This window comes from Lynx canadensis, chromosome B1 (assembly GCF_007474595.2).
Source record: "Lynx canadensis isolate LIC74 chromosome B1, mLynCan4.pri.v2, whole genome shotgun sequence".
Classification (NCBI taxonomy): Eukaryota; Metazoa; Chordata; class Mammalia; order Carnivora; family Felidae; genus Lynx; species Lynx canadensis.
This window is the reverse complement of record NC_044306.2, coordinates 81,687,126-81,831,304: the sequence shown is the minus strand read 5'-3', so window position 1 is coordinate 81,831,304 and position 144,179 is coordinate 81,687,126. Positions and strand designations below refer to the sequence as shown.

General features: G+C 39.1%; 1 protein-coding gene across 6 annotated transcripts; it reads left to right on the top strand.

The window, feature by feature from the left end:
- Nucleotides 1-53,067: 53,067 nt before the first annotated feature.
- On the top strand, nt 53,068-133,456 carry SMAD1 (SMAD family member 1). Of its 6 annotated transcripts, none has more exons than XM_030312992.1 (7): nt 53,068-53,086; nt 85,126-85,708; nt 116,261-116,518; nt 119,038-119,154; nt 122,311-122,532; nt 127,979-128,235; nt 132,057-133,456. In XM_030312992.1, the coding sequence occupies exons 2-7, from the start codon at nt 85,309-85,311 to the stop codon at nt 132,198-132,200; spliced, it is 1,398 nt and encodes a 465-aa protein (XP_030168852.1). In that variant the 5' UTR covers nt 53,068-53,086; nt 85,126-85,308; the 3' UTR covers nt 132,201-133,456. The 6 variants fall into 6 exon arrangements, with proteins under 6 accessions (XP_030168852.1, XP_030168849.1, XP_030168848.1 ...); XM_030312989.2 differs by lacking the exon at nt 53,068-53,086 and adding an exon at nt 69,856-70,908; XM_030312988.1 differs by lacking the exon at nt 53,068-53,086 and adding an exon at nt 75,266-76,022.
- Nucleotides 133,457-144,179: the final 10,723 nt, after the last annotated feature.

The window sequence follows — 144,179 nt, the reverse complement described above, 5'->3', positions numbered from 1 at the left end:
TCAGGTCCTTTGTCTATTTTTAATCAGATTATTTGGGTTTTTTGTTGTTTGTTTTTGGTTTTGTTGTTGTTGTTGTTGTTGTTGTTTTGATGAGTTCTTTATATGTTTTGGATATTAAACCCTTAACAGGCACATGGTTTACAAATATTTTTTTCACATTCTGTGGCTGTCTTTTCACTTGTTGATGGTTTCTTTTGCTGTGTAGGACCTTTTCAGTTTGATATAGTCCTACTTCTTTATTTTTAATTTTGTTACTGTGCTTTAGGGATGATTTCCAAAAATTCATTACGAAGAACGAAACATCTTCCTATGTTTTCTTTTAGAAGTTTGATGGATTTATGCTATGTATTTAAGTCTTTAATTAATTTTGAGTTAATTTTTGTGAGTGGTGTAATGTAGGGGTCTAGTTTCATTCTTTTACATATCCATTCTTCCCAGAACCATTTTACTGAAGAGACTGTCTTTTCTCCAATGAGTATTCTTGGCTCCCTTGTCAAATATTAGTTGACCATATATGCTTAAGTTTATTTCTGGGCTCTCAAATCTGTCCCATTGGTCTATTCATCAGTTTTTATGCCAGTACCATACTTTTAAAATTACTATAGCTTTCTACTGTTGCTTGAAATCAGGAAGTATGATGCCTCCTCCTTTGTTCTTTGCCAGGATTTCTTTGGTTATTCAGGGTCTTTATGGATCTATATAAATTTTAGGAGTGTTTTTTTCTGCTTCTGTAAAAAATGCCATTAGAATCTTGATAGGGGTTATACTGCATCTATTGATTACTTATTTTTTTAATAAAGCCTATTTTATCAATTTTTAAAATAGCGTTTTAGGTATTATGTCTAACAAATCTTTATCTAACTAAGGTCACAGAATTTTTTCTGTTTCTCTAAAGTTTTATCGTTTTATGTTTGTCTATTATACTCAAGATTTTTTTTAAATTTGAGTGTAGTTCACACACAACATTACATTAGTTTCAGGTGTACAGCATTGTGATTTGACAACTTTATACATTATGCTGTGCTCACAAGTGTAGCTGCCATTGTCACCATATGAGGCTATTACATGATCACTGACTATATCCCTTATGCTGTACCTTTTATTCCTGTGACTTATTCAGTCCATAACTGGAAGCCTGTATCGCCCACTGTGCCCATACTCCTAACATCCCCCTGCCCTGGCAACCATCAGTTTGTTCTAGTATTTATAGATCTGATTCAGCATTTTGTTTGTTTATTCATTTGGGTTTTTTGTTAGAGTCCACATGTGAGTGAAATCGTATGGCATTTATCTTTCTCAGTCTGACTTATTTCACTTAGCATAATAGCCTCTAGGTCCATGAATGTTGTTGCAAATGGCACAATCTCATTTTTATGGCTGCATGATTTATACACACACACACTACATCTTCATTATCCAGTCATATATATATATATATGTATGATAAGACATATGTGTATGTGTATATATATACATACCACATCTTCTTATCCATTCATCTATGAATAGACACAGGTTGCTTCCATATCTTGGCTATTGTAAATAATGCTGCAATAAACATAGGAATATAGGTTTTTTTTTTTTTTTAATTTGTGTTTTCATTTTCTTGGGGCAAATACCCAGTAGTATAATTATTGGATCATATTATATTTCTATTTTTAATTTTTTGAGGAATTTCCATACTGTTTTCCACAGTGGCTGAGCCAATTTGTATTCCCACCAAGAGTGTATGAGGATTCCTTTTTCTCCCACATCTTTGCCAACACATGTTATTTCCTGTCAAGTCAATTATACTTTTGAGCTTATATTTGTATATGGTATGAGCTATGGATAAAAGCACATTTTCTGGCATGTGGATATCCAATTATTTCAGTGCCTTTTGTAGAAGACGATCTTTTTCCACTGTACTGCCCCTGTATCTTGTCAAAAAATTAGTTGTCCACATATATGCGGGTCACTATGTGGAATCTATATTCAGTTGCACTAATCTATATACCTAGCTTGATAGCAATGCCACTTTGTCCTATTTAAGACTTTAATAAGTCATTAAGTCAGATATTGTTAGTCTTCCAACTTTGTTCTTTCTTTCAAATTGGTTTTGGCTTTTCTAAAACCTTTACATTTTCATATGAATTTTAGAATCAGCCTATCAATTTGCATAAAAAAGCCTTCTGTGATTTTGATTGGGATTGTAACGTATCTATAGATAAATTTGGGGAAAACTGACATTTTAGTAATATTAACATTTTTGATTCCTAAACATGGTATGTCTTTCCATTTTTTTAGGTTATATTTACTCTTTTCCAGCAAGGTTTTGTAATTTTTAGTGTACAGGACTTGCATATCTCTTGTCAAATTAACCCCTAAGTATTTCATATTTTCGATGCTATTGTAAATACTATTTTTTTAATATTTCAAATGTCAGTTGTTCATTGCTATAGATAAAATTGATTTACAATAGTGATCTTCTTTCAACCTTGGCAAACTCACTCATTAGTTCTACATAAACAATAATGTCTTCTCCAAGTGAGAGCAGATGGCCTCTTCTCTTATAATTTGGATGTCTTTTTATGGCCTTACTGCATGAACTAGAACCTCCAATACAATGTTGACTAAAAATGATAAGAGCAGGTATCCTTGACTTGTTCCTGGTCCTAAGGCAAAAGTATTCAGTCTTTCACCATTAAGAATGATATCAGTTGAAAAAAAATTTTTTTTTAAAGAATGAGGGGCCCCTGGGTGGCTCAGTTGGTTAAGAGTCCCACTTCAGCTCAGGCCATGATCTCCGAGTTTGTAAGTTCTTCTTCTTTTTTTTAAGTTTATTTATTTTTGAGAGAGAGAGAGAGAGAGAGCGAGTAGGGGATGGGCAGAGAGAGAGGCACAGAGAGAATTCTAAGCAGGTTCTGCCCTGTGTGCAAACAGCTGAACCTAGAGCTCGACCTCATGAACTGCAAGATCATGACCTGAGCTCAAATCAAGAGTCTAATGCTTAACCAGATGAGCCACCCAGGTGCCCCTGGAGTTCATGAGTTCTAGCCCCAAATTGGGCTTGCTGCTGTCAGTGTGGAGCCCACTTCAGATCCTCTGTCCCTCCTCTCTCTCTCTCTGCCCCTCCCTTGCTTTCACTCTTTCTCTCAAAAATGAAATAAAACATTAAAAAAAATAATATTAGCTGTAGGTTTTTCATAAATGCTCTTACCAGATTAAGAAAATTCATTTCCATTCCCAGTTTGACTAAGAGTTTTTATCAGAAAAAGAGATCAAATTTGACAAATATTTTTTATGTGTTTATTGAGATGATCATATGTTGTTTTTTTTTAATTTTTCTTTAGTTTTTTAACGTGGTAAATTAATTTGATTGATTTATCTAATATTAAACCAGCTTGCATTATTGAGACAAACCTCATTTTATCACGATGCATTATCTTTTTATATATTGTTGGATTCAATTTAACAAAATTTTGTTTAGGGGCACCTGGGTGGCTCAGTCGGTTGAGCATTTGACTTCAGCTCAGGTCATGATCTTGCAGTTTGTGAGTTCAAGCTCCATGTCAGATTCTGTGCTGACAGCTCAGAGCCTGGATCCCACTTCGGATTCTGTGTCTCCCTCTGTCTCTGTTCCTCCCCCCACTCACACCCTATCTTGCTGTCTCTCTGTCTCAAAAATAAATAAAGAATAAAAAAAAAGAAGATAAAATTTTGTTTATAATTCTTGCATTTAGGTTCAGGAGGATTATACGTCCACTCTTGGGGGTATATGTCCACTCTTTGGGGTTGTCAATTCATCGGTATACTTTTGCTCATAATGTTCTCTTATTATCCTTTGAATATCTATACAATCTGAAGTTCTATTACTCTATTCCTGATACTGGTTATTTGTGCTTTCTCTCCACATGATGTGCTCTGGTGTTCTTCACATTTCTTGTGCTTGCAATTTTTGTTTTGTTTTGTTTTCTTTTGTTTTTTAGTTACAGCTGTGCATTTATGGTTTTCAGTAAATTTGGAAAGATTTCAGTCATTATTTTTTCAAATACATTTTATGCCTCCTCCCTTCTCTGGAACTCTGATTATACCTGTATTAGATCATTTGAAGTTGTCCCTTAGGCACTGGTGCTGTTTATTTTCTTGTTATTTTTGTTCCGTTTCATTTTAGATAGTTTCTACTGCTATATCTTCAAGTTCACTATTCTTTTCTTCTGTAATGTCCAGTTCATCATTAATCCTGTTCAGTGTATTTTTCATTTCATTGTAGTTTTTATCTCTACAAGTTTAATTTTTTTAAATCTTGTCTCTAGTCTAATTTTTATTTTTCTTATTAAAAATTTTTTTTAATGTTTATTTATTTTTGAGAGAGTGTGAGCCAGGGAGGGGCAGGATAGAAGGAGACACAGAAGCTGAAGCAGGCTCCAGGCTCTGAGCTGTCAGCACAGAGCCTGATGTGGGGCTCAAATTCACAGACTGTGAGATCATGACCTAAGCCAAAGTCAGATGCTTAACCAACTGAGCCACCCAGGCACCCATATACTCCAATTTGTAAACATATGGAATGCAGTTATAGTAGCTATTTTAATGTCTTTGTTGACCCTAACATTTATTTCAGTTCTAAATTGGTGTTATTTGGTTAACTGTTCTCATTGTGGGTCACATTTTCCACTTCTTTGCATGTCTGGTAATTTTGGTTGAATGCCAGGCAATGTGAGTTTAACCTTGTTGGGTGCTGGATATTTTAAATTTTTCTACAAGTATACTTAATATTTGTCCTGCTATACAGTTATATTAGTAAGAGATAGTTTGTTTTGCAGGAGAAAGAGTCTTGCTTTAAAGATTTGCCAGGCATACCAGAGCAGTGTTCAGTCCAGTGTTAACTATTCCTTACCTCTCAGGTAAGTCCCTTCTGACCCATGAATTATGAAATTTTCTAGTCTGGCTGGTGGAAATAGGCACTCTTCCAGTCACATGGCAATGTTGCATCTAGTCTTTTCAGGTGGTTCTTTTTCCAACCCTTGATGATTTCCTTATAGATATTCACGCAAGTCTCTGGAGCTTTCTTTCTGTAGTGTTCTCTCTTCTCTGGTTCTCTATGAATTCTAACCATCTTGATCTATCTGAACTTTCAACTTCCATCTCCTCAACTTGGAGAGTATGTAGAGCTCCACATGGGTTTTCCTTCCTGAACTGCAATCTGGAATTTATCTCATATTTATCTCAAATCAGTAAACTGGGGCAATTGCAGGGCTTACTTTTTTATTTCCCCTGTTTTGAAAATCATTGTTTCATATATTTTGCATATATTTTGTTGTTGTTTCTAAAGGGAAGTTAAACTTGGTCCCTGTTTCCCCATTTTGGCCAAGAATAGAAATCCAGTTTCATTGTGTTTTAAAGGTACAGTGTTGTAGCAGGATTGCAGGATGCCTCACCAAAGTGTATATATTGGCTTTATTATTCCAAAGCAGCAAAGAGATGCCCAAAATGGATACGTAAACCCCTGAGGTTATGCCTTATTCACTCTTGCATACTTAAACATCAATCACATAGCCCACAGTAGCTGCTTAATAAAAGTTAAATTGAATCACAAAGTAAAATGCAAAAAGTTTTGGAGGGACAGTATATTTAGCGGTTGCCTGACTGACTTCTGGATCCTCTCTCTTTGTGTATGCTTGATTTTTAGTCTTCTTTATATAGCCAGGCTTTTTCCATGTATCAGGGATGACATTTCCAAACAGCTATATTTTCACAGCTTTTTGGCTGTGTGGCTCTAGAGAAAGATCTCCTTCTCTAGCTCCAAATGGAAAAAGTCTAGGAAAGGACTCTAACCAGCCCAGATTGGATTATATGCCCACCCTGGTGCCCAGGGAGAGCAGGATACTGTGTTACTTTTTAACAAAACATTTTTTCCCATTAAAATATCTATCATTTATAAAAATTGTGGAAATCTTAGACAATAGATAAAAGAATACAAATGTTGTGCCGTCCAAGAGAGACAAATGTTGTGCCGTCCAATAATAATAAAATTATTAACCTTTTATAAATAATTTCTCTTAGAAAATGGGGGAGAGGTTGCAGGAACAGCATATCATTTAGCATGTTATTTTAGTTTCTATTTGTGAATTCTTGGTTTCATTCTTTCTGTGAAAGGTTAGATGGAATTGGAAACCAATTAGACCCTATAATTTGCCCGTAAACGTGCTAAGTCTATGTTTTAGTCAAGCACTAGGAAATAAAAGAGAAGAATGATTCTACTTTTTTGCCTGTTTTGAGAAATACTGCCCCTTTAAGAAATTCAGAAACTATTTTGTTCCCATTGCTAGGCTTGACTCACCCGAGTTAAGAAACACCTGTATACCTTCAGGGTAGTCTCTTTTGAACACTTGTATAAATTGAAATTTGCCTGTAGGGTTCCAAAGTTCTGTGTCAAAAGTTACATTAAAGGGTAATGTGTTAGCTAGTCAGCTCTGGTAATTCTCAAATGGCATAGGCCTTACAATACAGATTTTAAAAATAAACTCCCTATTTCATTTGTATGAACCATTCACCAAAGTTTATTCAATATGTACTATACACATGCTGCTTTGTGGGGGGAATGACATAAAGGAAGTAGACACATGATTCCCTTCCTTAGAAAGCCAACTACCCATCTTGTTGGGGAGGCAGGTAAATGAATTTATCAGCTTTATTGTGAGTATACTCTTGGAGGCAGATGCCAGGATTTTAAAGCCACAAATCCCTGTCTGAGAAACATTCAGTTCAACAGACTTGTATTTTATTGCCCATCACCGTGTCATTCACTGCACCTGTCACTGAGGGTTAAAATATGAGTGGTACAATGTCCCTCCCCACAGAGCTGCTGCCAGAACATAAAGTGCCTTTTAACAGAGGAGATGGAAATTTCATCCAAATCCCTCTGGGTGGGGCTTTACAAAAATGTGTCCCCTTTTGACTGGCCAATTAGAAAAAGGTGTTGCTTTGGTTAGACTAATTAGAAAAACGTGCTCTTTCTCTCACAGCCATGGGCTAAACAAATGGGAGGCTGAAATTTGGATTCCATCCCACCCCATGGTACAATCTATGTGAGGAAACTGCACTTTATGCTCTTTCTTTGCCCCTTACATTTGCTAATAATAAGCTGTCCTACTTCTTTGAGCTAGGTAAATATGGGATACTCCTATAGATGTGAAACTGTTTCCTCAAGTTGTTGCTCTGACTTCTTATTAACCTCTTGGATTTCCTTCAGATTCCCCAGGCCGGGTGCTATGCTTAGTATTTCAAGAGATAGAGGTATCTCTGCTTTTTCCTCATATTGTTAGATATGATGGCAGAAGATCTGAAGGGCTTGTCATAAGAGGCCCTGGGCAGCTGGAGTAGTTTTTGCCAATACATGCATTTTAGTGCTATGACTTATGGGCAAAGACAAGAGGGTTAGAGTACCTTTGAGCAAATACACAATCCTCCAGTGACCCCTCTGGCAATACATCAGAGGTTCTGCAATATAGCTCCAGGCAACAAATTGAGGCCAGCCAGAATTGATGGGGGAGTCTCTGCTGTGCTCAGCTTTTAAAAATACCTGCACCACAGTGCATGACAACTGGCTTCTGCTAAAGTACATTCAATGACTCCAAACTGGGCCTGATTGATATTCAAGGTAAGTTGTCCTCAGCAGTGCTTTGGGGAGACCACTGTTGTTTGCAACAGGGTTATCTCAAGAATATAACCAGGGTGTTCCCATAATTGACTCCAAATAAATGGAAGCTTAATGCTAAGAACCTTCAGCCTTTTTACAAGCCTATTTATAAATGATCTGGGATTGGTTGGGACTACCAATTTTACTAAAGTCTGCATCTTGAAAATAAGTATTGTTTTGTAGTGTTATTATCCTTGGTTAAAAAATAATGGATTTCTAGCCTTCTTTCAGGGCTGGTATCCAACAGCTATTTGGAAAGCATGAGATTTTCCCCTATTTCTTCTGTACTTGTTTACTCAAACTTCACTGAGCAAATAATAATCTCACCGAGTAGCATAATTTAGGCTCCTAGGAAGAGAATTAGCTTGGTTGGTGTGGTGGTATTTGTAGCAGTGGGGAGAGGAGGGTAACCTGAGACCTATTGCTGGGTTGAGAATGCATGCCAAGGAATATTATGCAGTGGTGAGAAACAGTGGTGTAAATGTACACATAGCAACATGGATGGGCTCACATAATATTTCATGGGAAAAGTAAGAAGCAGAGGTACATATAACACAACATCATTTACATAAATTTAAAAATATGTGCATATAAGACAATAATGTAAAACACATAATGTAAAATAATGTAAAAAATAATGTAAAAACACATAAAAACAAAAAGGTAAAACACTATAAACATTAAAATTGATGTGTATAAGGTCAGGAGAGGAAGGGGAATGGGGTACGTACATGAGAGAGGATAAATAGCATGGGTGGGACCTTGCATAGACCAGGGATTAGCTGGATCTTCTGTTCCCAAGGGTCGGCCACAACAACGTAATGGGATTCCTACTTTTCTCCTCTAGAGAATTTCAGAAAATATATTGGGGTTCCGGGGATCTGTATTTAAAAAGCTTTCTCATTAAGTCTTCTGATCAGAAAGTCTAAGAAATATTGCTTCAAAGTCTAGGGCAATTATTGGAGTACATGATGAAAGCCTCTTATGAAAGGTGAAAATGCTATGGGGGATGTGGACATAAAAAAAGTAAGATCTGATTGCTGCCCTCAGTGAGCTAAGACCAACACACCCAGGAAAAAAATATATACAGAATGAGTAAGTAGAAAGAAGCTTATACTAAATGTCAAGAGCAGTTTGGAGAAGCGAGGTAGATACTAGTGTGTCCTAGAACATTTGGGGAAAGCCTCACTCAGGGTCTGGGAGGTCTAATGTTCTTTATAGGATGGATTGTATAAAAAGCTAGAACCGGAAAATGTTGACATTCTAGGAAAGAGAATGCTGAGCCAAGTTTCAGAAGTGGGAACTGGCACAGTGTGGGTAGTACAGAATGAGGCATTCAATGTGAAGGGTGCATTTTGGATTGACATGAGAAATTCAGTTCAACAGAAAGGCAGAGGAAGATTTTGAAGGATTTTGCAACCCAGGAGGGCGTTTAGACTGAGCTCAGATAAACAATACGTAGAAGTCATGTAGAAGAAATAAATTCAAGGAAGGAGTTTGAGAAATCATGGCCAAGATAGGAAGAAAGCCGAGAAGAAGAGATTCTAAGAAGGCAGGCACGTCAACTTTTTTGGAATAGCAGAACTGTTAAGGAGGAGGAGGACTAAAAGGTCTGCATCAGGGCCAAGAGGTCTCTAGGGACCTTACTAAGAGCATCTGTGGTAAAGACAATCCAGGGTGGAGTGGATGGAGTTTCTGCTTGACAGAATTCTGGGGACATCTCTCAGTGCAGAACCACTGTCCTACATGGGACACTTTCTCTGAAGCATAACTGGTCTCAAAGTTCATCCTCAAAGAAGAAGTGAACTAGGCAGAGCTTCAAGGAACTGGGGCTGGAGAGAGGCTGGCTTGCGCAGAGGGCACATGATGACAGCAGCGTGGCTGTAGAGATCCTGAGCCTAGTGGCCACCAAGGAGATAGGTGGGGGAAGAAAATATCTTCAATTTAGGTCCTGTGGCAGAGACTACTGGCTATGCTGTTAAAATCCATCCTACCCTTTCCTCATGGACATACAACTAAACTACATCCATCAGCCTCTTTCAGCTAGTTGTGGTTATGTGGCAAAGCTCTTGTCAATATGAACGGGAGCTCGGTGGGCAACTTTTGCCCCATTGACTTAAGAGAAACCCCAGGCCCACAATATCCACTTTAATGCCCTTTATACTACCCGAAATGGCAATGACTAGATTGACTTTCGAAGCCAAAGATATTAAAGACAACAGAGCCAGTGTAAGCCCGGGCCTCTGAACAATTGGGTGGAACAAAGATGCCCACTAGTTCTAATGGCTCACCTTGAGATTGGTACATAAAAGAGAAATAAACTTCTTTGTTCTTTAAGACACATTGTTGAATCTCTCGTTACAGCTGCTTAGCCTATTATCCTAATAGAAGATTGCTACGCAGAACATGGTAAGTATTGTACCACCAAAACAAAAAACTAAAATCATGCTCATTGGCTTGGCAGGAAGTTTGCAAGTGGTCAGAACATAGATATTTCAGTCTGGAAAGCTGGTGACCCCATTCATATCATGACAAAACATTTAGTAGAATTTTGCCTGCAATAATTTAGAAGACAGTGTGCCCACAGAGCTGTAAAGCTCTCGATGAAGGGGTGGTAAAGATCCAGAATAGAAATTTCTATTACCTGCTTATCAGAGGTAGATATATCATGAAGTTATTGAAACTTATGTTTCAGGGCCCCCCTCACTGGCACAGACCCACAAGGAGACTTGGGAACAATGTGTTCATATAGGCACATGTTTTGTACATGTTTCAGAATTAATATATTTCATCCATAATCAGTTAAGACCATTCTCTCTTTATACTCTAACTTTCCCTACATCACATGTCCCCTGTCTTTAAGTGATGATGGAGTAGCTGCATTTTAGGATCTGGTAAGGGGAAGTTGAATTGATGATGCCTTCATTTTGGGTGGAGTGAGACATATTTATATGGTTTGCTGTTACTTTCATGTATTGGCAGGTTGTTATTAGCCTTCCCAGTGTAATAATGGCTTCCAGAAATTTTATTACTGTTTGGGGGGTCATTTCATTGAGAATCATGACAGGAAGACTTGGCATTACTTTATGAATGAATTACTCCTAAGACACTCAGCATCATTTGTATTAGATAATGGTGAAGAAACAATCTATAAAATGTATAAAACCAGAAGCTAGTCTGTGGGAAATTCTTTCAATCATCTAACATATAAAATTATAAATATAATATAGCTATGCTTGGCATGGAAAACTTAGTACTTTTAAAATATGTGCATTGTTCTGCATATATATTTTATGTAATTTAAAAGTTTAAAATTTGGGGGGCGCCTGGGTGGCTTAGTCAGTTGAGTGTCTGACTTCGGTTCAGGTCATGATCTCACGGTTCGTGGGTTTGAGCCCCGCATTGGGCTCTGTGCTGACAGCTCGGAGCCTGTAGCCTGCTTCCGATTCTGTCTTCCTCTCTCTCTCTGTCCCTCCCCTGCTCACACTCTGTCAGTCTCTCTCTTGAAAAATAAATAAAAACATTAAAAAAATTTTTAAAAAACAAGTTTAAAATTTTTAAGCAGGAAATTTGATTCTTATCAACACCTAGTCAAAAACTAAAGTGCCGGTGCGCCTGGGTGGCTCCGTCAGTTAAGCATCCGACTTCGGCTCAAGTCATGATCACAAGGTTTGTGAATTAGAGCCCCGCTGTGCTGACAGCTCAGAGCCTGGAGCCTGCTTTGGATTCTGTGTCTCCCTCTCTCTCCCCCTCCCCCACTTGTGCTCTGTCTCTCTTTTCAAAGATAAAATAAACATTAAAATTTTTTTTAAAAAACTGAATCTTCTTTCTGTTAGGAATATACTTACCAATATAATCTATGCAACTTAAAAAGTACCTTACAATTGTTTTCTTTTTCATTTGGGATCTACATATCTTTAAACTACACTATTCAGATCATCTGCTAACAGCCCCAATTGCTGTTCCACTGAATCGATCACTGCATTCGCCAGCCAATGAGTGAACATGGCAGAGGTACTCAGGTCTACTGAGGCAGGCCCATTTTGGGAAAGGCAGGACTCCTTCAGTAGGTCAGTAAGGCCTGAGGACTCCCCAACAGCCTGGAAAAACTTCACTGGAAATACACTGCAGTCTAGGACCCCTTCCCTTCTCTTCTGTCCCTTCAATTACTTTCCTTTCCTTTCCCCTTCCCTTGCCTCCCTTCTTTCCTTCCCTTCCCTTCCTCTCCTTCCTACGCTCTTTCCTTCCATAGATCTCAGACCTGCAACATGGTCTGAAGGCTCTCCCTGCCTTCTGTTGCTCCATCTACCAATAAGCCTTATGTATATCTCATCTCATCTTAGCATCTCCTTCTCAGTGAACCTGAACTAAGGGAACTGATCCTGAGAATGTTCCAAAGAACAGGCAGTAAGATGGGTATTTGAGACTGGTTTACCTACTGCCCAGAAGGCAAAGAGGACATCATCTTGGATGATAGGTGGGGCACCCTGGCCAAAGGTGGCAGTTCAATTGTTAAAGGTTTTAGTGGTGACAACATAAGAAAATGTCCCAGGGGAGGGAAACAAACTTGCAATGGTTCAGACAGACATGGGATCCAATAGAATGTAGCATACAACCAAGAGGCCCTCTTCACAGTGAAGGAGGTGTGAGAGTGGGCCTGTGGCCAAGCGATCCGCCGGTATCTGCATATCATCATCCAGAAGCAGCCAGCCTCATGGAATACTGGAATAATGTTTTAAAGGTACAATTTCAATGCCAGTTTTGAAATAATACACTGCAAGGATTAGGTATCATGCTTTAGGATATAACACATGCATTTAATCAGAAAGCTATGTTATGTCCCCACTAGAAAGAAAACATGGTCCTAGAAACCATGGGGTGGAAGTATTATGGTCCCACTTGCCATTAATGACCCACTTCGGATTTTGTTTTTCTCATCCCTATAACTCTGGGTTCTGCAAGGTTAGAGGTCCCCAAAGGGCCCACTCTTGGTGTCCCACTCTTACCAGTGACACAACAAGTGTCCTATTGAACAACAAACTAGTTTGGCTACCCCCAGTGACCTTTGGATTACTTATGCCTAGGGACTGGCAGGTGATAAGTCAACACCGTGGCAGGGGTAATTGATCTTGGTCAGGAGGATGAAGAAGGCTACTCATGCACAACAGGAACGGGAAAGAACCCATGTGGAATCCAGGTACTGTGCCTCCTGGTGTTACCTTGCCCTTCCCTAAGGGTTACTGTGATCATATAAATGCAGCAACCCTAGTCGGGGAAGGGTATGATTGCCAAGAGCTCAGACTCCTCAGGAATGAAGGTTTAGATGACACCATCATGTGAGTCACAAACGTCTGCTGAGGTGACAGTGGGGAGTGATGGCAATTAGGAATGGATAGTGGAGGAGGGCAAGGATGAGCCCAGTCGTAGATCTGGGTCCCACTGCCTCAGTGGAGGCTGTAGTTCTGACCATCACTTCTGAGTGTGCCCAGAAAGAGTTCCATGGAAACCATGAAGGCGTTCCTTTCTGAACCTGCATGGAGAAGTAGGTCTGTGTGGCACAAGGCTGGCTGTGCAGCCCTGAGAATTTTGCTGCAGGGAGCATAACTGCCTGCTGGCCCAGCTCCTGCCCCTCTGGACTCAGCACTGGGTTTGTGCTGAGGCTATACTCGCAGGAGGTCATTCACAGCCAGTGACTAAGCACAGTGGGCCCCAAAGCAGCCAGTTCTGGTGAGGTGAGGGACTCTGCCAGCTGGTGACTTGGCATAAGGACTCCCCATCAGCCTAGCTGACAATCCTCGGAACTGTGCTGGAGTTTGAGAATCTTTCTATTTTCCTTCCTTCCCTCTCTTCTTCCAGACCTACATCACAGGCTAAGGCTCTCCCCACCTTCTCCTGCCCTCCCTAAATAATTCCCTATCACATCTACCTGGCATCTGTTCCTCAGTGGGCCTAAACTATACACAATGAAATAAAACTGATCAGAATTCCTATATTTGTAAGCAATACTACAAACAGACTGTGAAGCTGTGTATTTTATGCACACCGTTGTAATTTTCCTGACACATCAGGTCCTGTTACAGATGAAAACTGCCACTACCATAGTCATATGGCCCGATGATGCAAGTATTCCAATGAGAAAACACCCTCCCATATTCATAATAGGTCAATGTATGTATGGTAAAGGTAATTTGATTATGAAATTTTAAGTGTATTTTTAAATGCTCTTATGTTTGCCTTCATTTCTGATTTTTACACTTTTCAGAATTACTGATCATACCAAACTGAGAATTTTATTTTGATGAAAATGGTGATGAGAGTCTTTCATTATGATGATATAGTGAGCAATAATTTCATTCACTATTTTTTTTAATGTCTATTTACTTTTGAGACAGAGAGACAGGGCACAAATGGGGGAGGGGCAGAAAGAGAGGGAGACACAGAACCCAAAGCAGGCTCCAGGCTCCAAGCTGTCAGCACAGAGCCCAACGTGGGGCTCCAATTCAAACTGCTAGACCGTGATCTGAACCAAAGTCGGATGCTTAACCGACTGAGCCACTGAGGTGTCCCTCATTCACTATTGATTAATGAGAGTTGCTTTTTTTTTTTTTTCCAAAATCAAGATTCTCATAGTATTTATAGATAATCAAATAGAACATACAGTGAATCAAAGAGGTGCTTCTCAAGCGGGTATTTGAAAAATTTTAGAAGTGGCAAAACTGTTTTTTTTTAAATTTACTTTAAAAATGTAAATATCTCCCAATAGTTAACAGATAAAGAAAATACCATACTGGTTTAGTTAATGTGGTTGTTGTATTTTCTTTTCCAAGGAATACTGATTAGAAATATTTACACACCTACTTTTAGCACTCGTATTTGTATGGCTTTAAAAGTTATAGCACAAGATCTTTACATTAAGGATCAGGGGAAAAAAATCATTCAAAACAAAGCCTGATATATTATATACATGTTTTTCTCTGTACTTTATTTTAAGTACATTAATTTTTAAATGATGTTTCTCTTTTTTCCCTTCAGTTGCCATTAAATTAAATTTTTCAACCTAACTTAAGTTACCAAGAAAAAGAGTTGCTAGTTGCCATTATAAGCAAAAACATAAAGTACTATAGCATTGCCTACATTGCTCCTTACAACAAAACTTCGATAGAACCAGAGACGCTTTATAGTTTAGTTGGTTTTGAAAAGGCGCATGGGTGTGCTTTGTTTGCTCTTCTTTTACATTCTGGAAATTTTGCCACCACTGCTGTTTCTGTTGGAGAGATGACATCTGTGACTATCAGTGTAGACAAGAAGTGTGTTCAAACTAAAGAAAGCCGGAAGCTGAAATTTTAACCGCATAGTAACAACGTACTTTTCTTCATACAGCCTTGTGTTTCCTACATATCCAATTTTCTAACATGCATTAGAATACGTACACTTGTATTCTAATGATTTTAGGTTTGATTTTACAACACAGAAAAAAGTCTGAGAAGGGACCTGGGAGAGAGAGAGGGGAGAACCCTTATCACAATGAAAATAAATACATTCATACCCAACTATATAACAAGAATATAATCCTTTTGGGATGAGCACTGGGTGTTGTATGGAAACTAATTTGACAATAAATTTAATATAATAAAAAAATAAAAAGCATATAATCCATTTAAGCTTCCAGAAATAATACTTCTCAAAGCTCCCCATTCACTCATGGGAAAGATCCCTCCTGTGTGGCGTTAAGTGGAGGGGTGCGGGGATCAGTTTGTTTCAACAGAAACAGTTCAGCATAACAGGAAAGACTTTAACTTTGCTCCACTTGTCTATTAGCTTTAAGGACAATCACACTGCCCAAGAAGTGGTAAAACTGTTTTGAGATCCTGGCTTACTCTAAGGCTGAAAATTACATATTTTGTTTTGTTTGCAAATTTTTTTCAGTGAAATGGATGTACTTATATCAAATCGATTTTCTGACTGAATGTTATATTGAGATCCTCTTCAAAGGTCATCTGGGTCCCCCAGAGCAAAAGAAAGCAGGTTTACCTGAATTACACATAAATCAAATAAAGGTGCGCTGGACAGATAGTAAACCAGGAAGAATATCCAGTTTTATTTGAAAGTAAAAAGAGTAGTTTGCTTATTTAATTTTTTTTTAAAGACTTTTCTTTTTTTATTATCTATCTACCTATCTATTTATTTATAAAGATAGTTTAAGGTTATTTATTTATTTTGAGAGAGAGAGGGACAGAGCACACGATCAGGGCAGGGGCAGAGAGAAGAGAGAGAGAATCCCAAGCAGGCTCTGCACTGTCAGCGCAGAGCTTGATGTGTGGCCTGAACTCAAAAACCACAAGATCATGACATCATAACCTGAGCTGAAACCAAGGCCTAACTGACTAAGACACCCAGGTGCCCTAGGATTTTTCTTTTTTTAATGTGTATTTATTTTTGAGAGGGAGGAGGGACAGAGAGAGAGAGGGAGACACAGGATCTGAGGCAGGCTCCACACTGACAGCACAGATCCCGATGCAGGCTCAGACCCATGGTCCTGTGAGATCATGACCTGAGCCGAAGTCAGACACTTAACTGACTGAGCCACCAAGCATCCCATGGTTATTTAAGTGAAAGGAGTCTGCCTTTCAGAGATCACAATGTAATATGGACTTACAATGTAATGTGCACTTCAGGCAGTGGAAATTTCATGGACTGTACCAAACCAATTGCTAAATCTGATCTTTTTTTTTTTTTTCATTCCATAAGTACATGGAAATATGTCAAAATAAAAGACTCAATGTGACTTATTTATCCAGGATAGCTTACGAAAAATTGATAAAAACAATGTGGAAAATATGTATATAATAAACCAGACAGTAGATACTATTCTGTTCTTGTTGATGCTACACACCAGATATAACAAATATTAACCAGATGATAATTACTGTGTGACACAGGGAATTCTAAGAGCTATTTTTAATTTCTTTTTGCTGGGGCGCCTGGGTGGCTCAGTTGGTTAAACATCCGACTTCAGCTCAGGTCATGATCTCACGGTTTGTGGGTTCAAACCCTGTGTTGAGCCCTGGGTCAGGCTCTGTGCTGATAGCTCAGAGCCTGGGCCTGCTAAGGATTCTGTGTCTTCCTCTCTCTCTGCCCCTCCCCCCCACTCAGTTTCTCTCTCTCTCTCTCTCAAAAATAAATCAACATTAAAAAACTTTTTTGTTTCTTTTTGCCAACCAAAAATCATCTTTCATCCTTCTGTTATTTTATTCAGCAAAGTGAAGTTCTGGATGGTTATAATCTGCCATTGAATAACAGTCATGATAAATCTTAGAATAACACTCCTGTGTGATCTTGAGGACAAAGGAGTGCAAGCATATCTTAAAACATTAATGAGTTTGCATATGTGCTATGTAAGGGTCACTCCTTTCATCTCATCTAAGTTTTGCAAAGTTATGTGTCTTTCCAGTTTGCCCATTGATGGACTGTTTTAAATATATAGGCTGTCGTGGGCTGAACTGTGGGCTCCCAAAATTTATGTGTTAAAACCCTAACCCCCAGTACCTCAGAATGGGACTCTACTGGAGGTTGGGCCTTTAAGAAGGTGACAAAGTTAAAATGAGGCTGTTAGTTAGGATGGTTATAGTTAGTTAGTTATAAGAAAAGATTAGCACATAAAAAGAGATATAAAGATATGCACAGGTAAGAGTCATGTGAGGACACAGAGAGAAGGCAGCCATTTGCAAGCCAAGGAGAGAGGTCTGAGAAGAAACAACCTGCCAGCACCTTAATGTTGGACTCCAGAATGTGAGAAAATAAATTTCTATTGTTTAAGCTACCTGGTCTGTGGCATTTTGCGATGGTAGCCCTAGAAAACTAACACACTGGCTAACTTGGGCTTTTCTTTAAAAAAACTAAATGTATTCAGATGGTCCACCCTGAATAAATCTATTCAAGTCTTCCATTTTAAGGATAAGTTATGTTTTCAAAGATTCGAAAGAGGAACCTAAATATAAATCCATTTTAATTTCTGAAAAATGTTTATTCAAAATATTAATACAGCAAATTATGCCATTTTAACTGCAGTTTGCACAGATGTTTGGAATATTAACAATAGCCACTCTGAACATATATAAAGGTTATTTTCTTTTGTCATCTTTAACTTTACATATTCAACAACAGAAGGAAAACTCTATTAAAATTACTACAATGTGAACATGATAATGCTGATTGATGAAATCAATGGGAATTATTTTGGTGTAAAGCAAATTGTAACAACAACAGCAAAAAACCTTTTCAGGTCTTACCAAAACCCATAAATCATTAAGAAAAATAGATCCATTTCAAACAGAAATAATGAATAGTTTCTTCAATTGTTCAGTAATGCAATTAATGGAAAGAAGGATACATTCAAATATGTAGGAAAAACAGAAATTCCTAGTTGAATTGGCAAAATTTTGATATCATCCAAGATGACATAAATTCATAATGTTCTGATAAACAAGTACATCAGTCTTCCATGACAAACTATTCATTGAGTGTTGTCAGTTCAAAGACTATTTAAAATAATTCTTACAGGAGGAGAGCAGTTAAGATGGTGGAGGAGTAGGGCAATCCTAAACTTGCCTCCTCTCTCACTCACAGCTAGATAAATATCAAATCATTCTGAACACCCAAGAAATAGATCTGAAGACTGAGAGAACAAAGCTGCAGTTCTACAAGTAGAAAAATGACCACCTTGTGGAAGGTAAGAGCTGCAGAGAGTTGATTTGGGAGAGAAAAGAGCCGTGGTCACTGCAGAAGGAAGGGAGCCTTGATCACAGAGAGGAGTAAGAGAGAAACAGTAAAAAAAACAAACAAACAAAAAAAACAAAAAACAAAAAAAAACGAGTGAAAACACACACAAGGAATTGCACAAGAAAACTTCTACCCCAAACCATTGACTGGGAAAAAGAGAGGGGTTAAATACCACAAGTTTTTTATAAGTAGCCGAGAGCAAAGTCTGAAGTTTTAGAGGTCCATGCCATTGCCAAGATTGCACCTGGCAGGATTAGCAGTGCTCCTGTGGGGAAGGAGAGCAGAGACCCAGAAGTAAGCAGCATGGTGTGAGGATCCCCTGGGTCACACAGGGAGAAGCAGTTCCTCTGCTTGGAATGCATTTGGGAGAGGTGGCATGGCCTCTCTGTAAACAAAAGACCATTCAGTAACCATTGAGCTGGCCCATTCACCTGCATAGGAATAAAGATGCCAGCAGAATACAGCATAGCCTTGGTCCCAGCTTTCTGCTGCATTTTACAATAAACTCCAAGCCACTGAGCAGTCACACAACCATTTTCTGGAACAAACTGGCACCCTGCCACAGCACAGCAAGACCCTCCCCAGAGGATCAGTGTGGGTCTACACTACAGGGTTCTCTGAAGTTTGGAGTTTTGAAACCCAGCCACGCCTAAGATAAAACATGGGAGTACTTTGCTGCAGGGCAAGAGGACAGCCTGCGGACAGACAAGGAACATTCAGGGTTCTGACAGAAGCCAGGGACAAAGGAGGGGTGATTGTTTTCTCTTCTGTGAGGGCTTCCTGAAGAGCAGTGGGCCCAAACTCCCTGAGCTGGAGACTAGAGAGGGAGGCAGTGCCATTTCCACCCCTGCTTCATCAACATTGACCCACTTTGGTGAGAAAAACAGTGCCACCAAGTAGAAGCCATGGCTTCTTACACCAAGCCCTGTGCCTCTGTGCCCTTCAGGTGCATTTCCACTAGGGCAAGTCAGCCTGAGAATCAGAGCAGCAGGCCCCTTACCCGGAAGACCAGTACAAACCCCTTGCACATACCAAGTATATTAGTCTATTGATCATAGAGTCTTGCAAACCTTCAGCTCTAGCAGAAACAAGATTTAGCTTCCTTTGGGTTTGTTTTAGATACAGAAAAAGCAATTTTTTTAATTTAACTTTTTAATTTTAATTTTAATATTTTTAAATTTTTAATGATTTTATTTTTTTGGATCAAACTTCTCTTAACAAGCAGGCCAAAACACACCTAGTATCTAGCTTCCTTTTTTTTTTATTTTTATCTCCAAAAGGACAAGATGGAGAAAGTCATCCCCCCCCCCCCCAAAAGAACAGGAAGAAGTCATGGCCAGAGATTTAATTAATACAGTTATAAGTAAGATTTCTGAACTAGAATTTAAAACAATGATTATAAGGATACTAGCTAGGATTTAAAAAAGCATAGAAGACACTAGAGAATTTCCTACTGCGGAGATAAAAGAACTAAAAACTAGTTGGGCTGAAATTTAAAATGCTACAACTGAGGGGCGCCTGGGTGGCGCAGTCGGTTAAGCGTCCGACTTCAGCCAGGTCACGATCTCGCAGTCCGGGAGTTCGAGCCCCGCGTCAGGCTCTGGGCTGATGGCTCGGAGCCTGGAGCCTGTTTCCGATTCTGTGTCTCCCTCTCTCTCTGCCCCTCCCCCGTTCATGCTCTGTCTCTCTCTGTCCCAAAAATAAATAAACGAAAAAAAAAAAAATAAATAAATAAATAAAATGCTACAACTGAGATGTAAACCTGAATTATGCAATAACAATGAGGATGGATGAATCAGAGCAACGAATCAGTGACATAAAAGATAAAATTATGGAAAATAATGAAGCTGAAAAGTAGAGGGAAAAAGGTATTGGATCACAAATGTACACTTAGGGAACTCAGCAACTCCTTAAAACATAGTAACATTTGTATTATAGGAGTCTCAGAAGACGAAGAGAGAGAAAAAGGGAAAGAAGGTTTATTTGAGCAAAGTATAGCTGAAAACTTCCCTAATCTGGGAGAGGAAACAGACATGGAAATCCAAGAAGCACAGGAACTCCCATTAAATTCAATGAAAGCCAGCCATCATCAAGACATATCACAGACAAATTCACAAAATGCACAGACAAGGAAAGAATCCAGAAAGCAGCAAGGGAAACAAGTCCTTAACCTATGAGGGAACACAGGTCAGGTTCACAGCAGATCTGTTCACAGAAACTTGGCAGGTCAGAAGGGAGTAGCATGTTATATTCAATGTGCTGAATGGGGAAAATCTGTAGTTAAGAATATTTTATTCAGCAAGACTGTCATTCAGAATAGAAGGAGAGATAAAGAATTACCCAGACAAGCAAAAACTAAAGGAGTTTGTGACTGCTAAACTAGGCGTGCAAGAAATATTAAAAGGGACTCTTTGAGTGGGGATAAAAAGACCAAAAGCAACAAAGACTAGAAAGGAACAGAGAACATCACCAGATACACCAGCTCAACAGGTAACACAATGGCACTAAGTTCATACCTATCAATAATCACTGTAATGTAAATGGACTAAATGTTCCAATCAAAAGATGTAGGGTATCAGAATGGATTTAAAAAACAAAAACAAAAACCAAGACCCATCTATATGCTGCCTATAAGAGACTCATTTTATACCTAAAGACACCTGCAAATTGAAAGTCAAGGAATGGAGAACCATCTATCATATTCATGGATGTCAAAAGAAAGCTGGTGTAGCCATACTTATATCAGACAAACTAGATTTTAAACCAAAGACTGTAACAAGAGATGAAAAAGGATATTACATTATAATTAAGGGGTCTATCCATCAAAAAGATCTAACAATTGTAAATATTGATGCCCCCAACTTGGAACACCTAAATATACAAATCAATTAATAACAAAAATAAAGAAACTTATTGATAATAATACAGTAATAGTAGTGGGGACTTTAACACCCCATTTACAATAATGGGCAGATCATCAACAAGCAGAAAATCAACAAGAAAACATTAGCTTTGAATGACACACTGGACCAGATGGACATAACAGATATATTGAGAACATTTCATTCTTAAGCAGCACAATACACATTCTTTTCAAGTGCACACAGAACATTTTCCAGAATAGATCTCATACTGAGTCACAAATCAGCCTTCAATAGGTACAAAAAGATTGATATCATACCATGCATATTTTCAGACCAAACACTAAGAACTTGAAGTCAACCACAAGAAAACATTTGGAAAGACCAGAAATACATGGAGGTTAAAGAATATCCTACTAAAGAATGAATGGGTTAACCAGGATTAGAGAAGAAACAAAAAAGTACATGGAAGCAAATGAAAATGAAAACATGACCATCCAAAACCTTTGGGATGCAGTGAAGGCAGTCCTAAGAGAAAAGCATATTGCAATACAAGCCTAGTTCAAGAAGCAAGAAAAATCTCAAACACACAACCTGACCTTACACCTAAAGGAGCTAGAAAAGGAACAGCAAATAAAGCCTAAAGCAAGCAGAAGAAGGGAATTAATAAAGATTCGAGCAGAAATAAATGATACAGAAACAAACAAAAAACAGTAGAACAATGAAATTAAGAGCTGGTTCTTTGACAGAATTAATAAAATTGACAACCCCTTAGTCAGACTTACCAAAAAGAAAATAGAAAGGACCCAAATAAATGAAATCACAAATGAAAGAGGAGAAATCACAACACCACAGAAATACAAACAATTATAAAAGAATATTATGAGAAATGATATGCCAACAAACTGGGCAATCTGGAAGAAATGGACAAATTCCTAGAAATCTACAAACTACCAAAACTGAAACAGGAAGAAATGAAAATTTGAACAGACCTCTAACCAGCAAAGAAATTGAATCAGTAATCAAAAAGCTCCCAACAAACAAAAGTCAAGGGCCAGATGCCTTCCCAGGGGAATTCTACCAGACATTTAAAGAAGAATTACCTATTATTCTCAAATTTATCCAAAAAATAGAAATGAAAGGAAAACTTCCACACTCACTCTGCAAGACCAGAATAACCTTGATTCCAAAACCAGACAAAGACCCCGCTAAAAAGGAGAAATACAGGCCAATATTCCTGATGAACAGGGATGCAAAAATTCTCAGCAAGATACCAGCAAATTGAACCCAACAGTACATTGAAAGAATTATTTACCACAATCAAGTGGGATTTATTTCTGGGCAGTAGGGGTGGTTCATTATTCACAAATCAATCAATTTAATATGCCACATTAATAAAAGAAAGGATAGGTACCATGTGATCCTCTCAATAGATGCAGAAAAAATGCATTTGACAAAATACAGAATCTATTCTTGATAAAAACTCTCAACAAAGTAGGGATAGATGGAACATACCTCAACATCATAAAGGCCATATATGAGAGACCCACAGCTAATATCATTCTCAATGGGAAAAAACAGAGAGCTTTTCCTCTATTGTCAGGAATAAGATAGGGATATCCACTCTCACCATTACTATTTAAAATACTACTGGAGATCTTAGTCTCAGCAATCAGACAACAAAAATAGATAAAAGGCATCCAAATTGGCAAGGAAGAAGTCAAACTTTCACTATTTGCAGACAACATGATACTCTATGTAGAAAAGCTGAAAGTCTCCACCAAAAAAACTGTTAGAACCAAAACATACACCAATTCAGCAAAGTTGCAGGATATAAAATCAACATACAGAAAGCTATTGCATTTCTATATACTAATAACAAAGCAGCAGAAAAAGAAATCAAGAAATTGATCCCATTTACATTGCACCAAAAAACATAAGAAACCTAGGAATAGACCTAAGTAAAGAGGTGTACTCAGAGACCTGTACTCTGAAAACTATATAACACTTATGAAAGAAATTGAAGACACAAAGACATGGAAAAACATTCCATGCTCATGGATTGAAACAACTTGTTAAAATGTTTAGACTACCCAAAGGCATATACACATTTAATGTAATCCCTATCAAAATACCACCAGCATTTTTCACAGAGCTAGAAAAAACAATCCTAAAATTTGTATCACAATTCCAGACATCACAATTCCAGACTTCAAGCTATATTACAAAGCTGTAGTGCTCAAGCCTGTATGATACTGGCACAAAAACAGACATATAGATCAATGTAACAGAACAGAAAACCCAGAAACGGACCCACAACCATATGGTCAACTAATCTTTGAAAAAACAAAAAAGAATATCCAATGGAAAAAATCTCTTCAACAAATGATGCTGGGCAAACAAATGATGTTTCATTCCAAAACAATGAAACTGGACCACTTTCTCACACCAAACACAAAAATAAATTCAAAATGGATGAAAGTCCTCAACGTGAGGTAGAAGAGAACACAAGCAGCAACCTCTTTGATCTTGGACATAGCAACTTCTTACTAGACACATTACAGGAAGCAAGGGAAACAAAAGCAAAAATGAACTATTGGAACTTCATCAACATAAATATCTTCCGCACAGCAAAGGAAACAATCAACAAAACTAAAAGGCAGCCAACAGAGTGAGAGAAGATAATTTGCAGATGACACATCTGACAAAAGGTTAGTGTTCAAAATCTATAAAAAACTTATCAAATTCAAACCTAAAAAAACAAATAATCTAGTTAAAAATGGGCAGAAGACATGAATAGACATTTTTCCAAAGAAAACATCCAGATGGCTGACAGACACAGGAAAGGATGCTCAACATCACTCATCATCAGAGAAATACAAACCAAAACAATGATGAGATACCACCTCACACCTGTCAGAATAGTTAAAATTAACAACACAAGAAACAACAGGTGTTGGTGAGGATGTGAGAAAGGAGAACACTCTTGCACTGTTGGGAGGAATGCAAACTAGTGCAGCCACTCAGGAAAACAGTATGGAGATTCTTCAAAAAGTTAAAAATAGAACTGCCCCATAATCCAGCAATTGCATTGTACCCAAAGGATACAAAAATACAGATTTGAAGGAGAACATGCACCCTGATATTTATAGGCATTATCAACAATAGCCAAACTATGGAAAGAGCCCTAATGTCTATGACTGATGAATAGATAAAGAAAATATGGTATATAGACACAATGGAATATTACTCTGCCATGAAAAGAAATGAAATCTCGCCATTTGCAATATCATGAATGGATCTAGAGTATATTATGCCAAGCAAAATAAATCAGTAAGAGAAAGACAAATACTATATGTTTCCACTCATATGTGGAATTTAAGAAACAAAACAGACGAATATATGGGAAGGAGGGAAAAAAGACAGGGGAACACACCATAATAGATTTTTTTCTTATTTTTTTTAATGTAGGCCTCATGCCCAGTGCAGAGCCCAGCACAGAGGTTGAACACATGACCCTAAGATCAAGACCTGAGCTGAGATCAAGAGTCAGACACTTAACTGACTGAGCCACCCAGGTGCCACTATAAAAGACTCTTAACGATAGAGAACAAAATGAAGGTTGAGGGAGGGAGTTGGGTGGGGGATGGGTTAGATGGGTGATGGGTCATAAGGAGGATACCTGTTATGATGAGCACTGGGTGTTTTGTATGTAAGTGATTAATCACTGGATGCTAGTCCTGAAACCAATATTGCACTGTATGTTAACTAACTAGAAATTAAATACAAAATTAAAAATAAAAAATAAATAAAATAAAATTAGTCCTACACTAGAAAACTTGAAATGTCCTGAAACCTTATAGCCCATACATAAAAGAAACTGGATTGAGGTTCTCCCAAATTAGACAACAACCCTAGAAATTTGAGAAAGCTTCAAAAATGAAAAATAAATAAAATCCACATACATACATAGAAATTAAAAATAGACTACTAAGTCATGGTTCAAAAAAATCACTTTTAAAAACACTTAGAAATGAGTGAAACGTGAACATTTCAAAACTTGTGGAATGAGGTGTAAATGGCACTCTGAGGGAGTGTTATATAAAAGAACAGAGATTGACAATTAATGTGATAAATGTCCCACTAGTAAGTTAAGGGGTAAGAAATAGTGTAATCCTGCAGGAAAGAAATAATAAAGATAAGAGCAGAACTTGGGGTACCTGGGTGGCTCAGTTGGTTGAGCCTCCAACTTCAACTCAGGTCATGATCTGGCAGTTCATGGGTTCGAGACCCGCATCCGGCTCTGTGCTGACAGCTCAGAGCCTGGAGCCTGCTTCCAGTTCTGTGTCTCCCTCTCTCTCTCTGCACCTCCCCCACTTGCCTCTCTCTCTCTCTCTCTCTCTCTCTCTCTCTCTCTCTCTCTTTCTCTCTCAAAAATAAATAAACATTTGGGGCACCTGGGTGGCTCAGTTGGCTAAGTGTCTGACTTCAGCTCAGGTCATGATCTCACAGTTCATGGGTTCAAGCCCCTCATAGGGCTCTGGGCTGACAGCTCGGAGTCTGGACCCTGCTTTGGATTCTGTGTCTCCCTCTCCTCCCTTCCTCTACTCACACACTCTCTCTCTCAGAAATAAACATTAAAAATTAAAAAAAAAAAAAAAGAATAGCAGCCAGCTATTTTAAAAAATAAAAATAAATAAATAAACATTTAAAAAATTTAAAAAAAGATAAGAGCAGAACTTAAATTAGAAAAATGATTGCAAAAGAAAAAAGCACTAAAATCAAAGTTGGTTCCTTGAAAATACTTAATGAAAAGTCAATCTCTTTCTTGTAAGATTGATCAAGGAAGAGAGAGGGAGCGCAAGTAATCAATTCCTAGAATAGAAATGGGAAGCGTAAACTCTATTGTATCCATGGTTATAATACCAAGGGTACTATGGACAAGCTTATGTCAATATAAACTTGAAAATAAAGGTAGAATGCATAAATTCTTAGAAAAATATATCCCCAAACTGACTCAAAAAAATATTTATTTATTGTGTGTATGTAATAGGCAAACCTTGCCAAACTTCATGAAATTAATAATTCTAGTCTCATACAAACTTACACAGAGATGTAAAAAGAGGAAAAAATCAGGAATGCATATTCTGAGGAATTTTAACTTTGATTCCAAAACTAGAAAAGAGTGGCACTGGTCAATCTGAATTAGGAACATAATGAAAAAATTTTAAATAAAGTATTACTAAACTGAATCTAGCATGCAGAAAAACAAAACACACAATTAAGTTGCATTTATTCTAAGAATGCAAGAGTGGTTTGGTATTTAAAAAAAAAAAATTTAAAAAAAAAATAAAAAATCTATGTATGTCAGTTACCACATAAATATATTAAAGGAAAAGAACCATGGGATAATTGCAACAGACCTAGAATTAAAATCATATAAATGTATCAATCATTTTTGACACAAAAAAGTGTCTATCAAATTTTTAAAATCCCTATCAAAAATAGAAACAGAAGAGAATTTTCTCATCCTGATAAAGGCTAACTACCAAAAACTTATATAAACCATCATTTTAGATGGGAAACATTGAAAATATTCCCTTTCAGGGGCGCCTTGGTGGCTCAGTCGTTAAGCGTTTGGCTTTGACTCAGGCCATGACCGTGCAGTTCATGAGTTCAAGTCCCATGTCAGGCTCTGTGTTGATACCTCAGAGCCTGGAACCTGCTTCAGTTTCTGTGTCTCCCTCTCTCTCTGCCCTTACCCTGCTCATGCTCTTTCTCTCTCTCAAAAATAAATAAACATTAAAAAAATGTTTTGTTTTTTTTTTTTGTTTTTTTGTTTTTTTTCAACATTTATTTATTTTTGGGACAGAGAGAGACAGAGCATGAACGGGCGAGGGGCAGAGAGAGAGGGAGACACAGAATCGGAAACAGGCTCCAGGCTCCGAGCCATCCGCCCAGAGCCTGACGCGGGGCTCGAACTCACGGACCGCGAGATCGTGACCTGGCTGAAGTCGGACGCTTAACCGACTGCGCCACCCAGGCGCCCCAAAAAAATGTTTTTTTAAAGAAAACATTCCCTTTCAAATCTGGAACAATACAAAAAGGCCCACTGTCGTTGAACATTGTGTGAGATATTCTAAGCCAGCTCAATAGGTGTAGAGAAAGAGATGAGAGATACAAGGAATGGAAAGGAAGGGGGAAAACCGCCATTTTCCACAGATGATATACAAGCATAAAAAACTCAAATGACACTATAGACAAATTATTGCAATTTGTCAAGGTGTTTGGCCAGAAATAAATATACAAAATTAGTTGCTTTTATATGTGACAGCCGCAAAGAGCAAATAGACTCTAAAACTTTCACTTGCAATGGCAATAACAACAAATATGTACTTAAGAACAAATCTCACCAAAAAAATATGCAAGACCCTTATGGATAAATTACAAAATGCTATTGAAAAACACTAAAGTACTAAATAAATAAGAAAGATCCCATATTCATGAATAGGAAAACTTGATTCTCTAAATATGTGAAGAGTCTTCAAGCTGATAAACTGTTTAAACGCAGCACAATTAGAATCCCTATAACACTTTTGGTGGAACTTGATGAAACGTTTCCAAAATGCCTATGTGCTAGGAATCACCAATACTCCTAATGAAGAGAAACAAGGTGGGTGTATTTGCTCATCAGCTATTAAAATAATTTAAAACTCTAATAATTAAGATAGTATTGTCTTGGTGTAAGAAGAGACAAGCTGATGAGTAGAATAGGATAGAGAGCCCAGAAAGTAGACATGTGTTGTATGGCAGAGACCATACAGCAGTTCTGTGGGGAAAAGATAAGACCCTTGGTAAACATGTTAGCATAACTGCTTATCTTCTATGGGATTTGTTGTCTCAGCCTGCCATAAAAAATACTGCAATCAGGTGGCTTAAGCAACAGAGATTTATCTTCCTGACAGTTTTGGAAGTTCAAAATCAAGGTGTTGGTAGAGTGGGTTTCTGATGAGACCACCCTCTTTGGCTTGCAGAGGATGCCATCTCCCTGGATTTTCACATAGCCTTTTCTCCGTGTGTGCATGCTTTCCTGGTGTTCCTTCCTCCACTTATGAGGACATTAATCCTATCGGATTAGGGCCTCACCTTATAACTTCTTTAACCTTAATTATCCACTTTAAGATCTATCTCCAAATACGGTCATATTGGGGGGTTAGGGCTTTAACATACTAATCTGAAGAGGACACAATTCCAGATGATCAAGGACTTAAACACAAAGGACAAGAGTTTAAAACTTACTGAAAGTGAACATAAGATATTGAGCAACAGTTTTCAGACACTGGCCATCAGGCAGCACAGGACAGCAGTCCCTGAGGGAATGGAAATAAATACCAGAAAGATTGCTGCAAAGAGAAGAAAGACCTACATAAAAAGAGTTCTAGAAATTTGCAGAGGTTTCCCCCTTGAATCTTCAGATGATTATTGATTTGTTCATGTATGTGCTGAGAGCCTGGGAAAGAATCACCAAAAAAGAGCAGTTGGAAAAATCCCCAGAGATCACACAAGTCTAATGTAGCTGGAGTGGAAAAACCTCATACTACACAGAGCAACAGAGTTCTCTGAAAGGTATTTCTTCAGGAATGGGGCCAAATTAGCCCTAGACTAAAGGCTGCTCTTGTCCTACATAAACAAGCTTAAAAGCAAGCTTTGAAAAGACCAAACTGATTCCAAGTAGCTTAACTGCATCCCAGAACAAAGTTCAAGAATACTTAAAGGAATAAAGACATCCAGAATGCACAATATGAAATTCACAATACCTGGCATCCAATCGAAATTTCCAGGCATTCAAAGAAGAAACACAATATGTCAAAGAAGGAGGAAAATATGATCTATGATGAGGTGGAAAATCAATAAACAAAAACAGACTTAATGAAATGAATTATAGAACTAGTGAATAAGGATGTTAAAATAGCTATAATAAATATACTTCATATGTTCTAGAAGGTAGAGGAAAACATGAGCATGTTAAGAAGAGACATGAAAGACATTTTTAAAAGACCAAATAAAACTGCTAGAGATTAAAAATATAGTATCTGAGATAAAAGATACACTAGATGGGTTCAAGAGAGTAGACACTATTTTAAGAAAAAAACTGGTAAAATTGAAGACATTTAAAGATATAGCAATAGAAACTATCCAAAATGAAACAAAGAGAGAAAAGGAAGGAAAAAAAGAGGGAGAGAAAAGGCCAGATCATCATGGGGGTATAACAACGTGTAATTGGAGTCCCTACAGGATAGGAGAGGAGAGAAAAGGGAACACAAAAAGGAATTGAAGAAATAATGGCTGAAATTGTTCCAGATTTTATGAAACATATTAGAAATTTATCCCGATTTTAATTAAAACTAATTAAATTCCATTGTGGATAGATAGATAGATAGATAGATAGATAGATAGATACCACATCTTCTTTCTCCATTCATCAGTTGATGGACATTTGGGTTCTTTCCATAATTTGGCTATTGTTGATAGTGCTGCTATAAACATTGGGGTGCACATGCCCCTTCAAATCAGCATTTTTGTATCCTTTAGGTAAATACTTTGTAGTGCAGTTGCTGGGTCATAGGATAGTTCTGTTTTTAATTTTTTGAGGGACCTCCATATTGTTTTCCAGAGTGGCATTCCACCAACAGTGCAAAAGCATTTCCCTTTCTCCACATCCTCACCAACATCTGTTGTTTCTCGTGTTGTTAATTTTAGCCATTCTGACAGGTGTGAGGTGGTATTTGATTTGTATTTCCCTGATGATGAGTGACGTTGAGCACCTTTTCATATATATATATATATATATATATATATATATATATATATATATATAATGTAATACTACTTGGCAATGAAAAAGAATGAAATCTTGCCATTTGCAACAATGTGGATGGGACTAGAGTGTATTATGCTATGTGAAATAACTCAGCCAGAGAAAGAAAGATAGCATATGATTTCACTCATATGTGGAATTTGAGAAACACAACAGTTGAACATAGGGGAAGGAAAGGAAAAATATGATAAAAGTGCAGAGGGAGGCAAGGCTTTTAGAAGACTTTTATAAGTCTTTTATAAGACTCTTAAATACAGAGAACAAACTGAAGGTTGCTGGAGGGAAAGTGGGTGGGGGGATGGGCTAAATGGGTGGTGGGCATTAAGGAGGGCACTTGCTGTGATGAGCACTGGATGTCATATGCAAGAGATGAGTCACTGGGTTCCACTCCTGATGCCATGACAACACTGTATGTTAACTAACTTGAATTTAAAATAAATGAATACATACAAACATACATACATACATAACAAATAGAAAAATAAGAAAACATGGTAAAAAACTATCAGCAATTCAAGACACTCACTAGGTATCCATCGATGGATGAATGGATAACGAAAATATAGTGTACACGCACACACACTGGAATACTGTTCCGCCATAAAAAAAAAAAAAAAAACAAGTCATGCCATTTGTGACAACACGGATGGACCTTAAAAGCACTATGCTAAGCAATAAGTCAGACAGAGAAAGATGAACACCATATGATACACTCACATGTGGAATCTAAAACAAACAAACAAAACCCAAACTCCTATGAGTTTGTTACATAGAACAGATTGGTGGTCGCCAGGGCTTGAGGGGAGGGTGGCACACAAAATGGGTGAAGATGGTCAAGAAGTACAAACTTCCAGTTACAAAATAAATAAGTCCTGGGGATGGAACATACAGCATGGTGACTATAGTTAGTAATACTGTATTGTGTATCTGAAAGTTGCTAAGAGAGTAAATCTTAAAAGTTCTTATCACAAGAGGGGTGTCTGGGTGACTCAGTCTATTGAGCATCTGACTCTTGATTTCACTCAGATCATGATCTCATGCTTCTGAGATTGAGGCCACATCAGTCTCTGTGCTAAACATGGAGCCTGCTTTAGATTCTCTCTCTCTCTCTCTCTCTCTCTCTCTCTCTCTCTCTCTTTCTCTCTCTCTCCTCTCTCTCTCTCTCTCTCTCTCTGTCTCTTTCTGTCTCTCCCCACTCTTTCTCTCTCAAAAAAAATTTTTTTTAAAGTTCTCAGCACAAGAAAGAAAAACTGTAACTATATGTGATGGTGGATGTCACCCAGACTTACTGTGGTGACCATTTTGCAATATACATAAATATTGAATCATTATGTTATACATCTGAAACTAATATAATGTTACATGTCAATTATATCTCAATTAAAAACAAAAGAAATTCAACAAAGTTTCCAAGGGGTTCTTTCTTGAAACCCTTCCAGTCATTATAAACCTCACACACAGAGATTGATTTTTTATGCTGTCATAAAAAGACATCAGTTTGTAGTTGAGAGAGAAAGAGAGAGAAGTATACAAAATATTAGAAGTTTCCTACTTTCTCAGAGTAGGCATTGGTGACTTAATTCCAAATGACTGATGATTTTAGAACTGGAACCACAGTCCACCTTTATCCATTTCCTGTGTTTATAGATGCTTGAACTGAGAACGAAGAAGGTAACTAAGTTAAATGACTTGCCCAAGGTGACATAAACTGTTACAGAATTGTCACTAGCATTTAAGTTCCTTCATTCACAGTGTAGAGTGCTTTCCAGTAAATCAGATGAAAAATACCATGGTTTTTTCTTCTCTAAATCCCTGTACCCTCCCAAACTATTTAATAATCTTTCTTATTTAATAAGAAACAAATTGTTTAATCACAATACTTACTTCAGAGAATATCCCTGGAAATGTGGCTGTGCTTAGGGGATAAAGAATAGTCTGGTTTAATGGGAATATGAGGCTTGGTTGAAGAACAGTGATAGAGACGCAACAGCAGTGGTTCTCAATGCACAATCTGGAGACCTGCAACACTTTCAAAGGGTCTGAGAAGTCAAAGCTATTTCCCCATCCATACTGAGATGTTATTTGCTTTTCACTCTCCTAGGTATATAATGGAATTGTCCAGAGTCTCCATGGCCTGTAATATCACAATAGATTGACTGCAAAAGTGAAAAGAATACAGCTGTCTGCTATTAAGTCCAAAATTCGAGAGATTTACTAAAATGTGAAACAATGCTGCTCCTTTTTTGTTTTAGAAAATAGTTATTTTTCATAAAATGTGGTCTCTATGTTAATCTGTGATAAGCTTATTATTGTCATTTAAAATATATAAATATTTAAAAATTTTCTTCACTCTTAATTTCTAATACAGTGAATAGTGATATAGCCCATATAAATGAAAGTTCTTTGGTGTCCTTGAGCATTTTTATGAATGAAAAGGAATTCTAAAACAAAAATGTTTGAGAATCACTGTTACGGAGGAGTTTCTTTCTTTCTTTCTTTCTTTCTTTCTTTCTTTCTTTCTTTCTTTCTTTCTTTCTTTCATGTTAATTTACTTAGAAAGAGAGAGAGGGAGAGAGAGAATCCCAAACAGTCTTTGCATTGTCAGCGCAGAATCCGATGCAGGGCTCAGTCTCACAAACCACAAGATCATGACCTGAGCCGAAATCAAGAGCCTGATGTTCAACTGACTGAGCCACCCAGGCACCCCTGTTAAGGAGGATTTCTGAAACTATGTTGAAGAATTTGTCTTCCACTCACATGTAGTGACTTGTCACTGAGGAGTTTTGAGCAAGGAAGTGCAAGATTGGAGTCAGGCTTTTGGAAAGACTCAACCTGGCAACTGGTGGCAAGATAGACAACCATGGGGGGAAGTGAAGATAAAACAATCAAAGGCTGTGCTAGTGCAGTTGAGAAGCAGTGAGATGGTAGGACTAGAAAGGAGAAGCAAGTTAAAAGATACAGCAGTAGAGGGGCACCTGAGTGGCTCAGTCAACTAAGCAACCGACTCCTGGTTTCGGCTCAGGTCATGATCTCATGGTTTGTGAGTTCAAGCCCAGCATGGCTCTGTGCTCGCCACACAGAGCCTACTTGGGATTCTCTTTCTTTCTCTCTTTCTCTCTGCCCTTCCCCCACTCATGCACTCTCTCTCAAAATAAATAAATAAAACTAAAAAAAAAAAAAATAGATACAGCAGTAGAATTTGTGGGAGAAGCAACTGAGGGGACCCAAGGTGCAGGGGAGAAGAAAATGATCAGTAAGTTCCATAGTTGACTCGAGAGTGGTCATGCCATTAAAGGGGAATAGGGAAGTGAGGCAGGGGGAGTATTTTAGGGTGGTTTGACTTTACGCTCTGACAGGTTAACCCTGAGGTAAAATTGTAGAAGGTCACTGGAACTGATAAGAAAAAGTAATTTGAAACCTTCAGGAACAGTGTCAGTGGGCTACTGGGGACCCCCGATTTTAGAAGGAAAGACTAAGTGGTGACAAAGAGGAGGCACCAAGTGTAGACTACTCATGCAAAATCATCACTGGGACAGAAAGCACTTTATAGTGAGGTGGGTGGGGACATGTGCTCTGGAGCCCGAATGCTTGGGTGTGAGTCCTGGCTCCGTCTCTTTCACGTTGTATTATTGTCTTAGGCAAATTACTTAACCTTGAATGGGGCTGACTATAGTATTTGCCACGTAAAGTTTCATGAGGATTAATTATGATGCTGCACGTAAAGTGTTTAGCAGGGAGCCAGGTATATGGCTGGCACTCAATAAATATTAGGTGTTATTATTGCTCATCAAGTTACATTTCTATCTATTATATTTTGAAATATGAATATGAATAGTAACCTTGGGCCTCTGAGAATTCAATTAATATTTACAGTGTACTCCCAATTATGTATGCTAATGGTAATGTAACATGAATATACAAATTCATTACTAATAAATGTTTATTGAAAACACAATGCCTGCACATGTGCCAGGGATAAGGAGATGAATGAGTTGTTATCTTTTCCTTAAATGCTAACTGGCAAGCAACACAGAAAAAAATACATAGCAATACAGGTCAGCCATACACCATGTTCTAAATATGTGATCCAGACCAAAGTGGTTCTGGAGTTTGAAGGTTAGGAACAAGTAGGAATGGATAAACTCTCAGAGGGTGAAGGTATTTGGAGAAAGAATAGACATCCCAGATAAATGCACTGTTAGAGTCAGAAAGAGCAACAGGATTAGCCAGTGTCTAGAAAATGAGAGTGGCTAGGGCAGAAAAAGAAGAATGGGTAACAGTTTCAAAGACAGAAGTCTAGTAACACCTGGACCGGGGGAAGGTCAGGGTCACAGCATGGTGAGCCAGGACTCTATTCCCTCAAAAACAAAAGCAAAACACAAAAAGTTACAGGTTTAGAAACTTTCTGGAGGTGTTAAAATATTAAACTTTCAAGAGCAGTTTCTTCCAAAAAGTAGGACTTAAAGAGATTTTATTTTTGTATTTATTCTGCTGTAGAATTGAAAAGTTTTCGATTTTTAGAATCATGAGCCTGTATTTCTTTTATAATTAAAAATAGTCATGATTTTTAACAATTTGTGTCAAGGTCAAAATTGTAAACAATCTGTCCCTGTGGAATAGGAGAAAAAAAACAAACAGGTGTCTCTCACTCGTTACTCTACATATTTATACTTCAGAATTTCTTATTGTGCATAACCTTTTTTTAATTAAAAAAATTTAAGAGTTTCTAAATATTTTCACAAAGAAGAAAAACAAATGTTTGGTGTTGTATTCTATGGTGTTCAAAGTTTAGCACTGGGAATGAGGATACATGCCCTTGGAAAGGAAAGACATAGGACATAATGTAAAGTAATTTCTAGGACCTAAATCCCAGCCTATGTTTTGGAGATAAAGAATAGTCTAGTTTAATGGCAATATGAGACTTGGTTGAGGAGCACTGACAGAGAGGGGCTTAGTGGTGGTTCTCAATACACAATCAGGGGGCCAGGGGATCCTTTCAATAGCCATAGTTCTAGAAACAGACATTTTTAATGCAAAGTTAGTATTATAATGAGGTCCCTTTCTGCCATATGGCCAAGAACAGTCCCTTGCAGGATATTGCTTCATCATAGCGAATGATTTAGAAGACCCTCCAAGTTATGAAAATACAAGGCAAATAGGCAATCCTTGTTTGTGAAAGTTTGTGTGTGAAGTGTGTGTGCTAAACACCTATGTTTTTGTTGTTTAACAACATCTGTCTTTCCTTTTTATGCGCAACAGGGAGATCCCTTGTTGGGAGATGCTGATGTGGTCCCAAGGCAGGGAATGATGCCACAGCAGACTGAACAAGGCTTCCTGGGGAAGACCTTTCCAGTATGACAGGAGGCTGAGGCAGGGTCCCCCAGCCATGGCCCACCGGGCACTGTGCTAAGCATTAGGGGGAAATGGCTGAGCGTGTGAGTATGATCTACAAGAGATGTGGCCTTGGAGCTCAGGGGCGGGGTGGGGGGGGGACACTACTGGGTGATGGGAAGAAAAGAGCTGAATCAATAGGCATATTGTAGCAACCACAAACAAATTTCCTGACATTAGAATGTGCAGGACCCACCTGTGACCCAAGCCACTCACACTTCCTGGTTTTCTCCTTCTTCCTGGCTTTTTGCCTCAGGACCCATCTCTTTTGAACTGAGTTAGTTCCTAGTGTTCCTGCCCAAGTAAGGTGGTTGGAGGAGGCCTTGGGAAATAAGTGGACTTCCCGTCATGAAGGGCAGGTGGGTGCTCAAGCAATAAATTGAATAAATAAAAGTGAGGCAGTTGTGTTTGTACTCTAAGCCAATAAAAACGATCATTCCAGATACACTACTTGACATGAATTTCTGCAAAATGAGTCATTTCCCTTACGGTCTTTCTTAAATTTCTTCAGTGTATTCCCACAACACCTGCGGTTAAACTCAATGTTTCTGGGAATATAAGAAGCAAGGCAGGCAGTCTATCTATGAGAAAAATGGACCTGCAGGGTAACAGTGAGAGCTCTGAGAACAGGAAATCGGCATGTACTAGTCTGGTTCTTTGTGCCTCTTCTTATATACTAGCATGTCGCCTGTTGGAAGGCACCTCACAGGACATTTGCAGGATCCACTACGACAACTGTTCCATGGAACCAAAAGTTCTGTATTGCTGATTGACCTGCAGGGGGGCCTGGTAGATGCTCAGGAAATATTCAGTGGACAAGCAAATGTATCTAGTAAGCTAACAGACATGAAAACATCCAAACATTACAACATAGGGCTGAAGATTAATGAGGGTTAATTTTTGTCCATTGAAAACATTCCTAGGAAGGGAGACATTTCCTGGGAGATGATTGGAGAGAGAGGAAGAAACACATTAATACAAATACATTGGTGAGAAACCCTGTGTGATGGAGGGCTTCAGCCCAGGTTCCTTTAAGCCAAATTGAGCCAGAGACCATTTCCTTACTGAACAGTATCCCTACCTAGAGGAAATGGCTTCAGGGAAGGGGAAGTAAATCTTGATTTTCTGGGCCTGATGCCAGATATTCTAGCACACTAAACATGACAGACAAAGGAAACAACACCTATTCCAAGTTGTGTATTTCCCTCCCTCTGTGGGTTAGGCAGCGTTGAGTAATGTGTGTCCGGGAAGTAATAGAGGATGTGGGGAAAGAAGTTTCTTTCTCTGTAATTTTAGGAGCCACACCATCAGGGACGCTTGAGGTCTTAAGGCAGACTGCAACGCCCAAACTAAGTGAGAAGAAATGAGAAGATGAGAAGACATACCTTATCCAAGGATTCTTATGGCTAAGCATGTACTAATAATAGCTGATTTCTTCAAGAGTAACTGAAAGGGTCAGGATAGCCTCTACTTCCCGGGAAAGAAGATTTTATCTTTGATAAAAAAAAAAAGTTGTTACACTGTTGGAAAACTCTGTTGCTGCAGTTCTTCTGGGACTTTGTACAATATTTTTTTCTCTATGCTACTATTGAGAATGATCTAGTAAATCAACTGTATCTTGCTGTTTTTAGTGTAGGAAGAGTTTTTGAAAGGTAGAATCTTGCAAAGGCACAGGATCTCTCTGGCCTGAAAAGTTTATACCTCATTCAGACAAAATGGAAAGGCTTTCTACAAAGTTGGGAATGTCAAAGTGTAGGAGTCTGAAAGCCTCGAAGGACAACAGGCTTCAGAAATCTTAGCAGGAAAACACACATTCAGGGCTCATGCAGGCTTGGATTCTCACTACTGGGAAAGTAGAGGTAAAATTTAGTAGGCAATAGCATTTTATAATTCATAACACATTTCCTTGTTAGGGAAAGGACGATTTAAATGTTTGAAAGCAATTTTTCCAAAAGAATACACCGGTGGTGAGATTGTTTTGTACAATTAGCATTACTGACATTTAAAAAAACGTATTTATAATAAAGTCAACTGAATTATAACATGTATTTGTCATACTTTCCAGTTTTGATTTGGTGTACTGCTCTATTAATAAACGTTTCACCGAAAACACTATACTGATCACTCAGCAGCAGAGACTTAGAGCCCATTCATTGAGTCTTCTGTCTGAATTGAAATTAACACCAAGGAAATGAATTAATTTACAAATATGTATTGAGCACCTATTATGTGGCAGATCCTATGCTAGGTATTTTGAACACATTGCTGAATAACTCCCAGGCATTTGCCCTAAGCAGCTCATAATCTACCTAGGAGATGCCCACACAAAGAGAATTCATAAAAATAGGTAACACAGGGGCACCTGGGTGGCTCAGTCGGTGGAGTGTCCTACTTGGCTCAGGTCATGATCTCACATTTCATGTGTTCAAGCTCTGGATCAGGTTCCTTGCCGACAGTGCAGAGCCTGCTTGGGATTCTCTCTCTGTCCCGCTTTCTGCTGTGCTCTCTCTCTCTCTCTCTCAAAATAAATAAACTTTTTTAAAAAGCTTTTTTTTTTTTAAATAAGTAACAGAGCTCTTACCAAGTGTCAGCCAGCACTATACACAGTTCTCATAATCTTACAATATAGGACCTATTAATCCATTTTACAGATGAAGAAGTGAAGACCATGAGTTTCTTGCCCAAATTCACACTGCTTATCTGGCTCCAGAGCCCTGGAAATATTCTTCTGCTTATATGTGGTATGTACAATGATGGCCACACATGCACTAATATAAAAACAGAGAAGTAGGGGGCCGCCTGGGTGGCTCAGTCAGTTAAGCAACCAACCCTTGATCTCAGCTTAGGTCATGATCTCATAATTCATGAGATCAAGCCCTGCATCAGGCTCTGCTCTGAGCACAGAGCCTGCTTGGGATTCTTTCTCCCTCTCTCTCTGTCACCCCCCTACTTATGCACTCTCTTTCTCTCTCTCAAAAACAAACAAAAAACAACAACAAAAAAACACAGAAGTAGGGCTTTTGGCTGAGGCAGAGACAATAGTGAGGGAAGTCTTGTTAGAGGAAGTCAGGCCAGAATTTAGCCTGAAAAGATGAGGGTGTGTTGAGTTGATGGTTGCGATGAGGCAGGCTGGAGCCAGATCATGGAGAGTCATGTGTACCTTTCCATGGGGCTGGGAAATTTTCCTTATTCAGGAAAATTCTACCAAGGGGTTTTAAGTGGGAAACAGCATGGCCAGACTTGCATTTTAGACAAATCTCTCTGATGGTGTTTTAGGGCAGTGAATTTCAAACACTAGCACGCATGTCAGCATCACCCTAAGGGCTTTTAAAACAGATGTCTGGGCCCTCCTCCCTGACTTTCTCACTCAGTGGGCTTGGTGTGAGGCCTGAGGATTTGCATTCCTAACAAGTTCCAGGTGATGGTCTGTGGCTTCAGGGACCACGTTTTGAGAACCCCTGTTGTGAAGGATGCTTCTGAAGGGGGCTAGACTGGAGACTACCCAGTAGGCTATATTGCTAGTCTAGGAAAGAGAAAAGGAACAACTAAAGTCAAATCCAAAACTAAAATATAAACTCTGTGAGAGCAGGGCTTTTGTCTGTTTTATTTAATTTTGTATTTCCAACACCTAGAAAGCGCCTTGCATGTGGTAGTGCTCAATAAACACTTACTGAATAAACAAAGGAATAATAGGGGTGCATAGCTTGGTTAGTCAGAAGAGCATGCAACTCTTAATCTTGGGCTTGTGAGTTTGAGCCCCAACTTGGGTGTGGAGATTACTTAAAAATAAAATCTTAAAAAAATAAAAAGAAAAGAAAACTCTTAAAAAAAATGAATAATAGGTTTAATAAATACTCAGGAGAGAAAATCAATACTACCTGATGATATGGGAGGTAAGATAGAAAACACGTCAAGACTGGCGTCCGCATTTCTGGTTTACATGACCATGAGTGATGTCATTGACAGTGGCAGAAACTAGAGAGTAAAGGGCAGTTTGGGGTGAGGATGATGATCAGCTTGAGATATGTTGCATTTAAAGGATGTGCAAGATTTTCAGGAGAACATAATCATTAAATGGTTGGATATGAGAATCAGAAGATTAGAGAGCGAGAGATCTGGGCCAGAGATACCAGTTTGGAACCCTCTGGTAAACAGATAGGTGGTACTCAGAGCTGGAGATTTCTGAATGAAATCACTGAAGGGGCGGGGGGTAGGTGGGGTCCAAAGAGCAATGAGCTAAAAATGAAACACGATATTTTATGGGACAGGCAAAGAAGAAGGAACACATGAAAGGAGGAAAAAGAAAATGGTCAGAGAGGTAGAAGAGAACTGGGGAGTGCAGTGCCATGGGAGCCAAGGGTTTTTATTTAATTGTTTTATGTTTTATTATATAAAATTTGAAACACAAAGAGTAGAAAGAATAGTATGATATTTTCCCATAGAGCCATCAATAATGGTCAACTCATGGCCAATCTTATTTTACTTATTTTTTTTTCAATCTTATTTTATTTGTATCTCTACCACACCTTTCTACCAACTAAACTGCATGATTTTTGAAACAAAGTAGGTGTCATATTGGTTCATTAGCAAATATTTCAGTAGACATCTCTGAAAGATAAGAGCTCTTCTGAAAATGTCACAGCAATATCATTATATCAACAAAAAAATTAACAATTCCATAATATCATTAAATATTTAGTTAATATCCAAATTTTTCTAATTGTCTCTTGGTTTTACAGTTTGGTTTGATTTGGTTTGATTTGGTTTGGTTGAAGCAGGCGCCAGGTAAGATCTGCACAATGCAATTAGTTAATATGTCTCTTAGATCTCTTCTGACAGTTCCTCCCCACCCCCCCCACTTCCTATCTTTCTTTCTTTTTTTCTTGGCTATTTATTTATTAAAGAAACTGGGTTCTGTAGAATTTCCCACATTCTGGACTTTTCTGAATGCCTCCATTGTCATTTAATATATTCTTTACTGTATTTCCCATATTTTGGTAATTTAGATCTAGAGGCAAGGCTTGACCAATAATGTTCCATTTTTTGGCAAGAATACCCTCACAGGAGGTATTGTGCACTTCTGGTTATCTTTCTTTTGGTGATAGGGCAGTCATTGATGATTATTACCTAGATCTATTATTTGACTAGAAATTATAGTAGTAGTATGATTCTATCATTCTTTTTCATGTATCACTTTTTCATTTGTTAATGCAAATACATTATAAAGAGAAATCCCCATATCACTTATTTGGTTACCTGGAAGTATAGTCATATAAGAAATAATGCATCATCCTTTCTTTTTATTTACCAGTGTTCAATATAAGTTGGTTCCCTAGCAACCAATGTGATCAAATGGATGTTTTCAAAGCATTATCATAAAGTCATTTATTTAAATATTTTTGTGTATTTCAATCTATGCAACTATTTTATTGACACACAAATTGTCCCATCTTTGGCTATAGGAGCTTCTTCTTTTTGTTTTTAAGTTTATTTATTTATTTTAAGAGAGTGAGTGGGGGAGGAGCAGAGATAGAGGGAGAGAGGATCCCAAGCAGGCTCCACACTGTCAGTACAGAGTCCATTGTGAGGCTCGAACTCAGGAACCATGAGATCATGACCTGAGCTGAATGAAGTCAAACGCTTAACTCTTGAGCCATCTAGGCGCCCCTACAGGGGCTTCTTTGAGTCCATTTCTGAGTTTTCTGAAATAATTCCAGTAACCATTGCTTCCTTTGCTTTCTAGTATGATAGGATGATTCATAGTCATCTTATGTTTTTCTTAGTCCAGATCCACAATCAGTTATTTCTCAAAAAAGTTCTGGTTTCCTTAATGGGGCATGGTATTCAGAGACCACAGTTTGGGAGCTGAAGGTGCTCACTGCTATTACATTGGTAATTATTTGTAGAACTTTTTCCTCAAAAGAGCCTTTTTTAGACAAAATACATCATGAGTTCATACTATTATTTCCAATTCAAAAATAAGATTAAAGCATTTTTATCTATACTTGTATTGCTTTTCTCCTATTGTGAAAGTCTTGGTTTGCAACAATGTTTAAATAATTATTTTTATTATATATTTTTATTACAACTTCAGAAAAAAATGCCAAATGTTATTACTAACAATGTGACTTGTGAAAATAGTTTGACTTTTTTAAATTTCTTTTTGTCCTTAGATTATATCCCACTAGGTATTTACAGTCAGATTGCTGTATTTTTTGTCATTTGAAATATTTCCCTTTTTTATATTACAGGCTTGATTTCCAGTTCAGTTCATTTGTTCATTTTGATTTTTGTTTTTTGTTTCTTTTTAAAAATTACCTTTGCTTTATAATTAGGTAAAACATTTTAAGGGTTCTAAAGTCAAATCCACAAACATGATATATTCAGAGAAATCTAGTTTCCATCTCTGTTTACTTTATTCTCTTTCTCCCCTGTATATAACTTGTTAAAAAAAGGTTTGGTTTATCCTTCCATTTTTGTTTGATATGAGCAAATATATAGAGAGATATATTCATATCCCTCCATTTTCTTTTTTTTTTTTAAGTTTATTTATTGTGTGTGTGTGTGTGTGTGTGAGAGAGAGAGAGAGAGAGAGAGAGAGAGAGAGAGCGCAAGCAGGGAAGGGGTAGAGAGAGGAGAGAGAATCCCAAGCAGGCTCTGTGCTGTTAGTGCAGAGCCCAACACGGGGCTCAATCTCATGAACCATGAGATCATGACCTGAGCCAAAATCTAGAGTAGAGCACTTAACAGACTAGCCACCCAGGTGCCCCTATCCCTCTGTTTTCTTAAAATAGATGATAACATACTTACATAGATGAAAACTATACACACTTTCTCCACCTTACTTTTTTTCACTTAACAATATATCTTGGTGATACATTCATACAGAATATAGAAAACAATCCTAACTCCTTATTACTGTTCCAAAGTACTCCATCATATTAATTCAACTAGTTCTCCAGGAATGGATGCTAGCATCATTTCCAGGCTTTCACAAAGCCGAAGTTTTTGAGAACGAACAAATGATAAGTAGTGCCCAATGAATCTGAACCATCCAACAGAAGACAGACAAGCATTCAATGGATTTGGCAATATGAAGATCAATGAAATCTTAACGAGGACTGTGTAGTATATGCACAACTAACCCAGCAATATGCAGTGGCCCTAGCTGAGCAAGAATAGTTTCAATGCCATGGTGCAAACTGAAATCGGATCTTAGCGGGTCACAGAGTGAATGTGATATAAGAAATAAGAGACAGCAGGAAATATAAACTGCTTTCTCAGGAAGTTTGAATGAGAAGGGACATAGAATAGATATAACTAGAGAAATATTTGGGAACAGGATTGGTTTTATTTTAGTGGCTCTCTTTTGTATGTTTATGAATGTTTGTGTAGTTGTATTTTTAGGACAGCAGGTATTAGAGCATGTTTATTACTTGGGGGAAGGGGCCATGAGGAAGAAAAGTTAAAACAAGAGGGAAAAAAGATATTGCTGGTGGAGAAATTCTAGAATTCTTTATTTGTGAAGAGAAGACTCTTGAGGTTGTTGAGAGTGTGGTTGGAAAATATAAATGTGTGACCAGCATTATATATATATATATATATATATATATATATATATATATATATATATATATATATCTCCCTGGCCCAATCCTTGTCCTCTTGAAGCTCATAGTACAAGAAGTGTTTATCCTTTTCACAGTGTTCTCTCTTCTGGTCCATCACTGTCACTAACTCCTAGTCCAAACTACTGTTTGTTTTCTCTTATGACCACTGTCACAGCATCCTACATGGCCTATCTGATTTCCCTTTTGATTCTTCTGTTGTTCCTACTTTTCTATAGAGAAGCCAGGAAAATGTAACCCAAATCCTGTCTCTTCCCCGCTTAAAACTATTCAATGACTTCCTGTTGCACTTTGGATAAAATCTTAAATCCTTATGAGGGGCTACAAAGGCTCTGTAACTTCTTCCCAGCTTCCTTCGCATTGTCCACATCTCAGCTTAAAATTTTCCTCTCAGGTAGGCCTTCTCTGTCCACCCTATCTAAAATAGAACCCTGCCCACTCCTTGAAGGTCACTATCACATTACCTTGTTTCATGTCCTCACAGCTTAAATGATCATATCATAACTTACCTAGTCTTCCCTTGTTCATTGTCTGTCTCTCCAATTAAAATATGTGCCAACCAAAAGTAAAAGCTACTTGTTCACTATTATGACCTTGTGCCTAAAACTATACCCGGCGCATAGTAGGCACTCAATAAACATTTCATGACTGAACTAATATTGTTCTTTGTAATCTTCCCATCTTTTACCTATTATTTTCTTGCCTTTGGTTTTACACAAGGCATTTCAGGTTAGCAGTTACAGTTTTGGGGGCCAATACAACTCCAGAAACTTTGAAATGGATAACATTTGGGTTTGGACTCCATAAAAACAAACTGCAAACTTCAGGCAACTTTATTTAGGCAAAGTGGAGTATTCTTGGGTTAATCAGGAAAACAAAAGAAAACAATAAGCAACAACAACAAAAAAACCCTGATCACCTGGTCTCAGGTGGAAAAGGGCAACGTTATGCTTTCTTTTGAAAAATGAGCTAACTGGGCATATGCAGAGTGGAAGAATCCTCTAGGAAACCAGAAGAGGATTCTCTGTGAGGGAATGACCCTTTTGATCCACAGTTGTACAAATAAATTGCAGTCTGTGGCTGTTCTACTATGCTAATGCATGAGACTTTCTAATTTGGAGGTAAAATATTAGCAAGTCAGTTTGGCCACAGCTCTATGGCTACATGTTACCATATACTTTCTAATTAGCAAAGATCATATTTTGAGTTCCATCTGTCTGACTTCTGGGTTTCGTTCTGGTTTGTCTCCATACTCAGGACAGGAAGCAGGTGTTATTTACTGACTATCTTCCAAAAATTCCTGAACAGACAGAGCTCAAATGTGGTTGGCTCAGTTGGATACCCAAGCCTTCTAGATTAATCACTACTGATCATTGTTTTTATTTTCAAATTAGATTCCTCATCACAACCGCTACGGTTGGATAACATTCACTAAGGTAAATCCTACACAGCAAGTTTTTTAAAAGAGAAAATATTTTAAACAACAAAAAAAAAATTTACTATCTTCAGTTATGTAATGGACTTTAGAGGTAACAAAACAACACTAAAAATTCCTGTCCTAGAAGGAAGTACCCAAAGAGATAAAAACTTAAAGTTTAATGCAAAATTTCAAAGGCTTTTTCTTGTCCATTTATCATAATAAGAGAAAAAGAAAAAGCTAAGATACATTTTGCAACTCCAAATCATATGTGACTTTGTTTCTGGTATTCATTTCTAAATAACCTAAATTCTATTTTGCAGGTAAGAGCCCTTGGGTGGGGTCATGTTCACAAGCCCCTGAGGTTTTCTTCTCATTTTTTGGCTCAGCTCCTGAAATCATTTTTCTTATTGCCTCCCTCCAAACCAAAGGGAATGCATTCTTTGTCCCTATCAGTGCTATGTTTTTAAGTGCCTGTTTGTGTTTAAAAAAAAAAAATGGGGCGCCTGGGTGGCTCAGTTGGTTAAGCGTCCAACTTAGGCTCAGCTCACGATCTCAGTTTGTGAGTTCGAGCCCTGTATCAGGCCCTGTGCTGACAGCTCAGAGCCTGGAGTCTGCTTCGGATTCTGTGTCTCTCCATCTCGCGGCCCCTCCCCTGCTCATGCTCTGTGTCTCTCTGTCTCTCAATAATAAATAAATGTTAAAAAAAATTAAAAAAATTAAAAAGCAAAAAAGACCTACCTAGGGAGTTGACTCCTTAAGAGTGAAAAACTATGGATTCTTTCTCATAACCATCCGGAGAAAATGTTCCCACTTTACTCTTTTCCCAGGAAGAAAGTTTGGAAGAAGAAATTATTTTAAAGGATTATTTGTGCCTTAGTAAGGTCATATACCTTAGTTTGGAAAAGCTGCTCTGTCTTAGGCATGACCTGATTTAACAATTGCCTCAACTACAAACACAGAGGCTGTTTCTACACGTATTTCTGCACTTCTTACTAGAACAGATGATTTTTTACACAAAGCTTATTAAGTTCCTGAACAGACATTTATAAGATTTTCATGACATGCCTCACTTACTACCAAAGAACAACTTGTACATTCTCTGAGGAAATATCAAAACACAATATAAATGCATATGCCTAACATTTTTATGGAATAAAGAGAAGGGGAGTATTAATATACCAAGATCTTCAAAAGATTGCCTGCCTAAGGGTTCATGGGTCTCAACTGTTCTAGTTGGAAATAAGTGACAAATATAATAAGGCAAAATAAAAAACTTCCTGGAACTCCTAGTCACCTATCCAATATTCAGTGGTATGCTGGTAAATGTTTGACAACTGGCTCTTTTTTTTTTAAAGGGCCTTAATTTGTGGTGTTTGCCAATTTTTGTGGTGTAAAGACTCCCACTGTGACCAATTTCAGGCTACCAAGGTGTTTAACAACCAGCTTATAAAAATCTTGAAAATTTACCTATCGGCTCTCACAAGCCAGGCAGAGCCATTCGGAGCACATCACTGCATTCACCCTCTCCTTCTCCATCACCAGCAGAAATACTATCTGTTGTGGCAATTTTCTAGGATTAAGAACAAAAAAATTGACACTTGCCAGCCATCTTTGCAAAGAGAGGAGGCCAGATGACAATATTTACTAAGGAGAAGTAGACACATGTCATGGTAGTAGTAATGGCCTATCACAGATGGTGGTGGTAGTGTGTGTTCCTTAAAGGACTTCAGACTCAGTTTACCCCTTTTGTCCTTGTCCTTCTCTTTTTCCAGCCTGGAATGCAAACATGATGACTAGAGCTCCAACAGTCATTTTATAATCACCAATGAGGGAGAGGACAAGGAAATCACAGAGATCTTGGCTCTGACATCTTTGACTTGCCTCACCACCCCTGGAATTCCTATTTTTGATCTTCTCTTAACAAGAGATAAAGTAAGCTCCTTTATTGCTTAAGCCACTGTCATTTAGCTTTTGTGTTAAAGGCAACCATTTTAGTCTTTCAATTAAATTTGTCAATGGATGCCGGCTTAGTGAAAAGAAATTGCCACCAGAAGAAAAACTATTTAAGAGTTTTTTTATTTTGGGGGTGCTAGGGTGGCTCAGTTGGTTAAGCATCTGACTTCAGCTCAGGTCATGACCTCACAGTTCATGGGTTCAAGCCCCACGTTGGACTATCTGCTGTCAGCGCGGAGCCTTCTTCGGATGCTCTGTCCTTCTGTCTCTCTCTCTCTCTCTGCTCCTTCCCTGTTCTCTCTCTCAAAAATAAATAAACATTAAAAAAAAAAAGAATTTTTTTCTTTTTGGAAATCAGATAGTCGTTACAACTTAAAAGCTGACCAGTCCACTAAATATTTTGTTGGTATGAGTCTACCTAAAACACTTGACTTTGGAGCCAGAAGTTGTGCCCAACACACACCAGGCACTGTGAACACCATGAAAAGAAAATTGACTACTTTTACTGAACATAGACAATATACCAGATACCAAGTTAAACACATTCAAGGCATCAGCATACTTGCTGTGTGACCTTAGGCAAGTCACTTAACATCTTGCACTTCATTTTCTTCATCTATAAAATGGAGATAATATAATAGCTATATCGCTGGAATTTTTGAAGGATAAAGGAGTTAAAAACATATATGTAAGGTGCTGAAAACAATGCCTGGAAAATTGTAAACACTAAATAAGTATTAGCTATCACCTTTAATCTTATTCTTATCCCCCCACTAACCCTATTCAGTAGGCACCGATATTATCAGCAGATGAGAAGAATGGTATCTGTCTCATGGGGAGGTTCTCAAGCTGGAAAATGATGCCTCTCAGGCATCTTGTGTGGGAGAATGAAGGAGACCAGGCAGGAAACATGGGTCAGGGTCATACTTCAAGGAATCTTGGGTACCAGGCCTCAGAGTTAGAAGTCTATTGGGAGGCACTGCTAACCCATTGAACTTTTTGGTCGGGGAGGGGGGAATGACATGGACAAACAACTCCTTTTGGGAGATTATTCACCAATTAGAATGATATGAGTTTCACTCAATGCATGGAGGAGAGTTGGAGACCACCACAGAGGTCTAGGCATGAGATCCAAGTACCTGGGGGCATGGAAAAGGAAGGACGTGAGCAAGTTTGAAGAAACATGTGAACATCTTAGGAAAGGAATGAACCCATGGAAACTTCTCCCCATATGATTTAACTGGCAAGGAGTAGATGTGACAATTCAGCAGTTTAGCGCAAGGCACAAGCTTGGGGCTGAACATTTGTTAGGTGAATTTAGAAACAATAGCTTGAACAATAGGTCGTAAACTCACAACATTAGGATCAGTCTTGGTTAATAATGGTTGAGTTAATAGACGTCAGATAAGCAGAAAATGCTGTGGATATATTACATTTTAGGAATTCAGTAGCACTGATACTCACTGTGAGGTTTGGGGGAATAACAACATTGAAGTTCTTTGTGGCAGGCAAATGGAGGAAGAAATAGCGTTTCAAGGCTTGTGTCTAGATGCTATAAATACTGCACTACCCCACCTGGAAATGGGGCCCCAGAGAACAATTCTGCTAAGCAAAGCTTACAGAACATCCCACAAACTTCAGAAACTGTGGGAATTCATATAAAATTCTACTGTCACGATAATAATTATTATAAAATGTTGACATAGAACTCATAGTGTATAGACTGTTATGAAACTCTTAGAAAGGGGCTAACAGCGTTTTGCAAATTCCTGGAATTTATAATTAGAAATTAGAAATTTAAATAAGTAAAATAAATATTTATTTAAATAAATAAATTAGAAATTCAGACTTGAGAGTGAAGGCAATCATGAGAAAGAACCATTACTGCAAAAATATGCTGTCCTTTAAGAAAAACACCAATTGGAATTTTCACAGCAGTTCAATTAGATATTTATTCCTTCAGCAAATATTTGAGTATCTACTGTGATAGGTCTGTGCAAACTTTGGGCATGCAGTGGGGAAACAACTAGACATAGTTCTCACCCTCATAGTACTTAGAAGGCAAGTAGGGTCTTCCCACGGATATTCAACAGCATGCCTAAACACATTCCTAATTATAAGCAGCCAAAAACTCTCTGGAGGAAAAGGTGCGATGAGAGAATAGAGGGATTTCAACATCAAAAATTCATAATTTGCGGGCATCTGGGTGGCTCAGTCAGTTAAGCATCTGACTTCTGTTGATGTCACGATCTCACAGTTCGTGGCTTCGAGCCCTGCATCGGGCTCTGTGCTGACAGCTCAGAGCCTGGAGCCTGCTTTGGATTCTGTGTCTCTTTCTTTCCCTGCCTCTCCACTGCTTTGTGCGCTCTCTCTCTCTCTCTCTCTTTCAAAAATCAATAAACGTTAAAAAAATTTTTTTTAATTCATAATTTGCACTTTTTCCCCCAACTATACCTATCACTGGAACATTCCTTTTTAATGTGTAGTATACCACACCAGGGATCTTTGGCGGGCTCATTCCAGGGAAATTGATTCATTCAAATTCACTTAAGGTCTGTGACACAAAACCCACATTACATTTTTTATATTCAGTAGAGTCATATCTTTTAAAATAAATGTTGGGGTTCATATTTTGTATATTTAGTATTTGCAGCCAATTTTCAGGGCTCTCCCTTATTGTAAATTATTAGTTGTTTTTTATTTTAAACAAGTTAGTTCAATAGCATAATTAATTTGCCTTCAGTTCCTTGATACCTCCTTTTCTCTGAGGAGCTTATCCTCCTCAGCCACCCACTGTCTCTGGTCACACCGCTAGACCTCGGCATTACCCAAACTGCTCCAGCTCCATCATTTCAAGCATCCCATTCTCAGACTGTTCTCCAGCATTTGGGAGTGGTTCCCAACTTCAGGAATTCTTAGATTCCACTGGGACCTCCAATCCATTGATCCTGTTACTTTTCCATTGTCCTTTACTCCTGTAGGTCCTCACCTCCCTCCTTCCCACACCCTCTTCTCTCTAACCCTTTTTCCCTCCATCACACCCACCTGCAAAATCCTAGCTTTGCCCCTTAGGCTGACGAGGCTGGGAAAAAATCCACAGCCACGCTGACTGGTCCTGCTTTAAATTCATGACCACTAACCTCAAATGGGCACTTAATAGCACTGCCTGGCAATCCTACCACATTTCCGTAGTTCATTTGCTCTCAAACTCTCCCAGAAGATAACTCATATCTGCTGCTCTCTCCAAACTCCATAGTCTCTCCCACCCTCTCCATTGTCAGGAAGTAGGGTCTGTGGCTATTTCACTAGGATAAGAGAAGCAGTAGAAGAGAACTTCCCTATGTTCCCACCTCCACAGCCACCAGCCCAGGTACATCTGGGCCCACACACTGTCTTTCCTCCTATGTCTAGCTTCTCCTTTGGTCAGCACACTGGCCTCCTGGCTCTTCTGTGAATGGGTGAAGTAGACTCAGGTTCAGGTGCCCTTCACTTGCTCTTCACTCTGCTTGGGAGTCTGGAGACCCTCCTCCTAGGTCAGTGGCATGCCCTGTCTTTTCCTACAAGACCTCTTGTTAGGGAGTTTGCCCTAGCCCTAGAAATAGCAACCTTCCCCGTTCCTAATCCCTTCCTACCCTGTTTCTTCCATCCCGTGTACCATCCTCCACCCTCCACCCCCAATCCCGCTAGCGTATTTGTGTGTTTATTCATTATTTGTCTTCTTTGATGAGAGCACGGATTTTAATCTGCATAGTTTGCCATTATATGCCCTGTAATTAGAACAGTGCTCCACTCATTTGTTCATTCATTCATTCAACAGGTGTTTAATAAGCTTCTATTAGGGCACAGGTACTGCTCTAGGCTCTGAGACAATAGCAATGAACAGAACAGGAAAAAAAATCCTGCTTTTTTGGCTAAGCAAGTAGTTAGGTAGTGATAAGTGAAACATCCACGGCCAAGCAGGGAAAGAGCATTATAGGACGTGTGTGTTTGGGAGAGGTGGGCAAAATTTTAGAGTGACCAGGGTGGGTCTCATTGAGAGGGAAACACTTGGGTAAAGACCTGAGGGGGGTGAGGGAGCAGCCCATGGTGGAAAGGGCTTTCCAAGGAGGAAACAGCTAGTGCAAAGGCCCTGGGGTGGATTGCACCCGGGTTGTTGTTCCAGGACGTGTGAGGAGGTTAAGTTGACTTGAGGAAGTAAGCAACTGAGAGAATAGGAGACCAGATGGGAGCGGTAAAGGGGAGCCAAGAGGGCAGATTAGGTAGGGGTTTGTGCACATTGTGAGAACCCTTAATTTGAGTGAAATGGGGAGCCACGGGAAGGTTTTTTTTTTTGATACAATGATATTAAGACACAAGCCATATTCAAGCTTTGACAATTGTCCCAATAAGTCCTTTAAAAAAAAGTATCTAATTTTTTATTACCATTTAAAGAAAGAACTTGCATAAAGGGCAAAATCAAATTGCATGGCATGTATAGAATTAATAATTATCATTTTCAGCTACCAGGTAGGACTGCACAAGGAAAGGTCATCTATAGCTTAAAATTTAATAATTCTATAATTTTTATAATATAAAAACTAAGTTTTATCATGTCATTTTGTAGCTTCTTCCCTAATCCTGGATCCAGTCAAGGAGCATACACTGCCCTTAGCTGTCATGGCTTTTTAAATAGCTTTATTGAATAAAATTCCTATAATTTACCTACTTAATGAAGTGTACAATTCAATAACTTTTAGTATATCCACAGAGTTGTATAATTATCATTACAAACTAATTTTAGAGCATTTTTCTCACACACATGCTCCCAAAAGAAACTCCAGAACTTTTAGCTATCACTCCTCCACAACCTATTTCCCCAAACACAGGCAACTACCGTTCTACTTTCTGTCTCTATAGATATTCCTATTCTGGATATTTCATATAAATGGAAGCTTACAATGTATGCTCTTTTGTGTCTGATTTCTTTCACATAGCGTATTTTCAAGTTTCATCCATGTAGAATGTGTCAGTGTTTCATTCTTTTTAATGACTGAATAATGTTCCATTGTATGTATAGCACATCCTATTTATCAAGGAAGGGTTTTGAGCAGAGGAGTGACCTGATCTGAGTGGCATTTGACAAGGCTCATTCCAGCTGTTATTCCAAGGAGTGGAGAATGATGAACTGTGTCAAATGCTGCTTTTAGGGAAAATGAGATGAGGCCCAAGAACTGACCAGAAAGTGCTCAAATAGTTTAACAAAGAAATTAGCTGGAACATTCTGATCTATAATTTATAAATGGTATTTTATGTGTTTCATGGGATTTATTGCATATCCTTTGAATAATTACACATGGGATGCAGAAACAAATTAATAAGAATTTTAAATAAAATGTGGACATGTAATCGCACATGAGCAATTGGAGAGTACCATTATTTCGGTCTCCGATATTTTCCTTATATTGGTGGTAGCGATTCTTTTGGTTCATGTGCAGTTTATTCCTCAGAGTAATTACTCCTCTCTAAACACAACTCAACATTATGGTGATTATCCAAGATTTCATGCCAGCTTCCAGAGAGCTAGCCAAGGGAAAAATTAATCGTTACAAAAAGATATGTTCAACGTCTTTGCAGATCAAGTAGATGAGAGCCAGTTTGTTTTTATTTTAGGGGGTTGGAGTCATCTAAAAGATTGTAGAAATTGGATCAAAAGTTGAGTTCCATTGTGGCAGCTGTCAATTAGGTTAGCTACTGGAATCATTAGATCCCGAACTGGCACAAAACACTACCGATTCCGGGTTTGGTGTAAGCACACGCAACAGAACTAGGCTATCCAATTCTGGGTACAAGCAACTTCTGGGGCTTGCAAAACAGGAAAGTTAGTGAAGGGCAATGGAAACTAGACAGGAAAAGGAGAGCCTTGAAAGATAATTGTCAAAAATGCACTCCACGTTTACGGTACCGTTCGGAGGGCGCGGTGGACGGGTGATGAACATTTCAGGAAATAAATGCTGAACACCAAACTTCATTTGAGGATAATGCACCAAGTCCGCTCCACCCGGACTAAAGGAAGCAGGAGGAGGAAAGTTGTTTTTTCTCCTCGGAATAAATGGGGCGTGGGGCCGGAGGCGGGGGGAGGTGGCTGGCCCCGCGCTCGCGCTAACCGGCGGGGAATTTGGAGAGGATCCCTGGTCGCGCGGCGGCGGCGGCGGCGCGCGGGTGCGCGTGTGAGCAGGCGAGCGAGCGTGCGGGCGGGCGGGCGAGTGCGCCGGGTATTGGCAGCCGAGGAGTGGAGGCTGGGCGGCTCCGACTCCCTGACGCCAGCGCGACCAGATCAATCCAGGCTCCGGGAGCGAGCGGGCGGGCGGGAGGAGGAAGGAGAGGCCGAGCGGCTCAGCCCGGGCCGAGGCGCGGGGAGGGACCCTGCGAGGGCAGCGCCCCGCCGGCCGGACCGGGGCCGCGGGACCCCGCTCGCCCGGCCACTCGTGCGCCCGCGCGGACGGGCGCGCCGCCAACCCGGTAAAACGAAACAGACCTGAGCCCAACTTTCTCCTTTGCCGCGTCCCCGCCCTCCTTCGGCTCCCTGGGCTTTCCAGCGCCGCCGCCGCCTCTTGTGGGGCAGGCGCGGGCCCGCCGGGCTGCCACGGTCGTGCGGGGCCGGTGACGCGGGCCGCGGCGGGGAGGGGGCTCTTCCCCGCGTGGGGCGGACCGGGGACCCCCCCCCCCCATGATGGCGCCTCCCGGCCGTTCCGAGGAGCGAACCTGCCACCTCCTCCTGTCCTGGCGCCCAGGCGGCCAGGCAGGCAGGGCTCGGCCGGGGTTCTCCTCACGTCTTTGTTGGGTCTGCGGTGGGGAAGCCGCGCTCCTCGGCCCCGAGCCTCGCCCCTGGCCCCGGCCGCGGCGGGACCTCCCATTCCACCCTCTCCCTCCGCCCGCTCTCCGTTTCTCTTTCCCTTTCCGCAGCCGGGCAGAGGCCCGTCCGCGCGGCCCGCGGGCCCATTGTGTCCCGCGCCGGCCCGAGCGACCCTTGCGGGAGTTGGGCAGCCGCAGGCGCTGCCCTCTACGCGGTCGGCGCCTCGCGGAGCGGGTCTGGCGCGAGGAGGACACCAGGTGCCCTGCTCCCCTCCGCATCCCGGACGGGCTCCTTTCTCTGCCCCGACGAGCCTCTTGGGGGTCGAGGTCAAGGAAAGTTCGCACCGAAATTCCGTCTAATTTATTCAAAGGCTTGGCGGCGGCGCGTAATTTTTTGTTTTTCCCCTCTTCCGCCTACACCCCGTGCGTCTCCCAAGTGTCGTCTCATTCCTTTCCCTTTACCGGATTCGATTGCCTCACTGCATGTGTATTTGTGAGTTCGCTGTTGAACAACTGTTCATTTACTCCGCTCTCTGTCTTTGTTAGTGTTTCTCGGGGTTGCTGCTGTAGTAAGGTGGGGGGTAGTGGGTGTGAGAGAGACAGACGTGGGCTTGTTTTTCTAGTTGCTTAATATACATGTAGGCTTAAAGAGAGAACGTTTCCTTGATGTACTTTAGGAAGGGAGGAGGAACAAATGCCTGCCGGATCTTACAACTCCAGTAGCTGCGGCTTTTGTTTATTTTGAGGTGCATACGACTTTTAAATAGACTGTGCAAGATAGCCAGTAAGACGCTTCCCTTCTGAAAATTGAGGCGCGTCTCAGAACCATCTCCTTGAGAAACCATCGTTTCCGTGAGTGCTGTGGCAACCGGCCTTTGCCTTTCTCCTCCTGTTCTCTTCTTGGCATGGTATCTGAAGTTTCAGAGTATGTGGAATGATAGAGAAGTTGCACGATTGCAGTGTGCCATCCTGTTGCTGGAACTCTTAGCACCTAGATCACAGAATGCCTTTATTTCAGAACGTTTGCTCTAATTGCGTGTGTGGATAACATGCCTGCATTCAGTAACACAATGAGAAAACTGTTCTCTGCCCATGTTGATTTTTGATCTTGTTTATAATTACCACTTTACGTTTTATTGGAGGTAGGTGAGTTGTATTGGAACCACTGTTTCAAAAAAGTCGAGGCAGGACCAATGTTCACGGACTCAGCATTTTCAAGGAGTATAAATATTTTGCATCATTGCTGTTCTGATGTAGGTGCCAGGCCTGAGTATGCTGAACTGATTAAAGTGTTTGTCCTCCTCTCTCCCTCCCTCTTTCCCATTTGCAGTTATTTGATATTTCTCTGCAGGTGGCGTACATTTGTGTGATATTGCAGTTCTTAGGAAACTGTAACCAGGGTCGTGAGAGATGATTTTCTAGAGGTGGGTGATGCCAGAGCCTCTCTGGAGGATCCAGGCAGGATCGGGTTTCTTCTGAGGGTAGGGATTTGTCCTTGATTTAGTTTTGACCCCTACAACCATAGGTATGTAACCAAATACATTTTTCCTTTTTGCAGTATCCATTGGTTTTATACCCTTGAAAAGCTGATGACCTTTGTGTTTTAGAGAAATGACCGTTCTTAAGCAATTAAAAATGTTAACCTCTTACATCTCTTGGAATTTAAGTAATTTTTTTCCTACTAAGTTCATTAAAGCATTAAGTAAGTCCCATTTTTCCCCATATACATTTATTAGTTAAAAAAACTAAATTTCAGTTTGTGATTTTGATTTATAGTAATTCTGGGCTAAAGATAAAATTTAATGACTCGGTTAGATCGGAAAAAGAAGAAACTAGAGTGTAATTAGATGAGTATATTTAAGCTGTAGTCGCCTACATAATCAAGGCCAAGTTGTGTGTGTATAAAAGATCTCATTTGTGTAGTCTTACAAGGCTAATGGAGGCATCATTGAGGCTTTATAAATAATGTAAGTTGTGTATAATGTAGAGTCTCCAGAGACAGCAGAGAAAGCATCATTACCAGCCTTTTCAACCTGCTTGAGATCTTAAATTGATTTACAGCACTGAACTGGTGCAAAATGATACATCAGGATGACATGGGGTCAGCCTGTAAAAGTCTATGATGTCAGCCTATTAGTTCAGTCATCATAATTAAACCATATTACAGGGGCAGCTAAGCAGGAGTCTGGCGTTATACTTCAGATATGGGTGGTTCATGGATTTTGTTTATAGTGGAAAAGCTGAGCAGCCCCGGAACGCTAGTGTTTCTGAAAGAGGGAAAGGCTTACCAAACTCTGAATTTCCGAAGAAATTGAAGATAAATGCAGGGATGTTCAGTCTGCCTTGCCTAAGTAGCTTTCCATTTGGTAGTGGAGGAACAAATGCATTGGGGTTGCTGATAAGGACCTTTGCAGCTCTGATCTGTGTACTGAATCATGCTTCATGTGAGCTTGAATTTAACTTGGCCTTAGGGACCTTCTAAAATATCAGAGGACCACATACTTCTTATCTCTGATCCTTTCATTAGCACTGAGTTGCACCGTATTGATGTATCAGCTGGCATGTTATTTCTTTAACTAGTCAGGGTTATCAGGTCTCCACTGAAAACAAAGATACTTGAATTGAACATATGAACAATTCAGGAAGAGAAGACCTTTGTTTTTTTACTTAAATTTCTGGCAGTCATATTCAGTTTATGGGTCGTCTGAGGATGACCATATGGCGGTGGCTACCATATTGGTTAGTGTATGTAGAACATTTCCGTTATCGCAGAAGGTTCTGGTGGATAGTGCTGCTGTAGCACCTTTGCTTCTCCTTTTCCTTCTTTCAGCTACTTTTCTGCTTTTTACTTCTACTAGTCAGTTTGTGGGGTCAAAAAAGAAAGAGATGTATCATTAATTTTTCTACTTTCTAGTTGGCTCTTGATAAGATAAACGCAGTTTGGAAGTAACAAGTACTGGATAAAATGAGGTTGACTTTTCTATGGATCATGTTTATCATAGACCCTAATTTGATTTAGAGCTTTGGATAAGATAAATAGTGGTAGCTAATATTTTCTGAGTTTTTACTGTATGCTTAGTTTTAATACTCATACCTCATTTAAACCCCAAAACTTACCTAAGTACTGTTGTTACCACATTTTACAGGCAAAGAAACTTGAGTTCAGAGTGATTCAGTGTCTTGCCTCAGGCTACATAACTAGTGAGTGATTATGATTTATAATCTTAGCTGGGATATGAACAGGCAGTTTGACTCTGGAGCCTCACTTTTAACTATATATGCATTAAATATATAAAATACAAATATTCTGTAATATATTTATTATATAATATATATTGTATATATTTAGTTTGACTATATATTTTATATATTTTAGTTTGTATTTGTATGTATACTTTTTTTGCTTAGAATATTTGAATAATCCTTGTTCTGCTCTGATTTGCTATTCCAGTATAGACATGACTTTACTTTTAGACAAATTTGCCCTCTATTTTGCTTTTCTGGGCTGTCTTCTTTTAAGTACTTAAGAAATATAATGTTTATATTATACATATCTAAGCAGAACATAATTGGAAGAATAAAAATGACCAAAAAAGCAATGCATTTCAAAGCTGAATTGTTGTCCTCTCTGTTTTTCAGATAATTCCTGTCACTTTCCCCTCGTGTTTTTCTTGTAATATCACAAGCTGATGGTAGTGAAAAGTTCTAGTAGTTTAATGACATCAAAATTAGCCTTCTCTTAGCTGTTAAACACTACACTTTGAAATGAAAATAGTTCATTGCAAATTCTGGAATTTTTTTCCACATTTGTCTACTTTTGGGTAGTCTTGCAGTGATTTTTTTTTTTTTTTAAATGGTGAGGCTGTTTAAGAATCTGATGATACCATGGATCCAATGTCTGCTCATTCCCATCCTCTAATCCAAAGATGTTTATATGCCCTGGTGAGCTTGTATACATACAAGTACCCAAATTGCATGATATTTCAGGTGAAGGACATGATGGGACAGCCTTGCCAAGTGCATTCATAAACATTAAGATTTGTAATTTCCTCTGCAGAGAATAGAGATATTTAGTGTTAAAAACTGCTTTGAAGATTTTCTCATCCAGTTGGTTCGTATCAGGCTGAGCAATCTGAGGCCCAGAGAAGACGGCTGACTTGCCTAGAGCCACTCTTCTAAGTGACTAGAAGAGGCAAAGCCAGAACCCAGGTCACTCTTTTTGCTGTTGAGTTTTCATTTGTTTATCCTTTGCTGCCATGCTCACTGTTTCCTAAGGCTGTGGTCTGAATAAATCCACTGTAATTTGGGGAGGGAAGGAAAGGATAATTTTTGGCATGGTATTGACTTTTTGTACCTAACATCATTTGAGCTGAGTAGGAATCAAGTCTGACAACCTCAGAGAGATGTTTTTTTTACAGATTAAAATCGATTTTTCTTTTTTTCATTTTAGAAATGGAAAAGAAAAGCCCTGTGTCTCAATCAATGGGACCTTACTAGAAAATGAGAGATCCAAGATTGTACAAAGTTCAAGTTAACTCAGACGGTTCTGTATGAATTTTCTGTCTTGACTCTCAAAAACAAATCACATTTTTAACCAAAAGCCAAAGTTTGGGGTATTTAAGGAAGGTGCTAAGGGGTATTAGGGAGAGAATTGGAAAGATCTGAAAAGAAAAAGGATAGTTTACATACAAAGAAGTAGAGAAACTTGATATTAAGTCATAAAAGTGAGGCTGATGAAGTGTTCTCTATAATGGTATGTCGTTTCAGTGTTTTCTGTGTGTGGTTTTACTGTTTTCTCTCCCTTTCTTTCTCTCTGTCTTCCTCTCTCTCTTCGTCTCTTTCACCCTTACTTTCTCCCTTTTACCAACAGATTACCGGTTTATTATAAAGGATTCAACTCAGGACCAGCCAGATGGAGGAAGTACACAGGGCAGGGTACAGAGGAAGGGGCTCAGAGCTCCCGTGTCCTCTCCGGGCATGCCACTCTCCTAGCACTTTGTGTTCAGCAGCTGGAAGCTCTGGTTTTATTTTTTGTGCCAAGATTAGCAGGGTATGCTTTGATAACAAATAGGGGCATCACCTTTTCTCTCTGAAGTGAAATCTCTTGGCTCTTTATATTCCTTTTCTGCTGTTACCTAGTAGTGCACATATTCAGTCCAGTTTGGTGATCTGTCATCTGATTTGCAGCAAAAATACTGAAGTATTTTTAACACATACTGTGGAGTAACTTTCTTATTAAAAAAAAAGCAAAACTAAGTAGCATGAATGTAATTACTTAAAATCTAAATTAAAATGATTTTGCTGTGCATTATTAAGATGGTGTCAGTTTTAGGGGCTCCTGGGTGGCTAAGTCAGTTAAGCGTCTGACTCTTAATTTTGGCTCAGGTAATGATCTCACGGGTTCACGGGTTTGAGCCCTGCATCGAACTCTACACACTGATAGTGCGGACCCTGCTTGGGATTCTTTGTCTCTCCCTCTCTCTCTGCCTCCTCCCTGCTTGCTCACTGTCTCTCTCTCAAAATAAATAATAACTTTAAAAATTTTTAGAGATGTCAATTTTAGAGATGTACAAGTGCTATTAGGTAAAAACAGTAACACAGCTATTGCTGGCTGATTTGCAAAATGACCAGGCTCTGTAGAACATTCATTTATGTAAGAGAAAAAAAGTCAAAACTTTCACAAATAGTTCAACTACAGCGATTATATCAGAGTTTTTAGGAAGGTACTGGGAACTACAGTATCTGAGGAGTTTTACATCTTTGTAGTTTTTGTTATAAGCTCAAATCAGAACTTTAGGGGAGACTCCCTCTTAAAGTAACTCTTTATGGTCTGAGTGAATCCTTAACCTGGCAATTTCCTCCAAATCTCTGCTCAGTTTCCAGTATTCAGATAAGGAAACTTGTTCCCTTGTTAAGAACCCAGAACTATAGTGTGGATCCATTTCTGAACTAATTTTCTTAAGACAATAATCCTGAATATAAAGAAGGAACACATACATATATAACAGTTAATTATGCATCTGTATCGTTTTTGAGCTCAGAATTCAAATATTCATGATTTCACGTTTGAAAGATAGAGGGGTCTTAGCTATTGATTCAAAAACATTTATATACATAATTTTTATAATTTTTAAATGCTCTATTTGTAGTTTCTCCTTAATTTTAGGGTGGCTGTACTATAGATATTTTTTCCTATAATCTCAGATAGTTAGGGTATAGTTACTCAAACTGTTCATTCATTTTCTTTTCCTTGTCTATCTTTAGTGGTTTCTTTGCGGTGTGCTTATGCAAAGTGGAAGTATTTCAGACCTTTAAGGTTTTTTTTCTTTCAGAGTCAAACACCACAAGGAAAAAAAAAGGGGAACTAATTATCTTCCAAGTATTATAATTAGGCATTAAATTAAGTCATTTAGTTAGCTAAATGCAAGATCTTTTGTTTAAATTGAAAGAAAACATGTCTTTTTAATAGAGAGGGGGTATTACATATACCATTATTTGATAATTTTGATGCAGTATTATAGTCCGTATGTACTTCATTTATTCCATTGAATATTTATTAGTTCTGAGTGGCTCAATAATTAAAAGACACACAAAAATGAAAAATTAAATGCAGCAACACTGCAAGAATTGTTGCAGGGTAATACAGGAGGAGGTTGAGCAGACAACTTGCATGAGGACCACTGTGGTATGGAAGGACATGCGAATTTGCATAGGGAGAGGAGAGAAGTGTTCTAGGCAGAGAGGTGGTATGGAAAACCAGAGAGGTAAGCATGTATGCTGAGGATCTGTATAGCACTGTCCAACAGAACGTTCTGGAGTGATGGAGATGTTTTGTATCTACACTGTCCAGGATAAAAGTCACCAGCCATAAGTGGCTACTGAGCACTTAAAATGTGGCCAGTGCAACTGAGGGGAGTTGCATTTTTTAATTTTAATTAAGTTATGTTTAGACATAGCTGTGTTTATCCTGCGGCTGTCGTGTTGGACAGCACAGACCCACAGGCTGGTGAGCAGCTCTCCCTCACCACTGTGGGTATTCCTGATAGGGCTCAGTGTGGTCAGGTGGGAGACACGTTCAGAAAGGTTAAGTTGGAGTGAGAATTTGAGACCTTACGGTGCCAGAATAAGGAAGCATCAGGAATCACTGAAGGTGAACATGCAGTGATGCCAGCAGATTAATAGGAAAGTATTTGAGTTATCTGTGTGATATATGAGATGGGTTTTGTGAGCAAAAAAACCAACTGGTGGTTATTTGGCTATAGCGTAATGGGAGAGAGGGGTCAGAGAGTGTTCTTAAGTTTCCAACTCGAGTGGCTGGAAAATTAATAAAACCTTTTCTTAAGAATAGGTACGAACTGGGGCACCTGGGTGGCTCAGTCGGGTAAGTGTCCGACTCTTGATCTGTGCTCTGGTCGTGATCTCATGGTTCATGGGTTTGAGCCCCTCGTGGGGCTCTGTGCTGGTAGTGTGGAGCTTGCTTGGGATTCATTCATTCTCTCTCTCTCTCTCTCTCTCTCTCTCTCTCTGCCCCTCCCCCTCTTGTGCTTACGTGTACACAAGCTTTCTTTCTCTCTCAAAATAAATAAATAAACTTAAAAATTAGGGAAGAACTGGTTGTGGAAGGAATAAAGATTGTATGAATTATAAATTAGAATTGACATGTTGAGGTAAGGTGGGGTAGCTGAGGAGAGTGATGAATCCAGAGTCATCTCCTGGAAATGATGGTTGGACTTCTAAGGGTGGATAGGTATTCTGAGAGAACCATGAAAGAGAGCCAGTAAGTTGAGTCTTCCACTGAAGTGCACAATTGGAAATTAATAGAAGGGAGAGGCATATTTAAAGTGAATGAGGGGTGCCTGGGTGGTTCAGTCAGGTAAGCATCTGACTCGATCTCAGCTCAGGCCTTAATCTCAGGGTCGTGAGTTCAAGCCTCGTGTTGGGCTCCATGCTGGTCATAAAGCCTACTTAAAAAAATAAAAGATAAAAATAAAGTGGATAGAGGAAGAAACTGGAAGAAACATGTGAGCTCAGAGGAGCAGTGAAACAAAGCCTAGGGAAGAGAGATTCCAGAAGTAGGTTCAGAGTGGGAAAATGTTGTATGGTTTATGGTGAAGGATAAGCCTGGGTAATCAAGTGAATGTAGTTGTGAAGAGACACAGCAGATTGAGAAATGAGAAATAGATTCTCAGATGCCCTCAAGTGACTTATATTTCAAAATCGATGAGATTGTTTTGATTCCAAAGGTTGAAGGAAAGAAGTTCAGAGAGCAATTAAAGATAATGGAGTTAGTGATCTGAAGTGCAGGTGACAAAATATAACCATGGTAAGGAGGGAGAGTTGTCTGAGACAGAAGCACAGTGGAGTCCAAGTTGGAAGAAAGGAGATGGCAGAGCGTGTGCTGATTTTCCCAGTAGTATGGGAGGCAGGTCCCTTCACTGGGTTGGTGAGGTGGGCAGACCAGCAGATGGTATTGGAAGTTTAAAAATAATGGAAAAGTTTTGAAAGAACTATCGTAGGTAGTGTGCCAGGAAATCTATGGAGGATTCAAAATCTAACCAGCAGGGCCAAAGCCTGATGGGAAGGGTGATGTGGCTGTAGACTAGGTAATTGTTACTTTCTGGGATAACTTGATGGCCTGATAGCAAGATTAGAGAGAAATGTCGGTAAAGATGATTCTGGCCAGTGGTTGGCAAATCAGTTAAGAGATGAGGCTCTAGAGGCAGATTGCCTGGGTTTAAAGTCTAAGCCCCAACACTTACTTGCTTTTTGTAACTTTGGGGGAGGCTACCATTCACTTTGGTGAAAAATTGAGATGATAGTATCAGCCTCAAGATTGATAGTAAGATGAAATGAGTTACACTTCCATATTTCATCTAATCTAAGATGCTGCTAATTATTTCATTGCATTATTTCATGTACTACTTGAGGACAATGTCAGACATACCATTGATTGTAGAGTTCCTGGTTTCAGAGGTGTTAAAAGGGGGGCAGTGGGGGGGGTGCATTTTACACTGAGCATAGGATCCAGTGCACAGTAAGCATTCAGAAAACATTAGCTGTTTATAAAAATCAATGTGATTTTTAGAGTCTAGAATGTTAATGAGAGCAGTATTGAGTCCAATCTAGATAAGAGGTCATGGGTTACAAGGAGTCTAATGGACTTAAATGAATTGAGAAGAGTTAAGCAGTGGGAATCCTGGTGATGACGTTGTGAAATATCAAGTTTGGGAATTTGTAGATGGAGCATTTCCCTGACAATTGTAGATAAAGGCTTTTGAGAAAACTATAGTAATTGAGTTAAGAGAAGAATGCCCTTTAATGATTTAAAGAAGTTACTTAAATTGCCCAGAGCTTTTAAAGATAAGTATTTCGAATTTATCTGTGGCTTTTTTTTTATAGCATTCATTAGTGTTAAATTTTTTTTTTTTTTTTTTTTTTTCCGGTGGAGTAATACATGCTCAGTGTAGAAAGATTCTGGCATGGATTCTTGTCATAATGACAGAAGGAGAGAGGGAGGTGGTTGTGCCATTTCATCAAGAGATAGGAGGGAGTAATTAATAGCTAGCTCTAGAGCCTCCCCCCTTTTAATTTTTTAATGTTTATTTTATTTTTGAGAGAGAGAGAGAGACAGAGTGTGAGCAGGGGAGGGGCAGAGAATGAGGGAAACAGAATGTGAAGCAGACTCCAGGCTCTGAGCTGTCAGAACAGAGCCCAATGCAGGGCTTGAACCCACAAACCATGAGATCATGACCTGAGCTGAAGTACGCTTGAGACCTTTTAAATGTAAAAGGCAAAAGCCATAAAGGAAGATTTGATAGATGTGACAGCATTTATATGGCCAAATACACACTTACAAATGACTAAACATGGACTCACACAAACAACCTTTTAGGTAATATATTTGCAGCAAGTTACCATTCTATGTAAGAAACTTCTAAAATCAATAGGAAGACACCCCCAGTAAGAAACAAAATTGGCAAAGGACAAAAACAAATAATAAAATGCTAACTATTAAGAAACAAAAAATGTTCTCCTGTGTCCTGGTCAGATTCCTCACTGAAATAGGAATGATGTCTTTTATATCATTGTGTTATTCTTTGTGTGCCAGGAGGTATCCGTCTGGGAAAACTGGGTTTTTCTTATTGAAGCCAATATTTCCCAGCTACCGATGCAAAGCTGCAGTTATTTGGAGGTACCCAATATATGTAAGCTGGAGTTACAAGAGACCGGCCTTCTCTGTCCTGTTTCCTTGATAATACCCTGCTCCTCTCCATGACATGATTTGGGGTCAGAGTCTCCTAGGAATGTGAGGTGTTCCAGCCCTATAGGGGTTATCCATTATATGCAGTTTCTCAGTCAACTGATGGGATTGATGAACCTTAAAGACACCATTGCTTCACAGAGTACGTGAAAATGGGCCTCTTTCTCTCCTACCTGGGTTGCAGGATTAGTTTTATTTGTACTGGCATTTTCTTATTCCTGGGAGACACACTGGTGGTCTTGGAATATGGTTTTGATTGTTGAGATGGATTAGTTTATAAGGTATTAAAGTGAGAAAAATTCTCCCATGTAGTAGGAGTTCTTATAAGATGAAAAACATTTAGAGTTAGGCATCAGCATTTAATTTCTCAGATTTTCTCCTAAGGATAATAGTGATCAGAGGTGTTAAGAAAAAAAAAAAGGCTTTCATACACTGCCTGTAAAGGAAACATCTGTTGCTTGTTGGTTAGATGCTTACCTAACTGAAATACAGTCTTACTCAGCATTGAGTTCTTCCCTAGGGGCTAGACAGAATAGAATTAATTTGTTAGCATCTTCTGCCTCACCATCTTCTTTCTTTTAAATGACCTGAAAAGATTTCAAAGTTAGGAGGGAAGAAGGACTTTTTTTTTTTTAATTTTTTTTTTTGACCTTTATTTATTTTTGAGAGAGAGAGAGACAGAGCATGAACAGGGGAGGGGCAGAGAGAGAGGGAGACACAGAATCTGAAGCAGGCTCCAGGCCCTGAGCTGTCAGCACAGAACCCGATGTGGGGCTCAATCTCACAGACAATGAGATCATGACCTGAGCCAAAGTCAGATGCTTAACCGACTGAGCCACCCAGGTGCCCCAAAACAGACTGAAATCTCACCTAAAGGCTTACCACTTGGCCCTATCCTATCCCCTCCTTGTTCTGAGTGAGCATGTATGAGAACCCTGAGCTGATATGCCTTGGTCAGACTTAGACTCTTTAAAAGCTGAGCTAGGGAGAAGGGAGGATGAACTGCAAAATGCGTCTTAATTTTAGCAGAGACTGACTGTAGCTTTTCCGTGAAAGGGAATAATAATGCAGTGCATGTTGCATTAGCACTTAGCCCCTGTTGAAACCCAGGATGGCAGGTTGTATATGGCTTGCCGTCCCCTCTATTACAGCTTCCTGTTTTGCTTTTTGCCCATTGCTGGCTTTGCAGTCTGGCGTGATTAATAACCACCTCTTTATTTTCCTGTGTTTTTGTTTGTGTGCTTAGGGTTTTTATGAAATTTGTTCAAGCTTCAGGGAATGTTTGATTGGTTTTAAATGTTTTCCTCTTAACTGTGAACAAAATTAACCTGATTAACATTCAGATGATTGGCACACAAACTATTTATAGCATTTATTTGCATTCAGACACTGAGGAGTTTTGTCAAATTGTGCAGGCTGAGATGTTGATCTCTATTTGGGGAAAGGCTCCTTTAAGAAGGTGCATCCTCACTGTGGGCTTCTGCCTGTTGTGGCATCCATATTAATCAATTCAGCAAGCAGTTCATACCCTCCTGCTGCCTGTCCACTGTGTTTGGGGAGGGAATGCAGACTGTATAAGTCAGTTTCTGACTTGAAGGAGCAGTCTTATTAGTAAGAGACTACAAAAATAAGAAAGTTAAATAACAAGTCATCATTGTTAGTGTTGCGTATTTTTAATTTGAAAGTATTTCTCTTACAATTGGGATAACCTTTCAAAATCAAGAGATTGAGAAAGAAAGCTGAAGATGCAGTTGATAGAGCTCTTGCATCCTGCCCTTCAGTAGTTTTTGTGTCTGTATTTATACTTCATAGGGTATGCCCTACACAGTTGATAAAATTGGAGTCGGTGGTCATAAATGTTAGGCTTGCACTAAAAATCTTGTAACTTTGAGGAAAAGTACAAGCCAGCTTGTCTAGTCTAGCTTTTGTTTTTTTAAAAAAAATTTTTTTTTTTCAACGTTTATTTATTTTTGGGACAGAGAGAGACAGAGCATGAACGGGGGAGGGGCAGAGAGAGAGGGAGACACAGAATCGGAAACAAGCTCCAGGCTCCGAGCCATCAGCCCAGAGCCCGACGCGGGGCTCGAACTCGCGGACCGCGAGATCGTGACCTGGCTGAAGTCGGACGCTTAACCGACTGCGCCACCCAGGCGCCCCAAGTCTAGCTTTTGTTTTAATAGATTTTATTACAGTTATCTATTAACTCTTTAGACTGAGTTACCTGGAGGTACACAGGCAGTGTCTTTATGATCTTTGTGTTAGCACAATTGTTCTCACCTTGTCTGCACATCAGAATCACTTCAGCAACCACCACAGAAATGCATGGACCTGCCTCTAGGGGATTCTATTCAAGGGTTATGGCGGGGAGTTTTTATAAAAGTGTTACAGGTAAGTTTAATGTACACCAGTAGGGGCGCCTGGGTGGCGCAGTCAGTTAAGCGTCGGACTTCAGCCAGGTCACGATCTCGCGGTCCGTGAGTTCGAGCCCCGCGTCAGGCTCTGGGCTGATGGCTCAGAGCCTGGAGCCTGTTTCCGATTCTGTGTCTCCCTCTCTCTCTGCCCCTCCCCCGTTCATGCTCTGTCTCTCTCTGTCCCCAAAATAAATAAACGTTGAAAAAAAAAATTTAATGTACACCAGTATTAAGAACTATTGGCCTGACACACAGTAGGTACTTGATGAATTTTTTCATTTTGATGTAAGTTCATTGTGGATATGAACTAAGTCTTTTATACCCAGCAGCACTTGACCCTGGGTGATACCTGTTGTAATCGCTCAAGACATACCAGTTAATTCTGAGGAATGGTTGTTTTGTTCCTGCTTTTCTTGTTTGAGGAGAAAAAGAGGAAGAAAGAATGTGTATGTTTAACTTCTTTCTCTTTTCCCTTCTTGAAGAGATCAGCAATTCCTTGTGTCCTAGTGTCTAGAAGTAGAGTCATATAAAAAACTGTTGAAGCCCGAGGCACTTAGATAACAAGGAGGAAAGGAGAGAAAAGCATAGCTGAGTACAGCAGTGGTTCCTCTGCCAGGAGCTGGAGAAATTTTGAGTTGTCACAACTGGGGGAGGCAGGGCATGAGTGATTCAACAGCATCAAGTGGGTAGAGGGCAGGGATGCTGCTTAATGTCCCATAATGCTAAGAAACTCTGCAGTAGAGCATGAAAAGGCAGGGATTAGGAGGCACATAAGAATTGAAGTGTTAGTGCCACCAGCCGATGTTTCTGCCATACAGAGACACGGTTTGCTTTATCTTCCCGTCTGCTGCTCCTTCCTTCCCCCACACCCTCCAGAGTGTAGAGTAGTATTTTTTGCCCATATCTATAGATAGCATTGTGATTGTCAGCTGTGTGCTAGCCATTAAGATGAATATTTTAATATTTTACCTATACTTAAATTTTCTCCATCTCTACATTTGCTTGAATGGAAAAGTATTACCTTTAAAAAAATGAGCCAGTAGTTTTGATTTGTTTTGTTTTCCATGAAGGACTCTTAAGAATAACCAATGGAAATGTAAAGAAAATGCATTTCGTAAAAGGAGTTTAATTTTAATGTTCCACAGACTTATCATAAGAAAAGAATATTAAAGGGGCACCTGGGTGGCTCAGTCTGTTGAGTGTCCAACTTTGGCTCAGGTGATGATCTCACAGCTCGTGAATTCAAGCCCTACATCGGGCTGTGTGCTGATAGCTCAGAGCCTGGAGCCTGCTTTGGATTTTGTGTCTCCCTCTCTCTCTGCCCCTAACCCACTCGCATTCTGTCTCTGTCTCTCTCAAAAATAAACAAACATTTAAAAAAATAATAAAAAAAAAAGAATATTAAGAGTTGAACACATATATGGTCTGTTGGTGTGAAGCCCTCGTGCAGGTTCCTTATGTCTTGTTGAGTTACAGCTTATGATTTCTTATGCCTATTTTGGACTCTTTAGATTAAAATGAACTTCATTTTGTCATTGCTGCCCTGATAAAACTCTTGGTTTTTCCTGTGTTCTAGGAAAGTGTATCAAGTATCAAGAAGGAAAGAACAATGAAAACAAATAAGTTGGGAAGGGAAGGAATTAGAGGGACTAAAATAAAACCATAAGCAAATCCTTGATTACCAGGCTTCTGCTTTATGCATGAGACACAGGAGGAGGTTATTTAAGAGGAGCAGGTTGCCTTGGCAAGCTCCTGAACATTTCTGTACCTGTTTCATCATCTCTAAAATAGTCCTTATAGGATTCCTGTAAGGATTACGGGAGTTAATAGGTATAAAGTGTCCAAACAGTGCTTGGTGCTTCATTGTGGGGTGGTAGTGGTGGTGGTGATAAGAGCATAATTTTTGATTCTTTTTGAATACTTGAGCTGTGCTGAAAATTGATGGAGACCATGGATGCACTCTTGTATAATGTCACCCCTCGAACCATGTGCATGACCGCTCCCTCCCTTTGCAGTTGGTAGTGATGGTAATGAGAGTTTGTTGAATCTTCAAATTGGTGTGTTTCAGATGTTCTGTTAAGGCTGTTTCTTGCCTACAGTCAGAACTTCAAGAGGGTGGGGAGATTTATATGATAAAATATGTTTTGCCTTGGTAAATTTTATAATATAGATATATATATTTCATATATAATTTATAATATATAATATAGAATAAAACCATTCTGGTTAACTGTGTCATCCACTTAGAGATTTTCCACAGCAATATTTGAGTCTTGCACAAGCCTTTCTTTAGAATTTACTGTGTTCTAAAGGGTACTTGGGTGGCTCAGTTGGCTAAGCGTCCGACTGGCTCAGGTCATGATCTCACGGCTTGTGGGTTCAGGCCCCACGTTGGGGTCTGTGCTGACAGTTGAGAGCCTGGAACCTGCTTCAGATTCTGTGTCTCCCTCTCTTTACCCCTCCCCCACTCATGCTCTATTTCTCTCTCAAAAATAAATAAATGTAAAAAAAATTATTTTTAGAATTTACTGTATTCTCAGGGTATATATAATAGCTTTATTATTAGTGTAAACAACATGTGGAAAGGAGTTAAAACCTTTCTTGATAAAGCATAATACATTCCAAAAACTGGTTAACTTTTTTTTTTAATTCATTGAGGTGTAATTGATATACAGTATATTATTTTCAGGTGTATAACATAGTGATTGGACATTTATTTACATTGTGAAATGGTCACCACAATAAGTCTAGATATCATCTGTTACCTTACAATGTTAGTACAATATTATTGACTGTATCTCTCATGCTGTATATTACATCCTCATGGTTTATTTATTTTTTAAGTGGAAGTTTGTACTTCTTACTCTCTTCCACGTATTTTGCCCCTCTCTCCCAACTTTTCTCACCTTTGGCAACTACCAGTCTGTTCTCTGTGTTGTGAGTCTGGGTTTTTTGTGGTTTTGTTTTGTTTGTTTGTTTTTTAGATTACACATATAAGTGACATCTTGTAGTATTTGTCTTCTCCATCTGGCTTATTTCACTTAGGATAATACTGTCAAGGTCCATCCATGTTGTCACACATGGCAAGATTTCATTCTTTTCTTATGGCTGAATAGTATCTGTGTGTGTGTGTGTGTGTGTGTGTGTGTGTGTATCACATCCTTCTTATCCATTCATCCATAGTTGGACACAGGTTGCTTCCATATCTTGGGTATTGTAAATTACAATGTAAATAATGAACATAGGGATGCATATATCTTTTTGAATTAGCATTTTCATTTTCTTCAGGTAGATACTCAGTAGTAGAATTGCTGGATCATATGGAATTTTTTTTTAGGTGCCTCCATACTGTTTTCCACGGTGGCTGCACCAATTAACATTCTCACCAACAATGCACAAGGGTTTCTCTTTCTCCATATCCTCACCAACACTTGTTATTTCTTGTCTTTTTGACAATTTTTTGATAAAAACCATTCTAACTGGTGTTAGGTGACATCTCATTATGGTTTGACTTGCATTTCCCTGATGCTTAGTGATGTTGAGCATCTTTTTATGTGCCTGTTGACTATCTGTACATCTTCTTTGGAAAAATGCCTACAATGGTTAATATTTATTTATTTATTTATTTATTTATTTATTTAGAGAGCACACGTGTGCTGGGGAGAGGGCAGAGAGAGGGAGAGAGAGAATCCCAAGCAGGCTCCGTTTTGTCAGCATAGAACCCAATGCGAGTTTCAATCCCATGAAAGGTGAGATCATGAGTGATCCGAAATCAGGAGTCGGATGTGTAACCGACTGAGCCACCCAGGCGCCCCTACAATGGTTACTTTTTATTAAGGCTGCTTTGGATTATCCATTTATTGTTCATACTGATGTGACTGGTTGACAGTCAGTTGAACTCAATTTGTATTTTTATTGCATGGTAAATAACAAAGCCCAGGATGCATGTAACATGTAGTTGTGGCAAGAAAACAGCATAGATTGTTGGTTGTTCACCCTGTGTTCTCCTTAGATAAACAGCCTGAACATATTGTGTGGCTCTGACCACCGTCATCGTTCTCCCATCTCTCACTGACACACTTCATAACTCTAAGCTTGGTCGTGGTGGGAACTGTATCATGCCCGTGTTCTTTCTACTGTACTTTTATGTTGGTGGTAAGGGATTAAGGAATTTGTTCAGTTAAGTTGTGAATTAATGAAGACTAACATTCTCTTAGTAGTTGGATGTATAAAGGAGCAGATTTTGGGTTCTGAAACCTTCTGAGAACTCTACTAGGTGTTTGCATTCTGACTGGTAAGTAAGTCACTGTGGAAAAGTTAATAGATAGGACTGGACTGAACAAGTCCGGACTTAAAGTACATCACCTAATTTTGTAGGTTATGCTTGCCTTTATCCAAAGCATTTTTTCCATGACCTAGTGAGAGATATTGCATTTGTTTCTTTTAGCTGTTAACTGGAGGGAGCTGTTACTGTTCTGGAAGGGGGCTGCTCTTGTTTTATTCAGTTTCTTCTCTGAGGTAGCCAGGCAAACATGTAAGTCCAGTCCTGTTTTTGGCAGATGGATAACAGGCTGCTGTCATTGATTGTCATGTGGAAGAGAGTCAGTGTTTCAGGGATTGTGTAAACTTTGATTTTTAGAAATCATTTCATTCTCCCAAGTAACAGATTTATATGCTGGAAAAGTGACAGGACCAAATTGCTTTTGAAGATACTTGAGTAATACAAAACTTTCTTTGGTAAGAAATTTATGCGTTGAAAGGTTTGAAGGATATTTGAATTGCTAATGGAAAGAGGATTCAAGGACTAGAATGAGAAGGTAAATAATTTTTTTTATAATACGTATTTTGTAAAATTGAACTTTTTGATCATGTGGCTGAATTGCTTAATAAAAAAATCATATTCCCACCAGAGGTAAGTCATCTATTCCAACACTGTACACAGGAATAGATTTCTCTTGAAATCCCACTTCAGTGATATTTCCACTCCTTGCAGAAACACTTTTTTTTTTTTTTTTAACATTCATTCATTTTTGAGAGACAGAGAGAGACAGAGGATAAGAGGGGAAGGGGCAGAGAGAGGGAGACACAGAATCTGAAACAGGCTCCAGGCTCTGAGCTGTCAGCACAGAGACTCGGGGCTTGAACTCACAAACTGCGAGATCCTGACCTGAGCCGAAGTCAGACGCTCAACCGACTGAGCCACCCAGGCACCCCTGTGCAGAAACACTTTCATTAATTTTTTTCTTTATAAAAAGATAAATCTTGCCACCTCTTGTTCATAATACTGTCTTATAGAGCCATGTGGAATAAATGTTACCCTCTTCAGTTTTTACTTATCTTTATTATTGGGGTTTTAAAATTGAAAACAGTAGTTGGTTATAAGTAAAAATGTTCTGAACTCCTCTCCTTCCAGCTCACTCCTAGAGGGAACCACTTGTTCTGTTTTGTTTCTTCCTTCCAGGCCTTTAAAAATGCACATATGTTGTACCTGTACAGTTTTTGTTTTTATTTGTGTTTTTAAAATGGAACCATACTGTGTATATTGTTCTGCAACTTTTTTCAAACTGAACGGTTACAGTATGGCTTTATTCCCCTGTTAGACATGAAAGTCTGTCTTTTTTTTTTTTTCTTTTTTAACAGTTACATCATTGTCGGATGTACCATAATTTATTTAATCATTCCATTATTGTTAGACATCTGGGTTATTTAGAACATGAATGTCTTTGTGTATGTTCATCTGAGGATGTTGCTTCCTTTGTAACGGTCTCAAGGCGTGGCTGTTTTCTCTCATAACCCTCATATCGCAGTGCCTGGAAGTGGGTGCCCAGTTCATTGCCGTCAGACCATTCTTCCACCATCCTCCGTAGAGACACCCAGCTTTGACTATCATGTCAGATTATACCACTCCCTTCCCTTCCTTGTTAGTGATTTACTCCCAGTCCCCATCATTCCCCCTAATTCCGAAAAGAGTTCAGCTTCTAGTCGTTATTCCCTCCCTACTGCTTCTGTGATCATTCCTGGACTACTTCTCCAGTAACCTTGGACTCCACCTCAGAGACTCAGTCTCATAGTTCTATAATGTGGGATTTTGCATGTCTAAAAATTAAACTGATTTCTCCAACCTTATGGTTATTTCCTTTACTTTAGCAATAAAACGTGTTTGTTCATGGCCATACCTTTAGAATATATCCAGGATCTGACTCTTCCGCTACACTGATCCAAACCTTTGTCCCTCTCAAAACCACAACAATTGCTATGGCGTCCCAATCTGTCTCCTAAGCTCTTACTGCTGCCACTACCACTATGTCGCTGCTCCTGCTTCCTACTTCCATTCTTTCAGTGGGCCACCCCATGGTAATCCTTTCAAACTCTGGTCACATCCATCCCTCCCCCCTCCCTTCCCCCCACCCCAGGCTTCCTGGCTCAGTTCAGAGTGAAGGCTATGAAGTCCCTATGGATTGGCTCCCTTACCTGTCCCATCTTCTCTCTCACTACTGTCCCTTACCTGGTGGCCTTTGCACTTGCTCTTTCCTGTGCTTGCAGTGTGCTTCCCCACTTACCCACAGGGCTCAGCCTCCCACCTTTTTAGGCTTCTGTTCAAATATCATGGGGTGCCTGGGCGGCTCAGTCAGTTGAACATCCAACTCTTAGATTCAGCTCAGGTTGTGATCTCCTGGTTCCTCAGTTCGAGCCCTGTGTCGGGCTCTGCACTGATGGCACAGAGCCTGCTTGGGATTCTCTATCTGTCTCTCCCTGCCCCTCCCACATGCTCTAAATAAATAAATAAATAAATAAATAAATAAATAAATAAACAAACAAACTTAAAAAAATAAATATTACCTTCTCAGGGAGGCCTTACCTGACCACTGGAATGCAGGTCTCAGAAAGGCATGAGCTTTTAAAAATCTATTTTTTGTCTTGTTCAGTGCTGTGTTCTGAGTGCAGTTATATAGCCTTCTCTCTCTTTCTTTATCTCCCTTTCTTTCTCTCCCTGTACACAGTTAGAACTTCATAGAACTGACACAGCTAGGACAGAAACTCTTTTTTTGTATATACAAGGTGTTAAATTAGGTTCCTTGTTTGTGAAACTTGTGTTAATAAAATATATTACATTTTTCAGCATGTTGTGATTTTCAGAGCAGTTTTATGTATTCATACTTAACCCAGCGGGATAGGTGGTAGAATCAAAGTTTTGTGGAAAAGCAAATGGAAGCTCAGAGAGGTGTTTTGTTCAAAGGGCACCTCCTGAGTGGGTGCTACCATTCAAGCCTAGCTCTTTTCTTTCCAAGTGAAGGGCTCTTGTTTTCTCATTTAGAAGCAGCTTAAGACGACAGAAAAATTGTAGAGGCTTTATTTGAAAGTGTGGGATATGTGCCCTGATTTCTTATTTTGGATTTGGTCTGCCTTTTGTTTCTATTTTAAAAGTACACAGAATAAATAGTTAACTTTAAAATTCCTGACAATGACAGATCAACAAGTTTTATTTCTCTCACCTGTGGAGGAAGTGGCCTCCACCCAGTTTTACTGAATTAGGGGGGAAGTGATTTTTTCAAGTGATAAAAAGAAATAAAATTCCATGCTCTTCCCAGAGGAGGAGTTCAACAATTGAGAGAATGGCGTGAGACCATATGTTGGTTTGTAAAAGGATATAACTTGTAAAGATGTTTCCTTTGATGCCTGTGATGAATATGGATGTGTTTCCCTTTTAGAGGGTCCTGATTAAATTATTCAATTAAGAGCTGAGCAGAAGGTTCTAAATATAGGGAAGAGGGTTCAGGCTGTCCTGCCTTGTGTGTGTCAGCTCACCCCTACAGATGTGTGTTTGTTGTCATAAACCGCACCTGTGAGATCAGTGGGGAAGGAGAAATATGTTCCAAAAAAATGAAATACAGCAGGATTTTTTTTTTTAATAAAAGGGCAGTGTTTTTCCTCCTCTGGCCTATTCCATTTTCATCTGAATTTGACTTGTGAATTACTTTTTTTTTTTTTTAAACCTGATTAATGGACTTTAACACACCTATTCTGTTTTAGTTATCTGCTTAAAATGTAGATCTACCACTTATTAGAATATGAGAAAGTTACTTGACCTCTGATTCTTGGGTTTCTTAGTAAAATTGAGATACTGATACATACCTTGAAGAATTGCTGCAGGAATCAATAAGATAATGTTTGTAAACACAACCAATACAATGCTTGCAAAAGGTAATAATGCAGTTAGAATAATTTTGTTCATTTGTTGGTGGTGAATCATTCATAACTGACCACTTGTGGGAATTTACCATGATTGGCATTTTTTGCAATCCGTGAAACTGCTCTTCTCCGTTAACGGTGACTCAGAATATTTTTTTTTCTAAGAGACAACTGTGGTAGAGTTTTTCTTGTCAATGAAAGTTTAAAATGCCTCCAGTCTTCAGTCTCCTGTGTTCAAGGAGTGAGCACTTGCAGGCCAGATGACTCTGGTTTTTGAGTTGAGGTGAATACAGATGAAATTTATCAGTGTGAGGTCATTAGGACCTGGATGTCTTGAAAAGTTACTATGAACCGAAGGACAGTTTTCCATTACAAGCACAAATTGGAGAACAGGGATTCAGTGGGATTAAAGAAAGCGGTACAACTTCTGGAGGAAGTGGCAAGGAGATGTACAAATAAGACAGATTTGTTTGTGGAAGTTGAGGCTGGTAAGAAAACTCCTAAGTGCCTTCAGTCTACTTAACAAGTAATCATCTAATGAAACAAAACAGAGCTGACACTTGCTATTCTCTAGGGAGTGTCTGTGACTAAGAATAATTGACCGCTTGTCTTATAAGCAGCCTAGGTTTGTCAGGATGGAAGGACTTGTGCATGCAGAGCAGAACCAGAAAGCGTTCTTGTCTTAAAGAATTTTCCAACACAGTGGAGATGTATCGGACAGTATATTTGGCACACCTAAATATGTAAACCAGAGTGCTGTCCTCTTTAGAGTCTCATGTAATTGTGACATCTATAAATTCCTTGCTTCACTTTGATCCAAGGGATGCTACTTTTGAAATTATCTGGCCGCAGTGTCACAGCTTGCAATGAACTTACGAGTGGTAAGTGGTAAGCTGCTCTTCAGTCTGTGTGTTACTCCTGTCCTTTTAGATTCTGGAGTTTCCCACTCGGTTAACACTGGTGACAGACCACATGGCGGCTCTTGCTTGCATGTCTCCTAAGTTGCACCTGAGAGACTGGGCTGTTAGCATCTGTGTTTTAAGGTAGTCGTAATTGCATTACTACTAAAAATAGGTTTTGAGAGCTCATCCTCCCTCCCACTGTCACACACCGGTTGCCCGGATTTGGAAAATTAATCTCTGAAAAAAGATTTTTAATGAAAAAATGGCAGCCGTAACTATTCAGAGTCATTAATTAACATGCTTAGAAAGTTGCGAAGTGTTTGGAAGTAACCAAAACAAGGCTTAATAATAAGAGGCTCACTAAGGTGAAATTTGACTTCCGGATGTTTGTAATGGCAGGACTTTGATGCTTTGATCTAAGACCAGCAGAATTCTTCTGTGGTCTCCAGTGGATCTTCATGTCACTTTCTTGTGTAGGAATTTGTTTAAATACGTTTTCTGAGGATTCAGTTGAAGTAGAGTTCCTGGCAGCAGAGTAGGTAGTTTAAAAAGTGTTTTCAAACCTGCAAAAGTTGGAGAGAGATTTTGTTCATCCTCACTTTCTTTTTGTTCTAGGATTATTTTGGTTAGTGTGAGTTTTATTTAGCTACATTTGACCCATTTGAAACTGAACATCGACGGCTAACTGCTATTTTAAAACAGGAAAAATAAATCCAGGGGCACCTCACCTGTTTTTTTCTACAGGTCTAATATCTCAAAACGAAGTTAGTTCCTAATGAAGTAGCTGGGGAAAAGAAATCTTTGTTTGGAACCAGATCACAGAGCTTTATAACTTTGAGGTATTTGTCTGAGACCAAAATAGATGGAGAAAACCCATCTCTGTTTTTATATTCATTGTAATGACATTATACTTGTATAGCAAATTTTAACTTGTTTTTTTCCTGGTCTGCCTTAACAGTGGATAAGGATGTATCATTTTCCTTAATGAGCAGTATAATAGTCTTTGTGCTTTTGTTAGGCACTGTTTAGAGTTGATGCTGCTTATGGTTGTATTTTACTTGTTCCAGAGCACTGTCTCTACCTGCGTTCATAACTTTTTCACAGGTACTGTTCATAGGATTGTTTTTCCACCTGGAAATGTGAGTGTATGTCCTTCTTCTCCTTCAATGCTAAGCCAGTATGCGGATTGTCTGCTGTTCTACTTTCTTGGGTAACAGGTAATTTAGTTTTACCAAAAGTTAGAAGTTCTCTATTCCTCAGGACTTTTGACTCTGTAGCCTAATTTTACTTAGGTCTGATGAATATGGTTGTGATCCCCTTCTATTCACCGCATCCCCCCCCCCGGCCCTTGTGCCATTTTGTGAATTTTCTGTCTTACTCTTCCATCAACAAAGCTCATTGCAATTCTTGGCTTAATGATGAATTGCTCTTTATGGTTTAAAATATTTACTGGCATTGAATCTCTGGAGTATTTTTCTTTACAGCCTTCATGTTTTTTAAGTATTTTTAACCGTAATCTGTTGTATCTACTCTTCTGTGATTCTGTGGTTTCTTTGAGTGTCGGGAATTTTTAGGGTATCTGTTTTATCCTTCTTGAGAGTCATGATCTGTTTTGCCAGTACTGCCTTTGGTAGGAGTATGCAGTTGACATGGGTACCCAAATGAAATCAGGTAGACTAAAAAAAATGGAGTAGTGAAAGTTACATTACAGATCCTCTGGCATGTTCACTTTTTAGCCCTTTATGATGTCTTAATTTAGTCAAGCACCTCAGAGGAGGCAAGAATTCTTACTAGGCCTTAAATCCTATTTAAAGTTGGATGCAAGGATAGATGACACATACCTTTCCATAGTACTTGTACAACACATCTCTGAGGTATTTTACATCTCCATGGCATTCTAATGAGGTATATAGTGAAACATCTTAGGTATAAAAACTAGTGCACTACAAAAATCATACAGTTGGCTTATGATTTCTCTGAAGCCCCATTGTGGCTCTTCTTTGGGAGCTCAAGTCTTAACTTTTTCTGCTTATTCACAAGATCATCTGCTTAAGAAGAAAGCTTAGTGGTGTAAGTCAGGAAATAATGCACACAGTTTGTTACTTGGAAATACTGGTTTCCTAAAAAAATGGTTCAAGCATTTTTATAGAAAGGTAATTTTTGTAAAGTTGTCTTTTTTTCCTAAATAACTTATCCAACTGTTAAACAGTTTCAAAGTGAAGTTAATCAATACCCTGTGCTTTTAGTTCCTTAATTCCTTTGATCTTTATGCCATGCTGTTTTACCATTAGAGTTAAGACAAAGTAATGAACCAGAGAATGAGAAGTGAAAAAAAAAAGTTGCTTGCTTCATTGACAATAGTCCATTTATCTTTCTTTAGTTCCTTTTTTTTTTTTTTTTAAGGTACTAGGATAGGAGTCTTTGTTTTTTTTTCCCCAGTCACTTTTTGCAGCCTATATTTTATATTTATTTTATTGTATAATTTAATTATTCCCTCAATATTTAATGGAGCCATTTATTTTGTCTACTTCATTGAATTCCATGCAAGTGCAAGAATTATAAACCACACTAGTCTGAAGCTACAGAGGGATTTAATTTGGTCATGATCTGTCTCCTCCCTCCTCCATCCTTTTATAAAGGTACTTGTTTTGTACCACTTGGCAGCTACTCTCCCTCTTCCCTTTTTTAATTGTATTTTCAGATACAAATTAGAATAATTATTTTAAGACTTTGTGTGGGAATCTGGGATCTGAAAGGCATTGAATAGTAGATAATGTATTTTGTTTATATTCACACAGTTGGATAATTACATGCTTCTTTACTAGATGAGGCCAAGATAAAGAAAATGTCCATTGTGCAATTGGCATTTTAGGTTTCCTTTAAATAGAAAGCAAGTTACACAGCAGTTAAAGGTGTTTTAATTTTTTTTGCTTTTTCCCTTTTAACATTAAGGAATAGTACATGGGTTGCAAAATTAAATAGCCGAGTCAAAAGGAGTATGAGAAGAGTATTTTTCTCATTTGACTTCTGGCAGTGCTAATAGAAATCCTTCTCATGGGCAACACTCCATAGGGAAAAAATCTGAATTTAGAACCCTGTTTTAAACAGGGTTTAAAAAAACGTATTTTTATTATTTCCAAAATCAGATCACAATCTAAGTCCAACCTGGCTTTAAAAGCAGTTTGTATGTGGCTTGACCTCATAAAATTGATTTTTTTTTTGTAATTTGCAAATATTTGCATATGGAGGCTTTTTTTTTAATTCAGAAGTTAAAGTTTTTCATTAAATGTTTGAAAAGTTTAGAAAAGTAGGAGAGACATATTACTAACCTTCCAAATCCAGCCACTGTTAATATTTTGATGTATTTACATAGTTGTTCATGCTACATAACCCATTTTATTTTGTGCTTAAGGTTTTTTCCAAGTTATTACATAGCTTTTATGAACATAATTTTTAAGGGCTACGTAATATTCTATTGAGTGGATTGTACCATAGCTTACTTACCTGTTTTCTAGTTATTAGCTTTTCTCTTTTTCCTCTAAAAAAGATAATGCTTTGATGAATATCTTTGTGCAAAAGCATTTTACCTTTCTAGTTCAGAATATTTCCTTAGAGTAAGTTTCGAAAAGTGAAGTTGCTGGAACAAAAGATAGTATTTTTAAGGCTTTTAGAGGTTCTTTACTAAGTGAGTGAATGATTTTTTTTTTTTTTTTTTTTTTTGTCAGTGTGAAATGTTTGTATTTGGAGAAGAGGGAAGGAAATCTCTGTTTGCTGACTCATGTTTTTATTTTGCACTTTAAACTGATAAGGCCACTTAGCTTTTGACATAAACTAAAGCAGGAAGTACAAAAACGGGCAGAAAAAAAATGAGCTGTCTTGCCAAGGCCACAGTATCATGGACTCATTGGTAGGTGACTTGTTTGACTTGTATATTAAAAAAATACTTAACTCAAGTAGACAGATATTAGTCATCGGCTGGCATTTTGTTTCATCTACGCACATTTATATGTAAAGGTTTGTGATCTTGCCACTTTTAATTTTTGTGAAGTGGCATTGGGACAGTCCCTCCAGTTGGCTCCTGCGGTGTTTAGAGGTAGCGGTTTGTTTTTTGTTCTCTGTATGGAGAAGTCTTCCTGTATTAAGGCTATCACCTTGGCTGTCTCTGTGAAACACAGATTAGATCTGTAGGTCTAATCACAGCATTGCTGTGATAGAAAACCTTCCACTTGTCTACGGGATAAGATGTATCACAGGCCCTTCATAGTCTTGCCCCTGCCCTTCTTATCAGCCCTGTGTCATCGCCAGCCACCTTGAGCCCTGCATTTCTATTTTGTGTCTGTTAGAACTAGCAGTTTGTTTTATTTTTTTAATATAATTTATTGTCAAATTGGCTTCCATGCAACACCTAGTGCTCATCCCAACAAGTGCCCACCTCAGTGCCCATCACCCACTTTCCCCTCTCCCGCACCCCCCATCAACCCTCAGTTTGTTCTCTGTATTTAAGAGTCTCTTATGGTTTGCCTCCCTCCCTCTCTGTTTGTAACTTTTTTTTTTTCTCCCCTGAAACCAGCAGTTTAGACAAGTGGCTAAAATATTGAGGCTCTAGAGAGCACAGATTCAGACCCTGGCTCTGGCATACAGCTGTGTCTGTAAACTTTGGGCAACTTATTTCACTTTTCTGTATTTCACTTCCTTTACCTGTAAAAAGAGGGAAACGATAGTGTTTACTCAGAGGGTTTGTTGTAAAGGTTACACTAGTTAGTAGATCCAAAGTGTCGGAACAGTGTCTGTCAGGTAGCGATAGCTCAAAATGTTAGCTCTGTTGTTTCATAAAATTCTACTCATCCTTTAAGACCTCTCTGGGAAAACTTCCTGAAATCCTTGGAATTAATTTTCTTCTCTTATATATTATTGTTTACACGCATTTTAAAGCTTTCCTCGGACAGTGTTCTAGTTAGTTCCTGGTGGGCAAATGCACAGTACATCGGCCTCCACTTCTACTCCTGTGCTCATGTTCTACCTTGGTATACAGTCACAGTGTGATCCTTCTGGATGGACTCCCTGGAGGTGGCCTAACACTTCTCAACCCAGTCCTTTAGCGTTAGCATGGACACCAACTTGCCGCAGAGAGCAGAGAGCGTTGTTGACTTCCTGGCTCTTTTCTCAGCTTGTGAGCCCCTTTAGGATGCAGACATTTTTGCCCCTGTCCCTGTATATCTATAGAACAGTGCCAAACACTTAGCAGGCACTCAGTATAGCTTTGTTGAATGAGTGTCAGTTTGAATAGTTAAAACAAAGGTCTTAAATGGTGGTTCTTAATCTCACCCCGCAACATACTTGCCTTGTATAACCCATCACTGACAGTGTTTGAAATAGCCCCTGGTGATTTTGATATAAATTCACCCCGCTCTATTTGAAAATCATTGGCTAAAATACAAAAAAGCAGTTATTGGAGTAGAAGAAAAGGCAATATAAAATCAATATAAAATAAGAAGAAATACATTCCCTTCGTAATTTGTTATGAGAAGACTAGAAAGAAGTTGTCCTTGTTCTTTTGCAAAGCTAATCTAAAAGTAAATGATTATTTCAGTAGGTACACTCTGACCAAGTGTGACTTTTGATAGCAGCATGGCTTTGTTTTCTCTTTCCTTTTCTGTTAAATGAAATTAATACCAACTTCAGTAGAACTGGCAAATTTGGGTAAAACTCTTTACTTTGAAAAAGGAAATAACTGATTCTCTACAGCCCATTGAGTAATATTTTTATTTAGTAATATTTACTCATAGTTTATTGAGTAAAGTTGGAGTTCCACGCTTGGCCTTCTGATTTGTTCAGGGAGCTAAATTATTTATTAAACATTTATTGAGAATCTGCTGGGTGCCAGGTACAGTGCTGGGCTCTGAGGATAGGAAGATACTAAGATTGAATTCCTCAGTCACTTTGCTGTAGTGAGGAATGCATGTAGACTACCACAAAGTAGCTCTAGATATGCAGATTGCTGTGACAGCAGTTAGTAATCCTCCTTTTAACTTCCGAGGATCAGTAATGATTTCCCCTTTTATTCCTATTGTTACTAATTTGTGCCTTCACTTTTACTGACCAGTTTCGCTAGAGGTTTGTCCAATTTTATTAGTATTTCTTGAGAAGCAACTTTGATTTTGTAAGTTTTCTGTTATGCTTTTTTTTTTCCAATTTCTTATCATTTCTACTTTCTTTGAGTTTAATTTACTGTTCCTTTCCTTTTTCTTGTGGTAGATACATAGACCATTAGTTTTCTTTTTTTTTTCTAATATATGCATTTCAGACTATAAATTTTCCTTTAAGCATGGCTTGAGCCACATCCTGCAAGTTTTGATGTGTCATATTTTTATAATCATTAAGTTAAATATGTTTTTCAGTTTTCACTGTAGTTTCTTCTTTGACCCATGAGTTATTTAAGTGTAATTATTTTAGAGAACGATATTTTTGTTACTGATTTCTTATACTGTGCTCAAAGGCATATTGTTTGGTTTTGATATGTATAGAGATTTGCTTTATAGCTCTTTATATGGTCAATTTGGGTAAGTATTCTATGTATATTTGAAAGTATATTCTACAGTCATTGGGTACAGTGATCTATGTTTATGAATTGGATCAAGTTTTTTTACAAATGTTGTTAATCTTCAATGTCTGTTGATTCTTGTTGACTTGTTATATCAGTTATCGTTTTAATCTTCCACTAAGATTATGGGTTTGTCTGTTTGTCGTTTTAATTCTGTCAGCTTATGCTTAATGTATTTTGACACTTTCTACATGAAAATTTGAGGTTATGCTATATTCATGGTAGATCAACTCTTTTTTATTTCTTTTTTAATGTTTATTCATTTTTGGGAGACAGACAGTGCAGGTGGGGGTGGGACAGAGAGAGAGGGAGACACAGAATCAGAAGCAGGCTCCAGGCTCTGAGCTGTCAGCACAGAGCCTGACGTGGGGCTTGAACTCACAAACCGTGATATCATGACCTGAGCTGAAGTCGGAGGCTTAACCACCTGAGCCACCCAGGTACCCCTAGATCAACTCTTTTAATGTTATGAAATATCCCTTTTTTAAATATCTGGTGATGCTTCTTATTTTTGAAGTCTGTTCTTTCTTATTGGATAGTTACAGCAGCTTTTTTGGTTAAAATATGCATAGTATATCTTTTTCCATCCTTTTTCTTTCAACCTTTCTCTGTCCTTCATATTTAATGTGTGCCTCTTGTAAGTACATAGTAGAGTTAGGTATGATCCCCATCCATCCCTACCCATCTTTTACTTGCATATTTAGTGTGTTGATATTTAAATAATTAATGATACTTTTGGAATTAGATCTAAACCTATTGTTTTCTGTTTGTCCCACGTATTTGCTCTGTTTTTTTCTCTTAAATTCTTTGCAGTAATATTTTTTTTAAAAATCCGTATTTTTTAACTTCTCTGGATGAATCATATTTTAAAAAGAATTCTATATTGTATAAGTTCTCTATTACCTTTTTATAGTTTTTTAAATTATCCTATCATTAGTTTTTTAAATTATTATTATGACAAGACTTATCAATAATAATTCAGTGCTTTATCACAGCCTGGGTAATACAGGGACCATAGAACACTAACTTCATTTACTCCTTTCTGTTTTGCTTTGTTTTTTCCATGCATTTTAATTCTATTTTTTTTTTTCAATTTGTTTTTTTCAACGTTTATTTATTTTTGGGACAGAGAGAGACAGAGCATGAATGGGCGAGGGGCAGAGAGAGAGGGAGACACAGAATCGGAAACAGGCTCCAGGCTCCGAGCCATCAGCCCAGAGCCCGACGCGGGGCTCGAACTCACGGACCACGAGATCGTGACCTGGCTGAAGTCGGACGCTCAACCGACTGCGCCACCCAGGCGCCCCTTAATTCTATTTTTTAAATACCACAAGAGATTCCTATTATTGTTTTGTAAAGTTAGTACTCATTTAGACTTACCTTTATTTATCCTTCTGGAGCTCTTCATTCTTTCCTCCATTCCTTGCTTCTTTCTGGGATCTTTTTCCTTCTGTTTCACAAATTCCTGTCAGAAGTCAGTTCTCTCAGATTTTGTATGCTGTAAAACACATTTATTTTACAATCACTATTGCATGATGTTTCCACTAAGTATAGAATTCTAAGTTACTAGTTGTTTGTTTACATTTGCACGCTGATGATTGCCTTCTTGTTTCCATTGTTTCTGTTGGAATGTCAGCTGTCAGCCTATTGTACTTACTATAGAATAATAAGGTGTCTTTTTAAAGTTTTTTGTTACAGGTTTTCAGCAATTTTACTGTGATATGATCCATCAAAACTTGTGGGTTTCTTTATATTTATCCTTGTTGGGATTTGTAGGGCTTCATGGATCTGTGTCTAGATGTCTGTTGTCAGTTTTGGAAAATCCTTGGCCTGTATCTACAAATATTGCCTCTGCAACAGTTTTCTCTCCTCTATTCCCACCAATTAAGATGATTAAAAAAAAAAAAAAGATGAATTCAGGCCATGTTTCAGTATAAAAACTGGTCCATTTCATTTTTTGCCCTTACACTAGAGCATGCCCCTTTGGGGTCTCCCCCTATGAGACCACTGAAATCTCTGCTTCATTCTTGAGCCCCCTTCAGCTCAGCTACCAGGCCTCTTGCTACTTACAGTGCAGGCATTGGTAAGGGCCCTGAGAAGAGGAGCAGAAGAGAATGTTCTGCTCACTTCATTGCTTTTCTGTTCTAAGCATCTTGGCCCTCTAATCCTGCTCTTTGATGTATTTAAAATTGAAGTGGGGCGTTTTTGTTTGTTTATATTTTATTAGCTTTTAGAGTGATTCTTGGGAGGAGGTTGGTGTGCTACATGCTCTACTATATCTTAGCTGGAATTTGTGCAAAGTTTCCCTCTTTAAGCTTTCTCACCTTTTCTGTTTTTGTCTGGTGAGGAGTAACTGGAAGGCTTGATTGAGACAGCTGGACTAAAGAATTTGGTACAGTATGTGTTCATGTGCTCCATTCCTTTCCTGTCAATAAAAACCAAATTTCCTACTTTACTTGCCCTGTGGCCCATAGGCACAGGCTTGTTTACTGAATAAATACCCTAAAATCTTATAATGTTTACATAGTAGAAATAGAACTACTTTTTCTTTTAGCATAAAGATACTTGAAGAATAAACCAAAAACAGATGTTAAGACCACTGTATGTTTTTCTGTCACTTTCAGTTTTTGTTGCTTGAGGTCTGTTTTGAAATACATTTTTAGAGCTTCTCAATGAATCTGAGTGTAAAGCATTACAATATTGTTGATAACTTGGACTTTTTTGCACAAAGGTGTCTACTGCTTCTATCTCAGAACAGTAACTTACTACTTTTTAAACCGTGTCTCTGTAAAATAGCAACGACCGTATTACCTCACTGTGAAGACTGTTTAAAAAAACTAAGTGTTAGTCTGCTTGGGCCGCCGCAACAGAATACCTCAGACTGGGTGGCTTAAACAGTAGAAATTTATTCTCACAGTTCTGGAGGCTGGGAATACCAAGATCAAGGGTCCGGTCAGTTTGATTTCTGGTGAGAGCTCTGCCACAGGCTTGTAGACGGCTGTCTTCTCTCTGAGTCTTCACATAGCCTCTCCTCAGTGTGTGTGCAAGTGGGGGAGGGGAGCCCTTCCTCTTGTAGAGCCACCAGTCTTACCAGATCATGGCCCCTCTCTTATGACCTCATTTAACCTTAGTTACTTCCTTAGAGGCTCCATCTCCAAATACAGTTGCAGTGGTGGTTATGGCTTCAACATGAATTTTAGGGAGGACATGATTCAGTCCATAACATATTGTAATACATAAAAGTACTTAAAATAGTACCTGGCCCATAGTAATTGTGCAGTGAATTGTGGTTTTGTAGTAGCGAGTATTTTAAACATTTTTCCCCCTTTTTTCTTTTCTAGGTGCTGACTTTGGATTACTTTTTAAAGCACTAGGCATGGTAATTTCTACTTTTTGGGACCTCAAAACCAAGAAGCTACAGAGAATCCTATGTCAATAAAGTGAAGTCTCTTCCGTTGTGCTTTTGCATTTGGAGACTCCTGTATTTTCCCTTACACAAGGAGTGTAGAACTAGTGTGGTCATTATGAACGTGACAAGTTTATTTTCCTTCACAAGTCCAGCTGTGAAGAGACTTCTTGGGTGGAAACAGGGTGATGAAGAAGAAAAATGGGCAGAGAAAGCTGTTGATGCTTTGGTGAAAAAACTGAAGAAAAAGAAAGGTGCCATGGAGGAACTGGAAAAGGCCTTGAGCTGCCCAGGGCAGCCAAGTAACTGTGTCACCATCCCCCGCTCTCTGGACGGCAGGCTGCAAGTTTCCCACCGGAAGGGACTGCCTCATGTCATTTACTGCCGAGTGTGGCGTTGGCCCGATCTTCAGAGCCACCATGAACTAAAACCACTGGAATGCTGTGAGTTTCCTTTTGGTTCCAAGCAGAAGGAAGTGTGCATCAATCCCTACCACTATAAGCGAGTAGAAAGTCCTGGTAAGTGAGTCCTTTTACATTGATGTATTTAGCAGATTCGTGTTGTTTAAAATATGAAAATAATCCCTTTCCTTGTTTTTAGTTGTGATTTTTATTACTTTTTTTTACAAAAGTTTATGTATTTATTTTGAGAGGGAGAGAGCGCATGTGGGAGGGGCAGAGAGAGAGAATCCCAAGCAGGCTCCGCGCTGCCAGCGCAGAGCCCGATACAGGGCTTGAATGAACCGTGAGATCATGACCCGAGCTGAAACCAAGAGTGGGATGCTTAACTGACTGAGCCCCCCAGGCGCCCCTAGTTGTGATTTTTAAATATTAGGGGAAAATGTGCCAGCCCTTGAAGATTTTGTACTTTCTAACGACTTAGTCCTCTCTAGTTAATTTTGTGTCTTAGGAGCGAGGCAAAATTGTCATAGCAGTACTGACAACTCTAATTATGAATGAATGAATGGTTTTCTTTCTAAATTTATTTTTTATGTTTCTCATTGGTCCTCTGAATTTCTCTAGATAAACTTAGCTGTGATTTTATTACAGAGGAATAAAATTCAGAAAGAGAAGAAACATGGGGTTGCCATCTGTGTACTTGAGGGAAATACATCTTTAGTGCAATTGCTAATGACTAGTACCACTTTATTTTTAAAGATAGCATCTTTTGGGGGACCTGGGTGGCTCAGTCGGTTGGGCATCTGACTTCAGCTCAGGTCATGATCTCGCAGTTCGTGGGTTTGAGCCCCTCATCGGGCTCTGTGCTGACGGCTCAGAGCCTGGAGCCTGCTTCGGATTCTGTGTCTCCCTCTCTCTCTGACCCTCCCCTGTTCATGCTCTGTCTCTCTCTGTCTCAAAAATAAATAAACGTTAAAAAAGAAATTTTAAAAAAGATAGCATCTTTTATCATCTCTGGTGGAATTTTGCTCCCTGTGGAGGATATGAGGGAATTCTATCTGCTGTGGAATCGTTAGATGCTATTACTTTAGAGGATATTCCTAGTTTTTACGTGTATGACCTTTTTTGAGGGTATAATATGCGTTAAAATTTGTATGGTTTTGCCCTCAAATTAGAATCTAGACAGTTTGCATCAATTGGAAAGTAATTAGACAACCTTAAGCACTTAAATATCTCATTGTCAGATTGGAACCCATTTTGTTGATGGATTAGTTATTAATGATTTGTGGTTACCAAGGGTTCCTGAATGAAGCTGTGCATTAGAATCACATGGCTCCCCTCCCAGACATTCTGATTCTGGCACAGCCTTGTAATCCATGTTTTTAACAAATATTTCAGATGGTGTCGAGTAGCTATTGGACTGGTGTTGGAAACTACTATGCTAGATCATGTAGTAACATTCTCAAATAAAAGGCATTCTGTTTTTGTGGGTTTTTAAAAAAAAGTTTTTGGTTTTTCATGGAATATTTAAGACCTACAAAAAGAGTTTAAAGACTAGGGAATAGTATAATAATAAACACCTCTGTATCCACTTAGCCTGAGAAATAAAAGATTACAAATAAAACCCAAACTCTAGGTTTGGCCTCTCTGATTCAGTTTTCAGTAACTATTCTGAATTTTTTGCTTAAAATTTGACGTCATCATTCCCATGTGTATTTTTATACTGTTATTATGTATGTCTGAATCCATGACAACACATAATATTATTTTATATGTTTAGAAGAGTTACCGATATTGGAACATCCTTCCACAACTTGTTATGTTCATTCAACATTATATTTTTGTGGTTTCTGTATTATATTCTTTTGGATTACCTTGTCAAGTTCTGTGAAAAATCCTCTTGAAATTTTTTTGGAATTTCATTGGTTTCATTTGCAAAGGATTGACTTAATTTTGCATTTTCTACATTTATTTAGGTCTTTTTCTTTAAGTTTCCTCCATATAATTCTTGTAGATCTTTCTTTAGATTTATGTCTAGATAACTAGTTGGTTTTTATTGTATCCATTTAAAAGTTACATTTGGTTAGACTTGATCTTTGCTAAAACTGCATTTGCTTTTTTCCACCAACGTTGCTGAATTCTTATTCTAAATTTTTTTTTTTAACATTTATTTATTATTGAGAGACAGAGACAGATGGTTAGCATGGGAAGGGCAGAGAGAGAGGGAGACACAGAATCTGAAGCAGGCTCCAGGCTCTGAGCTGTCAGCACAGAGCCCAACGCAGGGTTCAAACCCACAAACCGAAAGATCGTGACCTGAGACAAGTCAGATGCTTAACCAACTGAGCCACCCAGGCGCCCCTGCTGAATTCTTATTCTAATGCAGACATTCTTTACTAACTATTATATGTGCTGTGAGGTAAATTAAAAAGCAGAAAGTCAACACAAAGATACATGGGCTTTTAGCCAGAAATTGAGATGGAGTTAAGAGTTTTGGAGAAGAAATAAACAGTGTATACAAGTAATATGTACAAACAAGATTATTTCGGTGTGTGATTTTTTTTGATTCACCATAGTAACTTTAAGGAGGTATACAGGGAAGATTCTAATCCTACTTCATTAATGATGAAACTGAGGTCCCTATAAATTTAAGTAACCTGTGTCAGACAATTAAGGTTCACTATGTCTTCTCCATCCACACTCCTGCCACTCTTCTCCACCTTTTCAGCAATTCATCTTGTGCCTCCTGACCCATCACTCGCTTCAGGCCAATATCTGCAGTACAGAGAGAGTTCTTTAAATTTTTTTTTTTCAACGTTTATTTATTTTTGGGACAGAGAGAGACAGAGCATGAACGGGGGAGGGGCAGAGAGAGAGGGAGACACAGAATCGGAAACAGGCTCCAGGCTCTGAGCCATCAGCCCAGAGCCTGACGCGGGGCTCGAACTCACGGACCGCGAGATCGTGACCTGGCTGAAGTCGGACGCTTAACCGACTGCGCCACCCAGGCGCCCCCAGAGAGAGTTCTTTAAGATGCATGTTATGATCCTGTTATCTTCCTGTTGCCCATTGCTAGTACACAGAGCTCTGAACATTCTGGTCCTGCCTGCCTGCTATTCCAGCTTCTTTGCCCATTCTTCCATATTTTGTGTGTTTGAGTCATGTGGGAATGCTCTGTTCTTTTCCTCTGTCTGTAACTCGTTTCTCCTCCCTCTTTGTCTAGCTCACTCTTATTTATCCTTCAGTTCTAAGCTTAATGGGTTTCGGCTTTGCTGAGAAGTCTCTCTTGATTCCTCTTTTGCTACCCTCCTGATAGGGTAGTCTCTGTTTCCTGTAGCAACCTGAATTTCTTCATAATGTTCCTCACACTTACACTTGTCTTTTTGTTAGTCTTCCTGGCAAGATAGTAAATAAATAAAACTGTGAGGGTAGGGCCCATATGTATTATTAGCGTTTCTACTTTAAGCAGCTAGCACAGTTCAATAAATTTTTTTGGTTGTAATATCTTTGTATGGTCATTTGTCCATTTTTTGGAAATGAGTTTTCAGCTTCCCTATGCCCTCTGAACATCATCTTCCCTTGTTCGTTTATTTCACTACTTACAATGAAATAACACTATTACTAACACCTCTGACACGACGAAAAGTTTTTCTTTAGGTTAAAAATTAATACTGAGATGATTTTGTTGCTCTTAGTAACTTACTTATAGAAGGTTTGTTGGGGCAGGGGTGGGATGGGTGGAAAACCAGCTAAAATAAGGCATTTGAGACTACAGGTGACATTTTGTCGTCCCCCCCCCCCAACTGTTAGCCAAAAATCTTGTGAGGCATGCATAGAATAGTTATAGAAAACTTTGAGGCTGAGGCCAAGATCTGTTGAATTTGAACACATCAGGATTTAGCTTATATTTTTCATATTATAAAGTGACTAATGTGGGAATAAGAACAAATGGCCTTTTTCCAGAGACCACTATGAAGCAGCCCCTGCACCTTGTGGGGGGAGGAGCAGAGAGAGAGAGAGAGAGGGAGACAGAGGATCTGAAGCAGGCTTTGTGATGACAGCAGTGAGCCCAGTGTGGGGCTTGAACTTAAGTAAGATCATGACCTGAGCTGAAGTAGAACGCTCAACTGAGCCACCCAGGCACCTCAAGGGGTCTGGAATTCTAAGCTACAGATACACAACTCTACACGGAATTACTTTGAACTATGTAACAACTTAGCTCAGATAAATTATTTCAAAGAGCAATTTAGCAGTTTAAGCATTAGTTAGGTCTCCCAGACTCGGTATTTTCTGCAGAGATTCCTGTTGAGATCTCTGGAGAAACATTCAACAAAAACTGGGTGTCTCTAGTTTAAAGGAGTGGTTTTCAAAGTATGTGTTCCCCAGACCAGCAGCATCAGCATCAGCATTACTCGGGACCTTTTTAGAAATGCAAAGTTTTAGACCCTTGCACAGACCTACTGAACTGAACTCTGGGGATGGGGCCAGGAATCCGTGTTTTGACAAGCTCTGTGGGTGATTCTGATGCAGGCTACAGTTTGAGAACCACTGGTTTACGGTACCTAGACAAGTCAAGTCCAGTTGACTAGATGAAGTTGTCTTTTATCGAAAAGAGATGCTAATGGGTTTGTCTTTGAAGTTGTTTGTTCATCATTTTGAACTTTGCATGTTTTGTTACAGATATAAAATTGACCCGATCTTCCAGGACTTCCCTTCTCTCTGATATTCATTAAGATCAGCACTCTGATAAAATGTCATAAGGTGTATTTAAGGAGGTGGAGGAGTCGAGGAGAAAGGAATGCTTTGTTTTTGGCCCAATGCAGGTTTTAGAATTGTCCTTTTAATGTTCCTTTGACCAAAAATACTTTCTTTAATTTTTTTGAATGTTTATTTATTTTTGAAAGAGAGAGACACAGAGCAGGAGCAGGGGAGGGGCAGAGACAGAGGGAGACACAGAGCCTGATGCAGGGCTCAAACCCGCGAACCATGAGATCATGACCCAAGCCAAAGTTGGGCACTTAACTGACTGAGCCACCCAGGTGCCCCCAAAAATACTTTCATGGATTTAAGGAATTGTGTTTTTTCTTTAACCTATGTCATTTATTTTGTTATAAATAAAGAAGTCTAAAAATTACAGTGGGGGGAAAACCAGAAGTTACACAAGCACTGTGCAGTAACTTGTATTCATCATAGTTAACAATGGTAAAGAGTGTGAAATGGGGAAGAACCTTTCTGTTGGTGAAAGGTACTACCTTGACCATCATTGAAAAATTTATCTTTGGGAAAGTAAAAAAATATTAAGGATTTCTTTTTCTACAGTGTGTGAACAGTTACAGGAAAGAAAGTTCATGCAGTTTCTGACCGTGACCCTCTTGATGATGTAACAGGTGACTGTTTATTTGGACTTTTAGTAGCCTTTAGAATTAAGGCTAGTTATTAGTGGTTGGGTTAAATATAGGTTTTCCTTTTCTTTACCCAACTAAATGCTGACAGTCTTAAAGTAAGTCATCTAACTGTGGTATTAAGAAGACCATTCAGTTGCTATCTGTGGATATTAACATGCCTTTATGGAGACTTCCTGTCATTAACCTTATTTGTTTTTTATGTTTTTCACATCGTTCTTGAAAACTGTTTTCTGTACTTTAAACTTAATCAACTTGAAAGGCCATATTAAACCTGAATTTGAAATTCTGAGATTTCTATTTCAGTCTTTAACACCCTGGAGTTAACCTTCTGGTGCTTCCATTTTTGGTAAAATGGCTCCCAGCTGTTAAAATATACCTAAAGCCTCTTCACCTGTTGGCTGAATGAGAGTTTTGACTCTTTATCTGCCTCAGTCACCATGTAATTCGTGGCTTGGTTAATTTTATCTCAGAAAGTCTTAAAATTCTAGGAATGGAGAATGAATTTAGTGTTTCCCAGGGACTGAGAAGGGGGTGGGCAGGAGGGAAGTGGGTGTCACTGTAAAAGGGTGAAAACATGAGGGATCCTTGGGTTGATGGAAATTTTCTGCGTCTTAATGGTATTGATGTCTATATTGAAATTGTTTTATTATTCTATAGTTTTGCAAGATGTTACCATTGGATGAAACTGGATAAAGGTTAGGATTTCTCTGAATTATTTCTTACAACTGCATGTGAATGAGTCTACAGTTACTTCAATATAACTGGGTTACAATCAGTTAAGCTGAGTCAGTTAAGCGTCTGACTTCGGCTCAGGTCATTATCTCATGGTTCCTGAGTTTGAGCCCCGCTTCGGGCCCTATGCTGACAGCGCAGAGCCTGGAGCTTACCTCACATTTTGTGTCTCCCTCTCTGCCCATTCCTCGCTCTCTCTCTCTCTCTCTCAAAAACAAATAAACATTTAAAAAAATTAAATAAAATAAAAAATAGTGAACTGTGAAAAAGCCCCTAATTCACCTCAGGACTCAATCACACTACTGGTTTTCCTCAAGAAAACCATTGTACTTTGGTAAATGCAGCAAAGATGTTTATGTGTACTTGTTATTTTACACACAGATTATTTTTTTTTTAATTTATTTTTTTCAACGTTTATTTATTTTTGGGACAGAGAGAGACAGAGCATGAACGGGGGAGGGGCAGAGAGAGAGGGAGACACAGAATCGGAAACAGGCTCCAGGCTCCGAGCCATCAGCCCAGAGCCTGACGCGGGGCTCGAACTCACGGACCGCGAGATCGTGACCTGGCTGAAGTCGGACGCTTAACCGACTGCGCCACCCAGGCGCCCCTACACACAGATTATTAAAAAGACATATACTTAAGGATTGAGATTTAATAAAATTAATATTTTAAAAAACCAAAATGAAAAAAAATTTTTAATTGTGTCTCTTCATACTGCAAATGTGGTTTTACTTGAGCCAATGATGACAAAAACTTACATACAAGTAAAAATTTTTCCTTCTTAGGGTTGTGTTAGTATATTCATTTGGAAGATTGGAGTGGAGGAGAAGTATTGACTTTTCCTTCAAGTTTATCTGAATGGTGATACATAGGAGTCTGATAACTGAAGTTGTAAGCCAGATATCAAGATATAATCATTGATCCTGAAGATTTTGGATTAATTAACAAAATTAAGTCTAAAAATTAAAATAAAGCATTATGACGTGTGTATTAAGGTTCTCCAGAGTAATGGAACCACTAGGATATATATAGATATATGCATATAAGAAGTGATTTATTATAGGAATTGACTTACACAAGTATAGAGGCCATAAAGTCCCGTGATCTGCTCTCTATAAGCTGAAGAGCCAGGAAGTGGGTGGTAGAAGTCTCAATCCTAGTCCAAAGGTCTGAGAACCGGAAGCATTGATTGTTTGAGGGCAGAAGATGGGTGTCCCAGCTTACGCTAAAACACACACACACACACACACACACACACACACACACACACACTTGCCTTTCCCCTGCCTTTTTGTTCTATTCAGGCACTAAACAGATTGGAGGATGTCCCCCTTGCATTAGTGAGAGCAACCATCTTTACCCAGTCTAATTGAAATGCTAATCTCCTCTGGGGACACACTCACATACACAGCCAGAAAAATGTTTTACAGCTATCTGGGCATCCTGTAGCCCAGGCACGCTGACACCTAAAATTAACCATCTTCCCCTATAATTATCTGCATCTAAATTTCTCTTCATTTAAACATTTATGGCACATATACAACTCCTCACGAACCGTGTTTGCCCAAGAAAGGCTGGTATGTGATGATAGCACAGGTTGCTAAATCAAATAGTATAAGTCGGGCAGCAGGGTGCAGTTAACTCTTAAAAGGCTGAGAGTGGTCATAAAAAAGCTCATTCATCTCTAACACATCTTGACATTGTGTTCCAGACTATGTGGTAGTGCAGATATATATGCAGATATATATGTATATTTCATTGTACCCAGGATTTAAATCAGCTTATAAGAAGACATACACTAAAGTAGAAAGTATTAGACCAGTGAAAACAAAATAAAATGGAAGGTCAAGACTAAGAGGAAAATAAACACATATGCGTTCCGTAAGAGTTGCTATGATTGATATACAGCTCTATATAGCTTCTATATGTTTGTGTCTTAGTCTGGGTGGTTCTGTAATACTTTTGGTGTAGGAGAGAGATGTATATAATACTTAGGTGAAAGAAGAATGCTTTGAAAGCTGTAAGAGGAACATATCAAAGCATTTGTACCTGTGAAGGGGGGTGGTGGGGAAGAGACTTTGAGGCCCTTAGCAGAGGCTGCGTGCAGGAAGGATACCTTGGGGCAAGGAGAATGTCTACCTTGGGGCAAGGAGAATGTCCCTGGCCTTTGCAGTTGCTCTTTCAGAGTCTACTCAGGGTTCCATTCTTTTGTCCATGTGGAAGTTCTCTTTTGAAAATTCTGCTTCTGTACAAGCTCAGTACACAACCAAGGGGGCATGGAGTTTAGATGATGAATTTTTCTCCAAGATATTATCATTGGCCTTTGACTTGTGTTTGATCATTTTATCATTGGCATCTACCATCTTACTAGAAACAGATGAAGTAGTATAATTATGCATAGGATTTTATACCCAAATCTTTTAGCAGATTCCATATTCTTAAAGGCAAAATGTGAAGTTTAATCTAATTCTTTTTTTTTTCCCGAGCAACTGTTTTTAGTGCATTATTTGGGGGCATTGGTATTGTGCTATTTATTAATTGATGAACATAAGAAAGAGCAGTTACAATAGGTTACTTTTACAAAAATTGTAAAACTACATAAATTGAGGTAGATAACTGGACAATTATGTGATTTGTTTCTAGATGGGATTTTCTGTTGACAAATACACTTCAATTGGAAATAATTACGACTATACAGATTATACAAAGTATCTTCCTCATCCTTTTGCTTTCCTGACCATTATCTTCCACTTCATCCTTTTTCTGTCTCTGCAACATTAGGTGGGCAAGAGAAGGTACTTTCACATCTTTCTGATTCATTCAGATTCTGGCACTCTCCCATCTGCCATTGCTAGTTTATAGGGCCAAAGGAACACTCGCCCACTAGCAGTTGTTAAAAACAAAACACAAAAAGCATGGCTGATGAAGAAAAAACAGTTTTGAAAGCCATAAAAAGTTTGTCATAATAAGTGAAAGATGTAGTTATACAGTAATTGCAATTGTGTGAAAATAATATTTTATTTTATTTTTTTTTTCAACGTTTATTTATTTTTGGGACAGAGAGAGAGCATGAACGGGGGAGGGGCAAAGAGAGAGGGAGACACAGAATCGGAAGCAGGCTCCAGGCTCTGGGCCATCATCAGCCCAGAGCCCGACGCGGGGCTCGAACTCACGGACCGCGAGATCATGACCTGGCTGAAGTCGGACGCTTAACCGACTGCGCCACCCAGGCGCCCGAAAATAATATTTTAAATTAAAAGGAAAACCTTGGCTTCCAAGGAAGGCTAGCTAGCTTTGGGTGAAATAAAATGAGACCTGTGAGTTGTGCTTTTTGGCTTCTTATCCCCACATGTGGAACATCTTCAAACGGTGATTTTTTTTTTTTTTTTTTTTTTGTAGGATTGTGAATGTTTTATGTGGTTGGGTACGGGAGTGAAAGGTAATTTGCCCCATGTTGGAGTGCCCTGTGCTCTTGCTCTTGATGGATACTTGCAAACATGAGAGAATCAGAAGGGAAGATTGGCTTATTTAATGCCTAGGCTGATTATCTCAGTGTTAACTTCTAGCCTCCTTGGTATTAGATATCCAGAGGCTCAAAGAAGACTGGAGATTTCTTTCCCCAAAATGTATGTCTCATCACTTTGTCTTTTTCTACTTCAAAATGGAAATATTCTCCTGAAAAACTCAACATCATGCCTAATAATCTTGAATTAGCCAAATGATTAGACCTCTGTCCTCGTAGTTAGAAAAGCGAGTTTTCTTTGGGGAAGAGATTGGGAAGGAAAGAGAAGATGTTTATTTTAAAGAGCAGAGCTGGAGTACTTTGGGCAACCATAGTCTCGAGCACAGTGTGAAAAATCTAAGAGGGTCTAGAGGCGCCTGGGTGGTTCAGTCAGTTAAGCGTCTGACTTTGGCTCAGGTCATGATCTCGCTGTTCGTGGGTTAGAGCCCTGCATCAGGCTCTGTGCTGATGGCTCAGAGCCTGGAGCCTGCTTCAGATTCTGTGTCTCCCTCTCTCTCTGCCCCTCCCCTGCTCATGCTTTGTCTCTCTCTCACTCAAAAATAAATAAACGTTTTTAAAAAAAAAAAAAAATCTCAGAGGGTCTGAAGAATAGGAAAGCAAAAAAACACAAAAAATGAAAAACCAACACCCAATGTTGTTAATTTGCCAGCTTGGCAGGGGATTAGTGTAGTTCTTAGATACGGTGTTAGGACTGGTTTGAAAGGCTGCAGACTTCTATTTCCCCTGAGTTTAGTCTGGTCTGGGCTTCCACTGTGTCAATAGTGATTCTTCCCCATGTGTGGGAGGTGGGCAGATAAACATTTCACTTGCTGCTCACCCTTTCCACATTCCTAGTTATCAGTGCCCTCAACAGGATTTCTCCATTCCTGTGACCTTAGCACCGAAGCCTGCCTGTAATACTCTAATGTGAGTCTGCTCTTCATAAAACTGTTGTAAGTGACGTGGGTTGTATAACTAGAAGTAACTGTAACTTCCATGATAAAAGATCTAGAGTCTGGAAACACAGGCCATGTTTAACTAAAAAGATTTAGGGCAACAAAGGACTGTTTGTCAGATTTTCCTCCAAGTTCTTTGTATTGTTTTGGTTTTTAATTTTTATTTATTGATTATGAGAGAGAGAGAGACGGAGAAAGAGACAGAGGGAGAGAGAGAATCCCAAGCAGGCTCTGTGCTCAGCATAGAGCCTGACGTGGGGCTTGAACCACTAGTCATGAGATCATGACCTGATCTGAAATCAAGAGTTGGAGCTTAACTGACTGAGCCACCCAGGTGTCCATTTCCCCCAGTTCTTTGTATCATCAATTTTATGCCCTGGAATCTTAGGAGACCTTACAATGGAAGAAGGTCAGGTTTACGTTCTGCCTCACCACCTCAGTTCTAACATCCCTCTCAAAGAGATGTGTTCATAGTTCTTAACACTTCCACACGAAGGAGGCATTTCTTATCCAAGTAGTGGTCTGGTTTATAGAGTCACACATCACTTTTCCCTGACCACCTCCTGCCTGCTTGTCTGTCTGGGATCTTCACTTACAGTAAGGCAAAAGGAGAGCCTGTGATTGTTGTAAATGGTTTGGGGCAGCTTTTAGTAAAGTAAAAGTAAACCTATGTAAGACAAAAGAGTGGGGTTGCCTTGTATGTTTTTTCTGTTATGTTTCCCTGTCATTTCGCTGACAGTTATGTCTAGTTAGCCCTGTAACAGATTCAGCAGTATTTTTTCTGTGACACTTGGAGTGTCTAAGAAGTTTATCCAGGGTATGGTGGTGTGCCAGACAGATATTTAAGTATGATGGTCAAGTTAGGGAACAGTTTTGGGTAAATGCTTTTGAAACAGTATCACCTGCAACTTTTAAATTGGAAAAGGAAATGCTAATTTTTTTTTTTTTAATTTTTTTTTTCAACGTTTATTTATTTTTGGGACAGAGAGAGACAGAGCATGAACGGGGGAGGGGCAGAGAGAGGGAGATACAGAATCGGAAACAGGCTCCAGGCTCTGAGCCATCAGTCCAGAGCCTGACATGGGGCTCGAACTCACGGACCGCGAGATCGTGACCTGGCTGATGTCGGACGCTTAACCGACTGCGCCACCCAGGCGCCCCGGAAATGCTAATTTTAAAATGAGCTATGTAAAACAAAAAAATCCCAACAACCTGATGGGAGCATGTCATAAGGACTCAGGGGTCAGTCTGAAGGGGCTGCCCCCTGGCTCAATCAGAGATAAATTGATCAACAAAATAATTATGGACTGAAAATAATTATAAACCATTTAGGGATAAAAACAGGAATCCACGGTGATGATAAATAAATCGAGGGGAAAGGGAGGGGCTCTTATTCATGGTAGAATGCCAATTGCTGACTGGTAAATGTGGAGTGGAGTTCCTTAGGATATTCAGGACAAATGAGACCATTTAAAGCAGATATTTATTTCTCTTTAGTTATAAAGTTAAAATATGGTCAGGAGGAGTCTTGGGTCACAAGGCCTGGACTAAAATTTTGACACTTGATATCTTTGACCTTGGGCCAGTTAGTTGTCCTCTTTGAATTGGTGTTTGCTCACCTGTGAGATAGGGTGTGATTGTATCTACTTCCCAGGGTTGTGGCAAGGATTGAATTAAATAATGAATGTGAAAAGGCTGTATGCATTCTTGAAACATAACATTGGCTGAAGTAAGGAACATAATTTCCGTGTACATTTTGAGAATAAAAATGAAATTTGTAATGTAAGTACATTTTCATTAAACACATCTTTGGAAAATTAATGCTTGTAGTTACAGTAATAATAATAGTAACAGTGAAAATTAAATTAGTAACTTTTTATGTTTGCTGTGTGCCAGACTCCGTGCTGGCACATCACATGTATTCTCATTTAATACTGACCACAGCTGTAAGCTGTGGAGGTGCCAGCTGGGCTACCGAGATGCCTTTTAAGTAAGTTGTCACACAACTTGTAACAGGCCATCTGGGGATTCACACTGAAGTCTAACTCCAAGATCCATGGTCGAACCACTACACTATACTGCACTGCTTTCCAAAAGAAGTAGCTTTTTCCCCTTTAACCAATATAACGAAGGTGAGGGGTATCTAATGTTTTTAATAGTAGAGTATGTAATCTCAGCTGTTTACCAGCTGCATGAAGTTGGGGTCCATAATGGTAAAGTGAGAGTCCACCCCTGTGTTTCAGGTGTGTATAGAGGCTTTATTTATGTTTATCTCCCATTGGTCAGTAATCATCATTAGACAACAAGTATCTGTTTCATGGAGTATATTTAATGGAATCAAATTTGAACTCATAATGAGAACTAATTACATTCAGCTGCAATTACAAATTAAGCCACACAGCCTGGTGTGACCCCTAGGGATGGTCATTTACATATCAATAGTGTCTAATCGATGACCCACCAGCTGCTTGTGTAATTGTAACTGCCCTTCACTGAATGCCTTCCATAGCCCAGGAACTTGCTTGTGCCACACAGAGAAACGCTATGGCACAGTGGTTAGGAGCCTAGATTCTGGAGCCAGATGCCTAGGTCTGTATCCTGTCTCCACTGGTGGCTGGTTATATTCTCGTAGGCAAGTTAATCTCCATACCTGTGTATCCATCTGTATAAAGTGGAGGTAATGACTATGTAGGTCAGAGTTAGGAGGATCAAATGAGTTTTCTTACATCACTTGGCCTAGATAAGCACCATATAAATGTTAAATAAAGAGAAAATCTGTGAGAAGTACTGCTATTCCCATTTTCTTATAAGAAGTGAAGTTCTGATAATTGGATAGTAAATAGCTGAGCAGGGGTTCCAGTTTCAGAAGTCTAAAACTAAAACCCACCTCTAATTGTTGTTCTCCTCCGATTACACCTTATGAAGGATTTTTTTTTCTCCTGTTATTTTTAGTTTACATTCTGAAGTTTTTCTTCCTCTAACGAGCTCTGAAGCTCTAATAACATAACACCTTCCTTCTGTGGTAGTTAAATAAACATTCAGCAGCGGAATGGTACCTGGGGTAAGAGTGGGAAGAGAGGAGACAGGGAGAGAGCCAGCGTTTGAGAGCCTGCCCTGTGCTGCAGCACCGGAGCCCCACAGAGCTGTTGGGGGGGCTTGTTTCGTTATCCCTACAGACACTGGTGAGAACTTACACTGTCTACTTCAACACCCAGCACTCTTGGCAGTCTTGATCCAAAGCCAACACTTGTTCTGTCATACCATGCCACCTGACCAAAACTTTGGACACTTCATAAATTTTCCTGTCAGCTTAGTGTAATGCCCTGCTGGTCTCTTCTATATCATTGTCATTTTAATCTGTATAGCTGAGAATTAGAACTGATACTATATAGAGTTTTTAGGGGTAAGAGGAATAATCTCTAGAAATTTGATATAAAACGAGAAAACTGAAGTTCAAGTTTCACAGCTACTTAGAGACATAGGGAGTCTGCACCCAAACTCCAGACTTTCTGACTTTATGTATGTGGGATGGGGCACAAGAATCTGCCTTTTTAAATAAGTGTCTTGCTAATTGAAGATGCAGGTAGTCTGAGGACTTGGAGAAAGGTCGGTCTGTATTAATCAACTCATAATAAACAGTCCAAGAATAGTAATTCATAAACACATTAATTATTAAGAATCTATTACATGCTGTGCACTGAATAATACAGAAGGAAAAGAAAACTTAGTTCTATCCTCTAGGGTTTTAGGGTCTGAGTGAGGTAAAGTCAAATTAGCAATACAGTGTTACAGATGCTTATGATGGAAGTCTGCGTAGGCAGCAGTGGGGCACAAAGAAAAGAGGAATTCATTTTTATTGGGGGTGAGTAGAAAAACCAAGAAGGGCCCCATAAAGGAGAGGACACTGAGAACTGAAACTTGGAAATATGGTCAAGTGAGCCAAAGTGCAGAGGTATGGGGGCGCCCGGGTGGCTCAGTCAGTTAAGCATCCACTCTTGTTTTTGGCTCAGGTCATCATCTCACAGCTCCATGATCTCATGCCTCCACTCTGGCAGCACCTGTTTGGGACTCTCTCTTCCTCTCTCTGCCCCTCCTCTACTTGTGCACACGCACGCCCTCTCAAAATAAATGAACTTAAAAAAACAAAAGGTACAGAAGTATGAAACTAGCAGATGGAAACGGCAAGAAGCATGAGGCAGCTAGGCGAAGAGAGTGTGGGAGGACACCTACCCCCAAAGACAGGTTGGAACGGGAATCTGGACTAGGTCATGGGGTTACTGGAGATATATTCTGGGTGCATAATCTCACAGAGAAGATGTCTTTCAAGGAAAGCAGCTGTAGTGTACAAAAGGAATCACTGGCCTGGAATTACCTGGGAAATTTCATTCTCAGAAGTTGAGTTAGATTTAGGCTATTTTAAGTAAATTTAATCTTACGCAGGTTCTCCACGCTCAGTGTGGAGCCTGACACAGGGCTCCATCTCACAATCCCTGGATCATGACCTGAGCTGAAATCAAGAGTCAGATGCTCAACCACCTGAGCCTGTTTTTTTGTTTTGTTTTGTTTTGTTTTAAGCTTGAGGATACTGTTCTTGAATGCAATTCATTTCTCTGCTTATATTCAAATTGTGTTTACCTACTTGTTTTCTGTTAATGTATTCATACTTTAGGGTAATTGATATATTCCTGGAAAATAAATACTGTCAAGTTACTACTTTTAGGTAAAAGTATAGTAACTTTAGAAAAAAATGTTCTCCCAAAAAACTAAACAGAAGAACGGAAACAACTTCCAGGATCTCTTTCCAGTTTTATGGGACTGAGCAATGCAGTCTGGTAGTGATGAGTAGGCCTTGATTCAAAGCCTGGCCCTCCATTTAGCAGCTGGTGTGACCTTGTATGTATTACTGAACTAGGCTGAGCCTGCTCCCTCATCAGTTGTGAAGACTCGGTGAGCTCTCATGAAGTCCACATGCGCAGGGACAGTGGCTGTCCTGTTGACTTCTGCACCCACAGTACCGTGCGCAGGGCCTTGCTTGTATGCTTGCTTGTATTGGGTGTATATGTAGTGCTAGGTGAACATTAATATTATTTCAGACCCTCCTTCCTGTTGCCTGTCTACCACTGAGCAAAGATAAATGTCAGCCCTCAGGGATTTGGAGCTGTATTTTCATTAAAATTCAACCTCGATTAAAGATTCTCAGAATCTTTTCTTCAGTGTAGAGTTTCCCTGACGCATCCTGAAGTAAGGAATTCTATTTCATAAATGCATACACTATTAACTTTTAAGTGGTCTTATCCTCTCTGCCACTGTCTACTTGAAATGTTTCTGTTTAGAAGGTCACTGAACACACACTGTATCTAGGGACATCTGTCTAGTATAGATATTATAGCGGGCACAGCTGCTTCAGCAGCCTGGCTGTCCCTCGTTTTCACAGGAGAGCCGCAGCCACTGAACTTGCTCTTGGGCCATTCTTCCATTAGCTCTGGGCCACCTTCCTGCCCTTAGGTGACCTTACTGAGGTGTCCTGAGACCCAACTGAGATGGGGTCTGGCACTGAATTTTATACATGTGAAGCTCCAGATATATAAAAAGCAGCATTATCTTCAGTCAGAAGACTTGCAGAGGTTAGGGCCAGAAGATCCCTTGGAATTCAAATCCCTTGCGCCTTTGAATGAGGAAATTGAGACTCTGAAAAGTTTAAGTGATTTGCTCAAAGTCACAAAAGTAGTTGTTATCATAGCCAGGGCTGAACTCGGATGTCTTGACTGTTACCTGAATGCCTTTTCCAAGTCCTCAGAACTAAAAAAACATTTATATACCACTGGGTAGCATCTAGCTTATTAGCCGTTATGTGTATGTGAACAGATGTAGGCAAGGGCCTGGCAGCTTTGTTATCAGAACTTGTGTGTTTTTAAATTTTTTTTTTTTCAATGTTTATTTATTTTTGGGACAGAGAGAGACAGAGCATGAACGGGGGAGGGGCAGAGAGAGAGGGAGACACAGAATCGGAAACAGGCTCCAGGCTCTGAGCCATCAGCCCAGAGCCCTACGCGGGGCTCGAACTCACGGACTGTGAGATCGTGACCTGGCTGAAGTCGGACGCTTAACCGACTGCGCCACCCAGGCGCCCCAGAACTTGTGTGTTTTTAAAAAAAAAAAAACTCACCACCAGCATTTAGTGGGTCACAACTTTGGTAGTGATTTGTCAGCCTTAGTCTCATTACTAGGCTACCACTGATTTGATGATAGAATTTCAAACAGTACTTCAAAATCTCGAAAAAGCTCACAAATCTAGAGGGTGTGCATGAATGCTTAGCAGAGCTCAGCTCCTCTTTTCCAATTTTAGTGTTTCTTTCTCATTCCTTTTCCTTGTGTCTTGGCAACGCAGAAAAGCTGAGTCCAGTAGCAGAATCACAATTGTCTCCCGAAACGAAAATATCTCCTGAAACTTTCTTAGTTTGGTTTCCCTGTTGACTGAGAAAGGGATTTTATGGTTTTAACTGAAGGAGAGATCTAAAAATTTGAAGAGCGGAGGTACATCTCTAAGAAAAGGCAGCAATCTGACTTTTCTCCGCCTTGATTAGTCAGGAAAAGAAGGGAAGAGAGCTTCCTTCTTTTAAAGATCTACAGCAATTAGAGATTTTCAAGTGGGTGGAAGGAGGCATTGTGAAATTGCCTTAGGCATCTCCCCCCACCCCTACTCCCCACCCCGAATGCACCTGAGGAGGTGGTGTGGAGCCAGGCAGGGTTTTTACAAGGGTTATAGGAATGACACAACACAGTCTGATTTTTAAATTATTCAAATCAAAAATTAGTGTGTGTAAGGAAGGGTGTTTTACCATTGGGCTCCTCTTTCCAAGGAGATTCTTGAAATTCAAATTAGCCAAAGGAACAGCTCTTGAAGGGAAGCCGCAAACGTGAGTCATTGTTTGAAGATGCCAAGTAGGAGTAACCTTTTTGGTACACCGAAGAGAACTTTGGTTCCCCAGAAGAGTCAGAGCTCACATATTTGTTTCCCATAAAATAGAAGTAGCCTGAAACATGGAAAGAAATATTAATTTTTTTTTTCAACGCTTATTTATTTTTGGGACAGAGAGAGACAGAGCATGAACGGGGGAGGGGCAGAGAGAGAGGGAGACACAGAATCAGAAACAGGCTCCAGGCTCCGAGCCATCAGCCCAGAGCCTGACGCGGGGCTCGAACTCACGGACCGCGAGATCGTGACCTGGCTGAAGTCGGACGCTTAACCGACTGCGCCACCGAGGCGCCCCTGGAAAGAAATATTAAAAGGAAGACCCTCCTCATCATCTCCCTTCCTGTTCCTGACCTGAGTCAGGCCTAGAGTTTGCAAATCCTAGTTCTTTCAGCTAGTTGATCAGCTTTCACCTAAGAAATAGAAATTGTACATAGAAGGGGCCTTTACACATGGATAATTCACCTGCATGTTCATTCTTTCCTTTTTCTCCCAATAGAAAACAGAGATCACGTAGCACCTGGGCGGCTTAGTCGGTTGAGCGTTCGATTTCAGCTCAGGTCATGATCTCATAGTTCATGGGTTCCAGCCCTACACTAGACTCCCTTCTGTCAGCGAGGAGTCTGCTTAGCATTCTCTGTCCCCCTCTCTCTCTGCCCCTCCCTGCTCATTCCCTCTTTCTCTCTCTCTCTCTCTCTCTCTCTCTCTCTCTCCCTCCCTCCCCCCTCACAAAAATAAACACTAAAAAAAAAAAAAAAAAGAAGAAGAAGAAAACTGATATCTTAATCATTCCTTACCTGGAATATTACTGACTGAAGGCAACAAGGACTGGGGGTGGCGGAGTGAAGAGACATCAGAGAGAAGAGCAGCAGCATTATCCTTTTAGGGCCCACCCAGGCCACAGAGGTTTGGACCTGGTTATCCTAGAGGAGCTTGTGCATGTAGATGTGACCCTGCCTCACTAGCCTCCACGTGTCTCTTCCCCATTAACACTTCTTCCTAGGGGTAGCACCTGTTCAGATCCCAGACCCAGCTCTTTCTCCTCCTGCATTTCAGTAGTTACTGTTTATACTTTGGATGCCCATAGAATTTGTTGTCCAAAGCAGGACACTTTTGAGAGTGACATGGGTCACCTATTATAATTCCACTGGAAAGCCCATACAAATCAGGACTTGTCCCAGGCAAGCCAGGACATACAGACATCCTACTTCTAAGTCTTCAAACTCTACAAGTCGGGTTTGATAATCATCTATTATGCACCATCAGGGAGTTAGAAGTCTCCCATAACTGAACATGTTAAATTAGACTAGAGTTTTCCCCTTTAAATTGACCTAAATTTGTCCAGAAACACTTCTGGAATTTATTCTACTTATCCATCTCTTAAACTATATAGAACATAATTTAACATTCTTGGAGACTTAGGGTCACTGAGGCAGTAGAATATCATAGTTGAGGGTGCTCTGTGCCTTCCTAATTCTTGATACTTCTTGTGTGACCTTAGGTAAGTTACCCCTCTAAGCACTCTTATTTCCAAAGTGGATAGAACATGCTCAGCATTGGTCCAGGCTTAGAACAAATATTTGTGGTGATAGTGGTGTGTTAATGTAAATTCTGTGGTATATGGTGATCACCTTAAATTGATTTGAGGAGTGTCTCTTTGTTTCTACATAAATGCTCTTAGTTCTGGAATCTATTTTGTACATTATTTGTCTCCCTTCTTGCTGTTACCAGTCACTTTTTGGCTGAAGTTTTCTGAGAAGTTAATAACTTGTTAGAATTGTCACACTGAGTAAAGAGGAAATCTATACGTTCGAAGTAAGGTACTACAACCCACCCCAGCACAGTGTGCCATTCCAGGTACTCTGAGCCAGAGGTTAAACTGCACATCTTCATGGAGTATCAGTTTTACTTGATTCCAAATTACTTAAAATATCACCTTTATGTTTGGTAAGTATTAAGGAGTAGAGCATAAAATATGTTTGAATTTGGTAAGATAAAATTTTCAGTGAAATTTCACAATTCCAGTGAAGCTGCCGGGACCCCTGATGAATTCATTGTCTGTCACTGCTGTTTACTTTGGTGAAAGGTAATAAGAAACACTGGGAAAATGTCTCTCAGAGATTCTGAGGGTAATGTGAGAGAGTCTGGAACACTGGTGGCAGCCATTAGTTAGAGAGTTAAATGGAACTTTAGATAAATTTGATAGAAAAGTTATCTTTCAAGAGTACATAGGATATCCATTTACTTTTTACCTTGCAGTTCTTACTAACTTCTAACAGACCATACAAGACATTGAATGTCTTAAATGTTATCACCGCTTTAACATGGAACTTCCTTGCAGCTCCTTACCTTTGATATCTTCAGTTGGTTTTCACTGTAAGAGCTGGTATGTCTGTGATAACCAACTGGAATCCCTTTCCTGGATGAGGATTCTGCATTGGGAGATACACATTATATAGTCTCAAGAAATAAAGATATTAGGGTAAAGCCATTTTAGTTGGGTATTAATATACTATTGAGAGCTCAGATTAATAGCTCCCAAACTTTGAAGATGGGATTGGAAAAGGAATAGATAATGGAACATTTTAGCCATGTTCAAAAATTGGTAAAAGACAATTTAAAATTGCCTCTTCACATTTACTTTTTGAACAGTTTTATTGAGGAATAATTCACATAGAATAAACTGTACATGTTTAAAAAGTACGATATAATTAGTTTTGACATATACCTATGAGAGTATCACGACAGTCAAGGAACATACACATCACCTCCAAAAATTTACTCCTGCACCTTTGCAATCTCTCCCGTCAGCCGTGACTGTGATCCCATTCTGTCACCATACATTGGCTTGCGTATTCTAGATTTTATATGCATGGAATTATATGGTATGCACTCTTTTTCTGTCTGCTTTCTCTCAGCATATTTGGAGATTCATCCATGGTGTATGAATCAGTATTTCATACCTTCTTATTGCTGAGTAGTATTCTGTGTTGATATACCATAATTTGTTTTTTCATTTGTTTGTCAGTGGACATTTGTTGCCAGTTTTTGGCTATCACAAATAAAACACACACATCTGTATTTCATTTTTCTTGGGTAAAAACCAAGAAGGAAAATGGCTGGGTCATATGGTAGGTGTGTTTCACTTTATAAGAAACTGCCAAAATATTAACGAAAGTGGTTATACCACTTTATGTTCCAGCTAGCAATGTGTGAGAATCCCTATTGCCAACACTTGGTATGTCGATCCTATTTAAAAAAAAACTGTATTGTGGTAAGTCGTGTATAACACAATACTTACTACTTTAACCATTCGTAAATGTACAATTCCATGGCATTAAATAAAGTCACAGTGTTGTATAACTGTTACCACTATCCATACCCAAAACTTTCTCATCCTAACAAAAACTCTATACTCATTAAGCAATAACTCCTTTTTCCTTCTTTCTCCATGCCCCTGGTAATCCTCTGTTCTACTTTTTGTATCTATGAATTTGCCTATTCTAAGTCCCTCATATAAATAGAATCAAAATATTTGCCCTTTTGTGTCTGGCCTGTTTCACTAAACATGATGATTTTAAGGTCATCTTCTTTGGTGTAGAGTCTTTTCACATCTTTTGCCTAATTTTTAATTGGATTATTTGGTTTTTTATTAATGAGTTTTTAGGTTCTTTATATATTCAGGACAAAATCTTTTATCACCTATGTGACTTGCAGATATTTGCTTTCAGTCTGTGGCTTGAATGTGTAAGACAACACTTCAAAATAAATATCCTCCAACAAGCATTTGGGGGAAAAGTCAGAAATTTGGGAACTACAGAAATGGACAAAAATTGGAAGAAAGTCAATGACAGTTGCTAGAACTCAGAAAATAAATTTTAAAACAAAAACATTTCATAAGTAAAGAATAAATTATAGTGTGCCAAAGGGAGAATAGATTCTTATTAAAATGTAATAAGGGGTGCCTGGGTGGCGCAGTTAATCAGTTTGGGCTCAGGTCGTGATCTCATGGTTCTTGAGATCGAGCCCTATGTTGGACTCTGCCCCGATGTCACAGAACCTGCTTGGGATTTTCTCTCTCTCCCTCTCTGTCTCTACCTCTCCCCCACTCATACTTGCTCTCTCAAAAAAATAAACAAAAATGTTAAAAATGTAATAAGACTCACTGAAGAAAGCAGGAAAATAATGAATGGGAGATTTGAAAAGAGGTAAAAAAGGTCTGAGAGAAAGCGATTGGAATGGAAAACAAAGAAGATCCAATATATGTATAATTGGAGCTCCTAAGTTGCCAGAGACCATGGAACAGAAATTAGAGAAAACCTAAATTTATATATAGAAAGGACCCACCAACTGCTTGGGAAAATTCACCTAGAATGATGAACTTTTGAGACATACCTTAGTAAAACTATATTAGACTTTCAAAACAAAAGTCCCCTGGGCTTCTAGATAAGAAGAGCACATAGCTTGTAAAGGCAAGAATGTCCTGAACTCAGACTTCTCAAAAACATCATACAGAAATTGGCAACAGTGGAAAAAGTTCAGAAAACTTAAGGAATTCCAGGGCAAGCCAAGCTTTCCTTCAGGTATCAAGACTACAGAAAGTTTTGGGGTGCCTCGGTGGCTCAGTAGGTTAAGCGTCTGACCGGCTCAGGTCATGCTCTTGCAGTTTGTGAGTTCCACCCTCACATTGAGCTCTGTGGTGACAACTCAGAGCCTAGAGCCTGCTTCAGATTCTGTGTCTCCTTCTCTTTCAGCTTCTCCCCTGCTCACATTCTTTCTCTCTTTCAAAAATAAGTAAACATTAAAAAAAAAAAAACTACAGAAAGTTTTAAATATGCAAGAGGGAATACTGTTACAGTGAGCTTTTCCTGAGAAATCTAATGGAGCAACCTTATTCAACTAAGAGATGACTGGGAAAAAAATTGTCAATGAAATTGTAGAGATAAGGCAAAAGTAAGAATGGTGATAGTATGCAAACCTAAGATGTTCTGATGAAGTAGAAAGAGTGCAAATTTAAAAACGGAATAGAAGATGGGGCACCTGGGTGGCTCAGTCAGTTAAGCATGTGACTCTTGGTTTTGACTCTGGTCATGATCTCATGGTTTGTGGGTTCGAGCCAACATGGGGCTCCGTGCTGACAGCATGGAGACTGCTTGGGATTCTCTCTCTCTGCCCCTTCCCTGCGTTCTCACTTGCTCTCAAAATACATAAATAAGCATTTTTTTAAAAATGTAATAGAAGAATAGAAAAAGGGGAAAGTAGAATAAGATCATTGATTGTATAGATAATAGATGAGAACCAAAAGATAACCATTTAAAACTGACCAACTAGAAAATACATGGTTAAGTAAGGAAAGAACAAAGGTTGAAGACACCAGAAATACACATACAAAAATAATCCTACGACAGAAATACAAGGCCATCTTTAGAACTTTCTTTAAAAATATAGAAGACAGGGGTACCTGGGTGGCTCAGGTTCAGGCCCTGCATCAGGCTCTGCCAGCAGCTCAGAGCCTGGAACCTGCTTCAGATTCTGTGTCTCCCTCTATCTCTCTCAAAAATAAACATTTAAAAAATAAAAATCTAGAAGACAAAGGATTAGATCACATAGAGAAATATGGTAAATATACGACGATAACTATTGTATACAATAACATGACAAGAGTTGAGACCAAGCATATCAGTCATATCAATAAATGGGCTTAACTCAACAATTAAAGAGATTTTCAAGTTGGTTCATAAAGCAGAAGTCAGTGCTGTATTCAAGAGACCCATCTCTTCAAAAGATAAGAAAAGTGATTAAAAAGTCTAAAAATAAAGGATTGGCAAAGGTATATCAGGCAAATTGAAACAAGAAGTAGAAGTTGTGAGTCTGATATCAGAAAAAATAGAATTCAGACCAGAAAGTATTGACACAAAGAACACTTCATAATGAACATACATGTACCAAACAACATAGCAACCTCCTGTATAAAGCAGAAACTATAGGATATGGCAGCAAAAACAAATAGAAGCACACTAATAATAGGAAGTTTAACATACCAGTCTAAATACAAGACTGGTCATGAAGAAAAAAACATAAGTAATGATATCAGAAGAGGTATGCAGACTCTGCCCACAGGCCAAATCCCTTCTCCCTGATTCTGTGAAGAAACCAAAAATGTGAAGCTTTCTAACTCAGCTACATCCAGTTTTGTTTTTTTTTTACATATTATCTATGGCTTTCTTGTTGCAACAGTGGAGTCGAATAGCTGTGACAGAGGCCATATAGCCCACAAAACCTAAAATATTTACTTTCTAATCCTTTGTAGAGGAAGGTTGCTGACCTTTTACAGGAGACCTAAACAGCATTATTAGTAACCTAGCTCTTAAAGATACTTTTTAACAGTGTACATTGATAGAAAACATATCTTCTTTTCTAGTGCAAAGAACATTCACAAAAATGTATTCTGTTGTAGGTTGCAAAGAAAATATCAAGTTACATAAGTTAGAAATAGTGTAATCAAGAGTCTTATCACAATACCATAAACCTAGAAATGAAAGCAAATAAGCTCTTTTACCTGGGAACTTTAAAACTATTCTATTCAGTGACTCATAGGTGAGGAGCACCCGGTGGCTCAGTAGGTTGAACATCCGACTCTTGGTTTTTGCTCAGGTCATGATTTCACAGTTCACTCATGAGTTTGAGCCCCATGAGCGTTGACAGCACACAGAGCTTGCCTGGGATTTCTGTGTCTTTCTTTCTCTCAAAAGGTGGATAAATAAACTTAAAAAAAAAAATTACCCATAAGTGGATGGGCAAATATAAACAAAAATCACATGACTTTTGGAAAATAACGATCACAATCTACATATCAGAATCTATGGGATATATTTAAACCAGTGACCAGAGGAAAATTCATAGCCTTGAACACTTATATCAGTAAAAATGAAAGAATAAAAACAGATTAATTTTAAACTTCCAGTCAAAAAGGCTAGGAAAAGAACAACAAAGTAAATCAAAGGAGGTATGAGGAAGGAGATAATAAAGATGAAGCAAAAAATAATGAAGTAAAAAAAAAAAAAAGATCAACAAATCTTTCCTGGTTTGGAGCGGGGAAAAAAGGCCAAGGATCAGGTAATTGAATAAAGAAAAAAAAGTCAGCTGGGGAGAAAGCACAAATATAAAAAAATAAGAAATAAGAGGGATATACTTATTGATACAGAGGATATGAAACTTAACTGTAAGATTATTTTGCATACTTTATGCAAGTAAATTTGAAAACCACATAAAATGGATATTTTCGAGGGAGAGTATAATTTACCAGAATTAACCTCAGTAGGCATAGAAAGCTTAAATTTATTTCTATGGAATGAATAGAGAAAGTAAGGAACTGCTCCACAAGAAAGCACCAAGCCCAGATAATTTTAATGGGAAGTCTACCTAACATTTAGAGACTAGTTAGCAACATAAACTCTTCTGAGCACAGAAACAGTTATGAAACAAGTACAACATTGACATCGAAACCTGATAAAAATAACATACCAAGAAACTTAGATCACGATCACTTATGAATATTGGCCTCAAATTCCTAAATATTACTATAAACACCCCTCGTTAAGAAAATAATATATCATGACCAAGCAGGCTTTATGCCAGGAATGCAAGAATAATAATTAATCATATTAATTAGGTCTAAGAAGAAAAATCAATACTATCTTAAGAAATGCTATAAAATCCTCTAGTGAAAATTTAACACCTGTTCCTAATAACAACACTGAACTACAGGAATGGATGAATACATCCTTAACTTAATTAATATATATATGTATCAGAGTTTTAAAGTCAGCATCTTAATGGGGAAACAAACACTAGAGGCGTTTCCACTAAGGTCAAGAATAAGTCAAGAAAGTTCACGGTCTCTAGTACTTTTTAACATTATATTAGCACTATTAGCCAATGCAACTAGACAAGAGAAAACAATTGGAAAGGAAAATTGTGTTTTAACTGTTCAGTGACATGATCATTTACCTGGAGAACTCTGTAAGGATCAATGATAAAACTAACTCAGACAACAAAAGAATCCAGCCAGGTAGCAGTATATAAAAGCATGGCAATATCAATAACCTTCATATATAAAAGCAGTCACCAGCTAGAAGATATAATGGAAGAGAAAACTTTCATTTAAAATAGGAACAGAAAAAATAAAATACTTATAAATGTAATAAATGTATAAAACCAAGTGCAGTGTTTTAGATTGAATTGTTCACCACCCCCACCCCAAATTTGTATGTCAAAGCCCTAATCATAAGTCCTTCAGAATATGACTGAATTTGGAGATAGGCCTTTAAGTGAGGCCATTGAGGAGGGCCCTAATCCAGTCTGACTGGTGTCCGTATAAGAAGGGATAAGGACATACAGAGAGACACCAGGGAAATAAGTGATGTTAGAAAACACAAGAAAATAGCCATCTGTAAGGTAAGAAGAGAAGCTTCAGGGGGCGCCTGGGTGGCTCAGTCGGTTAAGCGTCCGACTCTAGCTCAGGTTACGATCTCGCGGTCCGTGAGTTCGAGCCCCGCGTCAGGCTCTGGGCTGATGGCTCGGAGCCTGGAGCCTGTTTCTGATTCTGTGTCTCCCTCTCTCTCTGCCCCTCCCCCGTTCATGCTCTGTCTCTCTCTGTCTCAAAAATAAATAAATGTTAAAAAAAAAAAAATTAAAAAAAAAAAAAAAGAAGCTTCAGGAGACATGAGCCCGCCAACACCTTGAGCTCAGACTTCCAGCCACCAGAGCTTTGAGTAAATAAATGTCTGTTGTTGAAGCCACCCAGTCTGTGATATTTTTTTTATGGCGGTCTGAGCTAATACAAGAACTATGGAACACTCTGAAAAGATACAAAAGTAGCCTTGAAGAAACTTTCCTGGGTTTTAAATAGGACATCTGACATCATCAAGATTTTCTTACTAAGTTAATTTATAAATATAATGTGACCCGCAGTAAAGGTACCAAATCTCTTTATTCTGGAGGTAGACAAGATAATAACTAAAGTTCATATGGAGGACTAAGCATGGAAGCAGAACACTGAAAAAGAACAACTGTGAGAGGGGACTAGCCCTATCAGATATTAAAACATAAACCCTCTATAATTAAAACAGTGGTAGCAGGGCACAGACTAGAATAGAATCGGATGGAATGTCTAAAAATAGACTCTAACATATATGGAACTTTATGAGAAAGGTGGTATATCCAATCACTAGAACAAAGAAGAGCTTTTTAATAAATGGTGTTGGGGCAACTGGCCAACCATTTGGAAAAAGATAAAATTAGATCTATTCCTTGTAGTATAAATAAAACTGAGCTACAAACAGATCAGAGATCTAAATAAAATAGGAAACTTTATATGTACTAGAAGAATGCATGGATGAATTCCTCCTTATGGGTGTAGGAGAAGCCTTTTTATGATCAAACTGCATACGCAATAAAGGAAAATATTAGTAAATTTGACTACCAAACAAAAAAATAAGCTTCTTCACATAAGGAAAGTCAAAAGACAAATGACACATTGCAATAAAATATTTGTAACATATAAAATGTCACACAGGCTAGTATCTCTAATATATATTTTTTTCTTTTTAATGTTATTTTAAATATTTTTTTAAATATTTATTTTGAGAGAGAGACATTACAAGCAGTGGAGGAGCAGAGAGAGAGCGATAGAGAGAATCCCAAGCAGGCTCCCCGCTGTCAGCACAGAGCCTGATGCAGCGTTCAATCCCAGGAACTGTGAGATCATGACCTGAGCAGAAACCAAGAGTCAGATGCTCAACCAACTAAGCCACCCAGGAGTCCCTATATATAATGAAAAGACCAAAAAAGGGGCAAAAGGCACAAGAAGACCATTTACAGAAAAATATATTAAAATGTCCCCTGAAGTACATGAAAAAATGATGGACTTTCACCGTAATAAGAGAAATATAAGTTGAAATTGCACCAGAAGGGTGCCTGGATGGCTCAGTCGGTTAAGCGTCCGACTTTCGCTCAAGTCATGATCTGACGGTCTGTGAGTTCAGGCCCCTGGTAGGGCTCTGTGCTCACAGCTGGGAGCCTGGAGCCTGCTTCAGATTCTGTGTCTCCTGCTGTCTCTTCCCCTCCCCTGCTCGCTTGCATGTTCATGTTCTCACTCTCTCTCAAATAAACATTAAAAAAAAAATTGCACCAAAATATCATTTCTCACCTATCCAGTTGTCCAAAAAACCAAAACTTTGACAAAATAGTTTTGGGGTTGTGGGGGGAAAATCGCTGTCTTACATGATGGGTGCTTGACAATAACAAAGTTGTATCTGCATTTTCAAAACCCAGTATCTCTACTTCTAGGAATTTACCCCGAAGATAATCCTTTAACAATACTGCAGTGTATATACATGGAGTTATTCATTGCACTATTATATGTGATGGTAAAATAGTGTAAACTACTCAGACATAAGAGATTGGTTGAATAAGCTATGGTGCTGTACAAAGTGCAAGAGAGTCTATAGAGTGGGTTACTTTCCTTTTTAGTAATAAAGACAAAGTAAGAAAGCACATATTTATCAGCTTAATTTTTTCAAGAAGAAATACAAGGATAAACCAGAGGAACAAAAGAAATTGATTATCCTCTGAGGAGGTTAGGTGGGGGGACTGAGTAAACATCTTACTATATATATATATAATATATATATATATTATATATATATATATGGTATACATAACATTGGATGAATCCTACACACGTAGTGTTGAACTAAAGAAACCAGGCACAAGAGTACATATTATATCATTTATATGAAGACTTGTGCATTTTATTATAGATGTGTGATACTCAATACAATTTTTTAAGTTTATTAAAAGATACTTGTGCGTATGTCAGCAGTGGCAGAATTCATCTTATCTTGATAATCAGAGGTGAGGAAAAAGTTATTTTTCTTTTTAATGATTATTTTTGAGAGAGAGAGAGAGAGAGCAGGAGCGGAGAAGGGGCAGAGAGAGAAGGAGACACAGAATCCAAAGCAGGTTCCAGGCTCTGAGCTGTCAGCACAGAGCCTGATGTGGGGTTCAGACCCACGAACCATGAGACAATGATGTGAGCCGAAGTTGGAGGCTTAACTGACTGAGCCACCCAGGCGCCCCACAAATTCTCTGTCATAAAATTATAGACAATGAGAGGTGCTGAAACAGGGACTCGGTTAAGGAGAGTGTGGGAGGGGCAGGGCAGGGGGTGGGTCCTCCGTTAAGGAGAGTTGGGGGGGGGGGGGCAGGGCAGGAGGTGGGTCCTCCGAAGGGTTGAGACGGAGGATTGATTCAAGGTGCTATGTCTGGTGCTGCATTTTGGGGGCGGGGTTTAGAGGCCAGTATTTGCCCCCCTTTTAAGGCATCAGTCAGAAATGAGGCTATCGCTAGATGACCATGAAAGGCAAGTTGGGAAGTAGTAACTCAAGCCGCAGCAGCTAAAAGAAAAAGAATGATTGCATAGGTAATTCAAAGGTATTGTGCTATTTCAGAGCCTTTGTTTATTTTGCAATATAGATTTCTGTTGACGTTGGAGGAGCCTTATGACAACTGGGAATTTTTTCTTTAGCAAAATAATTTACATTTCAGATGACTATTGAAAGGTAGAAGGAGGAATTATGCTTTTGGGGACTTAATTTGGGCAGATCCCATCGCTGTGCAGAAAAGGAAATACGTTTATTATACTAAAAAGACTTGTTTCTAAGGGATCAGCTTAGAGAAACTAGTAGATCTTATTTCTACAGATTAGCAATTTAAGATAATAGCATAAGAGACCATTTAAGACCTTCAGAAACCTATTTTTACTTAAACAGTTTTTAGCTTATGAGTAAGTAAGTGATAATGCAAGTGTTCATGGCACATTTTCCTGCAAAAATGGTATATATTATAGATAGAGTCCCTGGAAAGTCCTCAAAAATCTACTTAATTCCTAATACCACTAAATATTGTTTCTTTGGGAGAATATATTTTGAGTTCTAACTCCCAACAATAGAAGATTTTAAATCTCCTCCTCTCTCCTCCAAGCAGATTTCCAAATGGGTGGTTTTTCTAGCCAAGGCTGTGAGCATAGTAGGGGTTCCAAGGGCCCGTGTTACCGGAGAGGAGGTGTCTGGGGACTATGGTGGGAAGTTGAGGATCTAACCCTGTTAGGGTTTACTACCCAGTCCTTCACTTCGATTAGCAACATAATTTATAGTGGCTTTGCCTCTAGAGGTTTCTGGAGGTTGCAGACCATGCTAATTATTAACTCCTTAGGTACCTAATGGAGCTTTCAGGCATGACTTGAGCTGTTTTCTTTCATTCTCTAGTGGTGTGTATGTTTTTGGCTTTTAAACCTTGAGTATCCAATCAGCAAAATGTGGTTTATATGACCTGTTTCCTCCTTTGCCTGTCAGGCAAAATATGGATTACTGAAAAGTGGGTTAAATGCATGAAGATCATCAGAGAACAGAGTTTTGTGAAGTAGGACGACTTGGACACAACATAAAGTCTGTCCCACAAAACATCATATTTTGTCTAATTAACTACTTTTAATGGCATTTGGATTTTATGCTGCTCACCGTATTTATCCTCTGAACGTTATTTACTGTGCCTTCTTTTGTTTCACAGTGAGTTAATGTGTCCATTTAAAACATTTATGGTGAATAATTCGTACCATTCAATAAGTATTAACTCTTAAATGGAACATCTTATCAACCAGGGCTGGAAAAGTGGAATTGTCAGTGGTGGTACATGTTCATAATTGTGCTTTGGTTTTTAGTGAATGAAAACATTCAGAATGGGGAAACCTCGTAGACATTTTTAACATAAAAGGTGTTTCGCAGACTTTCCTTGGGCAGTATGTCAATGCTACAGGTCTGGGGCATAAGTCACGGCAGATTCTAAAGAGACCACTTGTTACTGCATTTATTCCTCAGTGAAAAATGGCTCTTCATTTGCATGATGCTTTTGAGTTGGCAGCAGGGCAGGGTTCAGATAATTTGTTGTTACTTACAGATTATGTTTCTACTTCATTGTGATGTGATTACAGATTTTCATCATTTTCATTTTCGTCTCTCTCTTTTCTTCCCCCTTTTCTAGTTCTTCCTCCAGTGCTGGTTCCAAGACACAGTGAATATAATCCTCAGCACAGCCTATTAGCTCAGTTCCGTAACTTAGGACAAAATGAGCCTCACATGCCACTCAACGCAACTTTTCCGGATTCTTTCCAGCAACCCAATAGCCATCCGTTCCCTCACTCCCCCAGCAGCAGCTACCCCAACTCTCCTGGAAGCAGCAGTGGCACCTACCCGCACTCCCCCACCAGCTCAGACCCAGGAAGCCCTTTCCAGATGCCAGGTAGGTCGGAAAGTTCAGTGATGTTCCGGCAAGTGGCCCTGCTGCTGCGGAGTCGGGGGAACTCTGAGCGGACCTGTGCGCAGAGAGCTCTTCGGCTCTGGTACCTGGCACTTGGCTCTCAGACGAGGGTACCGCCCTGGGCGAAGGGAGACCTCGCAGTCAAGGAAGCAAATGTCCTGTTTGTCAGGCACAGATGCTTGAATAAGTTTTATTTCTGATTTTGAAGGGTTTTTGAAACAGCTGCATCCTTCTGGGAGTGGCATAATTGTTACAGTCTTCGCTCTTGATAAAAGAGAGGAAGAGAAAAATAATGTGCTGCGCACATTTGTTGTACGTGAAAAAAAACCTCCTGTTATAAGTGCAGCCTCAGAAAAGATATTTCCTGAGGGATCACACCCCCCCACACTTAATTAAATTCATTTAAGTGGTGATGTAATCCCAAGAAACATATACTTTAGCAACAAAGGAAATGCAACAGAAGTACTGGAGACCATCTGCTTGTTTAACTTAGCAAAGACAAAAACAATTATCCTTCTTTTTTAGACTTAACTGATGGTGTAATGTTTATCAAAATAAATGATTAATTAGGACATTATATTTTTCAAATTATAGGTTAGGAAGCAAGCATCTCACAAAAAATGATGAGTGCCAAATTCCTTGCCAGTAGACCTCAAGGAGGATACTGCAAAGATGTACTTAACATCGATTAACATTTCAAGAAAGGAAAATGGGTGGGCAAGCAAGTTTATTAGGCAACTTGAAATGGGTTTAAGCGAATGGGAATTTGACAACAGGCTGGTTATGTCCTCAAAAATTGAAAAGCATCCACATTTGATAGTGCTGTCTTTTATTACTTTTTTTGTTTTCAGCCTTTTATTTTTGCATCGTTTTGTTTTGCAATCCAAAACTCCTTAGAACAGGGCAGTGTGGGTGTGTGGGAAGGGCAGGGGAGGGGGAAATATAGATTAGTTTAGAAATCAAACTAAGTATCATCTGGTTATTTTCTATTGCCCCCACCCTCACCCAGAATTGTTGGGTTTGATAAAGAGGTTAGTGGTGAAGAGATGGTTTCAGAAGCTTGGGAGCAGCAGCAAACCCAGGGTGGGCCCCCGGAGTGAAAAACGGGAAGATTATTGCTTGAGTTTACACTTTGTTCCCGGCTGTGAGGGATTAAGACGCAGGCCAAGCAAAGGTGATGTGGAAAAGAGAAAGCCGCCAAAGGTGGGAGGAGGCACTTGTGGGCATAGTAGAGCATCACCCATAGGTAGCAGGTAGCACTTTCTCAGTGCTGCTGGTGCCACAGGCTGCTGAGGACATTTTCACCAGCTCGTTTGTGGAAATTTATCGGATTTGGTCTCAGAGGATGCTCTAGGTCTTCATTCCTGGCTGGAAGCAAAGCGGAGTCAGTGTTACAGCGGCAGGGAAGAAGCTGAATTAAAGTAAGCTGGAGGAAAGGGTGACAAAGGCATCCAGATAAGGTCCCCATAGTCCTGTCGTTGTGTCATGAGTCCTTGCTTGTTAGCCGCTGGATGGTGGAAGTTACTGGGTTGCAATTCAGCTGGAGAGTCAGTCTTTGGAAATCTCTGAAAAGCTGTGAAGGAGCAGCAGTATTAGCCATTTGTGTTCAGCAGTTGCCCTGAGTGATCTGGGCTACTTCTCCAAGTTATTCATGGTTCCCTAAGGTAAAACTTTGTTCCCTGCCCTGTCTGGTGTGCTAGATGGGCTCACAATAGCCAGTAAGGAACTTGTTTTTTGATCACAAAGGATTATTTGTGGGGAACCCATACCCCTTATTTTATTTAAGAAAACACAAAAGACCTATATTAGTGTTCTTTGTTTCAAGTCATGTTGTTTGCCTCTTATTGCCAGCTGACTGAGCTTTCTAGAAGAAGCATATGTAAATTCTGAAATAGAAGATGGCTGTGATAAACTGATTTATTTCCTGTTATTCTGCTACTAGGGGTTTTAAAACTAGTGATTATTTAAGCAGGTAGGGGTAAGGTAGTCCTAACAGATTGCTTGAAGTCATGGGAAATTAACAGTTTAAATCTGTAAACTAATTGGCGATAGTGAAACTCCGTTGGTAAATTCCTAAAAGCCTGTGGGTTTAAAGTAAGAAACCCTGAAGCTCTTTTTCTTAAGAGATCCTACGTAGCTTTCAAAAGTTTTCCATCCACCAGTGAAACTATGAAATGCAGAGGTCCTCTTAAAGTGGACTGTATGAGAACATGTTTAAATGCTTTCCTGATTGTTTCAAGACAGCATGATCCTGGAAGGCAGATGACTTCTGGAACTGGCATATAGTGCTTTTCCTCCCCCTGAATCTTCTCTACGGTTGTACAAAATCACGAGATGCCGGTCATTTTCAGGAAGTGGACACCCGAGTTCAGTGTCTAGCGTCCATTTTCTGATGAGGTTGAAATGGCAGTTTAATCTCAGGAATTTCACAGAATTTATGTTTTAAGTGTGTGTGGTTATTTAAAGATAAAGAAATCTTTTCTTTTTCTTAAACTTTGTAGCTGATACGCCCCCGCCTGCTTACCTGCCTCCTGAGGACCCCATGACCCAGGATGGCTCCCAGCCAATGGACACAAATATGATGGCACCTTCACTGCCTTCAGAAATCAACAGAGGAGGTAAAATGAATTGCTGTTTATCCCTTTTTAGTGTCTAAAGTTTATCTGTCCAAATGTTACTTTCTCTCACAAATGTTTATTAGTCTGTAAAAAGATAGCTATTGGAGAAAGCACAATAAGAGAAGCTGGATAGAGAGAATTTTTTGGATTACAAGTAAGTCTTTTATATGAAGAACAAACACACTGATTTGACTAATGAAGGCCTGTGTATAATTGTGTGGTCATCTGTTTTGAGCACAATACTTAATAATTTTAAATTGGCAATAAAAGAATATTTTTAAGTGAAGGACAAAGGTAGGTATTGAGAAACAGTGAGCATAACTTTACTGAAGTGGGGCTGTCACTGGTGATGTCCAAAATTAGAAGTTCATATAACAAGGCTTCCCAAAGTTTCCTTTGTTGGTAGAGTCTTAGCCCTCATCCATACACAGCTGCAGCTGGAAAGAACTACTAACATTTTTTTCTTGCTATATTTACTTGTTTCTAACCTTGTTACAGAAAGGGGTTGAGGCATGTGTTTTTCCTGTTCTCACCTGGGAGAACTTAGAAGCAGAACCTATAAGCAGGTCGGGTCATTCCTTTCCCTTTCTGGTGGAGGATGGGTGTGTTTCGAGGTCTGCAGTGGCTAGCGGGGTAGGCCTAACGGAGCAGAGAACTGAGAGCAGTGAGTGTCGGGAGAATCCCTGAGCACCTGTAGGAAGTCATGACCAAATGGTGGAAGAAAACTGTTCCCAGACAACCTCTCGTGGAGGAAGATGCTTCACTGGTGCACTCAACACGTGGCATGAAACTTCACTGTGTAAATTTTATGCAAATTGAAGTTTTAAGGCAATCTAGTTACTAGGTGTAGGTCTCATTTCATTCTGACTTTATTAAAATTGGAGATATCTCAGACTTTGTCAGAGTTGCTTACATCTTGTAAGTTCTTAAAATCTGATGACGAAAGAACCTTTTTTAGATGTGCAGTGTAATAAATTGGAATGTACACCTTCCTATTTTATTTGTTTATTGTTAAAGTTTATTTATTTTGGGGAGGGGAGGAGGAGTAGAGAGAGAGAAGGAGACAGAGGATCTGAATCAGGCTCTGTGCTGTCGGCGTGGAGCCCGATGCGAGGCTCAAACCCACAAACCATGAGATCACAACCTGAGCCAAGGTCTGACGCTCAACTGATTGAGCCACCCAGGTGTCCCTGAATGTACACCTTTTTCATCTGTAAAATATTTTTGCATCTTTATTGGCTCTGTATCTGATGGTTCCTGATAATCTCTAGAACATCTTCCCAAACATAATTATGAACCAACAGATAAAGCTTCTGGTTGGGGAAAGTGACTTGTGTCTCACACATCTTTGGAATAGGTATTTGGGGAACAAGGATCGCAGGAGAGAATGGACACAGGACTGCTCTACAGCTATGAGCGTGTGGACCCTGTAGCTATTGTTGTTAAGCCTAAAATGTCTGATTTCAGGAAACAGGCCTTTAAATTGCTTTAAAATTTTTCCTTTAAATAGCTTTTAAAAATTTCCCCATTAGAAATAAGTTCACAGTTAATATCTTCATGAGGAAAGAATGTTGGCCTTTCTCTTACTGTTTTACCTTTGGTGGTTTTCCTAAAGCAGGAGTCAGCACACTACAGCCCACAGGCCAATTCAGCCTGCTGCCTGTTTTTTGTAAATAAATTTTTATGGGAACACAGCTATGTCCATTACACATTATCTGTGGCAGTTTTAGCACTACGAGGGCACAGTTGAATAGTTACAGTAGAGACCATATGCCCCACAAAATCTTTCTGGTCTTTTATAGAAAAATGTTGTCATCTTCTGACCTAAATGAGTAGTATTTTGAACAATCCTGATAGCTGATAAAAGCCTTCTGTAATGATGTTACAGTCTTCTTTTAAGATTTAGCACTATGTAAATCACTAAAATTTCATTCTTTGAAATACAGTAAATTGACGTGGGATAGTTGCTTAGCAGGGAAGATAGTGTATGCTTGTTTTTGGCTCACCTGATCCAGTATATAGAGCAGCTAATGTGTGTGTGGATTTTTTTAAGGATTGTTCTGTTTTCCTTACCGAATTCTAAAATAAAGTGCATTATGATATTTGTGGAGGTTGTTGTTAAACGAACACAGAAGTACTTTTTCCTAAACAGTCCAGTTTATGCTTCTAATGTGGATATTCTTTCTCTTTGTACATTTGTATGCTCAGGACCTCATAAACCTCAGATCATTACATATTGGCACAGTGGGCATACGTGGTTTATATTCCTGGAATCTCTAAAGCAGTGGTAAAAGAGGTTTTACTACAGAAGGAACTTATCTTTAGAACCTTTTAGTTGCAAATGTTTAGAAGCATGTTCTGTTTGGAGATTTGTTAGTCTTAAGAGATTTGACTTAACAAGCTGCATCCTGTCAGTAAAGTTGGGTAATTTCCATTGTTGGCCCATTCTGGGAATGGAGAGACAAAACACACCTGCTCTGCATGACTTAAAGCAAATATAAGGAAGTTAGCATGAAATCTGGATGAGAGAGATATGATTCATTCTGTAAAAATGGCCAGCTGGCAAGATTTCTTCCTGAGTTTAAGGACTGGAGCAAAGCTGTGGCTGTAATAGTTATTGGCAGCTTAATGTGAAGTAAGGGAACTTCTTATCAATAATTAGAAACCGATTTTCATTGCTTTGAAAAAGCATAGGCCTACTAAGGCTTTGTTGAAAGTCACCCTTTTTCTGCCAGCACCTTTGGCACATTTCCTGTCCTCGATTGTTCTCTTTCCATTTGTTTTTCACTTGCCACTTGTGTTTCTTTAGATGGTGAGCCAGCATCTGTGGTGGGGGTAATTTCCATTTTGGCATATTACAGAGCAAGTAGCATATTGTGAGTGTGCAGCAAATGCTGTTGGTATGCTTGCTTAGCTGGCGTTTTGGTTATCTGATAGTAATTGGAGAAAATTATTTTCCAGTTGAAGGAGGACGTCACACTTTGTGAGGTGAGGAGTACCTGTTTCAGATATCCTAGAGAAACCGTATACATTCTAATAGCAGTTGCCGTCCCGTACCTGCATTCCAGGGTCCTGAGCCAGTTTGACAACACAGCTTCAGTGTTTGAGAGCCCGAGGCACTCGCTGAGGTTGACTGTAAGGTTTTCTTTCTTACAGATGTTCAGGCGGTCGCTTATGAGGAACCAAAACACTGGTGCTCTATTGTCTACTATGAGCTCAATAATCGTGTGGGCGAAGCGTTCCATGCCTCCTCCACAAGTGTGTTGGTGGATGGTTTCACCGATCCTTCCAACAATAAGAACCGTTTCTGCCTTGGGCTGCTCTCCAACGTTAACCGGAATTCCACTATTGAAAACACCAGGCGGCATATTGGAAAAGGTGAGTTTTCACTTGAACCTCTTTCACATGTGTGTCTGTTGTGCCCCTGTTCCCCTAGAACTGACGCAGTTGTTCCTGGAGCAGCCTACCAGGGCAAACACCAGGTAATAAACACTGGCTCTGGTTTGTAAATAGCTTTTCAGTTTGTATTATCAGGACGCTACTCACTTTTCAGTCAGCAGTGTTTGTGTCCTGCCACCTCATAGGAATTGATATTAGCCAGCTGAAATATTGATCGGGGGGGGGGGGGGGCACTCTTCCATCTTGTGTTTTGCTGCAGAATAAAATAGCTGTTAAAGAGTGACTTACAACCTAAAACTAAATGCAAGTTAAAACAAGTAAACCTAATATGTTTCAAATGAGTACCATAACTCACTGGGAAAAATAAAGAAAGAACCAGTCCAGAATAACTTAGGAATATAGTATTTGGCTATGTTTCTTCAGTCTGGGCCAGGTAGGGTAGAGTGCTTGTAAACAAATCCCGAGCTCATTTTAGTAGGCTTTGATTGCTTAGTAGCAGTATGAATAAAAGTTATGGAACTTTTAGTTATAAGATTAAGCAAATGACTGAATGTGGATGTTTCCGGGAGCCTGGATTTTCACTGTGGAGTAAGAAACATACAAGTATGGAGGAGGGCAAAAAATTCACCCTGTGGAGGTATCAGGGTGAAATCATGACTTAATAATATATGTACGTATGTGTGTACACGTGGATGTGTGTGTGTATGCGTATGCATATTTAGATGTGCTCATACGTGCATGTAGTTTCTGATCTGTCTGCTGAAAGGGCCAGCAGGCAAGGATGCCCAGGAGCCATAAACACGTCTGGTTCTCAGCTCATCGTCTCTAACACCATTTCCCACTGAGAGGAGTCAGGACTCCTCAGGGAAAGGGCTGACTCCCAAGTCCGGACCAGGTAGACAGAGTTGAGCCTGGAACATTTTGTTATATCAGAAAGTGAAGAGATGCCAATGAAAGTGATAGGCGTGTCACAGGAGCCATCTTGGAGGTGCTTCCCCTGGCCACTTCTGGGACAGTTTGAGTAACAAAATAATGAAGTATGGTCATGGATTTTAAGCCACTGAAAAACCATAGTAATTTATAAGCTCGTGCCAATAATACATAGATAAGGATAAGGAATGAATGGGGAAAGCTGGTTCACAAATGTGCAGTGAGTGCTAGAGTTTGAAAGTTATCATTTTGCAGCCATCAGGCAAGAATCCTCAGTGAATACTAAAGAGAGAATTTTTTGCAAGAATCAGGATATTTGCATGGTCTTACGGTGTCTCCTCACAGACTGCCTATTAGTAACAAGGGAGAATAGAAATGAGTAGTTATACAGTGGAGACATTGGACAGCATCTTGACTGGGAGATCAAAATTATCGTCACCAGTGAGAGACAGATGGATCCCATATACCACCAGATGTGATGCCCTGAGAAAGAAGTAACATCACCTGTGCAGAATTCCAGTTGAGAATGCAAATCTGAATCTAATCATGGGGAAACTTCAGACAAATCCAAAATGAGGAACATTCTATTAAAAAGGGTGAAGAGGAACTGTATTCTTCTAAAATATCAATGTCAAGAGACAAAGGTGTGAAATGTTCCAAATTAAAAGAGATTAAAGTGATATGACAGCTAGGTAATAAGCTGACCCTGGGCATGATCTGTACCAGACAGGAAAAATACCACAGAGGACCTTATTGGGATCAGCAGGCAAAGTTAAAATATGAGCGGTAGATTGGATGAGAGTATTATATCAGTGTTACATATATTGGCATTGCTAACTATATTGTCACTATGTAAGAGAGTATGCCTGTTCTTAGGAAATACACACATATATGCATATATACAAATGTCTATCCATCTAAAACAAATCTGTGTCAGAATATATATATGGATGTATATGTGTGTATATGTTTATGTATACATATACACATATGTATGTATATACATATACACATATATGCATATGAGAGTGTGTGTGAAAAAAATAGAGGGGAAGGAGGTGCGAATGATAAAAAATATAGAATAAATTGTCACAATAAATGAATCAGGATAGTGGTTACGTGGGTCTTCTTTTGTTTTTCTTGGCTGTTTGTTGTGTTTCTGTACATTTGAAATTATTTCCAGAGTAAACATTTTTTTTAAATGACCTACTATAAAATTTAGAACAGTGGACCAAATTAAGAGGTCATTTAGTAAATGCTTAAAAGGCATTTGAGGTAAAGTTCAATACTCGATCCTGGAAAAAACAAACAAACAAACAAACAAAAAAAAAAAAAACCTCCTAAAACAGGACTTAATAGTTCCTTAATATGATTAAGGGGGAAAAAAACCAAATCCTAAACTCCGCATTTAATGATTAAATGCTTGAACCTAGGTTCATAACATATAGATCTCTTTCCATGATCTGCAAACCCTGAAAATTGTACATAAACACAATATTGCATATATTTGGGACCAAGGGAGAAATTTTTCATTAAGTTCTAAAGTTGACCGTTACCCCAAAGTAGTAAAAAGCCATTGCACTCTAGAATATTTCTATTAAAAATTAGGAAGAAAATACGGATTCTGGGAATGCCGATACTTAACATTGTTCCAGATATCTTGACTAGCGTATTCAAATGTAGAATTATTGATAATGGAAATAAGCCAAAATTGTAATTATTGCAGATGATATGATTAATTGATAATATTTTTGGGAGAGATTCTTGAACTGAAGTTAGTAGGTCAAGGGTCTTGATATATTATGCCAATTACTTTCCAGAAAGCTTTTATTAATTTCCACTTATACCATAAGTCTATGGATGAGTGCCTTTCTTCTTTCACCGATGTAGGTATTACTGACATAGTAATACTCGTGGTCGTTGTGTTTATTCAGAAGTTATGGTTGTGTATCTAGAAACCTTTAAAGAATTTAGTTTTAGAGATTTTATGTCAGTTTTCTTTAATCTGGCAATAACCAGTTAGAAAATATAATGTAGAGGAAAATCATGCTTCTAATATCAACAGAAAACGTAAAATTTTGGAAATAATATGAATGAGCAATACATGAGAATTAGGTAAAGAAAACCAAATTTTACTGAGAGAGAAAATTTAGATATGTAAATAAGCAGTCTGTGTTCCTTAAAGAGAAGGCTTAATATTGTGAGAATATTTTAAGGATATCCTTTCTTCCTAATTCAATTTATGGTTTAAAATAATCCATGCCAGAATCACAATGTGTTATTTTTTGAAAGTCGGAAAATATGATCTGAATATTACCTGGCAGGTTAAACAAGTGAAAATAGCTAATTTTTTTAATGGAAGAGTAAAGAAAAAATTCTTGATGTTAGGTTAATTATGAAACTACAATTAAGTCAGGGTATAGACAAAATGGTAGAATAAATTAAACTCAGACTATGTTGTATTTCAAAATTAATGTATGTTAAGTGAAGCATAACAAATCAGTAGTCTTCTAATGGTCCTGCAGTAACAAAGTTAGTTTTTAGTTGAGGCTGTAGGGAGGAACCCTGACCTCATTTCATATATGCAAATAGATTAGTGAATTGAGGGTTTTTTTTTTTAATGGCAAGCTGGTAAAAAGCAAGAAGAAAAATACATTTTATCGGAGACAGAAATTTTCTAAGCATAAAAAGCAATAGAAAAGATCACAAGAGAATTTGACTACTCAAAGCTTTCAAACTTCTGTAGGTTAAAAAAAAAAAAAACCAAACACCAAGAACAAAATTAAAAGACAAAGGACTGATAGGGAAACAAATAGGAAATAAATTATTTATATCTTACTTGCAGCTCATAAAAAAATAATAAAAATATTAGAACCCCAGTAGTATACATAGGTAAGAAATATGAACAGTAAGTTCGTAAGAGAAACACAGATGGCTAATAAACATATGAGAGCATATCCAGTCTCACATGTAAATGAAAACAATATTGTTTTTCAGCGAAAATTTATTTTAATTTATTTGTTTTTGTCTTAAACTCACTCAATACTGGCATGGGCAAAATGATAAAGGCACTCATATACTGCCGGTAGGGTGTAAATTGATATAAGCATTCTGGAAAGTCGTTTGGCAAAGTAAATCAAGAGCTTTCGATCCAGTGATTTAACTTCCAGGAATCTCTCCTAAGGATATTATCAAAAATTATCCAGAGACATTTATCCTGGCATTGTTACAACAGAAGAAAATTAGTGTCAACACTATGGTCCAGTAACGGGAGAATCGCTAAAGTAAATTGTTGTATCCATATAATCGTGTAGATAACTTTAAATGTTTACAGAGAAAGTTTAGTAATAGAACCAAATACAGCACATCAAACTGTTAACTTTTGCCTCTACATCACTAAACAAGTGATGATATTTTCTTATTCTTTATATTTTGTTTTACTTTCTAAATTTTTGAAAATGAAAATTCCTCATTTTTATAATCAGGAGAAAAAGTAAACACGTGTGTGTACGCACATACACACAGTTTCTCGTGCGTGCACTCTCTCTCTCTCTCTCTCTCAAATTGTTTTCTCTACATCAAGCAGGAAAATGGACTTCTGTTCCAGCAGCTATTTAATTGCCACAGAAGTCGTAGACATTGTGTGTACATGTAACACAACACATAATATTTTGGATTGGATTGGAGACCGTAGTTTTAGCATTGGCTGAGCCATGCTGGAGTTGCCTGCAAGGTGGATTGTTTAAAGCCACATGGCATGGGACTCTGTTTGCTGCGTGGCCTATAATAATCTCCCTTAATGGTGTAGGGCTTTGTCAGAACGTGTCCCCCCCCCCCCCATGTTTCCTTTTTTTAAAGGCTGGGTAGGATCAATTTCCTACACTCCTGGCACTCTAAGATGTCACAGGAAGAAGTTTGGAGCAGATGGTAGTTCAGGGAGATCAGATTCCACACAGTATGAATTATTTTTATAGTTCCCCCCCTCCACCCCCCAGACCTTCATCTTCTAGCTCTCAGCACTACTTCCTCCATGTGGTTTTCTAGCCCTTTTACTTTTGATTCTCCCTTCTCCTACCCTAACATTTTCAAAGAGCCGAGCTACAAAATAAATGCAAGAAAGAGAGCTCATATGAGTATATGTAGAATCCAATAATAAAGTCCTGCTTTATTATGCAGTATTTTTAGAGTGAGAATATGCTTTCAATCCATGGCCAAATAGGGCATTAGACTCTTATCAAAATGAACTTGCTGTATCTCGCTACTAATTTTTACGAGACTGTGTTGTTATATTATTTCTTAGAAACCTCTTAGACATACACGTTAACAAAAGGACATTGTATTAGCTAATATGGTTAACTAAGATTTTATCAGCTGTACAAGATTTAGAGAAAAACCAAAGTTTAAATCCATGTGAATTCATATATTGAAGAGACACAGATGCCTTTCAGCTGTGAGAAATGATAATGAATATGATCCATCCCTTGTCTTCCTACAGGAGTGCATCTTTACTATGTGGGAGGGGAAGTGTATGCCGAATGCCTCAGCGACAGCAGCATCTTTGTGCAAAGTCGGAACTGCAACTACCATCATGGATTTCACCCCACTACTGTTTGCAAGATCCCTAGTGGGTGTAGTTTGAAAATTTTTAATAACCAAGAATTTGCTCAGTTATTGGCACAGTCTGTGAACCATGGCTTCGAGACAGTCTATGAGCTCACTAAAATGTGTACTATCCGCATGAGCTTTGTAAAAGTAAGTAAGTCCTCTGCTTAGGCTTTAACATGTTTGCTGTGCTTTCTCGCAGTATATAAATCTATATCCTCTTGATATATGTCCATAGAAGCCAACATTATTACCTAGGCATTTTTTAAACTTTAGTGAGGATGTCGGTTATTAGGATACAATTAGAATATAGGAGTGTTTGTATTTAAATGTCAACAGTGTAGCAGGCTTTAATAACTTTTTCCTCTTCAAATAAGCACTATTTTAGCTACTGTAATACCATAAGAATATGTTTTGTTGTATATTTAACATATATAATTTAAATGCACGATTTTCTTAAAAGATTAATTCAGTAAACAAACCCCCCTTCCTTTTCATTCTGCGTTTTTAGTACCTTTATGATGATAACATTTGTTGCTTTTGTTTCAGCAATAAATGAGTGATCTTTTTTAAATAAAAGTTCACCATGCTGGGGTTTATTTGTGATAGGTCAGGTTTTTTTAATGGTTCCAGTAAAACCTCATGATTTTCCTATAATTCAGAAGTTAATAAGACCCTTGCCCAAAGATCAGTAGATACCTTCGTTCTAAGACTGTTGTTAGGGTTGAGGATGGAGAAGGTTAAAGACATTGCTCACAATAATTGATCTCTTTCTCCCTTCTCTTCCACCTCCAAGAAATAAAAAAATTTTAAGATGTCAAAATTAAATATCAAGTATCTGACTAGATTTCATGAGTTGTAACTTATTCTAGTAACTTGTCTCTAAATACTCAAAGATAAATTTTCATCCTCTGTTACCTTGAGAAACAAAACTAATTATATATTTGGGTGAGGCAATCACCTTTTATGTCCTCTCTTCAGAAGCTCACCCAACTTGTTGTGAAACCTGTTTTGTAATGTATGTATTACAGAGGGTAATTTTGGAACCTTACTTTGTTAATCATCCTTTAGATCAAAGATGCCTTTCCCTGAATATCATTTTTTTCTTACTTCTTGAATCATATTAGCAGATTCTGAGTTTTTTCTCCTGGTGTTGGTTTTCTTGAAACATAATTCACCAGTTTTGTGATGTGTGTGTGTGGCTGAGTATGATACCTTGTTAGTATTAAAGGAGGGTTTTTACCTTTTAAAGAAGTTTACCAATATGCTGTGTACCTATGGGACTGGAAAGATCTTTCTCATGCACTATTAACATTCACGGTTTAATTTTTGACTTTGCATTTGGCTAAAATGAATTTTAAAATGAAGACTCTGACTTGCCAGCGATGGTTTTTGTTTGTTGGGGTTTTTTTTTAATTTTTTTTTTTACAGTTGATTTATTTTGAGGGAGAGAGGGTGCGTGCTTGCACAAGCAGGGAAGAGGCAGAGAGAGAATCCCGAACAGGCTTTGCGCTGTCACCACAGAGCCCAGCTCAGGGCTCTGTCTCACAAACCATGAGATCGTGCCCTGAGCTGAGATCAAGAGTTGGACCCTTAACTGACTGAGCCACCGAGGTGCCCCTTATTTGTTGTTTTATTGGTATTGAGGAAAGAATACCTATTTTCTTTAATGTTTATTTATTTTTGAAAGAGAGAGAGAGAGACAAAGTGTGAGCGAGGGAAGGGCAGAGAGAGGGAGACACAGAATCTGAAGCAGGCTCCAGGCTCTGAGCTGTCAGCACAGAGCCCGACACAGGGCACGAACCATGAGATCATGACCTCAGCTGAAGTCTGGCATTTAGCCAACTTAGCCACCCAGGCGCCCAAGAATAACTATTAAGAGTCAGGAAACCCAGGATCTAGTTTTATCTGCCATTTTATTTTATTTTATTTTATTTTATTTTATTTTATTTTATTTTATTTTATTTTTTTTAATTTATTTTTTAACATTTATTTATTTTTGAGAGAGCCAGAAAGAGCATGAGTCGGGGGAGGGGCAGAGAGAGAGGGAGACGTAGAATCCAAAGCAGGCTCCAGGCTCTGAGCTGTCAGCATAGAGCCCCACTCAGGGCTCAAACTCCCGAACCGTGACATCATGACAGGAGCTGAAGTCGGACGTTTAACCAACTGAGCCACCCAGGCGCCCCTTAGCTGCCATTTTAACTGTGTGATTAAGGCACAGGGATCTTTTGCCCTTCCTCATGTTCATCTTTAAAATGGGTGGATAGAGTTGGGAACTGTGGTAATCATTACAGAGTTCCCTTGATGAGTCTATTATTCTTGAAGGGCCACTCAAGAAGAATCTATGACTCTACTGCTCCAGTTGAATTTCTCTTCAAACTCATTTCATATTGTTTACCCTGTCACTTTTAATGGTTTTACTTTTATAGATTTTTAATTATTTACACACAAATAAAAACAAACTTTACACTAATAAAAAGTGTTTATGATACGAGGATATGCATTAAAAATGTATTGGATTTCATTCATTCAGCAAATATTTTTAGCACTATTCCAGAGAATTAATACAAAGATGAAAAAAAGCACCTTAAAGTTTCTAGCTTCACAAATGCTTACAGCCTAGTATATGCTTAATTATAAAATAACGTGACATATACTGGAATGGAGGGTAATATAAGATATAATAGACATAGCTGGGAAGCTGGATTTGGAAAGCTAAGGGTGAACAAATTTTGTTTTAAAACTCCTGCTGACGTGATGAAGGGCAGCTGCTTATCATACATTTGCAACAACAAGTTTGCATAGTGTTTATATGGTATTGTTCCCCATAAGGGTTTTATACCTTGTCCTTGCACACTTAGCATCTTAGAGAAATTATATAGGTCATTTTGCTAATTTTAATAGCCAGTCTTTTTGCCATTTTGAAGATGATCATCTTGGACTTTAAAACATACATTTTCTAAATTATTTGCACAGTAAATTCCCCATATATCTGAAAAATCCAAGTCCATTCAGCTGAACACGTATTTCTAGAGCTTCTGCTTTGTGCCAATCACTGTGCTAGATGTTTGAGATGGAGATAAATAAGATCTGATCCCTGCCTTCAAAGAACTTACTGTCTAATGGAAACAGGCACACATACCTTTAAATTAAACATAGCAGTGTATTGATATTTGTACAAATGTATGAATGTATATACATATGCACTTCATATATCACACCTTCTTCCTGAGAGTTCTGATATTTATATGTACTTCTTGAAATTCCTGGAGTAGGTAGGTATCAGATAAATAGAACCCAGCCTTCTCTGACATTCCTCATGAAACAAGGGTTTATGAGAGCTTTATATTCCATTGCCCACCACACTAGTGAGTTTTTGATCATTGCAGTTGCAAAATTACCTTTGTCTTTTGCAACTTTAGTGTCCCGATTCAGTCATACTGAAGATGTCTGGCAGACTACCTTCTTGTACAAATGTATAATGGAATCTATTGATTCAAAGCAATGCTTTGGTGTCCGTAATAGCTTTTTGGATATGTATGTGCCTCTGCCCGTTTGCTTAGAGACTGAAAGATCAAGTGCTCTGTGTTGGTAGGAGGACCTTCAGTGGCTGAGGAGGGAAGAAGCAGAAAGTCAGTTTGGCTAACATGACTTTTTCTTTATTTTCTTGATGATAAAAAGTTAAAAGGTGCCTTCGTTAAATGAAATAGCCTTATAATATATTTGAAACTTTCATTCCCCAAGACCAGTGCTTCTTAACTTTGATTCTGTGGAGGAAACTTAGGGAGCCTAGAACACACCCGTCACCTGAAACTGCCTGCCATACTGTATGTGTTTGTGCACACAAGCATCTGTCTTATGGAAGGCATCTGTGTCTTTAATCAAGAGTGTCTGATTACTTGAATTCTTCTTACTTAAAAAGTTTAATCACGGAGTGAAGCAAGTTAAATGACCTCCACTGTGTCTTCTAGGGTTGGGGAGCAGAATATCACCGCCAGGATGTTACTAGCACCCCCTGCTGGATTGAGATCCACCTGCATGGCCCCCTCCAGTGGCTGGATAAAGTTCTTACTCAGATGGGTTCACCTCACAATCCTATTTCATCTGTGTCTTAAACAGCCTCAGGCTTCTGCCTCTTGAAAACTATTGAGCCTTGCATGTACTTGAAGGATGGATGAGTCAGACACGATCAAGAACTGACAAAGGAGCCTTGATAATACTTGACCTCTGTGACCAACTGTTGGATTCAGAAATTAAAAAAATAAAAAAAACAAAAACCTTGGTAACATACTGTCGATATCAAGAACCTGTTTAGTTTACATTGTAACATTCTATTGTAAAATCAACTAAAATGCATACTTTTAGCAGGACTTCATGTATAGTTAAAGGAGAGATGGCCAAGCCAGGGACAAATTATCTATTTGGTCCTAAGAGAAATGGTCCTAAGAGATTCTTTTGTGTTTGGCACTTTAAGGTCATCGTTTGGCAGAAGTTTAGCATTAATAGTCTTTCTGAAGTGTGTTTTTATCAGGTTTAGAACCCATGTTGAGTCTTATTTTCATGGGTTTTCATAATGTTTTAAAACTATTTGTTTAGTAATGGGTTTTGTTTGTTTTTTAAGTAAAGTTTAATCTGATGATATACATAGTAATCTTTCTAAAATTGTACGCTGACCATACTGCTGTCAGAATAATATTAGGTATATGCTCTTTGCTAAATATATATGTACAGAATATTTGGAAGTTAAGAATGGATTAGACTAGTGGACTTAGTATTTGAGGGGGTGGGGGAGAGGGAAATGACAACTGCAAATGTAGAATATACTGTAAAAAGTCAGTTTGTGACTTTCAGGAAACAAACTGATGCCTGAATTTTGCTGTGTTTCAATTTTTTAGACATTTTATCCTTTTCTTTTCTTTTTCTTTCTTTTTTTTTTTTTTTTTTTTGGGCGCCTTCTATCCCATCCTCTCCAAAAAGCAGTTGTGCAGCTGGTTAATTCATGTAACTGTGAGAGCAAATGAGTAATTCCTGCTACTCTGAAATCGACTGCCTATATGTCTCAATACCAACCGTATGGAGTGCTTCAATTTAATAAGCAGTTTTTTATGGAGTTTACAGAAACTGGCTTTAATTTTCAAGTGAATTGTTCACCAACTGTTAAATATTTGGAGGATTTAAAGAACATCCCTGTTTAAATCCATTTCAAACTTCTAAGGATTTTTTTTGTACTGTGTTTGGTTTTATTTTTCTTCTGCTAATCTTTTATATTCACTTATGCTCTCGTACATTGAGGACTTTTATTCCAAAACTAGTGGGTTTTCTCTACTGGAAATTTTAAATAAACCTGTCATTATTGCTTACTTTGATTAAACATTTGTCGTTTCCTTATTTCACTTGCTAGATTTTAGGATCAATCAGATTTACTTCTGAATCTTCGGAGCGATTTCTCTCAAATAATTCTTTGCCAAACATAACAAACTAAGTTACTAATACAGAGACAGGAAAACTGAACCATGAAGAGGGCAGCATCCCTATAAATCAGAAAAGGACGTGTGGAACTTTGGAAATTAAGAAAAAAGGAGCAAAATTTGGAATTTTAGACCTAACCGTATAAACTTGTTTATGTGAGGAATTGCAGCACCAACAGTTCTAGATGGACAACACTCTACAGCATCTCAGCTTCACACAAAAAAGCAAGTGTAACGTTGGCCCGCAAGGAGAGCTCAAAACTGCAGCCAGACGGTGTTCGCTCGCCCATCCACCTCCTACGGGAATCCTCTGTCCTCTCTCCCATCCCCCACCCCAACCCCAGACAGTTTGCCCCTGAAGGACACAGACTTGAGAAGACTTAGATTCTTCCCTTGGCCACATCGATGCCACCCCTTCTTCTTTTGATACGTCCTTCCCACAGTTGTTTACCATAGCTCCGTTTCTGCCCCGAACTGTGACCAAATAGAAACTTCTGCTGCATCTTGCTGTCTCCAAAAACATTGTGCCAGTGGAGAAAGCCCTGGATAGAATACCTATATTAGTGCACACGTTTATGGGCATCTGCTGGGTCACTTAACTTCAGTGAACCTCTGGTCCCTCACTTGTAAAAAGGAGACACTGTTTCCTTATCACAAAGTTGAGGTGAAGCTCTTTTGGAAGAAAAAGGTGTGAAAATGCCCTGGAAACATTACTGCATGTGAGTACGGGAGTCACTGTTAAACCGTCCCCTGTGTGCTATTTTCCCATTTCCCTAAGTCATTCCTCTCACGGGTGATCAGGAGTGATGATGGGGATTAGTGTGATACAGTAAAGTTAGAGAAGATGAATAAATTAAAACTATTGAGCTTCAACAACGAAGTGTCGCTGAAAATTGTCCAACAATAAAGAGCCAGGGTCAGGATTTCTCACCCTCTTCCTAGCAGTTAGCTATTTTTTGCTTTCCCCCAGTTCCCATGGCTGCTTGCTGGTACAGTTATGCAAATTGTTAACTGGGTGTAGCACTCTAGTAGGCAGCTTGGAGATAGACTGGGTCAAACTCCAAAATAATCCGGAAGATTGAAACCTACTGGAAGGGGGGACCCTAGGAATTTGTGGCATGGTAAATGAGTCCTTCCTGCTCAAGTGCAATTATTTGTGTTTTTGGTAAAATCTTGATAGAGGTCATTGTCGTCATAGGAGACTATTGAGTCTCCTGGAAGTTTCGGATTAAGGGGAAAAAGAGCAACTGTTAGGATTACTTTAACTTCAACAAATTCAAACAAAAAGCAATGCGAGCTGTTTCATAGTAGACCTATTTCCTGCCACCAAGAAACCACGAACGGGGATGATTAGAAGTGGAGGGCCTAGAGCTCCTCACTCCCTCGTTTCCGACATCCAGTGAGTTCCTTAAGTTTCCTGCACCTGTTTAATCACCCATAAAATAGAAGCAACAAAGCCTATCTCATGGAGTTACCATGGAAATTAAGTCAATACACGCGAAGCACTTAGAACTTCTCAATAGATATTAATACGACCAATTCACACTGTCTGGGAAAGCAATCAGAAAAGAGTTCAAATCAAACATTTGATGAAGACTACTTACCTTTAAAATATGTAAGAAGCACGGTGGGGAATCCTGACTGATCTCAGGGAGTATGTAGTCTAGTGATAAGAGAAACCCAACGGAGGAAAGCTAGCAGTTTGTGAAGGCTTCCCACGCCAAGCACTGTGAAGCAGTTTCCACACAAGAACATAAGAGAGGATACTCTATCCTCAACTCCTGTCATTTTTCTTATAAATGAGGAAACTAGCCCAGAAGCTAAATAACTTGCCCAAAGTCACCTAGCTAGTTAGTCTGGGAATCAGAATTTCAATTCGGGTAGGACTTAAAAATTTAGAGTTAATTCCATTATATATGTTTCTGTTGTTAGTTTGCAGACATAAACAGTATAAAATAAGGCAGAAGGAAAAGCACAAAGGAAAGAAGATACAGTTCAGACTTCAGTGAGTAAAGAGATCCATAAAGGTTTTACAGAGGAAGTGGTATTTAAGGTTGAGCTTTGAAGGTTGGAAGCATTTTCATAATTGGGGAAACTTCTGGGCAAGAGAACAGTCTGAGTAGAAGTATACGTGACAGATAACCTGTTGCTTGGTCCACCCCCGGCATCTGCCCACCAGTTTCTGAAGACATTCCTCCAACCTACAGGATTACCGTGGGATTTATCAAACAGTCCCTCTGGCCACTATTAGGTGGTCTCCGTAGGGACCTGTTCTGTAGGAATGCTGAGACTAGAAGAGTTTTTCTGTGTCTGGCTGAAGCTAAGGTAAACCTTGGGATTGTCCCTACCATCTCTTTGGCTCTATGGGCTGGGGATGAGAACATAAGAGAGAGTTTTAAGGGCATCCAGACTGTAGGGTGTAGGACTTACCAAGTGCTGCCACATTCCTGTTAATGGTTATCCTGCGACACCAGAATCTTTATGGCCAATCCGCTCTTTCGCTTCATGTAGTTTGATTTGAGTTTTTGTCAGCCTGCAAGAATATGTGGTTTAAGCAATATGGTATGAACATACTTGAATTTTTATTTTTTTTATTTTTAAAATTTTATTTTTATATTTTTTAATGTTTATTTTTGAGAGAGAGAGAGAAAGAGAGAGAGAGAGAGAGAGAGAGAGACCAAGCGTGAGCGGGGGAGGGACAGAGGGAGGGAGACACAGAATCCGAAGCAGGCTCCAGGCTCTGAGCTCTCAGCACAGTCGGATGCGGGGCTCGGGCCCACAGACCACGAGATTATGACCTGAGCTGAAGTCGGACCCTCAACCAACTGGGCCACCCAGGCACCCTGAACATACTTGACTTTTTAAAAAATGCTTGCTTATTTATTTTGAGAAAGAGAGTGCAAGTAAGCAGGAGTGGGGGAGGAGCAGAGAGAGAGAGAGAGAGAGAATCCCAAGCAGGCTTTGCAGGACCATGAGATCATGATCTGAGCTGAAATCAAGAGTCAGACACTTAACCAACTGAGCTACCCAGGAGCCCCATACCTGACTTTTTTAAAGATACACCATTTCTATAGGTAATTTTCTTTTAACCAAACAATACTGGTTCACTAAAGATTTTTAAAGTCTAAGAAAAACAAAAGGAAGAAACTGAAAATCACCTGTACTAACCGTTGGTGATTAAATTACTTTATCCTTGAACCAGGTGGTTATGACAACCCGGCATAGAGATATTCGGCATGCTATAGGAAATTCAGGTCTAAAGGTTAGTCACTAGCATCAAGGTGATTGGCTCCATTTGTTAAGCAGTTATCGGCACCAACCCTGTGCCAACCATTGTGCTGAGTGATAAAAGCGAATAAATCCCCCGCCCTACCTGCGCAGCTTGCACTCTGAGAAAGGAAGATAAGTGACACAATAACATTGTGCTGTGACAGCAGAGGGCACAGAAGGGAATATAAACTGGACAAGAAGACTCAGGGAAGACTTCTCAGAGGGGACGGTGCTAAATGCCCGGCACATTACCGTACCAGATTTAGATGTCATAACTCAGGCTTCACCCAACGCAGAAGACGAGCTGTTTGGTCTCAATGTGCATTGATTTCTTTGTTACATACACATTTATTTTTCTGGGAGAATTGGGATTGTAGGCAGTTTACTGGAAACTCTTTTTTTTAATTGAGTCTGTTGACTGTAATTTTAAAATCCGCACAATTCTTAAGTGGTTTTTAAGGCAGTGGTCCCCAAGGATGGTGCTGGAGGGAATTCTCAGGCCTACAGTTTCCAAGCACTGGAACTGAAAATCTCTTCACGAAAGATCTGGAAGCTTAATGCTAACAACTGAAAAGCCATAATACATTCTCACCAAGATGCAATTCGCAGTTTAAAAGGCAGGGTCCTGTTATATTTAAAAGCTCAGGAATGGCTTTAAGGAAGACTTTGTGAAAAGCTGACAATGTGTAAATTACCCCCTCCCCTGCCTTGATCTCAAAGACAAGTAAATCAAAGTAAGATAGCCTTGGAGTAAGTTTTTAAAAGGTTAAAAAAAAATAAATTGAAATCAAGCTGCCGTTATTCCTTAAGACTAGATATTTTGTGAGAACATGAGAGAAAATTTTGTTTTTTCCTCTAGTCTTGGGTCAGATGGAGACAAAAGAATAAATTCACCTCCACCATATTTCCATTGCATGGATTTCCATTGCATGGATGTATAGTTATGTTGCAGATGTGATAAAGAGTCTGGGCACATGAATTATATATAGACATTTTTTTTAATGCTGACTCTGTCACCTTCCAGCTGTGTCATCTCAGGCAAGCGAATTAATGTATGAGCTTCAGTCTCATCATCTGTAAATGGAAGAATAATAGTCACACTCTCACAGGTTGTGTGATGCTGTGATGTGCACTAAATACTTGGCACAGAAGCAGGCACACAGTAAGCGCTTAATAGTGGCTTGGGTACAATGGTGACGATGACCTAGAGGGCTTCATCAATACAGGCCTAATAAACTCTTTTTTTTTTTTTTTTTAATTTTTAATGTTTGGGGCACCTGGGTAGCTCAGTCAGTTGAGGGTCTGACTTCGGCTCAGGTCATGATCTCGCAGTTAGTGGGTTCGAGCCCAGCATTGGGTTCTGTGCTGACAGCTTGAAGCCTGGAGCCTGCTTCGAATTCTGATTCTCCCTCTCTTTCTGCCCCTCCCTTGCTCATACTCTGTCTCTCTCTCTCTCTCTCAAAAATAAATGTTAAAAAAAATTAAAAATAAATATAGAGAGACATAGCATGAGTGGGGAGGGTCAGAGAGAGAGGGAGACACAGAATCCGAAGCAGGCTCCAGGCTCCGAGCTGTCAGCACAGAGCCCGACACGGGGCTCAAACTCACAAACCGTGAGATCATGACCTGAGCCAAAGTCAGATGCTTAACCAACTGAGCCACCCATGTGCCCCAGGCCTAATGAATGAACTCTTATCTCTGGGATATCGTAGATGATTTGAAACCCAGTAAGAATTTTTTAAATCCCCACAACAATAATAAACATTAAAGAAAAGAAAAAAAGCAGTGGCCAGTGTGTATAGCACAGCTAATGTTAATAAAACATAAATCTTGTCCATTTTCTCCTGCTGCTTCCAACAAGAATCCCACCTATAGATTCTTGACAGAAGATTCTTGATGTAACACTATTGCCAGTTTTATTCTATTTACTAAATAACTGCTTTCAGAGTACTTAGAAATATTGATTTACATTACTCCTTAATCCACCCTTAATTTATAGACTAGCCACTTATTAGGATACCTCTTACCCTTGTGTTTTCCAATATTAAAATAATGTCTTTATTCCTGGTTCCATCCTAGGTTATTCTACCTTGAATATTTGCCAAACCCGGTCTCAGAATCGTAACTCCCGCCACCCGCCTTAGAGTGTCACTAATCCCAAAGGATTTGGGCTTCTCTAGAGTTCTGACCCAGAGTCTCTTCCATCTGCTGAGAGGCCACCCCACTGGACATTTACATCCAGTGTATGCCTTCCCCACAACCTTAGCCATTCTTTTTCTGTGTCGTTCCAACATTCCAAATTCTTGTTTATCCCTGTGTAGGCAAGGATTTATTTTGGTAGTGTAATTCTGTCTCCTCTGGTCAGGACATGGAAGCCTCCTATTCTACTTCTGGAAGCGTATGATTCCTAACTGGGTGAACTGGCAGTCACTGTGCCCTGGGTGTCTGCCTAAATACACAGCAGATTCTACCAGTTACCAGTCATCGTATATTAATAACCCACTCGTATCTAGTAAAATCCATTAACTCATGTTCCTACCAATTTTCCAGCTCCATCCCCTCTCTTGACTAAGTATATTTAGAAATTTAAATTTGCATAGGTCCTTTTGAGAGGAAGGAGACAAGATAAACCCATTTAACCTTTATACGATATGTAATTCTACTTAAGCATAAAGCATTAACTGTAACACCACTAAGAAATGTCTCTAAAACTAATCCTCATGTGACAGTAAAGAGCCTTTATTTTTTTTTTTTATGTTTATTTTTGAGAGAGAGAGAGAGAGAGAATGAGTGGGAGAGGGGCAGGGAGAGAGGGAGACAGAATCCAAAGCAGATTTCAGGCTCTGAGCTGTCAGCACAGAGCCTGACACGGGGCTCAAACTCATGAGCCATGAGATCATGACCTGAGCCAAAGTCAGACGCTTAACCAACTGAAATACCCAGGTGCCCCTATGTGACAGTAAAACGCTTTAAAATTTCAATGATTGAGACACCAATCCAAATGGGTTGTGACACTGATCAACCTTTATTTTTTTTTTAAGTTCATTTATTTATTTTGAGAGAGAAAGTTCAAGCAGGGTTGCAGCAGCGGAGTGGGGGGGGGGGGGGCAGGAAGAGAGAGAATCTCAAGCACAGAGCCCAAATGGGGCTTGAACTCATGAACTTTGAGATCATGTCCTGAGCAGAAGTCAAGAGTCAGATGCTTAACTGACTGAGCCACCCAGGCGTCCTGATCTATCTTTAAAATGGATGGAGGGTTCCTATATATATTCCAGACTGGAGCTTCTGTCTTTCAGGAGACTGGAGCAAGAGGAAGTAAGGGAGAGAGAAAGGGTCCAAGTCAGAGACCTATATCCAGACTCTGGCCCTTGGTGATCTCTGGTGATCCTTGTGAAGTTCTCCAGTCCTTTGACCCTGGGTTTCTCTCTGTAAAATGGGACTCACACCCTTCAGTGAATGTGTGAAGAAGAGGGACAAGTCTGCTTGTCATATCGGTACCTGAGTTGGTGCCCAATAAACAGGAGTTGCCATACTTATGTTTGGTTAGGCTGCCAGGGTGATTTATTTTTTAATCTATATGTGTCTATTTGAAAGTTCACCTTCACTGCCTTCAAATTAAAAAACGATAAAGTTGCATGATATGAAAGTTATATCTTAATAAAGCTATAAAAAAGGAAGATTTTTAAAATTAAAAAAAAAGGAATCCATCAAATTCCCTTAGAGAATATATAAGTGATTTTTAAGCTGAAAAACCTCAGTGCCTATTCTGTAGGGGGCCAATAAATATTGATTAATAGACTTCATCTGTAGTTTTTCATGAGAAGGCAAGCCCAAGTTCTCCCTTATGTAGACTGCCCTTAATCCAAACATTAATTACTACTTTTGTATCACAAGACTGTTATGATAATCATACTCTATGCATTGGGAAATAATTTGAAATTCATGAAGAAGTACATCTCTATGCTTTGATAAATGAGTATAATTAGTTCCAAAATTTTTGTTCATAAGCCAAAACTGGTGTCATTAATCATTAAATATTCCCATTAAAATTAATGTAAAAACTTCAGTGTTGCTCTTAATGGAATAATTAATAGAGTAGAGGCTTCATTTAATGGTGTTGGAGGGCCCCAAGGCTCTGTCCTAGCTGTCCTTCTCCTCTTTATACACCTCCCTCCCAAGGTGACTTCTTCCACTCTCCAATCCCATGGCTTTGATTACCTTCTGTATACCATTGATTCACAGATGTGTCTCCAGCCGGAGCATCCCTTGGGAACTCAGACATCCAAGTGCCTGCTTGACATCTCCACATGGGTGTCATCTCAAACTTAACATGGCCAAAACTGAACTTGATCCCATGCCACACCCCCACATGCTCTTCCCCTTCTTGGTAAAGACCACCATCATTCACGCAGTTGCTAAAGCCACAAATCTTTTCTCATCCACATCCATCCCATCCATAGATCCCATTGCCTCTACCCTCAAAACACATCTTTATCCACTTCTTTCCATCTCTGCTCCTTCCTTCCTAGCCTAAGGCACCATCATCTCTTGCCTGGACCACAACCATCACTTTCTGGTTGGTCTCCTGGGTCACTAACCTTGCTCTTGCTACAATTGACTCTCCACATGGCACCAGGGAAAACCTTTAAAAATGCAAATCGGGGGCGCCTGGGTGGCTCAGTCGCTTAAGCGTCAGACTTCGGCTCAGGTCATGATCTCACGGTCCGTGAGTTCGAGCCCCGTGTCGGGCTCTGTGCTGACAGCTCAGAGCCTGGAGCCCGTTTCAGATTCTGTGTCTCCCTCTCTCTCTGCCCCTCCCCTGTTCATGCTCTGTCTCTCTCTGTCTCAAAAATAAACGTTAAAAAAATTAAAAAGATAAAATAAAAATGCAAATCAGTTTATGTCACTTCCTAGCACAAAAGCTTTCACTGAGTTCCCACAGGTGCTAAGCATCAATTCCAAACCCTCCTGTGGCTCATGAGGCACTGCCTCAGTGGTTCTCATTCCTAGGGGGTGATTAGAGTTTTATGGGATTATGATATCATAGTGATTGGGAGGGGGTGCTGCGACTGGCATTTAGTGGGCGGGGTGAGGAATGCTAGATGTCCTGCAGCTACAGGATGAGCCTTCTTTCTTCCTTTCTTTCTTTCTTCTTTCTTTCTTTTTTAACTTATTTATGTATTTTAAGACAGAGAGAATGAGCGGGGGAGGGAGAGAGAATCCCAAGCAGGCTCTGCACTGCCAGTATGGAGCCCGACACAAGACTTAAACTCAGGAACCAGGAGATCAATGACCTGAACTGAAACCAAGAGTCCCACCCTTAACTGATTCAGCCCCCCAGGCGCCCCAGGATGAGCCTTCATTCTGCCTGTTGATCATTACCTGAGCCTGGATCCAGACTTGATATTACATATTAAGTACAAAATAGAAAAGGATGTGCTGTGTTTTGTTCCAAATTTTATCTAGAAATGTTCACCATTTCGGAAAATCCCCTCACTGCTGAAGGAGCCACTGACCATGTTTGAATCATTACTGCAACATCCCTTCACATGCATGTTGATTCTGCCTAAGTGGGCCGTTATCTGCTTACTTCTATCTTCCAGCGGAGTTGTGCCTAAACATTTACATGTTGAAATACAAAGCACTTTATTATAAATTGCTTTTTAAAATTACTCCTTTAACAGGAATTAATGGTTGATTGATGATACCAGTTTGGACTTACGAGCAAAAATTTTGAACTAATGATACTCATCTGTTGAGAGATGAGATGAGGGAACTTCTATACGAAGCAAAAATTATTTCCCAATGATAGGCTATGGTTACCATGACAATCTTACAACAAAATAAGTAATAATCAACATGGGCCATGGAGGAGAGGTCTCACTCTTCTCACGGGAAAAATTGCAGATGAGGTCCATCAATTCATTGGCCACCTACAAACTAGGGGCAGGAATTCATGGTTTAATACCATTCTTATTGTTCCTAGGGAAATTTGATAGCTTTTGTAGTCTTAATATGTTTTTAAATTTTAAAACAGTGAAGGTGAAATTAACATAGAAAAGAATTTCCTTTTTGAGCCGCAGGAGGGGCCCTACAATTCTTTTTTAAAGAGGCATTGGGTCTTAGGTTTGAGATTCGGTCGGTGTCCCATGCTCTCTGGTTCTGGCTTACCTCTCCTGTCTGACCTCCTCCCACCCCAATCCAAATTCTCAGACACACCAAGTTCTTACCCGTCTGAGCACCTCTGCACCAGCCACTAATTCTCCCTCCCTCCAGTGCTCCTCTCCCTGCTGTTTGCACAATGGCTCCTGCTTGGGTATTACCTCCTTGGATCCTTGCTGGCTCGAGGCACTCTCCATCACATCGCCAGAGATCACCACCTGATCGGGGACCTTCTCTGTCTTACACAACAGAACATTGAACATTACCTGAGAATATGGTAGGGGCCTAGAAAATGTTTGTAGAATTAAAGCATGAGTAGAGGGAGGCAAGGTAAAGCATCTTGGTGGTAACATATGAATAGCATTCATAATTCTGAACGCATAAAACTGTAAATGCTTGCATTCTAAAAGAAAATGTTAAGACATCTGAACCAATATGGTGGCATTGCCGGCACCCATGCTCACCGTTTCAAAGACTGCAAATTAGTACCAACTGCAAGTACATTCACAATAGATTTGTGAGCTCTTTCTAGTTAGGTGTGGTATTTCTCAGTTAAAATATATCTGTGGTCACATACGCAGGGTATAAGAGCCCATATAAGTGATTTCTTGTTCAAACTGAAGTTAAAAACAAAATCATGATGGAGGAACATGGGGTCAAACGTCTCCCAGCAAACCTTGATGACCAATTGAGCAAGGAGAAATGTTTACCAAAAACTGGCATATAAGCATGGGGCTTAGGCGAATAAAACTCTCATCGGGAAAGCATCCAAAGAGAGATGTGTGTAAAGAGCGTTAACTAACCTGCCTCAGGTTCTCCCATCTTTAACCCATCCACTACATGCACTTGCTAAAATTCCAGGGTTATCACTCTACTCTGATGAAAATCCTCTGGTAAGTTTTATCACCATATATGGCATGTATAATAATGAGATCAGAGAAGTGCCACCTACTTGCAGAGCATAGTCTGACTGCTCCCACCTGCTAGCCTGTCCCCTCGCAGGCCCTAAGCTCTAGTCACTCTGGAAAATTTGTTGTCCTCACCCATGACAACCACTGTCCTGGGCAGTGGTGGAACCCCATCCCCCCTCCGCCATTATGCTACCATAGCACCCTCAGCTTATTCCCATTTAAAGTGATGCATGTTCCTAGTGCAATTTTCTCTTCCTATTCTTCCACTGGACTAGCTGCTGTT

Coding starts and splice junctions, on each gene's coding strand:
- SMAD1 (XM_030312992.1), top strand. CDS start 85,309: ATGAACGTGACAAGTTTATTTTCCTTCACAAGTCCAGCTGTGAAGAGA. Junction 122,533..127,978: donor CAGGCGGCATATTGGAAAAG/GTGAGTTTTCAC, acceptor GTCTTCCTACAG/GAGTGCATCTTTACTATGTG. Junction 128,236..132,056: donor TCCGCATGAGCTTTGTAAAA/GTAAGTAAGTCC, acceptor TGTGTCTTCTAG/GGTTGGGGAGCAGAATATCA.